We start from the raw sequence: 143,017 nt of genomic DNA on the forward strand, positions 1-143,017 counted from the left end.
GAGGAAGCCTGTTCCACTGAGGGACTACTCTGACTGTCAGGAAGTTCTTCCTAATGTTTAGCAGAAAACTCATTTGATATAATTTCAACCTTTGGGTTCTGGTCCGCCCTTCTGGGGCAACAGAAAAAAGCTCTGTGCCATCCTCTATATTAGCGTTTCCCATTTGCAGGGTCATGACCCAGTACCGGGCCATGGAAGGTCACAAGAAAAGCCAAAGCTAGCCCCGTCCCCAGCAAAGCATGAGCTCTGTTCTGCTTTCTTTCTTCCCCCGTCTCTGTGTTGTGCAGAGAAAAGCTAGCCTTGAAGACTGACACAGGCTGCAAAGCCTAAGCTCTGTTTGGCTTCCTTCTTTCTCCCTGTGTTGTGCAGAGAGGAGCTGGGCTGCCTCTCCTTCCTTCTCCTCCCCTCCCAGTGTTTGAGAAAAAAGCTGGAGGCCACTGGCACTTTAGATCCGTGCAGTGTTCTTCAAGCTTTCATGTGTCTTGCAGTATGTTCTTTTGAAGAGATTTCCCCAGGAGGTCTGGGTGGCAAAGAAGAGGGAGATCTTTTTTCAGTCGCGAGGGGAGTGGGCATTCCAGTAGCTATTTTTTTATATACCAAACAACCCCTGGGCAGAATTGTTGCTGGCTGGGGTCATCTGATGGTAAGGCTTTTTTTTTCTTTTGTGGGAGGGCTTCTAGTACCCTGGTCCCACTGGTGGACATTCTGGTGCTTTTGGGTCTTTCTTTCTTTTTTTTCTTTTTTCCCTTTCTTTCTCGCTCTGTCTGTCGCTCTCGCTCTGTCTCTCTCTCTCCCTCTCTCCCTCCCTTTTTACTGAATGAAACTTTTCTGTTCAGCATACTGTTTTTGCAGACATAGGAGCTCTGCCAATGAAAAGTTGGCATCCCCAGTTGTAGCCAGATGGCCTTTCTATGAGATTTCTGTGTGAGTGAGAGTCAGAGGTGTGGGGCAGAAAGAGATTACTGGAGATTACTGCTGTATATCTCAACAGCACTGGAAGTGATGGTACTATGAACTTGGCACCATTTTACTGGTCCTGTAGATGTTAAAAAGGATGAAAGATGTTCACTGGCTAAATATCTGCACAACAGGTTGCTTTTAAAGACATGGGAAACACAGCCAGTAGAAAGCTGCAAGCCCCTCATAAATATCCTTTCTGGGATAACGGCAGAAAAGCTTGTATGGACTTCATATAACTTGAAATTAATTCATTAATTGTAGTACAATTCTCTGCTGCCTTTCATAGCAATTTCCCAGTGTTTCAGCCAAGGAAAAGTATGAAAAATATCTGTCAAAAGATTTTCTTGAAACCAAACAACCTTGGTTGTAGCTTGAGGCAGGGTTCCAGTAATAGCAGCTGAAGGAAGGGCCTACTAAATGTGTCAGCATATTTTGAGGTAGAGCAGCTGCCAGAGCACAGTGTGGGTGGTACACAGTGCTGGCATTCCTGATGGCAATGGCAACAGCTCTCCCAACTGCATACACTGGCCAGTGCTATTGAGGAAGGGGTGTGTAGGTGGTGCAGGCAATTGAACATGGGCATTAGGAGTGCTTGCAAGCTGGAGAAGAACGCACAGATAGGTCCATGCAGGTGTGGGGGTGGAAACAGAGGACCCTGGGAATGTATGAAAAAGTTGCAAATCACCCACTTTCCACCACCATTTTGGCTCAGTATGAGTTTCAGAGAGATTTTTCTGGAAACAAAGTTACTTCAGAAGAAGAGACAGGTTTAGGAGAGTGCCCTAGAAGTGACATCACAGGAAAAGGTGGAGTTTTGGTTCAGTGTGCTGCAGAAGTGACATCACTCGACCCTTGACCTGAAAGTGACACCACAGGAAATGACATGATTCCCGACTCCTGGCTCCACCCCCAAATTTTAGTGGGCCATGAAGGAGAAATGTAAAAATAACCAGGAAAGAAAAGTTTGGGAAACCCTGCTCTATATGACAGCCCATCATTTACTTGAAGATGGTGATCATATCACCTCTCAGTCATCTCCTGATACTTTTGGGTGCAGTGATGTCATGTGTTGTGCTTCTGGGATTAATAGGGAAGCGAACCTGGGCCCAGTCCTGGTCCTGCTGTCTAATCACTGTACCACATTAGCAGGTACATGTTAAGAAGCAGGGTTGAAGGATTGCTGCTGTTAGACTAAAAATCCCTGTTCCTCTTGATGTCTGATTTGGCCTTAAGGTCTTTGGCTTTGGGATCTCAAGAGTAACTGCAAAGAGTGTAAACTCTCTTCTTTCCAAAGGACTATAAACAACATGTTCCTTTGCAGAGTTTTGCTTAATGCAAAAATTCCTGGTTCAGGCTTGAGGCCTATGTATTCTTTCCCAGAGAGATACTTGAAACAGCAGACACAGTGACCTTCAAGCTAAATTTTTTACATCTGGCTGAGGCGTAGCAGTCTTGGCAAACACCAACTGAGAATATGGCCTTGCACCTGGGAACAGAGATGAGCTGGTTTCATTTCTTCTCCCTTTTGTGAATCACTTGTCTCAGTAACAAGAGAGTTATAATCACCTCTCAGGTTTTGATTGGCCCATTCAGGCCTGGGGCCCATCGGAATCCTTTCTGTAAAGTTAGTTAGCTTTTGCCTTGCTCTAGTTTGGTGACCATTTTGGCGGGAATTATGTCAGCTGTTGCCCAGCTCAGCCTTCCTTGGTGTCTATCTTGCATTGCTGTTTGTGGGCTAAGGCCCTTTCTGGTCTTTGAAGAGCAGAGCCTCTTGATGCTGAACTTGTCAGCTTTGGATTACAAGTGGTAACTATGAACTTTGCTTACTTTGTTAGTTAACCTGGATATGCTTAGGTCATTTTAATTTCCTTCATGGTCTTTTCTCTTAATATTTTTGCACTTTAATAAATCATATTTTTAAACTTTGTTTGGATTCTTATCTCCTGTAAGCTCAAAGGCCTAAATCCAGAAGCCCAGGACCAGACCACCTCCTGGGTAACGTTTTAGTTTTAGAAACTCAGGCTGCAGTCCTACCTTGCATGGCTGACTTTCTTGTTAATTCTCTGAGAGGCCAAGAAGCTTGTCTTTTCACACCTGTGTTGTGGGCATAGTCAGAAAAGACTGATAAAAGATACCTAGTCTAGAGTGAGAATTAGTCTCTTTCTGGTATTTTGTAACTTGCTTTGCCTTTCTTACCTTACCAAGGTCTTCTCATCCTAGGCTTGGGGTGAGCAAGACCTTGACAGGGACTTTCCCTCTTTCTCTGCTATCAGCATTATTAGTGTCTCTAGGCCCTTTGTGCATTTCTGCCTTCATTTCTTTGCTCTACTGGTGGGAACTCTGGATTGGATAGAGGGTGGTTTAGCATTGTTTCTCTCCAGGTATGAAGAAAAGGAGAGGTCTGAGAAACCAGTGACTTTTCCTCTTGCATTGAAGTGGAGGATCTGGGACTTCCGTAACATCAATCACTTGCTGGAAAGGGTCCGGAAGCAGCTGCAAGGTAATAAAGAAAAGCTTCAGAGATATCATTGTGTGAGGCCATATATAAGTGTGGAACTTTCCAGGTCACGTGTATGACTAGCAGGGCCAGGTGGACAGGGAATTTGTATGCCAGTTCCAAAAGTTCATGGAAAGTTTTCTGATCAAAATTCCTCCTGTGGCTTTAGCACACTACTTCATTATCTGGATTTTTTCACAGCGGGTTTGCATTTTGATCATTTGGTCATTCCTGCTGTGCCCATTCATTGCTGAACTGCGATGTTAGGGCAGAACAGGCCTAATACAAATTAACAGTATAAAATGTTTCCATTATTTATATTTGTCATTTTTTTAAATGATTCATTGCCAGATATAAGAAGAAATGTGTAGCCTGACCCTTCAAGAATTCTACTAATTCCAGCACAGTAGCATTATAATGAACTGCTGAAAGAGGGAAAGAACTGCTGACATGATTTTTTCAAATAAAAAGTCTCTAGCCCTTTTCATGGCAGGGAAATAAGAGATTCACCTTCCTTTTTGCATTTCAGCAACAAAAGAGTTTAGACACTCTTTAAAGTAAATAAAAGTTGGGAATTCAGAGGAACTACTAGTAGTATAGAAAGTAGTGTGTGTGAGAAGGGGAAATAACAGCCACTGGGAAGAAGGAGGCAAGTTAAAAGTGGGACATTGAGAAATGCAACCTTCTTTCAGCATAGCATAAAAAAATGCCTTTTGGCTGCAATCATTCCAAAAAGATTGTATCAAACAGAGTTTGGGAATGTGCAGAGGAGAAATCTCAGGAAGTGGAGGATTTGGTGACAACATTGTGTGGGTCTTCCCGAAAGCCCACTGCAGTTTGGATGCAAAACTTCTGTGTGGAAACATCCTAAGCGTCTCTGGATTGGATTTCTGGGCTGCAGTCATTAACATACTTTCTGCGAAGCAAGTCTGAAGTCATTCAAAGCAGTTAACCCCTGGATAACCACGTTCAGGATCACTTTTTTCTCCTTTAATGGTTAAGTGTCAGTTTGCCAAATGTGTTCCGTTTTTCCTTTATGGTCTCAGTTCAACAGCCATAATTAGGAACAGAGAGCAAACTCATATTAAGTGTAAGCAAATTTGAATATTTGCACATCAGTAAAATTTGGGGGAGATTCATCAGTGAAGTGGCTGCTGCTTAACCCATCAGCTAAAGCTGAGAAGAAATGTTAACTGATTGCTTGTTTTCTGTTCCATTCATTTCCTCAGACAATCTGGATTCTGGACTTCACCTGCAGAAAGGTACATTTTGTGCATAAATTTAATTATTTCTGAGCTTAAAAGCTTGCCCTCACAATCTGTGTTCTTCTACTTGAGTGTTTCTTCAGTAATAAGATTCTGTAAACACTCTTGTTTGTCCCTCAAAACCAGTGGATGTGGAGGGTCCCTTTAGTCTCCAGGGCTCGTGGCCACTGACAGACATCTTCTCCATGAATCTGTCTAATCCCCCTTTTAAAGCCATCTATGCCCATGGCCATCACTATATCCTCTGGCAGCAAATTCCATGTTTTATTCACTAGTAGATTAAAGAAATATTTCCTTTTGTCCAGTCAATTGTAGCATGGTCCTGAAGCCCCTGTTTCTCTCTAAAAGTCACAGGCATCTTGTGCATACACAAAGTTTCAAAGGAATGTAAATCCCACTCTCCTTCCATCCCCCAAGTTTCCCCTGCTGTGAAGCAGAGAAACAATTATGGGAGTGTTTTCAGCTATGTTTTAAGAGAGACACCTGGAATGATAGGAAAGGAGGAATTTATAAATTTTAAAGCAAAAAAATGACAGGTTGGTTTAGGGTCTGGAGGAGGATTTTTGTAAGCCCTTGGTCAATCTGTTGCTAGCTTTAGCTGAGATTTCAGACCCATTCTAATCAGAGAAGGAGAAATTCTGACCAAAGGAGAAAACATCCGAATCCCGAATGCATCTTTGGAAATGTTAAAGATGTGAGTAGAAGTGTCATTCTTGGGATACATGTAGGGTTAGGACTAGATCCATTTTGCAAGTTCAACCTTTCATTGGCTCATTTTCACTTGATCAGCAGTTTTGTTCATAATGGCAGAGGAGATACACAATGATCCGTGTTTCCCTCTCAAGGTGCCTCTTTGATAAAGGATTAGAGGGACAGGCTTTGTTCACCTGGGTTCTTACTTTCTCTCCAGGCCCAGGAAGCCTGTTCTTCCTTCCATAAAATTAAAAAGAAGAAAAGTGAAACAGAAAAAGCCACAGTAGGAGAAATGTCTAAACAACCAACCAGATCAGGGAAATCCATAGAGAACAAATATACCTGGGACACTAACAACTAACAACAACATTGCCAGTTGTCTCCCTGCTGAACCTGTTTCCTTCTGCCCTCAACAGCAGCAAATGTGACTCTGGATCCAGACACAGCCCATCCCCAACTCATCCTGTCTGAGGACTGGAAAAGTGTGAGAGAAGGAGAAAAGGCTCAAGTTCTGCCCAAGAATTCTAAGAGATTTGACCATTTTTGTTGTGTTCTGGGCAATGAGGGATTCAGAGCTGGCCACCATTTCTGGGAAGTCCTTGTGGGAAGTGTGGAAGAATGGATGGTGGGGGTGGCCAAGAAGTTTGTGAGGAGGAAGGGAACGTTGTCCTTTAGCCCTGAGGAAGGGTTCTGGCTGGTGGGGAGATGGGGGGGCCATTACAGAGCTTCCATAAAAGGCTGCTATTCTCCCCTGACCCTAAGCAGAGAGCTCAAGAGGATCCGGGTGTGTCTGAACTACACTGGGGGACGAGTGGCCTTTTTTGATGCTGAAAGAGCAGCCCTTCTCTATGAGTTCTCTGGTGTCTCCTTCTCTGGAGAGACCCTCCTGCCCTTCTTTTGGGTGCATTTGAAAGGCCACCTCCAACTTTGTTAAGACAGTCATTTTGCACCAGGGCCATTAATAAAAATACTACTTAAGAGTCCTGTTTTATAGCTCTGCAAAGGTCTTCTCCAGAGTCCCAATCAGCAAAGCTGATGGATAAAATGGAGTCTGTTTTTCCCTCAGTTTCCTAGCATTCCCTCTTACTTTTGTAGCTGATTTCAGATTGTGACAGTGCCCCATTTCATATTAAATAAATGTTAAATAAACTGGTCTGGACTAAAAAAAAGAGGTATAAACAGACCAGCCGGCTTCTGCTAACTCCCATAACCCTTAATCTTGCCTTCACCCCATTTTTTCTCACCCTCTCACCCCAATCTCTGCCAGTTGTGGACAGGAAGAGGTGCCCCTCCCCGTTCATTCATTACTTCTAGAGGAAGAGCTAGATAAGGTGTTTGGAAATCATTTGTCAGCTATCTCTCACACTTTCAAGTTTCGTTCAGCCCAGCTGTGGGGCAGATGTAGGATGGGGGGAAGGAGCAGTGTTTAACGCTTCCCTCATCCCTTTTTTGTGATGTAGAATTTCCTCCTTACCTCCACTGTACGTTGCATGTGCATGGGGGAAGACTGTTTTCAATGTGTTGAGATGCCTGTTCGTATTAAAGGTTTATCTTACCGTTATGAGTTTCATTGAAAAAAGTTCTTGTGCGAGGGAGTCCTGAGAAGACGGGAATATGGGCAGATCCATCATTACAAGTGACACAAATTAATGGGAAAGAAGGCATTTGTGGAGGGCAGTTCCTCCATCTAAGACAGTTCTTTTCCTCTGGGCAAATCCTTTCTTCCCCCTCCTTTAGTCCAGAGCTAGACTGTAGCAAGCAGCTGTCTTCAGTGCTTGTCCTTGGAGCCCTTCACACCTGGACTGAGGCTTCTCCTGCTGCCTGTGACAGTCTCTTTCTTCACCTCTGCCACCCACCTTGGGTATCTGGCTCTTGCCCTGGACCCCATTCTGCTGGAAGCCTTCCTGCCCAGTGATTGGTGAAGCAGCAAGTAGAAGCTGGGGAGGGAAGTGATGTCATGGCATTCTGTGATGTCACTCCTGGTTCTGTAGCCAACTCTCTCCCTGCCCCTACCCTACTATAGGAAGCTGCAAGCTCTCTTTGCAGCCTCACACTTGACTGGTTCTGTGCTCCTGTGAAAAAGCCAAGGGGGTGACTCTGGGCTGTTGCTGGGCAGGTTGTGACAACCAGCGTTCTCTCTCAGCTGAGTTAGTATGAGCTAGCTCACAGTTTTTTAGCCTCCAGCTCACACATTTTTGTCTTAGCTCAGGAAAAATGGTTTCTGAGCAAAGTAATTTATGACAGTAGCTCATGAAGTAGAATTTTTGCTCACAGGACTCCACAGCTTAGAGGGAGCATTGGTGACAACACTTTCTAGCCACACAGGCACCTCTTGATTATCTTCTTTGGTCATGTCTTTGCTGAAGGGTATGCTGTTACATTTCATCCTCACAGCAACCCTCTGAGATAATTTAGGCCAAATGTTCCAGTGTGAATGTGGGCACTGGCTCCCAGCAGCATTAAGCAACTTCCTTCTCTCCTGCCCAGAGCTGGGGGGTCCTGTTCAGTAGTGTTCTGCCACTTCAGTGGATTAGAGGCTATTGTGATGAGGAAGACTCCAAAATTGCCTGATACAAATTGCATGGTTTATTGACACATGGTATATGTGGCAAAGATATTAACAAGCCCCTCCCCAAAAAAGATATACATGATTGTATTAAATATGGGATTGCCTGAGCAGGAAATACATCAACAGGTAATCGATGGATCTAGATCAGAGCTTTAACACCAAAAAGAAAAGAAACTTTAACGCCTGCCCTTCAGAGGAGAGAATGAACGGGGAGATATTTGTGAGTTTCCTGCATTGTGCAGGGGGTTGGAATAGATGTCCCTGAAGGTCCCTTCCAACTCTGATTCTGTGAAAAGGCACAGGTTAATTTCCCCATGTTTGGTTTTCATAAGAACAAAAGAAGTCATGTTGGATCAGATCACTGGTCCATCCAGTCAAACGCTGTGTCTCATAGCGTCCAAAAAACCAGGTGCCACCAGGAGTGGGGCCAGGACACTAGAAGCCCTCTCTGGCAGCGAGACATACAAACATGGATTTAATTTTTTTTGTGGCTATTATTTCTCTATGACATATAACCTATTAGTCTCTGGAGTTTTATACAGGAATGATGAGCCACACTAACCCCATTTTGATTTTGCAGCTTCCATAAGCCCTCTGATTCCAGGAGGAAGGGTCAAAGTCTTGTTACATCATCTGTGATCCTGCCTGGCAAAGGAGTTCATCAACAGTTGGCATACTTTCACATTGGATATCCTTGTTTTTCCAGTTGGTGGAACTCCCTTTAGGCTTTCTGGTGTTCCAGCACATGGCTTTGCATTTACAGGATGCTTAGAGAAATCCCCAAGGTGACCATGGTTAGATGGGGCTTTGTGAAGGAGTCCAAGCCTGAACCCCATGGGTTCACAGGGCTAGTGTGCACAAGAAACCAGACCTTTATTTTTTAAAATGAAGTTTATTTAAATACTTTCTGAAAGTGTTTTCCTAGGCAACACAACAATCTAAAGTCCTTGCATCAAAACAAAACAAGAAAAGCTAACTTTCCTAACATGTTTGTACTTTGTGTTAGATAGAACAATCTTAAGCCATGTCCTTTGACTTTTTGGGACTCTTAAGTATTCTCTACATAGTCATCTGTCACAACATGAGTCCTGGACTTAATCTATGAGAATCTCAAAGCCCCCTTTTCTCTCAGGTTCTTAGCTCAATTATAGTCTTGATCCAGATGGTGACAATCCAATCAGGACACCTTTCCACTGGAATCCTCTAGAACACTGTTTCCCATTTGCAGGGTTGGGACCCGGTACCGGGCCATGGAAGCCTCACTACCGGGTCACAAGAAAAGCCAAAGCTAGCCCCACCCCTAGCAAAGCATGACTTCTGCTCTGCTTCCTTCCTTCCACCGTGTCTCTGTTGCGCAGAGAAAAGCTAGCCTTGAAGACTGACACAGGCTGCAAAGCCTGAGCTTCATTTGGCTTCCTTCCTTCCCCCATCTCTATGTTGCGCAGAGAAAAGCTAGCCTTGAAGACTGACACAGGCTGCAAAGCCTGAGCTCTGTTTGGCTTCCTTCCCCCGTCTCTGTGTTGTGCAGAGAGGAGCTGGACTGCCTCTCCTTCCATCTACCCCTCTCCCAGTGTTTGAGAGAAAAGCTGGCATCCACTGGCACTTTAGATCCATGAAGTGTTCTTCAAGGTATGAGCTTTCATGTGCCTTGCAGTATGTTCTTTTGGGGAGATTTCCCTGGGAGGCCTGGGCAGAAAAGAAGGGGTGTGTGTTTTTTTCAGCCAGGAGGGGTGAGGAATGGGCATTCCAGTAGCTATTTTTTTTACCAAATGACCCTGGGCAGAATTGTTGCTGGCTGGGGTAGTCTGATGGTGAGTAAGGCGTTTTTCCCCTTTGTACCCCCCTCTTTCTTTTCCCTTCTGCAAGGGCTCTGTCTGTATTCTTGGTGCTGGGGGTGGAGGGAAGCAACATTGGGAGGGCTTCTAGTGCCCTGGCCCCACTGGTGGACATTCTGGTGCTTTTTGGGCATTGCATGAGAGAATTTTGGACTGGATGGTCCACTGGTCTGATCCAACATGGCTTCTCTTATGTTCTTTCTTTCCATGTCTTTTCCTTTCCTTCCATTTTGATTGGATGAAACTTTTCTGTTCATCATACTGTTGCAGACATAGGAGCTCTGTCAATGAAAAATTGGCACCCCCAGTTGTAGCCAGCTGGCCTTTCTATGAGATTTCTGTGTGAATGAGTGAGAGTTAGAGGTGTGGGCAATAAAGAGATTTTTGGAGATTACTGCTGTATATCTCAACAGCACTGGAAGTGATTGTACTATGAACTTGGCACCATTTTACTGGTCCTGCTTTTAACAGCTGTCTGACACCAAAATTAAACTCCTGTAGATATTAAAAAGGATGAAAGAAGTTCACTGGCTAAATATCTGCACAACAGGTTGCTTTTAAAGACATGGGAAACACAGCCAGTAAAAAGCTGCAAGACCCTAATAAATATCCTTTCTGGGATAACTGCAGAAAAGCTTGTATGGACTTCATATAACTCGAAATTAATTCATTAATTGCAGTACAATTCTCTGCTGCCTTTCACAGCAATTTCCCAGTGTTTCAGTCAAGCAAAAGTATGAAAAACAGCTGTCAAAAGATTTTCTTGAAACCAAGCAAGCTTGGTTGTAGCTTGAGGCAGGGTTCCGGTAGTAGCAGCTGAAGGAAGGGCCTACTAAATGTGCCAGCATATTTTGAGTTGCAACGGCTGCCAGAGCCCAGTGTGGGTGGTACACAGTACTGGCATTCCTGATAATGGCAACAGCATTTCCAACTGCATACACTGCCCAGTGCTGTTGAGGAAGGGGTGTGTAAGTGGTGCAGGCAATTGAACATGGGCATTAGGAGTGCTTACAAGCTGGAGAAGAACACACAAACAGATGGGTGCTTGCAGGTGTGAGGGTGGAAAGAGGACCCTGGGAATGTATGAAAAAGTTGCAGACCACTCACTTTCCACTCCCATTTTGGCTCAGCATGAGTTTTAGAGAGATTTTTCTGAAAACGAAGTTACTTCATAAGAAGAGGCAAGTTTGGGGGAGTGCCCTGGAAGTGACATCCCAGGAAAAGGCGGAGTGTTGGTTCAGTGTGCCCTGGAAGTGACATCACTTGGCCCTTGACCTGGAAGTGACACCACAGGAAATTACATAATTCCTATCTCCCGGCTCCACCCAACCCCCAAATTTTAGTGGGCCACAAAGGAGAAGGTTATATCATCACTCCTACTTTCCCCCTCCCATCCTGTGTGCCACAGGTTTGCATGAAGAGCCACTTGCCACATTCCTAACTCCGGCCTTGAAGATGATAAGGGCCATGTAAGCAGAGAGGCCCCTTTACTAACACCTGCAAGATGGAACAGCCCCCTTAGTGTTCACATTAACCCTTGGGTGGAATTGGGGTGATGTGCCTCACAGGCTTCAAGAAAGTGTACCCTCCATATGTTTGGGACACAGTTTCATGCAATCAGGTAGCAGGCAACATTGACCGGCAAACATCAAGATCACAGGAGCTTCTGTCTATGAACTAAAGCATTTCAGAACTACAGGAAGGTGCCTGGATTCATTCCTTTTAAAAACACCCCTCTCTCAGAACAAAAGCCTTAGTGATAAACTTCTTCAGCAAGCTGTGAGTTTCCTTCCACAATCATTCTCCTTGTAGGCTTCAGTTGGCACACAATTACCTCAGTTGCTGCCCAGGAAGTGTGATCTTTAGGTCGTTGCTGGGCTCACACCCCTCGAAAGCAAGGAAATGCCTACATAAACATTCTAAGACACCCACGGCAAGGTAATTGAGAAAGTAGCTGAGCAGCTCCAGGGCTTCCCGGAGGACACATCAGTGCTCGACCTATTTCAGTCAGGTTTCCACCCTGGCCACAGGACTGAGACTGTCCTGGTTGCTCTAACAGACGACCTCTGAATGCAGCTGGACCGGGGTGGGTGGGCACTGCTATTACTATTAGATCTCACAGCAGTATTTGACACAGTTGACTACGATCTGTTGCCTCACCGCTTTGCCAACGTGAGAATATGTGGGTTAGCCTTACAATGGCTCTTCTCTTTTTCTCCACGGATGGGGATAGAGGGTGGTGCAAGGAGAGGATGTGTTCGCAAAACACCCCCTGGTTTGTGGGGTTCCTCAAGGGGCACTCCTTTCCCAGGTGTTGTTTAACATCTGCATGCGCCCCCTTGCCCAGCTGGTACGGAGTTTTGGGCTAGGGTGTCATCAATATGCAGATGACACTCAGCTGTATTTGCTGTTGGGTGACCGGTCGGCCTCAGTCCCATTATCCTTGGCTGAGGTTGAAGCAGAGCAGGTTGAAACTGAACCCCTCAAAGACGGAGGTTCTGTGGCTGGGGGGACCGAGGCTGGCGTTGAAGCGTAAATTGCCTGCTCTTGGCGGGGCGCTCTTAACACCAGAACCAACAGTCAAGAGCTTGGGAGTGACCTTGGATGCCTCTCTTTCAATGGGAGACCCAGGTCACACATATTGCTAAAACAGCATTTTTCCATCTACGCCAAGCCAGGCAACTGGCTCCCCTCCTACCTCGGTTGGACCTAGCCACGGTAATCCATGCGATGGTCACCTCCAGGCTAGACTACTCTAACTCACTCTACGCTAGCCTACCCTTGACTTTAATCCAGAAACTCCCAACGGGTCCAGAGTGCGACAGTGTGAGTCCTGACGGGAACGCCACGGACAGCACACATTTTACCTGTGCTGCGTCACTGGCTTTCGGTTGAATATCGAGCTAGATTCAAGGTTCTGGTTATGACCTTTAAGGCCTTGTGCAGTCTGGGACCAACATATCTACAGGACTGCCTCCTCCACTATGTCCCTGGAAGAGCATTATGGTCTACTGGTCGAAATCTACTGGTGATCTCTGGCCCTAAAGAAGTCCGGCTGTCCTCAACGAGGGCCAGGGTTGGTGGCGGTGAGATTGGGATGGAAAGCCTTATTTTCCCAAGGCTTGGGTGCTGTGGGATATGGGGAATGGGCTTCACATTTCTTGGTGGGGGGAGGTTTCCCATTCAGCAGCGCGACCAACTCTGGTGGTGAAATTGAGCAACTTCCTTTGACTGCGTTGCTGCCGTGTCCCACAAGGTCTGCGGTAGACCGCTTTTGGCAGGAACACTTACCACCACCACCACCCCTTCTCTGAAAGCTCAAAGGTCTAAGACAAGAGCTCTGGCGCTGGTTGGCACGCATGTCTCGCCATCTCTTACTCTTTGAGCAGTGCAATGGCTCGGTTACTTGACTATCAGGAATTTCTTTGAATTTTCCTGCTCGCATTTCGTCTTACTTAACCAGACACTGCCTCCTCCACCTATTTTCCTTACTTGCTTCCTTCCGTAGTTCCATCCTTCCCTTGTTCCTTCCCTTTTTCCCTCTCCCTCCCCCCTCAATCTCCCCTTTGTGTTTCCCACCCACCCTCCCTCCTCTCTTCCTGTCTTTCTTCCTTTCCCCCTCTCTCCATCCCTCTAGGCCTACTGCCCCCCCCCCCCCATGATCACATGCTGATTTATTTCTTTTTCTGCAGGTTCCTGCAGTTCACCAGCAATGGATGCTGTGGAGGCAGAGATCCTGGATAGTGACGCCACACAGGTGGACCTCCTGGAGAATTTGGGTGAGTTTAACCTGGTATGATTACTTCTCAGCCAATCTGTTTTTCAGTGTTGTAGCTGTCAAGCTACGTCACGTGCTGTGCTGTAGTGTGTGTTTTGACCAGTGCTGGACAATTTGGATTCAGCTTTCCATGCTCCTCATGCAACACGCACAGTGCATGACTATAAGTAAGAATTGTTTCACATCACTCCTCCAAGACTTGGACTAAGGGAGACTTAATTCTCTCTACAGAACACACAATCACACTGGACCTGGTTCAGGTGGATGTGAATGGGAGTGTTGGCATGGGTGAGGGCCTTGTTGAAGGTGAGTTAGCAAGGGTCGCCCTTGCTAAAAGCTTGGTTAAATGTTTACAGAATTTAGATTGGTCTCTTCCCCTGGGGTCCTCGGGCTGGGGGAGGTTGGGAGGGAGCACTATGAAACGAGGAATCATCACAGTCTTTAACCATGCCCTTTGTGAGGTGATGATATGGCTTGGGACTCACATCTCGAATTAGGGCAGCAAAGCATTGCTGACTGCAACACCGCACAGACTGTCTGATGTTGCGAAGGGCGTTCATTTCCAAAGACACTCTTCAGAACTCTGCTGCAGCATTTCTAGCTGATGTCTCAATTGCAGGCTTCTCTGGGCCAGACATTTCACTCTTGTTCCCTTGTCTTTCCCCTAGCTACTGCCGTTTCCACCCCGCCACCAACTACGCCCACAAAGGAGAAATCCTCTGTGAGTGAGAGGGACCTTGACAGTAAGTTTGCAAGTGGAGTAGGTGATCTGACCCTCAATTAAAATGGCTAATCATGATTGATATGCTGCTTTTAATTCCATGTCTGAGCAATGATGGGCTCGATGTCACAGACTAGCGGTAGTAGAAGCAAATTTCCAGAATACACAGTCTCAGTTTTGCTCTCCTTCCACTCTGTCCCAGGTGTGGGTTCCTCCCCTGACAGCCTCACATGGTCAGGAATGGTGGACATGCCTTGATCCCGGATATCTCTGAAGGGACAATCCCGGCCCTTGCTTGCACACTTTTTAAAGACTTGCCTAAAAAGCTTCCTTCACCCCTGTCCATGTTATAGACTCTCTCACACTCAACCTTCAGCAACCATGATCCAGTTCTTTCTTCCCTCAAACACCTCCATAGCTGGCTATTGGGTTTGGAACGGAGGGAGTTTTGGAGGATTTTTGTTGCCCAAAAGGTGACCATGGGCTAACCCATGAGAAGTCCAATCCTCGTTATGATTTCAGCCTGTTACTCATGGTGCACCATCATTCCATCAACCTTTATTTATGTCTTTCCCCAATAACTTTTTCTTCACCCTGTGCCCAGCCTCAGCCACATTACCCTGGACATGTCCTACAGAAGCACAGGATGATGTCAAGACTCAGCCTGTGAATCCAGTCCCACTATCTCTCAAGCACAAGCTTTAGTAGTTCTCACTATTTCTCAGGGCAATGTCAGAACCTGCTATGTGGAGTTCTATGTTTGCCCGACAGGTTTAACAGGTAACTGTATCCTTTTATTCAATTTCAGAGATTCCACCAGGAACACTAATGTCTGAGCTGATCCCTAGGTCACGTGAGGCAGTTTTGAAGGCTAGGAGGAAGAAGGTTTCGGCGCTTCACAAGGTGGGAGAGCACCTCGCGCAGCAGGCCGCTCGTGACAACAAGTCCATGATCGCTTCCTCACAACAGGAGCACCTGGAGGTTCTAGAGGAAATGCAGGCCTCTCAGCAGGAGCAGGGAACCTCTAGGGAAACCATGGAAGGTTTTATGCAGGCCGCAGTCACCACCCTGGGGGACATCTCGAAAACCTTGCTTCCCTTGGTCCAGTTGATAACAGCACGTCAGCTGGACTTTAATGGAAATGATGCCACCTTAAACAGGGTGGCCCATCCAGTCCAATACTCTGTCACACAGTGGCCAATATATGTGTGTGTGTGTGTGTGTGTGTATATATATATATATACACACACACACACTGTGGCTAATAGCCTCTGATGGACTTCTGCTCCATATTTTATCCAATCCCCTTTTGAAGGTGGCTGTGCTTGTAGCCACCACCACCTCCTGTGGAAGTGAATTCCACATGTTAATCACCCTTTGGGTGAAGAAGTACTTCCTTTTATCCGTTTTAACCTGACTGCTCAGCAATTTCATTGAATGCCCACGAGTTCTTGTATTGTGAGAAAGGGAGAAAAGTACTACTTTCTCCTTCCCATGCATAATCTTGTACACCTCTATCATGTCACCCAGCAGTCGACGTTTCTCCACAATCTTAAATAGGCACACACATAGCCCAGCCCGACATGGCATGTTCCAGCCCGACAAGGTCTCATTTATGTCTGATCCGGCCCTCATAACAAATGAGTTTGATGCCGCTGCTTTAAGGGAAACACCTGGAAGGAGAGAAAGGGAGGGATATATAAATTTTAAAACAAAAAAGATTACAGGTTGATTTTAGTGTTTGGAGAAGGATTTTTGTGAGCCCTTCATTCCATTGACCTGTCCTTTGCTTTTGCTGAGATTTCAGACCCATTCCAATCAGAGATGAAGAAAAGGGAAACAGAATAAGCCGCAGTAGGGGAAATGTCTACACAGCCGCCAGGTCAGGGAGACCCAGAGGGAACAGACACACCTGGGACACTAACAGGGTCAGGTGGGTGTGGCAAACAGCTCTGCCATTTTTCTCTCAGCTGAACATGCTTCATTTATTTTTCCTTCTCCCTCCAATAGCAAATGTGACTTTGGATCCGGACACAACCCATATCAAACTCATCCTCTCTAAGGATCTGAAAAGTGTGAAAGGAGAAGAAAAGGCTCAAGATCTGCCCGAGAATTCTAAGAGATTTGTCCAGAGTTTTTCTGTGCTGGGTTGTGAAGGATTCAGAGTAGGCTGCCATTTCTGGGAAGTCCTGGTGGAAAGTGAAGGAGACTGGATGGTGGGGGTGGCCAGAAAGTCTGGGAAGAGGAAGGGATTGTGCTACTTCAGTCCTGAGGAAGCATGCTGGGGGGTGGGGAAATGGGGGGCCCAATACAGGGCTTGTATAAAAGACCATTATCCTCCCCTGACCCTGAGCAGAAAGCTCAAGAGGATCCGAGTGTATCTGAACTACACTGGGGGGCGAGTGGCCTTTTTTGATGCTGACTGAGTAGCCCTTCTCTATGAGTTCTCTGGGGTCTTCTTCTCTGGAGAGGCCCTCCTGCTCATCTTTTGGGTGCATTCGAAAGGCCACCTCCAACTTCGTTAAGACAGTCATTTCTCACCAGGGCCATTAATAAAAATTATATTACTAAGATTCCTGCTTTATAGTTCTGCAAAGTTCTTCTCCAGGGTCCCCGTCAGCAAAACTGATAGATAAAATGGAGTATGGTTTTCCCTCCATTGCCTAGCATTTCCTCATATTTTGTAGCTGATTTCAGAAAGTGATAGTGACCCATTTCATGTGAAATAAATAAATGGACTAAGAGAGGTGTAAGCAGACATTAAGCCTGCCTTCATCTGAACCCCATTGTTTCTCACCCTCTCACCTCAATCTCTGCCAGCAGTGGAAAAGAAGCCCCCCCCCCATTCTTTCTTCTTTCTGGAGGGATAACTAAATAAGATGTTTGGAAGTCATTTATCAGCAATCCCTTACCTTTTCAAGTTTTGTTCAACCCAGCTGTGGGGCAGATGTGGAATGGGGAAGCAGTGTTTAACCCTTCCTGTTCCTTTTTTTGTGATGTAAAATTTCTTCCTTTGGCCACTGTACATTGCATGTGTATATGTGGGGAGGCTGTTTCCAATGTGTGGAGATGCCTGGTTGTATTAAAGGTTTCTCTTACTGTTGTGAGTTTTATTTGAAAACATACTTGTGGGAGGCAGTTCTAAGAAGGCTGGGGACCGTGGACAGGTCCATCACAGCAAATGACACAAGTTAATGGGAAAGAAGGTGTTAGTGTCTCTTTGTTTTCCTAGACAACCAGATGGGACAGGGCAGTTCCTCCATCCAAGACAGCTATTTTCCTCTAGGTGGGTCCTTTCTTCCCCCATCCTTTAGTTCAGTGCTAGGCTGCAACAAGCAGCTTGCTTCAGTGCTTGTCTTTGGTACCTTACACACCTGGACTGAGGCTTCTCCCACTGTCCATGGCAGTCCAATAGTCAGCCTTTATTGGCATCTCTCAAGTAATACATAAAACTGACCAAATATAGAAGTAACAAAAAGAAGAGGATGTTTCAGTCACATACATCTAAACAGTAAGCTGCTGATCCTTAATTACCAAACCTGAAAATAAAGCTACCTTTTCTATTTTGGGTGATGAATCGTTCAGGAGGTGGCATACCTTCATGGCGTCTGAACAACCTGTCATGTTAAGCAAAATTGAGTCTAAAAGACCAAGGTGTGTATTATCCTATTGAGAACAGCAAAGAAGAATATGAGGAACTGTCAACTTGTTTTAGATTGCATGCGCCAAATCTTGCTGAATGCGGAGTGTTATTCTATCTGCCAGAGGTAACTGCAGATGGGATAGTATTCTAGCAAATGCTCTGCACAGTTGTGGGACATGGGCTGATAAATAGGAAGGCAAATGGCCAATAATTGGAAGAATTCAAAGCTCAGAGGGGAACAGGTTTTATTTGCAGCACTAATTAATTTTGCATTTTGATATCTAGAATTTTGTGTTTCGTTAGATGGCACACATTTGTAAGAGAGCATGTACAAGGAGTCTGTGGATAAGCCTACTGTGGTTATTTTTTCCTCTATATAGGCAGACTATTTGGATGTGGAGGATTCAGACAACATTTGATATAGATAGCTCCCACAGTTGGCAATATAATATACTCGTAGCCAGTATTTTATTGAAATAAGCCATGCTCTTGCTTCTAGCATGTTGAGACCCATTTCTAGACAAAGAGCAGCGTATGGAACACAGCATGGCAAACCCATAATTTTCCTTACAAATTTGGATTGGACTCTCAATGCTGATCTCAAAGGCACTAATCCATGTTGAAATACCATACAATAACTGTGGGATCACTTTAGCCTTAAAGACTGAGAGCAGATGACATGAACTAATTGCCTCTTTTAAAGAAAAGATGTGAGATGGCTAATGCATTTATGGTAGCTAAATTAATTATGGATTTGCAATGGCATGACCAAGACGTAACTAAAATAGAGACATAAATATTTAAAATGTTTCCCCTGCTCTATCTCTTTCCCATCAAATATGTATTTTTGGATTTTGCAAGACTTGGCAAATACCATTATCTTGGATTTCTCAGTTCAGATGCAATTTTGTTGTCAAGAAAGAAAGACACCTGAGACATCTGTTCAACAGACCTCTAAGCCCCACCCTTGTGTGGTTCATTGCTTTCGCTGGAGACCCCTGACCCTCTCCCCCGCCACCCCTCAGCCAGAGAAAGAAGCCTGTCCCCAGTCTCTTTCTCTTCCCTCCGAGGCGCCTGCAAATACCAGCCGAAGGAGGCGTTTCCCTGCTGCCAAGGTCCGCTGGCCTCCTCAGGGCGTTGATTGGGTGCCGGCAGAGAGTCATTTGCAGGACTAAGGGAAACACCCCCTCGCAGCTTGGGAGAGCGGGAAACGAAACTAACTCGGCTCTTCTCGCTCTCCATCTTACTGGAGGCGGCCATGGCGGCTGAGGGTCCCGTGCAGGAACTCCGGGAGGAAGCCTCTTGCTCCATCTGCCTGGACTTCTTCAGCGACCCGGTGACCATCGCCCAGTGCGGCCACCACTTCTGCCGAGCCTGCCTGACCCGCAGCTGGGGCGAGACGGCGGCCGCTGAGCCTTCCTGCCCCCAGTGCAGAGGAAGGGCGCAGGTGAGGAACCTCCGCCCCAACCAGCAGCTGGCCAACTTTGTCGAAATAATCCAGAAACTCTATCCTTCGGAAAGGAAGGGGGCGGAAGTGGAGGAGGAAGAAGGGAAAGGGGGAGTCTGCGAGAAGCACCAAGAGCCCCTGAAGTTTTCTGCCAGGAGGACGAAGCCCCCCTCTGCGTGGTCTGCAGCAGATCCCGGGAGCACCGAGATCACCAGGTGACTCCCCTGGAGGAGGCTGCCGGGGAGAAGAAGGTGAGAAATCTCTGGATCTTTCTGGAAACTAGCCACGATTTCTTCTTGCTGTCCCTGTAGCTCGGTCGAAGAAAATAAGAGTCCTAGCTGGAATGCAAATAGTGGTCAATATTAAACAAATGTCATTGTAGGCCACAGATACCTAACAGCGATCTGGGAATCTTTCAGCCTTTAGCTGTCCTCATCTGGTCAACCAGAGCTCGGAAGAAGATCCTGGGCTAAGCAGATAGTCTGATCCTTCAGTCTGATCCGGCTGGGCTCCTAGTGTGCTCCTTTTCACCGGGAAAGGAGTTTTCTTGGTGTCTGGCTTGAAGTTTGCCTTTGGATCAGAGCAACCTTGTTTCTGCTGGTTTGTTCACAATGTCAGTATTGTATTTTGATTCCTTATTCAGCTGCAGGTTGACTCCCATTCCAATGTCACCTTCCAAGCCCTTGCCATCTCTTCCACCAGGAGACGCCCCTTGTAAATAGCAGAATGTGGTTGTTTAGGAGGTGCTCTCAGTCCTGTGCCCCCAGCTTCCGATTGACATAATACACTTCCAGTGAAGCAGTGACATAGCCCATCCATTATTAATGGGGCGCTCTTGCCTCTGCTGTATTGAGATCTAGCAGCAAAGCTAATTCTCAAGAGGTGTCGCTGTGGGAGTGTTGTGTCCTAGGCTCAAATGGGAGAACTGTTACTTTTGGAGGGAACTGTTACTTTTGGAGGGAAGCCGAACAAGCCAGAGCTTGAACTCCACACCAGGGTTCCAGAGAAGGCCTAAGCGTGCCCAATCAGGGGAAGGATTGAAACATAAGTAGCCAATCAATATCCAGGCTCGGCCCTTAGGGCCCTGTAAATAGCCAATCCATGTAGATAGTTAAGGACCAATCAGAAGGGGGGAAGAATTGTATAAAGGAGCGGGAAGTTTGAACAGAGCTCAGTCTGTGTGTGTGTGTTCCTGAAGTAAAGCTTGCTGAAATCACTCTCCGACTCTGGTCTCTTACTGCGCCAATCCCAGTACATTACAGTTATATACTTAAAACATTAGAAACATACAGTGATCTTTCAAGCTACACTCAGTTTCAAGTTTCAGTGCCGGTTAGTTGTAAGCTAGCCGGAAGAGGGCTGTCTTACAGGCCCTGCGGAATTGAGCAAGGTCCCGCAGGGCCCTTACCTCTTCCGGCAGCTGGTTCCACCAGGAAGGGGCCATTACGGAGAAGGCCCTATCCCTTGTAGATTTCAAACGGGCTTCCTTCGGCCCGGGGACAACAAGGAGATTTTGAGTTCCATTATATTTAATATAGGTATGTTTTGGAGAGTATTTGGGCCCAGATGTTCCAATTCCCTTCATTTTTGGCTTCCTCCTCCTGCAGCAGTCCCAGATGCTACTTGAGATCTTGTTCCTACAGGACAGGGGAGCCCCCAGCTGAGTAGTTAGGGGTGTATTTGTGAATCGACAGACCAAGTGGATGAAGAAATTGTGTGGTTTAGTCTGAACCAGGAATTATTATCAGCACATTGGCTTTCAAAGGAATCTGAAGTGTCTATAAAGGATCTTACTTTCCTATACAATGTATTTTTTCTTGATTAATTCGCTGGTTATGTCCAATATCTACAAGGACAGAGAAAGAGTTCAGAAATTTGGGGGGATATAAAACAAATGCTTTTTTTGCTTGCTTTTGGCATCAGACAGTCGTGGCAGATAGAAAGGAAAGAGTTTGCCAGAAGCACCAGGAACCTCTGAAGCTCTTCTGCAAAGATGATGAAGCCCCCATCTGCGCGGTCTGTGAGCAGTCCCAGGAGCACCAATATCACAACATAGCTCCTGTGGAGGAGGCTTCCCTAGACTACAAGGTAGGAAATTTGCAAGGTGGATGATGGTGGGGAGGACATGTGGGTCCTACCTTGCTGCCCTCCTCAGTGTCCCACAACACTTTTTGTAGGGTAACTGTCAGGCTTTGGCCCAGAGGGAGTTACGTTTCTCTTTGCTGCCCTTTCCCTGGCTTGCTATTAGCCTTCTGTTCCTACTCAAGGAGCGATGCTCAGGCATTACCACTCTTCTGGGTTGGCTGTGTTGATTTCTGGCCAGCTGGCTGTTCTGCTGAACTGCCAGTGGGCAGCAGTGTTGTGGTAGGAGAGTTTTGCTTATTTTTCCCTCACACTATCTTCTTCCTTTAAAAAAATAATTGCTACCACAAAATTGCTGTTAACCCTCTGGCCAGGGGTAACATGGGACAAGACATCCTGCATTTATGTCTGTTTTGGTCTTTGATGACAATTTTGCTTTTTATGTTTCATAGTAAACTTCTAAAAATAAACAGACCTCAATTGTTGGTCTTTCCTCCCCTCCTAGGATCAGTTCTGCAATTGTGTGGAAATTCTATGGAAGGAGAGGAACAAAATCCTGGCGTACAAAGCCAGTATAGCGAAGGAAAGCCAAGACCTGCTTGTAAGTGTCTCTGTTGCTGGGAAGTGGACAACAATTGGAGTCCAAAATGCAGAAAACTCATGTGAGAAGGCAGCTCCTGCCATTTGGAATGGCTTGGTTTCCCACAAGAAAATTAATGCAAGACCCCTTAGAATTAAATTTATTTATTTTTGCGTTTTTATCCTGCGCTCCCCTCCCCTGTTGTGACTGTTAAGAGGAGCATCCTTTTATATCTCTGTGATGACAGGTTAGTTTGGCATACCACAGCAAAAGCTCCATGCGTAGGTAACCATAGTGTTTGTGTGTTTGTAGACTTGAGAAATTTCTTCAGCACTTTTTGTCTTGAACAAGTACTGGAAACATACACAGAGAAAACTTAAGTGAAACAGCAGCCTCCTCCAATTTGGAATGGCCTGGTTTTCAACAAAAGAGTGAATGAAAAACCATGTGGAGTCCACTTTTGTGGATGTGAGGGGGAGCACTTTTCCTATTGTAGCTCTGCAATGAAAAGGGTTCGATGCCATGCCAGTGCAGGAGGTCCACATGGAAGGAAACTTTGTGTCTCTGTGTTTGGGGACGGGGTAGACATGAGAAGCTTCTTTGGCTCTCTTTGACTTTGGTTGCTGTACACATTTGAGTTTTGTAAAATAAAACAATACAAGAAAAAACTAATGCTAAGATAATTCAGGTGGGCTTCGGATGGGTCCTTTGGAGTCTTTCTGTTTTCATTCCAAATGTTAATGCGATCACTGGGAAAGGCATAAGTGCCCTTCTGGTAGGAATCTCCTAAGGGACCGCTTCCCATTGCAAAGACCAGCTATACTCTTTCTTCCCCACTCCCCCGCTTTATTTTTCCATCTCAGAAACAAACCAAAGGAGAGCAGCAGAAGATAGTGACCAAATTCAGGCGGCTGCATACGTTTCTGGATAAGCAAGAGAAACTTTTGCTGGCCCAGATGGAAGAGGTGGAGAAGGAGGTAGCAAGGAACAGGGACCAGCGCCTGGCTGAACTCTCTGAGGAACTCTTCTCTCTAGAAAGCCTCATCTGGGAGATGGAAGAGAAATGTGAGCAGCCAGCCAGTGCTCTTCTGCAGGTGAGGATGTGGCGGGATTAACTTGCATTCCCCTTGGGGAGGAGACTGGTTCCAAACCCTTTTTGTGCTTCCTTCGCTTAGCGCAGAAGCAAGCCAGTGCAGTGTCTGTTGCTAGCAAGTTTTCATCTGTACACATAGGCTGCTTTCTCTTCTAAACCTTTAAATCCCCAACTGGGGGCAAGCTGGAAGAAACTATCACAGTGGCCCTATGAAACTCCACCCCCTGGAAATGTGTCCCCCCCCCCCCCCCCCACAGCTCCCTGTCCCTCCCTGATAGACTGAGGCTGCTAGGCTTCCATTCTATCTCAGAAGCAAAAGTGTGTTTGTGTGTCAACCAGCATTCTGGGGAACGCCATGCAAGTAAAGCCAGGTTCACGGGGAGCTCTTTAAAACACACAAAGGGCTAAAAGGTGGCAGAGTTTGGCTCTGCTTCTCTCAGTCCCTGTGGGCACTGTCCTCCCTCCATCTCAGGACTTCTTTCAGGAATTAAAGTAAAGGGTAGTGCCTAGATTGCTATAGCTACGACTTTCTAATCTTCAATAATTCCTAGCTTTTGTTTTAAAGCAAGCTGCACATTTCCAATTATAACTCTGGAACAGTAAGGACTTTATTATTTTAAAAAATGAAAGCCTGGGTCATTATTTGCTACAATGCTAGTGTAATCTAGCTATTATCTTTGTTTTTTTAATCTGGGAAATGCCCTCTAGGAGAAAGACAGAAAATAACAACACAAGGCTGATGCAAAGAACGTCTGCTGGGGACGCCTCCGTGTTTGTGGTGGCCACAAGAACACACCTTAATATGAGGGCTTCTTGCCTTCCATGTGAGGAAAAATCCCTTTGTGAAAGTTGCCACTGTTGACCTGTCAAAGCAGATCACCCAGATCTGCACTAAAATGGCTGCACTTTGTCTGCTGATATTTACCTAATGGGAATTTTCTTTCCCTTTATGAAGATGTACCCCAGTCTTGGAGTGAAGTCTGCCAGCTGGACACAAGCAAAGAGCCAGCAAGGTCTGAGAAGTCTTCTTGGTATGGCCTTTTAGCAAGCATTGAGATCTCTCTTCTTTCTCTCTGCTTTTCTTCTTTAGGATGCCAGAAGCACCTTACAGAGGTAAGTGGATTTTCAGCATTAACTTTCTTAATACTGGGATTGGACTTGGTAGCCTGTGAAGAATGTGGTCCCTCAGGATCACCTTTGGAATTTTGACATGGGGTGGTGAGTGCAGCTCCAAAATCATTTCCACAAAATGACTGCCACAGGAGCCGGAGCCAGTCACAGAATGGCTGCTGCAGTTTATTTTCAATCATACAGGAGAATCCTTGCGTTGTGGCGGCAACTGCTGCCAAAGTCACATTTTTTGAGAATACCCCAGGAAAATAAAGAGTTTGATTCTCCTTGGCTATGTTTATTCCACAGAATGGCGGGAGATAAACTTTATTTGGCCTAAATAATGCCTTGGTTGGCATTGAGGGTTGACTATTAAGGTACGGGGAGGGATGGTGGCTCAGTGGTAGAGCATCTGCTTGGTAAGCAGAAGGTCCCAGGTTCAATCCCCGGTATCTCCAACTAAATAGGGTCCATGCAAATAGGCATGAAAAACCTCAGCTTGAGAGCCTGGATAGCCACTGCCAGTCTGAGTAGACAATACTGACTGTGATGGACCGAGGGTCTGATTCAGTATAAGGCAGCTTCATATGTTCATATGTACTTTAGCGATTGAGCATTATGATGACCACACGGCCCTATTCTATGTGCTCTGTGTGTGAAGGTGTGTAACGTTAGACTACCCATGAGAAAACAGGAGTTGGTGTGTGTTCCATGTTTCCATTGATGTTTTACATGGCACTGTTCATATTCAGAAGAAGCCTTGGCTGATTCCATCTTGTCTGTTTGCCCTGTATTCATTGTCATGGGGAATCGGGAATGGCAGTAGTTTCCCCACCCCTTCATGCTTTTTGACTTTTGGTTTCCAGTTCTGCCGTTGGCATCTTGGTAGAATCATCCATCAGTATGTCAGTTATCCTATCAAGGGGGAAAAACCTTTGACCCCCCCCCCCTTCACACACAAACTGCAGAATGGGGGATGGCTGCCATACTGACTGGGGTGAGGAAATCCCCTATCAGGAAGCCATGTGGTCACAGTGGGGGGCAACTGAAAGAAAGCCCTTACCATGCAGAGAAGCCCACTATGGGGAATGCATGGCTGTTGATTAGAAAATGTGCACTTCTGTTTTAAGTGTCCCAGGATAGATTTAAAAGAAGAATTGCCATGTGACATTATTGGGCTTGGTTTCCATCCCCCCCCCCCACACAAATCATTAAAAGGAACAGAAGCAAGGACAATGAAGTGATGTGACATGTTGTCTTCCACTATCAGCCACTATCACTATCAGCTACACTCTTAGGAACATAAATAGAGCCTGTTACATACAGCAGCATCCTGTTTCACACAGTGGCCAAAAATGCCCCTGGAATGCAAAGAGATGAGGCATGGAGGCCAAGACTCTCCATGATGCTTCCTCTCAAGCACTGCTCTTCAGAGGTTTCCTGTCTTCAGCGGCAGAGGCTCTCTTCGCCCCCAAATCCAGTAATCACTGATGGACCTCTTGCCTATGAATCTGTCTAATCCCCTTTGGAAACCCTGTGATTGTGGATATCACTTCCTCAACTTGCAGTGAACTCCAGAGAGCCAGTTTGGTGTAGTGGTTAAGTGTGCGGACTCTTATCTGGGAGAACCAGGTTTGATTCCCCACTCCTCCGCTTACAGCTACTGGAATGGCCTTGGGTCAGCCAGAGCTATCACAGGAGTTGTCCTTGAAAGGGCAGCAGCTATGAGGGCCCTCTCAGCCCCACCTACCACACAGAGTTTCTGTTGTGTGTGCTGGGGTGGGGGAGGTAAAGGAGATTGTAAGCTGCTCTGAGTCTGATTCAGAGAGAAGGTCAGGGTACACATCTGCAGTCTTCTTCTTCAGTGAACTTCACTGGTTAATTATTGGTGAAGTAAAGAGGTGTGTCCTTTTGTCTCTTCCAGGCTTATTTCTCAGTGACTCCATTGGGTGCTCCTGAGTTCTACTATTATGGGAGAGGAACACAAAGACATCGAGGCACTGTCCCTGATTCTGTCCTCCATTTTATCCTTGCAGCAACCCTGTCAGAGAGGTTTTCAGTGAGCTGCATGACTGATTGCAGTACTGAATCAGGGTCCTACAGTCCAAATCCAGACCTCTAACCCCTATACCACACCAGCTTTCATTTTCTTTTCATAGATGTTTGCAAGGCAGATAAGGGCAGGGGATGCGAAGTTGCCAAAGTTGAGGTTTGCTTTTTAAAAGAATTGGTTCTGGGTTCCCCACAGCCACACAGCAACTGTGGTGAATAAAACAGAGCTCATTTATGCCTCGATTGCCACTTTGGGGGAGGAAGAATGCTTGCCTCCCTGTCCCCCATTTTTAATGCTAGGTTGGAGTCCAGTAGCACTTTTAAGACCAAAAAAGTTGGTCTTCGTTGGCCTTAAAGTTACTACTGGACTCCAACTTTGTTCTGTTGCTTCAGAGCAACACAGCTGTCCACCTGGATACATTTTTAATGCTGATACTATCCTGAGGCGGGGAGTTATTTCCCTGTGCACAGAATACTCCATATGGAGCAGCAAAAATAAACACACACACATACCACTTCCAGCACGAGAAATGACTGGGGGCAGACAGGAATCCTCTGCATCTCCTTCCCTTTTGTGATGTTTTGAACCTAAATAAGCCTTGCTTTGTTTTTTTAAGAGCCATCCCCCACAGGTGCTGTGTGACTTTAGAGTCTCAGGAGCCACAGCAAGGTGAAGTTTTCCTCTCCAAAGAGCCTCCCACCCTCTGCTTTCAGCCTCAGCTTGTGTCTCAAGGCTAGGGATCCCCAATCTTTCTGAGGCTTCAGATGCCCCATGCTGGGTGCAGCCACAAAATGGCTGCTACAAAATGGCTGCCACAGCTTACCTTCAGTCGCAGACTGAAGATCTTTGTGCTGAGGGGTAATTGCCACTAAAGCAGTGTTTTTAACAATCACATCTCCAGTGGCCAATCAGACATCTTAATGGGCAAAAGCCCCACTTGGCCCTGCCCTCTTTCTATAAACACTCGGTGGACACCAGGGAAAGTATGGGTGGGTACCATGGCGCCCACACCCACAAAGTTGGCTTCCTGCCGATTCCTTCCTCTGTTTCTTTGATCCGCTGGTGGAAATTCTGAATTGAATGGATGGTACTTTAACGTGATTTTTTTCAAGGTATGAAGAAAAAGAGCCATTTGAGAGTCCATTGGCTTTTCCTCTTGCACTAAAGTGGCGCATCTGGGACTTCTTGGATTTAAGTCATGTTTTGGAGGACATCAAGGAGCAATTCAAAGGTAATGAAGAAATGCTGCAAGGATTTCAGACTGGACTTTAGAGTGGGCCAGATGTGTTTTCATACACTCCAAGGTACTTAGAAATTAGTAGACCCAAGAATGCAAAGCATTTGTGTACCAATTCAGGAGGCCATTTTAATGCACCATGTAAAGCTTTCTGGCCAGAATTCTCCTGCGACTTTGGCTCAGAAATGAATTGTTCGGATTTTCTCTAAATTGTTCTCAGTTGCTGATCTCTAGCCATTTCTGTAACCATGCACTGGCAAACTTGGAAGTAGGTGATAGAAGGAGCCCCTAAAATGAAAGGGGATTTTCATTTAATGGAGACACTCACCCTATCCATTTCGGGGACATCAACACCCTCGTTCTCATTACATTGTGTCTATGGCCAAATTGAACCTATCAAAACTGGTCTCCTTGGTTGATAGTGTGTGTTTGCTGGAGCGTGTTTTAGCTGAGCTCACAGAATGGTCTCAAGGGGACTGACAGTAGAGCAAATTTTATTGATGGGAGACTTTAATGGAACAATTTAGAATACAGTAGATAGATCTGGGAAGAAAACAATTGTTAAAGAAGGGAAATTGCCGAAATCTTTTTTTGAGCTGGTTAAACAAGAGAATTTGGAGGATATATGGAGGAAGTTTAACCCTGAAGTACTGGACTATATCTTTTTCTCAGCCAGACATAACTCCTTTTCTAGAATTGACATGTTGTGGGGTACTAAAGATTTGGGAGCTATAACAAGGAAGATAGAGATTTTACCCAAAATAGGAGCTGATCACAACCCAATAATGTGGATTACAAAATTGTCTAAAAAGTCGAGAAGATGGAGGATAAATGAAGATTTACAACAAAATAAAGAAATAATGACATCTTTAGAAAATGAAACTAAAGCTTATTTCCAAGTTAATGAAAGAGAAGATACAGAATTTCAGACGGTATGGGATGTCTATAAGGCAGTAATGAGAGGAATACTAATAACACTGAATAATAAAGATAAGAGAGCAAAAGACAAACAGATTTTGGACATTGAAAATGAAATTAAAAAGAAAGAAGGTGAATTAAGAAAAAGACCAGGGAAAAAGAAAATTATAAGGGAGATTACAATATTGCAAACACAAATGTGACATTTGTTAAATAAGGAAATGGAATGGAATTTGAGAAAATTGCAACAGATCTTTTGAGGTTGCAAACAAACCTGGAAAGTACTTGGCCTGGCAATTGAAGAAAAAGAGAGTAAGTAAAATTATTAACAGAATTGTGGTTGATGGGAAAGAGTTGGTGGACCAAGAAGGAATAAAGAGAATGTTTTAAGTATTATGCTAATTTATTTAAGGGTGTTAAAGTAAAGAAAGAAAGGATTGAAACATATTTGAAAAAAGATCAAAATAGCACCCTTAACTGAGTATATGGAAAAAAAATTGAGTGATCCAATTGAAAAAATAGAAATTGAAGCAGCGATTAATGTAATGAAAATTGGAAAGGCACCTGGACCAGATGGATATACGGCAAATTTTTAAAAAATGCTTAAAGAACAGTTAGTACCGAAACTTCAAAAATTGATGAATGGGATAAGATTAAATGGGAAAATACCCAATACATGGAAAGAAGCTGTAATCTCGTTGATCCCAAAGGAAGATAGAGATGTCACGAATGTAAAGAATTATAGACCAATTTCATTATTAAATAATGATTATAAGATATACACAAGAATCCTGGCAGAACAGCTTAAACAATATTTAATACATTTTATAAAGGATCAAGCAGGCTTTCTCCCCAAAAGACAAATAAGAGACAATATTAGAACTGTTGTAAATATTGTAGAATATTATGAAAGACATCCAGAGAAGGAAGTTGCATTATTTTTTGTGGATGCAGAGAAAGCTTTTGATAATCTGAATTGGGACTTTATGTTTGCAGTTATGGAAAAAATAAAGTTGGGGGAAAACTTTGTAAAAATGATAAAGGCAATATATACTGAACAACATGCAAGGTTATTTATAAATGCAGATCTCACAGATGAAATGAAAATTAGCAAAGGCACAAGACAAGGTTGTCCGCTTTCACCATTGTTGTTTATAATGACTCTTGAAATTTTATTGATGCAAATACAAGATGATGAAGAAATAGAAGGAATGAGAATTAAAGGATTTACATATAAATATAGAGCATTTGCAGATAATATAATGTTTATAAATGAAAATCCTATACAAGTAACACCTTTGTTGTTAGCTAAAATACAAAATTTTGGAGAACTGGCGGGACTTTATGTTAAAGAAAAATCAAAACTTTTATGTAAAAATATGCAAGTAAATAAAAGGAACTGCAGAAGTTAACGGGATGTGAGGTTACCTCTAAAGTAAAATATTTGGGTGTGGAAATAACAATGAAGAGCATTAATTTGTTTAAAAATAATTATGAAAAGTTATAGCGTAAAAAGGATGAAGACATGATAAAATGGAACAAGCTTAATTTTTCATTGCTTGGGAGAATAGCTGCAATTAAGATGAACATTTTGCCGAGAATAATGTATTTATTCCAAACTATCCCGATGGTGAAAGACAGCAAACAATTTAATAAATGGCAAAGAAAGATTTCAGAATTTGTATGGGCTGGAAAGAAACTAAGGATTAAAATGAAAGTTTTAACAGACACTAAAGAAAGAGGAGTATTTCAGTTACCAGATTTAAGACTATATCATGATGCAGTTTGTTTGGTGTGGATAAAAGATAGGGTGACATTATTGAATAAAAAACTTTTAGCATTGGAAGGTCATGGAAATAAATTCGGCTGGCACGCTTATATGTATTATGGGAAGAAAAAGATGGATGGTTTTTTCTCTCACCATTATATAAGAAATAACTTGCTAAATATCTGGATGAAGTATAAGAAATATGGTGATGAGAGAAAACCACTATGGATAGTGCCTGCAGAAGTAATAAAAATAACAGCTGAGTTAGGAGAGGGAAAATGGATGTCATACAATCAACTATTAAAAATACAAAGCGGTAAAATAGAGTTGAAAATTGCTGAGGAGCTGAATTATGATTGGTTTCAAATGCAACAAATAAAGAGTTTGGTGGAAAGTGATCTTAAAACTGAAGGAATAAGACGAGAATAAATGGAAATGGAAAATGTTCTGCTTGGAGATAATGAAAAATTAATTTTGAAAATTTATAAGTTACTTTTAAAATGGTCTACGGAAGATGAAGCAGTGAAATCTTATGATTAAGTGGGCAATTAATGTAAATATAGAAATACAGATGGATACATGGGAATATTTGTGGAAGAATTCTATAAAACTCTCAACATGTCAGAGTATCAAAGAAAACTGTTTTAAGGTGATGTATAGATGGTACATGACTCCTAAAAAGTTGGCAAAGATTAATAATAAGATGCCAGACAGATGTTGGAAATGTAAAAACCATGAAGGTTCTTTCTACCATATGTGGTGGACTTGTGAAAGAGTGAAAAAGTATCGGCAGATGATTCAACAAGAGATTTCTAAGATTTTGGGATATGACTTTTAACAAGGTTGCAGTGACTTTTCTGTTGGGATTACAAATGGAAAAATTTCCAAAAGAAGATAGGACTTTAATCTGGTACTTGCTCTCAGCTGCTAGGACATTGTATGCGCAGTTGTGGAAGCAAGAAAAAATACCAGAGAAATGGGATTGGATTGTAAAAATTATGACATGGAGTGAAATGGACAAGTTAACAAGAACCTCAAGAGACTATGATTTAGAAGTATTTAAGATGGAATGGAAAAAGTTCAGAAGATATGTAGAAAAAGAGTGGAAAATAAAAGGACACTGGACAATTTTTGATAATGACTAAGTATAAGAGGGAGGAGGATATGAATTTTGGTTCTTATTAATTAAGGGTGCCTTTAATATTAATATTTTAAGTATAGTACACCGGTGGGGGTCAAGTAACGGGGGGGAGGGGTGGTTAGAAAGTAATATATGGGATAGAGGAAAAAAGTAGTTATTAATGATGTAAGAAATTGAATATATTACCATATGTTACTAATAAAATTGTTTGAAAACAAAAAAATACTTATGCATGTACCATCAGGTCTGAACTGACTTATGGCAACCCCAGCAAGGGATTTCCAAGGCAAGTATGATAATAAGTGGGTTTTCCATTGCCTTCTGTGGAACCTTACTTGGTCTTGCATCCAAGTACTGATGCAGCTTAGCTTCCAAAACCTGAGAAGATGAGGCTATGCTTCCTTCCCTGCCCAAGAGAAAATAGACAGTATTATTAACTGATATTTTTGTCGCAAGATTTGTGATTTTGTCACAAGATTTGTGATGATCTGTTGCTCATTTTCTGTTCCTTTGCTTCTTCAGACATTCTGGAGTTTGAACTTCAACTGCAGAAAGGTACTTTTTTTTCATACTCTAATCAATTATTTCTAAACTAAAAAGTTTCATCTTACAATCTGTATTTGTCTGCTGTTCTCAGAGATAACACTACTGGACGCTCTTGTTTTGTTCCTCAAAATCTTACCTTCCATACCAACAGCCAATTCCTTCTTATTCTGAGGAGGTCTGTAAGGGTGAAAGAAAAGGTGAACTCTGAAGGGACGACCTGCCTCCTTTCACTTACCTGCCACTATATTGAAATGATAAGAGAACAGTTAGTGGGCAGGAGCACTTGAGGGCCTTTCAGAATCTTTCCCTTGAGGAAGGAGGATCTGGATGCTGCTGGGGTAAAAATACACTGGTGGGAGATGAATCAGATTATGACAAAATATAATAAGGATAAAATAAGAGGGTTTACTAAAGATAATTTTGATTTCGATAAAATACTGTATACGGAAAAAACAAGGTTATCAAAAAGGTGTACAATTATTTGAGCCAAATAAAATTAGAAGATGAAATTGTGAAAGATACTATGATTAGATGGGCTAAAAATTTTGAAAGGAATGTCAGTTTAGGCCAGTGGTCCTTTTTTTGGAAGGTAAATTACAAGACTCTCAAACCAGTTAATTATAGAGAAAATTTCTTTAAATTATTTCATCGATGGCATATTACTCCAATACAGTTATCTAAAATCAATGCAAAAATATCACCTATGTGTTGGAAATGTGGAGAAAAGATAGGCACCTATTATCATATTTGGTGGTTGTGCAAAGTAGCAAAAAAATTTTGGGTTAAAATTCATGGATTGTTAAAAGAAATGTTAAATATAAATATACCATTAAAACCGGAGATGATGTTATTATCGCTGGTAAGAAATGAGATCCCACAGGAGGATGAGTAACTAACAATTTATATCCTTACGGCGGCACGAATCTCGTTCGCCAGGTATTGGAGACAGGAAACCTGTCCAACTCAGGAGGAGATTATCGATAAAATTTTATATGCCGCTGAGATGGATGTTTTATCTAATCAGTTGAAAGGGGTGCCGAAATGTGATACTCTTAAAAACTGGGAAAAATTATATAATTGGATGAAGAAATATCAATTGGGGGGATGAGAAAGTGACTATGCTAACTGGGTGTGTTTATAAGGTTATAATATGTTTCTTTTTTTTCCTCAATCCCAAATACAAAAATTTATTCTTTTTCTTGTTTGGCCACATCCACACTCCTCCTGTATATATAGTATGTTGTCCTTCTTCTTTTGGTATGTTTAATGTGGCAAGTTGTTATATGTTGAAGAAATAAAATAATGATTATAATTTAAAAAAAAAAGAATCTTTCCCTTGAGAGGCAGAGACCGGATTGGGTATCTGCTTCATTTAAGTGGATTTCTCTGCCTGCTTCTGAGGTTCCTCTCAGCTTCAAGGTGCTATAGATTGCGAACTGGATTCATGTTTTTTTTAAAAAAAACTATTGAATTTGTGGAAGAACAGTATGTAAGGGCAGAAGTCCAGCCTGTCCTGGTGCTGTCTTCCATTGTTCACATACAATCTTTCCTACCCAAACAGCAGCCATTTTTTCTGACCCTGACCTTTTGGTAACCACTTATTTTCCTGACCTCAGGGAGACTTTTTGTTATTGTTATTTTTTTAAATAGGCACTGTTACATTATTATCTGGTTCTCTGAATCTGCAACATTCATTAAAAAGTAAGTCTCTAGACCTCTCTGTTGTGAAAATATGCAGGAAAGGTCATTTAAATGGCTTCAAGCCATTTAAACCAAATAGCTGAGCAGGGGGAGCAGAAAGCAAGGGTTTAAATGGCTCTGAGCCATTTAAACCCCTGTTATCTGCCGCACAGCTGCTTTTCGTAAACTTCAGAAAGCAGGGGTTTAAATGGCTCAGAGCCATTTAAACCCTTGCTTTCTGCTCCCCCTGCTCAGCTATTTGGTTTAAATGGCTTGAAGCCATTTAAATGACCTTTCTTGCATATTTTCACAACAGAGAGGTCTAGAGACTTACTTTTTAATGAATGTTGCAGATTTAAACATTTAAACCCCTCTTATCTGCTGCACAGCTGCTTTTCGTAAACTTCAGAAAGCAGGGGTTTAAATGGTTCCAAGCCATTTAAAGTAGCCAAAATTCATGAGGGACTTTAGTTTGTGAGCCAGTTTGTGCCCATCCCTAAATGCCCATCCTCTGTCTTTCTTACTTCATGTTAACTATGGTGTGAAGCACAGAAGCTATTAGCAGAGTGTTTTTTGCTCTCGCTTTTTGAGAGACACCTTGAGAAGAAGGTTTTTTAAAAAAAAACATAATAAAAAGTTGGATTGTAAAGAAGTTTTATCATTCCTGAGATACAGAAAAAATTGCACAGCCATAGAGATCCATGCAGAAACCCCAAACAAGAACAAGATCTGTGTCATACCTTAAGTAGGAGCAATGAAACTTGCACAAAACAGGTCTGCATCCCACTGGATGTTACAACCTTTACAAAGATAGAAGGGTGGAAAGCAGATTCTTCAGGCCATGGTGTGAAGGTTTGCGCTTGTGTGCATCCTCTGAGAAATGCAAGCAGGCCATTGGCTTCACTTTATTGCTGGCATGATGTTATCTTACAGCACATTCCCTGGGAAACTGCATATAGGCCATATTATTCTCCAATCTTTATTCTTTCATTGAAACATACCATCCCAAGACTGTCCCAAATTGCCAGTCAAAGTCAGCTGTCTGGCAGGCTGAACGCAATGGGAAGCACCTTACAGTCTCCGTTTTTTCTTCAGAGTCCATTACAGCTGAATTTGGTGACATTACCTGTTTTGAGATGTGTCTACAATCTGAACTAAGATCCATTTGACACGCTCAGCTCATTTTCATGTGATTTAGATGTTTAACAGGGTTAAGCAGGTGGGAGGAAACAGACCAGGCCAACTGAGTCTGCTTCTCCTTATGTCTTCATTTTCCTCCAACAGCAAACGTGACTCTGGATCCAGACAAAGCCCATCCCAAACTCATCCTTTCTGAGGGTCAGAAAAGTGTGAGACAAGGAGAAAAAACTCAAGATCTGCCCAACAATCCTGAAAGATTTGCTGACTGGACTATTGTGCTGGGATGTGAGAGATTCACAGGAGGCTGGCATTTCTGGGAAGTCCTTGTGGGAAGTGAGGAAGACTGGGCTGTGGAGGTAGCCAGAAAGTCTGTGAGGAGGAAGGAATAGATTACCTTTAGTCCTAAGGACGGGATCTGGATAATAGGGAAGTGGGGGGGGGGCAGGTATCAGCCTCAAATTAAAGATGATGCCCTTCCCTTGCCTGAGGAACTCAAGAGGATCAAGTCAACTTGAACTATGCTGGGGGGCGAGTGGCCTTTTTCTACGCTGACCGGGCAGCCCTTCTCTACAAGTACTCTGTTGCCTCTTTCTCTGGAGAGACCCTCCTGCCATTCTTCTGGGTGCGTTCAAAAGGCCAGCTCAAAATTTTATCTTAAGACCTTTTCTTCACACCAGGACAGATTATTAAGAAGAAAATATTTCTCAAGAGCCCCACTTTTTTTAGTCCTGTAAATGCTTCTCTGGGTTCCCAGCCACCCAAACTGACTTGAGTAAAATGGGAGACATTTCTGCCCCTCTACTTCCCAACATTTCCTTTATTTCTCCTGTCTTCTTTCTGAAAACAAGAGTAAACACACTTTCACATCATAAAGAATAACAGGCTTGTTCTAAAGGGAGAGCTCTTAATAGACCTCCTGCCCTGGGCCTCCTACAGCCTCCTTTCCTCTCAAGCAGGAGAGGAACCAATGCAGAGGAAGCCCTGCACATTTAAATTACTATTTGGGACTTTTTCTTTGCTTTCCTTTACTGGCCACCATATGTTTAGAGTTCCCTTTGTTCATCATAAGAGCCCCATGGTGCAGAGTGTAACAGCTGCAGTACTGCAGTCCTAATCTCTGCTCACGACCTGAGTTCAATCCCCAGCAGAAGCTGGGTTTTTAGATAGCCAGCTGGAGGTTGACTCAGCCTTCTATCCTTCCCAGGTCGGTAAAATGAGTACCCAACTTGCTGGGGGGAAAGTGTAGATGACTGGGGAAAGCAATGGCAAGGAAAAGGAAAGGTCCCCTGTGCAAGCACCAGTCGTTTCTGACTCTGGGGTGACATTGCTTTCACAACATTTTCACGGCAGACTTTTTGGTGGTTTGCCATTGCCTTCCCCAGTCTTTTACACTTTTCCCCCAGCAAGCTGGGTACTCATTTTACCGACCTTGGAAGGATGGAAGGCTGAGTCAACCTTGGGCCGGCTACCTGAACCAGCTTTCGCTGGGATAGAAACCAGGTCGTGAGCAGAGAGTTCAGATCACAGTACTGCAGTACTGCTGCTTTATCACTCTGCACCACGGGGCTGCTTAAACCACCCCGTAAAAAGTCTGCTGTGAAAATGTCACCCCAGAGTCGGAAATGACTGGTGCTTGCACAGGGGACCTTTCCTTTCCTTGTTCATCAAATACTTTCTCAAGGGCACTGAAGATCCTCTCCAAATTTAGGAAGCTATGTCCACAGCACTTATGTTTCAGTTATAATCGTGGTGGTTCAGATGCTTTGCATACAATAAAATTATGTCACCTTGAAAACTGGGCTGCCTTGAATGTTTTGTTGGGGGGGGGGCAGGGGAATTTCATAACTGCCAGACAACCCCCAAGGGTCCTCTCATTCATTGACCTGAACCATCCCCAGCTTTCCAGTTGGAAAAAAAAATCAGCAGTATTTACTTAGCCAGGGTTCGGATGGGTTATGGTTGCATTAAAGTTTTTTCTCTTGAAATTCTTCCATGCCGCCGTCTCACCTTTTATTGTGTTTCCAAGGAACTGGGTGATCATATTTTATCCTTACAATAGCACTGTGGGGGACGTTAGGCCAAGAGCTAGTGAGCATCACAGCTGAGCAGGCAGTTGAACCATCTTGCCTGTTCCAAGTCCACCCCATTGTACAATTCAACACACTGGATTCTAGCATTTACAGTCAGACTACTGTGATCTAGAATCCAGAAAAATCTGGTGATAACAAGCAGAGGACCCTTCAGATTCATGGGTGGATTCCCATTCTCCACTCACCCTTGCTTGCCATGCTGGTCACCTATCAATCACCTTGTCAACCTCATGCGCGCCATCCCCCTCCTGCCTGAATCACACTACAGCAGTGGGGATATGGTGGGTCCCCTAAGCTCTCCCCCCCCCTTGCTGCTGCATCTGACTGTCTGCTTACTGGGCAGCAGTGTGGGGGCAGCAGTGGCTCCTGCCTCTGTCTTCCCACTGTGCCAGGGAAGTGGCAGTTCCAACTCTTCCTCTGCTGCCCAACCAGCCAGGCTCACATGGTGGCAAGGAAGGGGAGTGATGGTGGCAGGGCTTGTTTTCCTCCCAGCCAGTGTTCCCACTAAGATGAGTTAGTGTGAGCTAGCTCACAGGTTTTTTTAGCCTCTGGCTCACCTATTTTTGTCTTCACTCAGGAAATATGGGCCCAGAGCAAACTAGTTTATGCAGTAGCTCACAACTTTAATGCCAGAAGCTCACGAAGTAGAATTTTTGCTCACAAGACTGAACAGCTTAGAGGGAGTTTTGGTCGCAGCTCTGCAAGAAGAGGGGGAAGGGGGAAATCCATGGAGCCTCCTTTATCTCAAGTGCTGGAGAAGGGGGAGAAAGAGCAGGAGATTCAGGCAAGATGCCTATCTCTTTTATTATTAACTAGAGGTCTGTCCTGCTGGCATTTGTGGTGCTCACAGTATCTGACAGTGGTCTGAATGTTGAATGAGCAGTTCCGTCTCCTGTCAAAAGGGTTACAGCACTATCTGATGTAGCCTAAGAAAAAACTATCATCCCCCCCCCTTTTGTGAACTGTAATCAACATTTGATTTATAACAATAGCCTTTCCCATTCCTACAGGAGCATCTGTGGAAAATATACTGTCCTTTTAAACTGAAAATGGCTCATAGTAATTTTTCTGAAATTATTCCTTTGGTGCTGTATTGAGTTTGGCTCATGATCAACATCATTTCATTTCTACCCTGCCTTTCTCCTGATGGTAGATCAGACACAGCTTACATCATTCTCCTGTCTTTCATTTTTACCCTCACAACAACAATCCTGTAAATTACATCTAGCTGAGAGTGTTTTGAGAGTGTTTGACTGGCCCTAAATTAACCTCCCAAGTTTCTGTGACAGATTGAGGATTTGAACCTGGATCTCACAGATGCTATAACCAGTACATCCCACTAGCTATGACTGCTCAGGGAAGATCCTAACCCCTACCCTTTTGTTTTGTAAAGGAGGAGATATGCTCCGCTCTCTCTGTCTCTTTGGCTTTTTCCCAAAGTGGTTTACATCATTCTTGTCTTCCATTTTTTCTCACAACAATAACCTTCAGGTTTGCACTAATGTTAGAACAAAATAGGAGTCGATTGCACCTTTAAGACCAACTTAGTTTTATTCAGAATGTAAGCTTTCGTCTGCGTGAATACTTCAGATGAGGAATGAGGTACAGTAAGCAGAGCCACATATAGCTGGTGGGGTTTGGAATAGTGGTACAAAGTTAAAATCCAATAGCAGAATAGTAAAATTAACACATTCAGAAAACCTTTGATCTGGGTTGCATTAGTGTTCATTAGCAACCCAGATCAAAGGTTTTCTGAATTTGTTAATTTTACTATTCTGCTATTGGATTTTAACTTTGTACCACTATTCCAAACTCCACCAGCTATATGTGGCTCTACTTACTGTACCTCATTCCTCGTCTGAAGAAGTGCATGCACGCGAAAGCTTACGTTCTGAATAAAACTAAGTTGGTTTTAAAGGCGCAATCGACTCCTATTTTGTTCTACTACTTCAGACCAACATGACTGCCAACTTGGATATATGCACTAATGTTAGTTTGTTGAACCTTAAGCAAAATGATAGAAAAGCTCAGAGCACAGAACTTAAAACACTGCGTATACTGCATGACCTTTAGCTAAGAAAATTCTTTTGACCACCTTTCAATAGACCTCGAAGGGGCTGTTGGGAAGCGGTCCAGTACAATGGAACATTGACAGTATTTATACCTTTTTGCAAGATAAAAAGACATACATCAAATGTCCCTGTGGGACATGAGCACACCAGTAACCAGACCCTTCCCCTTTATGGCACCATAAAACCATAAAGTTTCCCCACCAACAGGTTATCAGATGGGTGAAAAGCCTCTGGCCAAACAAGAGGATGTGTAAACAAAAAACAAAAGCCTTGAGGCTTAGTGTATTTGGCTAAAGGAATGTGAGCTACGTGTGGGGAAAGAGTTTAAGAAGAAGGCATTGGATGCAGTGCAGTCCTTCATGGGAAGAAACCAAAGTCTGTTTGTACTAACATTTATTCAATATACCTTATACATAAATGGTCAATTCTCCCTTAAATCCAAAATTCTGCCACAGTAACGACCATAGAGGAGGAGTTGAAGTTGGTGGCAGGGACAAATGGGAAGAATCTAGATTCATTCCAGCTAGATAGGCATACAGTCACAGCGTAGAGACCAACAAGATTTCCTGGTCTCTAGGAATCTACTGGATTCAAATGTAGGGGTTTTTTTTACTGCAGACTAACAGCTACTTGCTGAAACCACATTCATTCTAGTTTCTGTAGGGCAGGGGTCCCCAACTCCCGGGCCACGGACCAGTACCAGCCCATGGCCTGTTAGCAACCGGGCCATGAGTTCTATAATTATTTCATTATATATTGCAATGCAATAATAGAAATAAGGTGCACAATTGTATCATCCCAAAACCATCACCCCCCCCCCCATCCCCACCGGTCCGTGGAAAAACTGTCTTCCACAAAACCGGCCCCTGGTGCCAAAAAGGTTGGGGACCACTGCTGTAGGGAAACAGGAGTAAGCCGTTGTGCCAAACAAAAGGAGAGTTTTGAAGGAAGTGAGAGAGGTGGTATCAGGCAGGCATTCTTGGGAGGCAACTTCAGGGATAAGGGGCAGGAAGGGTGGAGTTGTTGGAGGGCACAGGAGGCCTTGGGGGGGCAGAAAGTGGTGTAACTGAAGGTCAAGAACAGGGCTATATCTGGATATAACATCGGAGAGGTAAAGAGCAGGAGGGGAGGCCATGAAGGGCAGGATCAAGGAGTTTCTGCAGGATCAGGGAGCAGAAAAGTTGGGTGCGGGATTTAAGGAGAGACATTGCTTGTTCAGAATGAAGAGAGGTGGAAGATTTTGGGAGCAAAGCACTGGGCAGAAGGGAGGTGGCTACCAAACAATGTGGACATCTTGCTTCATACATCCATTCATGGTGGTCATGCTTACTAGAAATTTATTATACATCAGATAAACCAAATATTGAATATAAACTTGCCTTTAGACCCGGAAATCGTTTTGCTAGAAAATTGGATCTGAAATAGAACTCAGGAAAAGGGAAGTTATTACAATTCTTTTACTAAAATGCTTTTAGCATTTAGCTGGAAACTGGCTATAATACCATCCCTAAAGTGCTGGAGAAAGAAGATTTGGGATTATTTTATATTATGTAAACATGCCTACTCAATTCATCATGTTTCACCTACCGCTTATGAAAAGAACGTAATCGAGTTATGGTACCCTGTAATAACATATTTAGTAGAGCATAATGTTATACCACATAACCCTGTAGACAAAGATTTAATTTACTTCTGAATAGTTTTATTTTAAAATTATTTACTTTGTAATATATGGCAACATTGTTTATTGCTGTAATTGTATGACTATAATAATAAAAACTGTAAAAAGAAGAAGAAGGGAGCAGGGCTGGATTAACAATTAGGCAAGGTAGGCATTGGCCGATGGGCCCCCACACCTTTAGGGGCCTCAGGCTGGCTCCCCTCCCATTTCCCCCTTGCTTGCAGCCTTCCCAGCCTGCACACACAGCCAGCAACTTAGCTGTTCTTTGCCTGACTTGCCTCATGTGGCTGCTGGTGTCGTTTCCAAGTTTGCCTTTCTCTGCGTTTCGCCTACAGCTTTGTTAAAGGGGCTTTTGAGAAGGTGCCTGCACACTGCAGTGGGGACCACAGGTGGCGGGACGGGTGCTCCAACTCTGAGATAATTTGTGAGGGGACCCCCAAGATTTTGACAGCCTGCACAGAATTTAATCTGGCACTGGAAGGGAGGGAGGGTGGTGGCTTGAGGTGAGGGGGATCTTGGAAGATGAGAGTGAATAAGGTTGCCAGAGGAGAGGCGACCAGAGCAGGAAGAAAACTCTGGCAGAGAGGAAAGTGTCTATCACATTGCCTTAACAATCCATTTTGCATTACCTGATGTTACTGTGTTTCTTTCTTGTGTTTAGACAACTTGATAAACATCCCAGTACTACCGCATACCTTCCTTGTTTTCCCCACTGTTCCTAATAAAACTGGTTTCTCCTGCACTTCCCCCCCACACACCAAAGTGAAATGTATTTACAACAAAACTTCTGTTCTGTAATCTGAATTAAATTTCTGGCATTGGCAACTTCTGCCACAATCTACCAGCTCACCAAAATCCACCCAGAAAGGGCAGGCTGGTGTGGGTTTTGTTTTGTTTTTAATATATGTCTCAATGGCGAAACTTTTCAAGGATTGCCTTGGGGCACCTTCCTCTTTGCCTTGCAAAGGGGTGTGTAAACATAAGAGAAGCTATGTTGGATCAGGCCAATGGCCCATCCAGTCCAACACTCTGTGTCACACAGTGGCCAAAAAAAACAAGTGCCATCAGGAGGTCCACCAGTGGGGCCAGGACACTAGAAGCTCTCTCACTGTATCCCCCCTCCCCCAGCACCAAGAATACAGAGCATCACTGCCCTGGACAGAGAGTTCCAACGATAAGCTGCTGCTAATAGACACTGATGGACTTCTGCTCCATATGTTTATCCAGTCCCCTCTTGAAGCTGTCTATGCTTGTCAGTCAGTCAGTCAGTCACATTTTATTTGTATCCCGCCCTCCCTGACCAAAGCGGCTCAGGGCGGCTAACAACAAAACTCAATACATACATTGTACAATAAATACAATTAACTACCGTTAATTAAAATCCTTTAAAATTCTAAAAGCATTAATACTTTTAGTGCTATAATCGCTGGCAAGTTTACTAGGTAGTTTGTGTGCATCTCTCTCTCTTTCTGCCTCCCTCCAGCCTGACAAAGCCAGGATCATGTCCCCTTCTTGAGTACCAAAGCCAATGGTTAAAATAAATTAACTTTTGTGCTTCAGCTACTCTGCTTCACAGGAGAGTAAACTGGGTATAATATAGTGGGTTCAAAGCATAGCGATGAAGAAGATGATATTGGATTTATATCCCACCCTATACTCTGAATCTCAGAATCTCAGAGCGGTCACAATCTCCTTTACCTCCCCCCACCCCACAACAGACACCCTGTGAGGTAGATGGAGCTAAGAGAGCTCTTACAGCAACTGCCCTTTCAAGGACAACTCCTATGAAAGCTATGGCTGACTCAAGGCCATTCCAGCAGGTGCAAGTGGAGGAGTGGGGAATCAAACTCGGTTCTCCCAGATAAGAGTCCGCACACTTCACCACTACACCAAACTGGCTCTCAGTTTCAATTTTCAAGGATTAACCACTACACCAAGGTTACAATGATTAAAGCAAAGCTCTTTTATTAAGTATAGCATGGCAAAGGTTGAACTCAAAGACTGGAGAATGGGCCAACAGGGCCAACTATATATACATTCAGCTTCCTGTGCAAGCGTGCCATTGGATCATCAAAACTTTACAATATAACATCATTAGTTTCTATACACAACACTGGGCTGCTCTCACATGAAAGAAGGCAAGCAAGTGAGGCTGCTGAAAATGCTTGAGCACATCTACACATGTGCAGTAAATGCAAAAAACAAACCAACAAACCAGAAAGATGGAATGCCTGAGAGGAAGTGGATCCCACTGATGTCGCAATCATCAGAAGCGGCACAACCTATGTTCCCTTTAAGCTGCAGAATCTTGTGAGCAAAAATTCTACTTTGTGAGCTACTGGTATTAAAGTTGTGAGCTCTCCTGCATAAATTATTGTGATCTGGGGCCATTTTCCCTGAGCTCTGACCAAAATGTGTGAACTTGAGGCTAAAAATCTGTGAGTTAGCTCATGCTAACTCAGCTTAGAGGGAATACTGGGCACAACATGTGCAAAAATGCCACAGCGCTCCTTCTGCACAGATGGTTGTGGATGTTCTCAGAGAACTGCAGTCTCCCCTCTGAGGCGCCTGCAAATGCCAGCCAAAGGAATGCAAAAGGGGTTTTATAATATAGTGGGTTCCACGCAATGATGTCGAGGTGGCAGTGATCATAGCTCTTTTATTATATACAGCATAGTATACCGCTGCATTCAAAGACTGAAAACTGGGCCAACGGGGCCAACTATATATACCAGGGGTGGCCAAACCTGCTTAATAAAAGAGCCATATAGAAGAAATGTCAGATGTTTGAGAGCCGCAAGACATGAACGTCAGGTGTTTGAGAGCAAGCAGGCAGGGAGGAAAATAGATGGGGAGGGAGTGGGGAGGGCGAGGTAGAAAGAAAGTAACTTTAAATGCATTATTTGAACAGCACCTTGAAATGTATTTTATGTATTTTAATTGTTGTTTTGAAGTTGTATTCTTGAATTGTTTCGAACTGACTGCTAATTGCCCTAAGTCTGCTTGCGGAGAGGGTGGGATAGAAAATTATAGTAATAATAAATAAATAAATATCCAAGCCACTGGCTGGCTTGTCTTGGAGAAGTGATTTAAATAAATAGAGAAATGCTTTCTCCAAGCTGGCCAACAAGGCGGTGAAGGCTTTCAGAGTCACATCATATGTGTGAAAGAGCCACATGTGGCTCCCAAGCTACAGTTTGGCCACCCCTGATATATACGCTCAAGGTTCCCACACTAGCATGCTACTGAACCATTGCGGCAGGGGTTTGTGAATGGAGCAGGGCAGCAGGGATTTGGATCCTGCTGCCTATTGTTCCTGAGTCCCCAAGCTCAGTCCTACAGGCTCCAATGAGCCAAGCAAGAACTCCATATATTAGTCGCAATTCCGGTCACATATACAACAGGTTTCCAATTCCATCCCAAGGTCTGCCTCCTCTCTTGTCCTTTTCCAAGCGATTTGTTTCTTCCGGCAGCTGTTTTATCTCCGGGCCGTTGATTGGCCGCCAGCCAGAGAGTCCCAGTTTGCAGGCAGGGGAACGCCCCGTCGCTGGTGGGAAAAACCTGCAAAACCCTGAAACTGCTCTATTCGCTCTCCTGGCTTCGTTGAAGCAGCCATGGCCGCTGAGGGTCCCGTGCAAGAGCTGTGCCAGGAAGCCACTTGCGCCATCTGCCTGGACTACTTCAGCGACCCAGTGACCATCACCGAGTGCGGCCACAGTTTCTGCCGAGGCTGCCTGGACCGGAGCTGGCAGGAGTCGAGAGTCCCGCCTTGCTGCCCTCAATGCCGAAGTGTACCCCAGCCGAGGAAAGTGAGATTGAATCGGCAGCTGGCCAACTTTGTGGCGATCATTAAGAAACTCCGTCCTTCGGAAGAGGAGGAGCCAGAAGCAAAGGGGGGATTCTGCGAGAAGCACCAGGAGCCCCTGGAGTTTTTCTGCAAGGAGGACGAAGCCCCCGTTTGCGTGATCTGCGGCCTTTCCCGGGAGCACAGATACCACGAAGTAGTTCCTCTCGAAGAGGCTTTCCAAGGAAATAGGGTAAGATATCTCTGGAGGGAGGCTTTTTAATGCCCTTGTGTGCTGCTCAAAACTTCAAGTTGGTGCAAAGGTCTCTTGGGTTTTTGGGTTGTTGCTGCTTGCCGTCTTGTAAAGTTTACTATATTGTGATATTAAATGTATTATTTTCTCCCAGTTTGGTGTAGTAGTTAAGTGCGTGGACTCTTAACTGGGAGGACCGGTTTTGATTCCCCACTCCTCCATTTGCACCTGCTGGAATGGCCTTGGGTCAGCCATAGCTCTGGCAGAGGTTGTCCTTGAAAGGGCAGCTGCTGTAAGAGCTCTCTCAGCCCCACCCACCTCACAGGGTGTTTGTTGTGGGGGGAGAAGGTAGAGATTACAAGCCTCTCTGATTCAGAGAGAAGGGCGGGGTATAAATCTGCAATTCTTCTTTTTCTTCTTCCTTCCCCCGTCAGCCATTAAGTGGCTTGCAAAGCAGCACCTAGTAATAAAGGGATTAAAAAAAAAGATGTTTGAGGAGAGGGTTTTTATAATATAGTGGGTTCTGTGCATTGAGTCCACATGCATAACAATTTTCATCATGATTATGGAGGTTGGTTGCAGTTATTGGGGCTCTCCTTGCGGGTCACATGCAGCTCTCGCAGCTCTAGCTGTACTGGCTGCCAGTGGTGTACCAGATTCGCTATAAGGTGCTGGTCATTACCTTTAAAGCTCTATATGGCCAAGGACCTGTCTGTTTTAGGGACCATCTCTTCCCACATGTTCCCCAGAGGGTACTTAGATCTGGAACACAAAATCTTCTATCAGTCCCCAGGCTGAGGGAGGCAAGATTGAAAATCACTAGAGATAGAGCTTTTTCAGTCATTGCCCCCTGTTGGTGGAACCAACTGCCGGAGAAGGTCAGAGCCAGTTCTGCAAGGCCTTCAAGACAGCACTGTTCTAGCTAGCCTTTAACTAAACTGCCAATATAGCGATACAAAAGGACACCTAAGAGCATGGAATGTCGTCGAAAATTAATCTGATATTAGCACCAAATTGTTTTAATTGTTGGAACTGTTGTATTGATGTTTTACTGTAATCTATTGTTTCTATTGTTGGGAGCCGCCCTGAGCCTGCTTCAGCGGGGAGGGCGGGATATAAATCTAATGAATCTAATCTAACCTCTTCTCTTCCTCACTCTAGTCAGCAGGAGGAGGAGCTGGTTTTTATGACCTGCTTTTCACTACCCGAAGGAGTCTTACAGCCGCTCACAATCACCTTTTCTTTATCCATAAGAGTCACCTTGTGAGGAAGGCGGGGCTGAGAGAACTTGTGACTGGCCCAACGTCACCCATCTGGCTACATGTGGAGGAGGAGTGGGGACTCAGACCCCATTCTCCAGATTATAGACTGCCACTCTTGACCACTACACGCACAGAAGATCACTCCTTGCTGCTGCCCACTCAGTATTGGTGCCCCACCCAGCCTTTTACCGACAGGCCACCATTACCTGAGGAACTGGTGTCATAGAACCATCTTGTTACCAGAAACAGAGCACTACACAACTAACAAGGCTGACTGGGTCAGGGCTAACTTTGTGCCACTCAGTTAAGGCCTGAAACCTCTTCTCAGCACCGGGCTGAATGCAGAAGTCCTTAAACACAGAATTAAGAAAGGAAAGTTAAGGGGTTTCCAAGTGAAATCACAAGGAACCCAGATGCATACTGCATCTTTATGAATCCAGGATGTGAAGTAATGTCATCATTATTAGTAGTAATAGTATTAAAATAAGGAAGAGTTAAGATCCAAGGTGAGCAAAACTGCCAAGTCATACTCAAGTTCTCACATCAGAATGAGTATCTGCTTATTGTGCCTGTATGAGAATCCTGAATTGTCATTTATTTGTGTTGTTTGGAGGGCCACCTAGGATGTTGTCTGTGAGGGAGAGGACATTCTGGTTTGGAGTTAAATCTGAAACTTGTCTTAAAAACCTGTCAGGGTCCACCATATTCATGCACTTCCAGCTTCACCGCCTAACAGATTTGGATCCATATTTGGAGGTTTTTCATCTTAGCCCCCCAGGAATGTGAATGCAAAGAAAGGAATGGGTGGTGTTTGAGGTCTCCTCTGGCACACTGTAAATGGCAGCTCAAAGTAAGTGCAGGGAGAATGTGGTTGACCTGGAAAAGGGATTTGTGATTTAGTCATTGACTTGCAAAAGAATTTACTTTACTTCACTTTATTGGATTTATATCCCGCCCTTCCCACCGAAGTAGGCTCAGGACGGCTCACAACATAAAATCACAACAAACAATTAAGATTCCACAACAATATTACAAAATTTAAAATTCCATAATTAAAACAAATTATTACATTCAAATGTAATAAAAATTTGTGTAACCCCAGTTTCTCCCACCAACCTCAGCTGAGGGACAACATTATATGTCCTGTGTTTGTTAATGAATGAGAGATTTGCAAAAAAGATAGCACTGGCCTCCATTTCCTAAGAGGGAGGATGGCTAGCGGGCAAAAAAGGAACATTTCAAAAACAGCTCCCCGACCTTCACATCACTGGCAACCATTTACAAGAAGAACTTAAACTGAGAGCCTGTCCAACATCAAAGGGTGGAGAATCAATGCAGGACACACATATAGCAAACTCCAGTGTAGGCAACACAACTGGAAGTGGGAGCACAAGAGGCGATGTGAGTCTTTTCGTGTCTCTCTGAGGCAGGGCCGGCTCGCCAACTAGGCGGTTGCCTAGGGCACTGGGAGGGTGGGTGTGCCAAATTGGGCTCCCCACCCCCTATCCTGCTACCCCAGGCAAGCACCTAGTTTCAAGAAGCTGTTCCTGAGAGACGGTGAGTGCGTCCCAACCCCGTGGTGCGGTTTTACCTGTGATTCGAGTGTTGGGGAGGGGAGGGGCTTTAGAGAGCTGGAACGTGGTGCTAGAGCCAGTTCCGGCGTTGAAATTGACACACCGGGGTGGGGAAGGGGGTCCGAAGGGAGGAGGAGGAGGCGCGCCGGGAAGGGGGAACGCGGAGCCGCGCCAGGGAGGGGGGAAGCGCAGGGGCGCTTGGGGGGAGGCGCCAGGCAGCGAGTCTGCCTAGGGTGCCATGGGGCATCGAGCTGCCCCTGCTCTGAGGCATTCTCAAAGTCTGTTACTCTCTGTCTGCCACAGCTTGGAAGGCTCTCTGTGGTGCTGGTACTTCTCTTGGGTCTCTTGGTACAGCTGCATCTCTCTTGATGCTTTCCTGTTCTCTGCACCAGAACCCAGATGGCTTCTCTCCTTCCTTTCCCTTCTTTTTCTTCAGTACCCCTCCTAGAGCTCCCTCATACAGATAAAATAACTGCCCCCCCTCCCAACTCCAAAAGAGGGCAAATTCACTTGGTTACATGCAGGTTTTTTCCCCAATTTATAATTTTTATTGAAAAAATTCTGATTACAATAGTTTGAGTCATTTTTTGAGTTGTTTGGTTGTAAAAGGATATTATAGCATTGGAGAAAGTCCAGAAAAGGGCAACTAGAATGATTAAAGGGCTGGAACACTTTCCCTATGAAGAAAGGTTGAAATGCTTGGGACGCTTTAGCTTGGAGAAACGTCGACTGCGGGGTGACATGATAGAGGTTTACAAGATAATGCATGGGATGGAGAAAGTAGAGAAAGAAGTACTTTTCTCCCTTTCTCACAATACAAGAACTCGTGGGCATTCAATGAAATTGCTGAGCAGACAGGTTAAAACAGATAAAAGGAAGTACTTCTTCACCCAAAGGGTGATTAACATGTGGAATTCACTGCCACAGGAGGTGGTGGCGGCCACAAGCATAGCCACCTTCAAGAGGGGTTTAGATAAAAATATGGAGCAGAGGTCCATCAGTGGCTATTAGCCACAGTGTGTGTGTATATATAAAATTTTTTTGCCACTGTGTGACACAGAGTGTTGGACTGGATGGGCCATTGGCCTGATCTAACATGGCTTCTCTTATGTTCTAATTTCTATCTTTGAATACATACCAACATAAAAAACAAAGAAAATTTACAAAATTAGAGTTACATGCATGCAGTTGCTTGTGTCTTAAGTTTTAAGTAAGGAATTAATTTATAATATTTTTCTTCTTAAAAATAAATCATTTAGTTGTACAGTGCATTATTCAGTAGAATAAGATCATAACAATAAGAGTAGAATAAGAGCCCCGTGGCACAGAGTGTTAAAGCTGCAGTACTGCAGTTCTAAGCTCTGCTCACGACCTGAGTTTGATCTCCGGCAGTAGCTGGGTTTTTAGGTAGCCGGCTTGAGGTTAACTCAGCATTCCATCCTTCCGAGGTCGGTAAAATGAGTACCCAGCTTGCTGGGGGGAAAGTGTAGATGACTGGGGAAGGCAATGGCAAACCACCCCATAAAAAGTCTGCCATGAAAACGTTGTGAAAGCAACATCACCCCAGAGTCGGAAACGACTGGTGCTTGCACAGGGGACCTTTCCTTTCCTGTTGAGTTAAGAAGGTAATTATTGGAAACAAAGGAGTTACAATTTTTGTCTGATAGGATAATGCTGATGTCGAGAAGTAATAACTATATGCTAATTTACAATAAATGAAATACTTCCAGATATTGTCGTACCAACTTTGGAGTATAGGAAGTTTTGAGTCTTTCCGTTTCTTGGCACAGAGTGGTAAAGCTGCAGTACTTCAGTCTGAACTCTCTGCTTGCGACCTGAGTTCGATCCTGGCAAAAGCTAGGTTCAGGTAGCTGGCTCAAGGTTGACTCAGCCTTCCATAAAATGAGTATTCAGCTTGCTGGGGGGAAAGTGTAAATGACTGGGGAAGGCAATGGCAAACCACCCTGTAAAAAGTCTGCCGTGAAAAGGTCGTGATGCAACCTCACCGCAGAGTCGGAAACGACTGGTGCTTGCACAGGGAATTACCATTTTTTAAAAAAATGTTGCAATTGACAACAAGCTTATTAAATCTTGCCAGGGTGACCTTAGATATCCCATACGGGATATCGTAAATAGATCCCTGATGGAAGGGCATTTTCCAACGCCGCTCAAAGAGGCCGTGGTCTGCCCCCTCTTAAAGAAACCATCTTTAGATCCGGCCCAATTGGCACACTATCGGCTGGTCTCAAATTTGCCTTTTCTGGGCAAACTTATTGAGAGGGCAATGGCGATGCAGCTACAGACCTTCCTGGAGGATGCTTCCATCCTTGACCCATTTCAGTCCGGCTTTCGCCCGGGACATGGGACGGAGACGGTGCTGGTCGCCCTAGTGGATGACCTTCAACGGCATCTGGATCGGGGCGGCTCGGCGGTGCTGATGTTGTTAGACCTGTCGACTGCGTTCGACACAGTCGACCATCGGCTACTGAAGGGTCGCCTCGCCGACGCGGGGATTCAGGGGTTGGCCTTACAGTGGCTTTCCTCTTTCCTTGACGGTCGGGGACAAAGGGTCGCAGTTGGGGGGGAGCTGTCCCGGAGGTGCACACTTGATTGTGGTGTACCACAAGGGGCGGTTCTCTCCCCGATGTTAGTTAACATCTACATGCGGCCTCTTGCCCAGATTGCCCGAAGGTACGGGCTAGGGTGTCATCAGTATGCTGATGACACCCAGCTCTATCTACTGATGGACGGCCAGCCGACCTACGCCCCGGAAAATCTAGATCGGGCATTGCATGCCGTGGCTGAGTGGCTCAGACTGAGCGGGCTGAAGCTTAACCCTGCGAAGACAGAGGTCCTTTGCTTGGGTCGCCGCGGCCCGGGAGGGGGAATCCCCCTACCAGCCTTTGACGGTGCGCCGCTGATAGCGGCGGACAAGGTCAGGAGCTTGGGGGTGTTATTGGAGCCTTCCTTAAAGATGGAGGCTCAGATAGCAGCCGCTGCCAAGTCCGCATTTTTTCACCTTAGGCGGGCAAGGCAGTTGGCCCCCTTCCTGGAGCGCGACGACCTAGCAACAGTGATCCATGCTACGGTCACCTCGAGGTTGGACTACTGTAATGCCCTCTACATGGGGCTGCCCCTGTCCCGAACTCGGAAATTGCAGCTGGTGCAGAATGCCGCGGCCCGGCTGTTATTGGGCCTCCCAAAGTGGGAGCACATTCAGCCGGGTCTTCGGACTCTGCACTGGCTTCCAGTGATATACCGAGTCCGGTACAAGGTGCTGGTCATCACCTTTAAAGCCCTATATGGCTTGGGACCTGTCTACCTGAAGGACCGTCTCTCCCCGCATGTTCCCCAGAAAGTACTGAGGTCGGGATCACAAAACTTCCTTACTGTCCCTGGGCCGAAAGAAGCCCGCTTGAAAGCTACAAGAGAAAGGGCCTTCTCTGTTATGGCCCCTACATGGTGGAATCAGCTACCGGAAGAGGTGAGGGCCCTGTGGGACCTTGTTCAGTTCCGCAGGGCCTGTAAAGCAACCCTCTTCCGGTTAGCCTACACCTAGCTTGAGAATTTTAGTGCAACCTGCCAGATCTCTGTATATATTGGAATATTTATTAATTTTTATGGTTTTATCTGTTTTAATGTTATTCCCTTACATGTTTAAATATTGTTTAATTTATATTGGATCTAATGCTGGAAGCCGCCCTGAGCCACTTGTGGGCAGGGCGGGATATAAATTCTAAATAAATAAATAATAAATAAATAAATAAGCACAACCATTCCTTTTTTTGGGTCGGTAATATATAACATCATATCATTGGCGTATACAGCCAATTTATGTGTTGTGTTGTTTATTTTAATGCCTTTAATATCAGGGTTTTTCCTGATTAGTTCCGCTAAGGGTTCAATTGCCAAAATGAAAAAGGAGAGGGGAAAGGTGACAGTCTTGTCTAGTACCCCTTTGCAACTGTATTTTGCCTGAAGTCATATTATTGGCCTTAATTGCTACTGTTGGATTCGAATATAAAGCCTGTATTGTTCTTTTAAAATTGTTCCCAAATCCCATCTAGTCCAAAATAGTCTGAAGATAATTCATGTCGATGCTGTCAAACACTTTTTGCACATCTAACGATAGTAATATTCTAATTTAGTATCTTCACTATAGTTTATTAAACTGAGCATTTTTCTTATATTGTCTGTTATATTGGATTTTGGTAAGAAACCTGATTGTTCAAGTCCTGTATATGATGGGAGAATCTTTTTAAATCTTTCTGCTATAATTTTTGTAAATATTTTTGCATCTGCATTTAGTAAAGCTATGCGTTGGTAAACTGCTGCTGTGGTGTTTTGGGATTAGAATGAGTTCTGATTGTAACCAAATATTTGGAACCCTGCCTGTTGTAAAGATATTATTACACAGTTCTGTTAGTGGTTTACTAATTTCAGATTTGTAGATTTTGAAAAACCGCTTTATTGCTTTTCAGTTTCAGTTTCAGTTTATTTCACTTTTAAGTTGTCCAATTGTTTTCTGTACTTCCATTTCTGTTATTTCTTGTTCTATAATTTTCCTATGATTTTCTAATATTTGATGAACTAGATTATTTTCAGTTCTATATTTCCTTATGTCTTCACAATTTATATGTTTAGATCAGTGGTCCCCAGCCTTTTTGACACTAGGGACCTGTTTTGTGGAAGACAATTTTTCCATGGTCTGGGGAGGGTGTGTGATGGTTTCAGAATGATACAATTGTGCACTTTATTAGTTTGGTGTAGTGGTTAAGTGTGTGGACTCTTATCTGGGATAACCAGGTTTGATTCCCCCCTCCTCCACTTGCAGCTGCTGGAGTGGCCTTGGGTCAGCCATAGCTCTCACAGAGATGAAAGGGCAGCTTCTGGGAGAGCTCTCTCAGCCCCACCTACCTCACAGGGTGTCTGTTGTGGGGGAGGAAGATAAAAGAGATTGTAAGCCACTCTGAGATTTGGAGTGGAGGGCGGGATATAAATCCAATGTCATCATCTTCTTCTTCTTACATTGTAATATATAATGAAATAATTATACAACTCATGGCCTGGTTGCTAAGAGGCCACAGACTGGTACTGGTCCAAAGCCTGGGGGTTGGGGACCCCTGGTTTAGATGTATAGAGATTTCTGTAGAAGTGTTCTAGCACCTGTATAATATCTTTGGAATCTGTATGTTCTATTCCTTTTGAGTCTTTGATACAGCGGATGTGATGAGCGTGTTTTTGTTCTTTGACCCTCCATGATACAATTTTTAATGTTTTTGGGGATTTTATCCAATATTGTTCCCATGTGTAAAGTAAGTCTTTCTGAATTTTTTTAGAATTAAGTGTTTCTAATTGTCTTCTTTCAGCTTTTAGCATTTTAAAGGTGTTTTTAGAACCTGTATTCTTGTATAAAGTTTCTAGACTGTTGATGTTTTGTTTTAGCATAACTATTTATCTTTCTTTTTCTTTTTTTAATGCTGCAGACATTGAAATTAGCTGGCCTCGGATAACTGCTTTCAGTGTATCCCATGTTGTTTGGTGGGAGGTGTCACCTGGATTATTTTCTTCAAAGAAGACAGTTATGTTTTTTGCAATTTGTTCTGTCAAGTGTTGTTGTAATAGTATAGATTTATTTAATGCCAATTTTTGTTTGTATTTCTTTGTTCTTGAATTTGAATTGTAGCTGATACTGGGGCATGATCTGACCAGATTTTTATTAATATATCAGTGTCTTTTCTTTTGTCTAATAGAGAATATGAAGCTAGGATATAATTGAAATGTGTGTATGTGTGGAATCTGTGAGAGAAGTAGGTATGATTGCGTTCCTGTGGATGTGTTCTCCAGGTGTCATTTAACCCATGCTTGTCTAATATATGTTACAAACCAGTCTGTTTGCCTTTTATTTTTGTGTGGGGTTTTTTTGTAATTGGACCTGTCCCAATGGAAGTCTAATATATGGTTAAAATCCCTTCCAAATAAGACATCACGTTCTTGGAAGTTGCTAAGTATGTCAAAAGTGTCTGTTAAGAATTGTAGCTGCCTTTTATTTGGGGTGTAAATTGACCCCCCAATGTGATTAATTTATTTTCCTGTTTTCCATTTATGAAGATGTAATGTCCATGCATGTCCTTTTTTTCCTCAATAAACTCAAAATGTAACTGTTTTCATATCAATGTAGCTGCTCCTCTGGCCTTTGAAGTGCCCAGGGATGTGTATTGCTTGTCATATCAGATTGTGTTCAAAGTTGGTCTTTGAGGATCTTTTTAATGTGTTTCTTGGAGGAAAATAATGTCTGAATTTGGTTTTTTGTTATGTTGTATTATTCTTTTGGATTTAATTTTATTGTTGAGACCTCTAGCATTCCAGGACCATATCTTTAGCATTATAGATGTTTTATATAATAATTGTTTTTAATACCAAATGAATTATAAGATTGCTGTATTTGCCAGTCTGTTTTTAACCTTTAAGTTAAATAATTGCAAAATGTCTATTCAGTACAATTCTATGTTATTACTATATATGATGAACTATTTTAATAAATTTTAAGTATAAATCCTTACTACTATTGTTTGTTTTTATCTAAGTTATTTACAACTAATTCTTACCCTGCCTGAATCTAAATTTAATAATAAAATAATAATAATGAGAATAACCGGTAAAGGAAACTTTTCCTACTAACGATAACTATTATAACACACTTCTACCAAACTAGTTATGTTCACTAGTCTAACGCTATCTGTTCTATAATGATAATGAGATGAATAATAATTACCAATAAAGGAAACTTATCTTGCTAACTATTTATCTATTATAACACCCACTTACCAAACTAGTTATGTTCACTAGTCTAACTCTAGCTATTCTATACTATATTATGTTGTACAGTTCTCCTAAACTAAAATATCTAAACTTACCAAACTATAAAATAAACTTTGTATTCTGCTGTCTGCAGTTCTCTATGCAGACCTTTGTTACTGAAACTGCATTAAACAAATTCTCTTTGGGTCTTGAGAGTGTTTAGCAACAATTCTGGTTTCCTCCCTCTCCCACCCACCCCCTTCCCTCCCACACTATAATTGGATTTACCAGCTTCAATATCGAAAAATATCTCAATACAGTTAACAGGGAAAAAAGAAAATACTATAAGCACTTGTTGTATATGTAGTCAGGGGTTCACACATTTCGAAACATCCCTTAAGATAGTTTTTTTCTATCAGAAGAAAAGTATCGAAATGGAGATTTGCCAAATCAGCATGGTCAAGTTCCTGAAAGTTTGGGGCCTTTATCAGGTGACAGAGTGAAGGAGAGCTTCCTTTTTTTGGTTTGTTAGGATGTTCTGATTGGGGTTTTGGATTCAGTTTCAGTTCTTTAGCATTTCTGCTCCGCTGTCTTCGTCTGATGGTTGAAGAAGTTTGCTATGAAATCTCATTGTTAACTTGCCATTAATAGCCCATCTGTAGCGTATATTCACCTCTTGTAGTTTTGTTTTAAATGCTTTCTGATTTGAAGAGCCTCAGTAGGTACGTCTGGCAGCACTTGGATTTTGCAGCCATTGTGTAATAAATGTGCATTTTCTCTTGCTTTCTGTAGCAATTTTTTTTTGTCAGATAAATCATTGAAAGTAGTTAAAATGTTCCTTGGGGTTTTTCTGTCTTTTGCAGTAGGGTGAACCTATTCTGAAAGCTTTAATTATTGAGTGTGCAACCTGTTCTTCCATATTTAGTTCCACCGCAAGTCAATTTTTAATATTCGTAATTAAATCAGTTTTACCTGTGATTTCTTCTTCCAAACCACAAAGTTTCATATTTCCTTGTCGGACAGTAGCCTCAAGGGTGGTGATAGTGTCATTTAGTAGAGAAATGGTTTCTTGTGTTTGCAAGTTTTCTTCTCGCAGGGTTTGACTGAAATTATATGCAGACTCTGCAGATTGTGACACCTTATTTACTGCTTCTGAGAGGTCTTGGATTTGTGTAGTAATTGGTTGGAGAATTGCCACTATTTTTCGGAAAGAGTAGTCATTAAGTGTTCTTCCATGTCTTTAAAAGGGGCTTGCAGCAATTCCTGAAGTGTGTCTTGCAAACTTTGGAAAGCCAGTGAGTTCACAGTCAGGTCTTGTGAGATTTTCCTGGCGGCCATGTTTTTTTTTTCTCCAGTGATGTTGTACTGCGCAGTTTTTGACTTGTTTTTTGGTTAAAGAAAGTGTTTGTTGAAGTGGTTTTTTCTTTGCCCATCTGTAGTCTCTGTCCCTTAACACTCATATTTAGTTATTTCAGGGTGAAATAGCGTGGCAAATAGTGCAGGAGGGACAAAAAAGGAGTCGGGTTGGGAAGAAAACCCTCGTTGCGTGTCCACCATTACGCACAGCCACTCTCTGCCTTGGTTACATGCAGTTTTGATATAAAAATTTGGGTTTTAAAACAACCTTCCCCCCCCCACACCCCAAATGGAACAAGTACTAATTATATTCAGTCATTACAAGGAGAGGTCCAGTTCTGTGGGGGGAAATGAATCCTGTGTCTTTGTTTTGGGCACCAGTTGGTGGTGGCAGCCAGAAAAGGGAGAGTTTGCCAGAATCATCAGAAGCTGCTGAAGCTCTTCTGCAAGGATGATGAAGCTCTCATCTGTGTGGTTTGTCACCGATGGAAGGAGCACAGTGATCACAAAACCCTTTCTCTTGAGGCCTCCCAAGAGTACAAGGTAGGAAATCAGCAATGTGGAGGATGGTGAGGAAGAGCTATGAAACCACCCCTCCTTCTTGGTCTCTTTCCTGTCTCCTTGGCTCCCTTGAGCATTGCCTCCTTCCCCCTTGCTGAGGCTAAAGTGGGGTGATATGGGGAGATGGACTCCTTTCATCTCTGGCTGTGGTAACATCAGACCTGCCTGTGGCATGGCTGAGCTAGGAAGGGGCAGCCGCCTGACTCTCTGAACATCTCCCCCCCCCCCCCCCATACTGCTTTCCCAATTTCAGCTGCTGTCTTTGAGTTGCTGTTTGCCTCAGGGCTGGGGGAGAATGTGTGCAGGTTTGGTACCTCTCTCTGTGTATCCCTGCCAGTGTTCCCTCTAAACTGAGTTAATGTGAGCTAACTCAGTTTTTTTAGCCAGGAGTCCACACATTTTTGTCTTGGCTCAGGAAAAATGGCTCCAGAGCAAACTAATTTATCCAGTAGCTCACAACTTTAATGCCAGTAGCTCACAAAGTAGAATTTTTGCTCACAAGACTCCACAGCTTAGAAAGAGTATTGGTCCCTGCCTCTGCACAAAGTAACTGTGAGGTAGCAGTTTAAATGAGAAGAACAGCATTGTGGGAGGGGGTGGAAGAGCTATGCATGAAGTTGCCTTATTCTAAGTCAGCCTGTCCACGTCTGCTCTGACTGGCAGCAGATCTCCAGGAACTCAGAAACACATCTTTCACATCAACAGCTACCTATTCATTTCAACTGCAAATGCTGGGCATTGAACTCCAGACCTTCTGTTGGCCAAGCAGATGCTCTATTCCAGCCATGGCCCTTCTGCTGCACTGTGGAAGGAAGGATTCCCCTCTTTCCCACAGCTGGGGTTCTTCTACACAAAGTTTCCCCTTCTTTGATATGCCTTTTCTTGGAAGATCATTAAAGAAGGTTTGGGAAAGTGTAGACAAAAAAGTATGCATTCCCACCCACCCTGCTCACGACCTGAGTTCAATCCCGGCGGAAGCTGGGTTCAAGTAGCCAGCTCAAGGTTGACTCAGCCTTCCATCATTCTGAGCAGTACAATGAGTACCCAACTTGCTGGGGGTAAAATAAAGGACTGGGGAAGGCAACGGCAAACCATCCCATAAAGAGTCTGCTGTGCCGCCTCAGAGTTAGAAATGACTGGTGCTTGCACAGGGGGACTACCTTTACCAATCCAGTGCCATTTACCTTCCAACCTGACATTCTTCCCCGCCACCCAGTGAGCTTTTAGCTATTTTTAAAATAGTGTCACCAGTGGGTATATTTCTGTAGTGGTAACACAACATTGTGATATACTATGTGTAATATTTTTTTTATGCAAAACCCCCTCCTGTGGCAGGTGACAAAGCATAGAGTGAATCTCCCCTGAGGAAGCAGTGTGATCACTCGGAATATTTTTGCACTGAAGTGGGGCACCATTGCCTTGAGAAAGCTCTCTGTGTTTAGCATTTGGGAATTGTTGACAGTCCCATTATGGACATAAGGCAGTTAGATCTAGCTTGGCCCTTGTTGACAGTTTTTCTTCTTGTATGTTTTATAGTAAACTTCTAAAATGGAGAAAGACACCTCAGTTTTTGGGTCCCCCCCCCCTCACTGTCCCCCCAGGATCAGTTCTGTTGCTGTCTGAAGTTTCTGAAGGAGGAAAGAGAAAGAATTGTGGCATATAAAGGAGACGTAGAGAAGGAAAGCCAAGACTTGCTCGTAAGTGTGACCGTGGCTGGGAAGGGAAGAGATTAATTGATGAACCCACGTGCAACTTTGAACATGCACATTTATTTAAATAAGTCTTTTAATCGCACAGGTGGTCAGCGTATCTAATTTCTTTTTAAAATGTGGTAAAGCAATTTAATCTATTTGCCAGGCCAAATCGCAAACGGAGCAGGCTCTGCAAGCGAAGTGCCCCCTCAAGCTTTCAGTGCCAGTCCCTGTCAATCTCTTAATGTCGGCTCTAACAATCATATTTCTTATATTTTTAGTTTTGGGATGAGAAGAACTAAAAATATAACAGTTGTCTTCCCAACAGGGAATTGGCAACCCTAGGCACACATGGCCCGGCCCAACAAGGTCGCATTTATGTCGGATCTGACCCTCAAAACAAATGAGCTTGACACCCCTGGTCTAATCAATGGGCCATTCCCAAATGGCGTAGACTTTTCTCTCCAGCCATCAGGGATCATCAGCAAACATTAACAAATCTACCTTCCTGGCAACATTGTGTCAAGAGGCATTAACAGTTCCTGTTTACACCCGGAAACACATCCATTTATAGAGATGCAAATATGTCAACATCTTGGTCTTTTCCTGGGAACCCACACTGTTGTACTCCCCGCTAAACCCATCACTGCGTCGTTCCAAGGGGCAATCATGTAACCCTGCCCCAGGACACATTTTTCCCTCTGTAAAAATAGCACCCCAAGCTTAGTCTTTGCATGTTTTCCTGGATCCAGACTGCACACCCAAGGTGCTGGATGTCTTCCCCTTCTCCTGGACAGATAGCTATCACCCCTTTGAAATCCCTCTTGCCCCCGTGTTTCTGCAGCTGGTGTGTTTGTCTTTTGTGTGCATTTATCCTCTGTATGTGTGCATTATTTTATTATTTTCTATTAAACAACAGACTGGCTAATTTTGAGGGTTCTCTAGGGAAAAACTTTGATATACAATTGATAGAAAGATCCCATATTCCCTCTCGCTTAAGCCTAAGGTCTTCTTTAAGAGCGATTATTCCCCAGTTGTTAGGAGATGACCCCTTTGTGTAACATTGTGATCTCTGTGAAAGGCAAAAGTATCTTTCTGATAGGAATTTCCTAATGTGCCTCTTTCCACTGTAGAGACCATCTGTGTTCTCTTTCCATTTTAGAAGCAAACCAAAAGAGAGAAGCAAAAGACATCAGCCGCATTCAAGGAACTGCACACGTTTCTGGAGGAACAAGAGGATCTTTTGTTGGCCCAGATAGAAGAAGTGGAGAAGCAGGTGGCAAGGAAAAGGGACCAGCACCTGACAAAACTCTCTGAGGCTCTCTCCTCTCTGGAAAGCCTCATACAAGAGACAGAGGAGAAGTGTCAGCAGTCAGCCACTGATCTCCTGAAGGTGAGAGTGTGGCAGGAACAGGCAGGCGCCTATTGGGGAATCTTTCCTTTTTATTTCCTTTTATTTCATAGACACTTTTCCTTACCACTGTTTCCCAAAACAAATTGATTCTCCCAGCAACTAATACACGAGACGCAGACTCGCTGTTTCATAAACAACTGATAACACTTTATTTTTCTAGGTACCCAAGCTACTTCTAGAAAAAGCAAAACAATTTCCAGTTTTAGAAGTTTCAGATAAGAAGACTTACACGCTATACTTTTTATTAGTTAAACGCTCTTATAATTTTTCCACCTTCTAGATTCTAAGACTGCTAAGCCTTTCAGAGACTAAGTATCAAAGGCTCCCAAAGACTCTTGAAATTTTTCTAAGTGCTCTCAACACATATCTGTTAGAGATCTCTAAAAGAAACTGGCTGACCTCCCCAGAGTGGCATTGGCTCTCTAAGACAGGCAGCAAGCTATGCAAAAAACTTAAGGCTTATATAGAATCTATGGGAACTCTTCTCTTTTCACATGCTTATCTCAGAAAAGGATCTTGCCTATTAATTTTACTTTGACATCTTTCTCAGCACCTGCTAGAGCAGATGGACTCCCATCTCTCTTTGATGTCCATCTCTCTTTGATATCAAGCTGGACTCAGATAATGTCCAGTGAGAAATCTTGCTATCTAAAGTTTCTCATCTCTTAGCTAACCAAAACATCTTTCTTGCCAATAATTTGCTCCTTTCCCATCTCTCCCATCTGAGATCTCCTTAGGTAAACCCTTCTGACCTAAAATACTCTTCAAGCAGTTGAATCCTGCAAAGCTTATAGGCAATAAGTGATTTTAAGTGTCTCAAACAGCGTATGAGTGATATATTATTTTCACAAAGGAGCCAACTTAAGAATTTTTCCGCGACAGCTCCTCTTTGAGGAAAAGGCTGGCTCCAAACCCTTTCTCAGCTTCTGCTATTCGCTAATGCCTCTGTTCTAGGAAGGCATCAAAGTTCCCTTTGCTGGTGCATCCCTCGTTCAGTAGGGAATGTGACACCCTTTTAAACAGTGACTGACCAAAGGTCCAGAGGAAGCTCTGGGATGACTCTAGTGCAGTCGCCCCCAACCTTTTTGGCCCCAGGGCCAGCCCGCCTACCGCGACCCCAGAGCTGGCAGGGTGCGGGCACCCAATTTGGCTTCCCCCCTCCCCCCTCCATGGCGCCTCCTCCTCCCTGTTTTCCTCCCCCTCATTTCCTCCTCCCTCCTCCGCCCACCTCCCGCACAGCCTTGTCGCCCTGCCCCCCCCACGCAGCCTTGTGGCCCCCCGTTTTCACTATTTTAAGGCTGGGGAAGGGGCCGTGAAGTGCCTCCCAGGTTGACACCCCCCCCGCCAATCAGCTGATCGCCGGGGGAAACCAGGACAGCAGTGAGCAACCCAGTGCTGTTCTTTCAGCAGGTCACTCGCCGCTGCTGCCATGGTTTTCCCCATCAATCAGCTGATCGGCCGGGAGGGGGGGGTGTCGACCAGGGAGGTGCTTCACAGCCCCTTCCCCGGCCTTAAAATGGTGAAAACGGGGGGGGGGGGGGGAGGGGACAAGGCTGCATGGAGGTGGGGCAGGGCGACAAGACTGCATGGCCCGGTTAGAAACAGGCCAGGGTCTGGTACAAGTTCAGGAGTTGGGGACCCCTGTCTAGTGGTTAAGAAGGGATGGCCGTTAGTTGAGTGGTCAAGGAGCTATAGGAGAAGATGGTGGATGGAGGAATCCCTGGTGTATGTGTCTGTGTTTGAGCAACAGACACAAGAAACACAAAATTTGTGGGTAGCTATTCACATCAACCAGAAATGAGGGCTCTATGCAAGATCTTCTGCTGCAGCAGATCATGCAGCTCTTCTCTGAAATGGCTTCACTTTGCTTGCTGATGTCGTTTCCTCTTGATCTCCCTTTTTATCAAGATCCAGCCCCCATCCTTGAGTAGGATACACAATAAATGAAAAATACATTGCCCTCCAGGATCTTGTTGCGGGGGGCTCTTTCCAATCTGGCCAATCATGGCATTGATTGACTTTTCTTTCTTTTCCCTTCTTTAGGATGCCAGAAGCACCTTGCAGAGGTAAGTAGGTCCTTCTGTCTCATGACCCTCCTGATGTTGGGATGGATCTGGGTAGTGTGTGAAGAAAGTGGCCCTTCAGGCTCAGGATGGATCTGGGTAGAGAAAGTGGCCGGAGAATGGGCCAGAACTGCAGGGAGAGAAGCGCTGGGGGGCGGTGTTGAACCAGGGCCTCTGCAGTTCTAGCCTAGCACTGCACCACAGTAGCTTTTTCCTCCTTTCCACAGACAGATGTAGGGCTGCTGTTCTAAGAGGAACCCACTGATTCTTCTTGATGTGTGGTTTGACCCTCAGATACCTGTTTTGGGGTCTTAGGAGCAACATGGAGGTAGATTCTCCAAAGGGCCTCCCATCTTCCTCTCCTTTCAGCACCTACTAGTTAGGCCTTCTGGTTATTCCTGCCTTTATTTCTTAGCTCTACTGGTGGGAATTCTGGATTGGCTGGGCAGTGGCTTAACACGGTTTGTTTCCAGGTATAAAGAAGAGGAAACATTTGAAAATCCAGTGACTCTTCCTCTTCCACTGCCAAGGAGAATCTGGGACTTCTGTGATATCAATCACTCGCTGAAAGGTGTCACGAAGCAGTTGAAAGGTAATAAAGAACAGCTTCAGACAGGCTATTAGGTGAGGCGAGATGTGAATATGAAATATACTGGGTCCCTTGTATCACTAGCCAGACCAGGTGGACAGGAATTTGTATGCTAATTCCAGCTCTTTGAGTTCATCATGGTCTGTTTTCTGATCACAATTCTTTCTGTGGCTTTAGCACACCATTACTTTCTCTGGATTTCATAAGAACATAAGAGAAGCCATCTTGGATCGGACCAATGGCCCATCGAGTCCAACACTCTGTGTCACATAGTGGCAAAAAAACCAGGTGCCATCAGGTCCACCAGTGGTTTTGCATTTTGCTCTCTGGTCATTCCTGCATCAATGCATTGTTGAATAGAGAGATTGGGACAGAACAAGCCTCCAAAATGAAAGAGAGGGGAGGGGCCAGACCCTTCAGGGCATCCTCGGTTAATGGAGACACCCTCCTTATCAGGGCTTTTTATGTAGCAAGAACTCCCTTGCATATTAGGCCACACCCCCTTGATGTAGCCAATCCTCCTGAAGCTTACAGTAGGCCCTGTACTAAGAGCCCTGTAAGTTCTTGGAGGATTGGCTACATCAGGGGTGTGTGACCTAATATGCAAAGGAGTTCCTGCTACAGAAAAAGCCCTGCTTCTTATCCTTTTCAGGAAGATCCCCCTCATCTATGTCTACGGCTGAATCAGGCATCTCAAAATTGGCCTCCTTGGACTGAATGTTGTTTGCTTGAATGTTGTAGTGGAGTCTGCATGATGGTCCCAATGGAGCTGACAGTGCTCTCTTAAGCAGAGGTACAACTTGTGAGTCATTGGGGCTCATTTTGTAGCAGGAGCTCCTTTGCATATTAAGCCATACCCCCCTGATGTAGCCAATCCTCCTGGAACTTACAGTAGACCCTGGAATAAGAGCCTTTTAAGCTCTTGGAGGATTGGCTACATCGGGGGGGGGGGTGGCCTAATATGCAAAGGAGCTCTTGCTACAAAATCTATTTCTAGAGCTAAACATGTCTGCGTGTGGCCAATACCTGTCTGAAAGGCCACCAGAGACACTAGCTTCACTGTCTTAATTATCTTGAAGAATGGCAGGATGAAAATGTAGCACGTAATTTAGTTCTTGTAGTTACAGTTGTGAAGTAGCAAATGATTGTGTCTGCCTTGTGTTGTATAAAAATTCATAAATACTTTTATTGAATTTGAATTAAAGGGGGGCTGAGTATTCGGGACAAACCTCTGGATGAGACATGCAGAGATGACCTCCTTCCCTCCCTCCTCTAATTTGGAAAAGAACACTTAAGTTGGGTCCCCTTCTTTCCCGTTGCTCTTCAGTGTGTTTTGCCCTTCTTCCCACTAGGGTGACCATAATGTCTGAAGGCCAGCCAGGGACACTGGGGGGTGGGTGGGTGGGTAGGGGTGCGCGCGCCGCCGGAAACAGGAAGTGACGTCACTTCCGGTGACGTCATGCCACCACCGGAAACAGGAAGTGGCATCACTTCCTGTGACATCATTTCCCCCGCGTCACCTGCCGGAAACGGGAAGTGACATCACTTCCTGTGACATCATTTCCCCCAAATGACATCATTTCCCCCAAATGCCACTGCCGGAAACAGGAAGTGACTTCACAGCACTTCCTGTGACGTCCCCAAAAATCCCCCAAATATCACCGCCGGAAACAATTTTGTTCTCAAATCCTGTATATACTTCATCAGTATATGGGATAAGGCACTTTCTCAACTGTGCTGCATAATGCAGCCTATTTATTTTGTCCTGTTGGCTCTGTTGGCTCTATCTGCGCCACCTTCATCACTTTCGGGGTGTGGATCCCCCAGTGGGGTGGTCTCCCGACTCCCTCCGCCGACTGTTTCTGATAGCCCTGCGCCCCCTCTTTCATTTGATGTGTGTCCCGTGCGGGTGCCACCCTCCCGCCGGGAGATGCCGCAAAATGAGCCCCCTTGAGGCTTATGGCGGCAGGGCTCGGGGGAAGCGAGCTAGACTGCTGTTCTTTTGAGGGGTTATAGAGTGTTTCGAGCCCGTCCCTGTGGCATCGGTCCCATCGTTGTGGGACCCAGGGGGCCGGCGCAGCGGCACGCCGAAGCAGCCTGTCACTAATAACACCGGTCGAGATGCAGGACAGGAACCTGGAAGTGACCGACAGGCTGCTTCAGCCTCCAGCGACCCCCGCGGGCCTTTCCGACGCCCTCCCGGGCGGGGAAGGACGGGGGGTGGGCGTTCCAAGGCCCGGGAAGCCTCGGGAAGGCCCGCGGGGGTCGCTGGAGGGCCTCCAGCGACCCCCGCGGGCCTTTCCGACGCCCTCCCGGGCGGGGAAGGACGGGGGGTGGGGGTTGCGAGGCCCGGGAAGCCTCGGAAAGGCCCGCGGGGGTTGCTGGAGGCCCTCCAGCGACCCCCGCGGGCCTTTCCGACGCCCTCCCGGGCCTCTGCCGCCACCGCCGGGCCCCGTGCGCGGGCAGGGAAAGCGGCGAGGGAGGGAGGGAGCGTCCCTGCGCGTGCGCAGAGCGATCTGCGCACGCGCAGGGTCGCTCCCTCCCTCACTCGCCGCCTTCCCCGCCCGGGCGCGCGGCCCCCGGCTCTCTGGCTGGCTAAACCGGGACCTCTTAATGGTCCCGGTATACCCAGCCCGGGAGCCGGGAATTGGGGGCCAGAACCGGGAAAGTCCCGGGAGACCGGGACGGTCTGGCCACCCTACTTCCCACAGTCGTTTACCTGCAAGGGAGTCAATGGCTGCTTCCCCTGGCAAGAATTCTCCATGATGCCTTCATAATCCCTTTGAACCCGGAGCACCCAGATGGCAGTTTTCCTCAGTTTCCTTGTCTCAACCCCCTGGGATTACAATTTCTCCACATTTCACTGCAGGCCCACCCCCACCCCAGGCTATGGCTTTCCCTTGATGTTACTTAGTCACTGCGGCTAGTAACCGCTGAAAGATCTTTCCTGGATGAATCTGTCTAATCCTCCATTTAAAGCCATCTATGCCTGTAGCCATTACAAGATCCTCTAGCAGCAAATTCCACATTTTTATCACTCTCTGTGTGTAAAGAAATATTTCCCTCTGTCCAGTCATTTGTAGCTTGGTCCTGAAGCACTTGTTTCTCCCTAGAAGTCACAGATATTTGACTCACATTAAGTTTCAAGGGAATATAAATCACACTATTCTTCTATCCCTCCAAGTTACCTACATTGTGAAGCGCAGGAAGCAGGGCTCTTTTTCTCGCAGGAGCTCCTCTGCATATTAGGCCATGCCCCCTTGATGTAGCCAATCCTCCAAGAGCTTAGAGGGCTCTTGGGCTAATATGTGGGCGTGGCCTAATATGCAGAGGAACTCCTGCTAGAAAAAGAGCCCTGACAGGAAGTATTATGGAAGTGTTTTTGAGTTTGCTTTGAGGGAAACACCTGGGATGACAGGAAAAGAGGGATTTTGAATTATTTAAAAACAAATAATTAAAGGCAGGTTCAAAGTTTAGTAGAGGATATGTTTGTGAGTCCTTTATCAACCTGCTGCTAGTTTTTGCTGAGATTTCAGGCCTGTTCCCTGTTCAAACAGAGATAGTGGAATTCTGGCCATAGAAGGAGATGCTAATCCTGAATGTAGCCCTAGGAAATCCTAATGATTTGAGCAGAAATGTCATTCTTAGGATCAATGTTCCCTCTAAGCTGCAGAGTCTTGTGAGCAAAAATTCTACTTTGTGAGCTACTGGTATTAAATCTGTGAGCTACTGGCATTAAAGTTGTGAGCTACTGCATAAATTATTATGCTCTGGGGTCATTTTTCCTGAGCTAAGATAAAAATGTGCGAGCCGGAGGCTAAAAAACTGTGAACTAACTCATGCTAACTCAGCTTAGAGGGAACACTGCTTGGGATGTAGCTAGGATCAGGTCTAAGATCCACTTTGCAAGTTCACTCCATTTTGTGCATCTGTTCATTTTTGTGAGATCAGAGTGTTTGTGTAAGTGCTCTTCCTCATGTGATTTTTTTGTTTTGTTTATAAAGTCAGATGAAATAGATAGTAATCCTGTCTTCCCTCTCAGGGTACTTCTTTCATAGAGGATGTGGGGGACAGGCTGTATTGCTACTGGCTCTTCAAGTCCAGGAAGTCTGTTCTGACTTTAGGGTGGGTTCTGACTTCCATTAAATAGGACAGGGGAAGGAAGGGAGTATCTGTGAGTCCAGGCAAGGGTTAAAACTAAATGGAGAAAAAGGAAACAGAAGAAGCCAAAGTGAGGGAACAACCAACCACATCAAGGAGATCCATAGGGAACATATATGGGGTGGGTGGGATACTTTCCACAATATTAGGTGGATGTGCCAACACAACTATACCATTGGCCTCCCAGCTGAATCTATTTCTCTTCTCTCTCCTCATCTCCCACCAACAGCAGTAGATGTGAAGTTGGATCCAGACACAGCCCATCCCAAACTCATCCTGTCCAAGGATTGGAAAAGAATGCGACTAGGAGAAATAGATCAAGCTCTGCCCAACAATCCTGAGAGATTTGACAGATTTGGTGCTATCCTGGGCCTTGAGGGATTCACAGCAGGCCGCCATTTCTGGGAAGTCTGTGTGGGAAATGAGGAAGAATGGGTGGTGGGGGTGGCCATAAAGTCCATGAGGAGAAAGGGATACCTTGCCTTGAGTCCTGAGGGGGAGATGTGGGCTGTGGGGAAGTGGTGGGGCAGCTACAGGGCTTCTGAAAAAGACCACTATTTTCCTGTGACCTTGACTGGGGAGCTGAAGAGGATCCGAGTGTATATGAACTACTCTGGAGGACGAGTGGCCTTTTTTAATGCTGACCAAGCAGACCTTCTCTATGAGTTCTCTAGAGCCTCGTTCTCCGGAGAGACCCTCCTGCCTTTCTTTTGGGTGTGTAAAAAAGGCCACCTGAAAATCTCTTGACATTCATTTCACACCAGGGTCATTAATAAAAATAATAAGAGTCTTGTTTTGGAGCCCTGCAAGGACCTTCTCCAGGGTCTCAATCACCAAAAAAATTATATATAATGGAATCTATTTTCCCCTCCACTTCCCAGTACTTTTCTTTATAGCTTATTGCAGAAAGAGCTAATGACCCATTTCAAATCACAAATAATAACAGGCCTGGTCTAAAGGATAGCTCTCAATAGACCAGCAGGCCTCTGCCAGCCCCCATTACTCTTAATCCTATCTTTAGTCTATTTTTTCTCAGAAACACCCCCCCCCCCCAAAAAAAATGTCTTCCAGCTGTGAAGCAGAAGACACCCAAAGTTCATTCCTTGTTACTTCCCAAGGAAAAGCTAGATGAGATGCTTGGAAATTTGCTGTCAGCTATCCAACATCCTTGCTGCAGATGTGGAGGGGTTTATGGAGTGGGGATTTAACCCTACCTTGCAGCCTCCTTTTTGTAATCTAAATTTTCCCCTTTTGGGTGCATTGCATGTTGGGGGAGGGGTTCAGTCTGTTGAAATGTATAACAACACATAATAGTAAACTAATTAAACATTTTCCCTCCTGTTTTGAGTTTCATTTGAAAATGTACTTGTGGGATGGGGTCCTGAGAAGGCTGGGGAGGATCCATGGAAACATCATCTCCTCAAATGACATAAGTCCAAGGGTCATTTCATAGAAAAAGAGGTTCTGGAGCTCTAGAACAACTTATTTGCATTTGCCACATCCCTTGATGTCATCGGAAGGCATACTAAATTATATCAGCTCAGCATCTACCTTAATATGCTTCTTGAATTATAATTGTCATAATAAAACCATACTCCCATCAGACTTTTAAAAATACTTTCTCCTACGTGACCACAGTGGCATGATGAAGATTTCCCTCTTGTCTGCTTTATATGTTTTGGTTATTTCCCCATTGTTTGTGGTGAAAATATTAGAAAATTTGTCAAATCTTAGAGTTCAGCAAAATTCTCACAGGGGCTTTGAACACTGGAGCCCAGAAGCAGTACTTTTGGGGGGAGGGGTAAGAAAGAAAGAGCACAATAAAATTTAGAGGTTCTGAAGCTCTGCTGCTGTGAGCTCCTGCCCAAAGTGAGGCTTGCCCAAATCAATGGGAAACAGAGTAATCAAAATAAACATAGTAATCAAATAGCACTGGGCGGTTTCTCACCTCTCAGTCCAAGACAGCTGCTCTTTTCCTCAGTGCAATTCCTCTCTCCCTTAGTCCAGTCTTAGGTGTCAACAAGCCACTTTGTGCACTGCTTGTTCCAAGAGCCTTTCACACCTGGACTGAGGCAGGCGCCTGCAGAAGTCTCTCTCTTAACCTCTGCCATCCACCTAGGATATCTCTCTTTCTTGCCCTGAAGCTCTCCAGCTCCACTCCCCCATTGCCCAGTGCAGCAGCAGGAGAAATTGTGAGGAGTGGGAAGTGACGTCACTTCACCTCATGATATCACTTCCACTCAGGGTGGATTTGATTCAAATTAAATTGATTTAATCCATGAGTAAGACTCAGATTTAAATCATGGTTTTCTACATAAAGGCTAATTCTTGCTGGCCTTAACATTTACAACCCAGATGGTTTCTTTTTAATAAAATAACTTTTAAGGTTAGTTTTAGTTATATAGATAATTATGAAATCATTGTAAGGTGAGCTGTCTCCAATTTAGTAGGTCAATTATTGATATTTGGACAATTTTCCTGCTATACTTTATTGGAAATATAAAAATAATCATTAACAGTAATCATTTATAGACTTCCCAAGCTCCTGCCAGGGACAGGTTCCTCTGATTTCAGGGCCTTCAACCTGCCAGCACGGAGCAGGCTGCCGGGGGGGGGGGTCCCACGCCCAAAGAGCCCCATCATATGTGACAGTGTATGGCATGATGTCACCCAGAAGTGGTGCCATAGTTTTCCCTAAAATTTAACGAATCCCCGTATGAAACCATAGAGTTTTCCCTGAATTCCTAGAGTGTTCCCACACAATGCACCTGGCGTGATACATCACTTCTGGGTGACATTGTGCTGTGCAAAATCCCCAACTTCAGCCAATGGGGACTTGGCAACCCTAATAATTTAGATTGTGTACTTTTACCAAAACAACAACATATAGCATATGTATTCTTATGTTTGCTTACACTTCCATGAGCATACACTCAAAAAGACCTCAAGATTTCTGGAGTATTCTGTTCAAAAAGTTTCACTTTCATTTGTACTGCTTGTCCCTCCCTCCTTACACTTAGCTCTTAACATCTCCTCCTCCTCCAGATCTGTTCCACCAAAACATTCATTGAACTTCTTGAAATTTAAGTACTTAAGAATTAAGGGGTTGATTCTGTCTTCACAGATTTGCAGAAGCCCAGTAGGACTGAGGTTTCTTAACACTGTATGTTTATTTTGTTACATTTTTGCTGTGAAGAAGAGGCCTGTTATCTCTGCAGACACAAATTCTCAGTTTTGAGAACTGAAAAACCAAGCATCTTTGATATCTTCTAGATAGAAAAACTGCCCAAAATAATCTTACAGAAACCTCTGGGAAAGCATGATATTGTGAATGGATTAATGGCATTAATTCTCCAAAAAATTTAAGCATTACATGAATATACAGAGTCACAATACATAACTAAAAACTAAATCCTTATTTCATGATGAATAACCTTTGAACTATAATGTATCTTAAATAGAAAACTACCTTTAGATAGATTTTTCCTCTGAAACATTTTTTTAATCGATTATTTTTATCTACCCCGCTTCCACTTATGGAACAAAAGGTGGTATCATGCAACAACTTGCCCATTCCTAAAAGCTTGTAGCCAACCAATCCCCTCAAAAAGGATATTATAGCATTGGAAAAAGGGCAACTAGAATGATTAAAGGTTTGGAACACTTTCCCTATGAAGAAAAGTTAAAACGCTTGGGGCTCTTTAGCTTGGAGAAACGTCGACTGCAGGGTAACGTGATAGAGGTTTACAAGGTTATTCATGGGATGGAGAAAGTAGAGAAAGAAGTACTTTTCTCCCTTTCTCACAATACAAGAACTTGTGGGCATTCGATGAAATTGCTGAGCAGTCAGGTTAAAACGGATAAAAAGTACTTCTTCACCCAAAGGGTGATTAACGTGGAATTCACTGCCACAGGAGGTGGTGGTGGCGGCTACAAACATAGCCAGCTTCAAGAGGGGGGTTAGATAAAAATATGGAGCAGAGGTCCATCAGTGGCTATTAGCCACAGTGTGTGTGTGTGCATTTGGCCACTGTGACACAGAGTGTTGGACTGGATGGGCCATTGGCCTGATCCAACATGGCTTCTCTTATGGTCTTGGGATCATCCGTATCCCAATAGCATTTAATACCTCTGCATGAGGGAGGTGTCTCACATCAACTTGAACCTCAGCTTCCTTCCTACTAACCAACAAGCAGCAAGAGTGCAAACCCAACAATTATCCTGTGGGACTGCAACTTTTGGTACTACACTGCTGGGGTGGAAGGTGTTTATTTTATAGCATTACCATGGTGTGTGGTCAGAGTAGAGGAAGACAGGTTCCTGCCCTGAGAAGATTATACTCTAAAACTTTACCATGAGAAGGGGAGGTAGAGGAAAATAGGAAGAATAGGCAGTCATTTCAAATTATATTAGCGAATGGGAGTAAGGGATTATACAGAAAGAGAAAATACCAGCTCCCAGTTAGTACTGTGCAGTCAACACCTTTCATCTTGTAACTCTATAAAGAAAAGGGCTGGAGTTACTTTTTAAAAAAATGAGATATGGGAAAGACTACATTGTTACAATAGATGAATGGAATGTTATATATCCCCATAGTAACATGTCATAATAATATTTTTATCAGAGCAGAAAGTGGCCCAGGCCACCCTGGACCATTAAGAGGGTCTGGACCTCTTTTTTAAAGGGGGAAAACCTCCACCCAACCTAAAACATGATAAAGCACAAGAGGTAATGGGGTCAGTCTAGTTTCTTTCCTTATTGGCTATTTTTCTGCATGCAAGGAGGTTTAACTACAGGAATATTAATGCAACAGGTTAACCCATAGACCAAAGTGCTACAGCCCAGCAAAAGCTCTTCCCGCTGTTCCGCTGAGATTTTTCTTGGCTAAACAACAGGACAGCAACATTACACCAGGCAGGGTCAAGTCCATCTACAAATATCATTATAAGCTGGTCCTGACTTTGCATAGCTCCAGCAGTTCCTCCAAGACCAGAACCTTTGAGACATGCTTGGTTTGTAAGCATGTCAACAGGAAGACTAGGCTGTGCCGCCTGAACACTTGCTGGGAGGGAGTCTTGCCAATAGATAACTCGCAGATCAGGGAGGTAGTTTCTATCTTGGGGCCATGCTGGTTTTCTGTCTGCAGGGAGTTTTGTTCAGGGGAGGCGGCCTTTCAAACACGTGCCTCTCCTTTTACTCTGTCTGGAGCGGGACGCTCTTCTGTCCTTCAGAGTCAATTTCTGACAACCCACAGCAAGAGGGAGGCGGGGCAGGCCAGTCTGAATCTAGCTGAGGAGTTTTGGGAAAGGGGCAAAGAAGACCCGCCGGTGCCTGATAGCCCCGATTCTCACCCCCAGAAGTGCCCCCGTCTTCCCCTTCGACTCTGCTGCTGCTCCTCCCGTCTGCTTCCAGTTTGCCTCTGCCTCAGCAGCAGACGGGAGGCGCAGACTAACAGAGGCTTCCCAGGTGGGTGAGCGCCGCCCTCCCCACACCTGCCTGCCCCAGACCTCGAGAAGCATTTCGCGCCGCCGGTCCCAGGGACGCCCGCCCCTTTTTGCCAGCCCCTGAGCCCGGCATTGCGAAGAGGGAAATGTCTTCCTCCCATCGGAGGCGCTTGCAAATGTGGTGGAGCCGAAGGAGGCTTTCCAGCCCAACTTTGCCTTCCGACCCAGGCCCTGTCTCTAGCGTGGTTTTGCAGCTCGACCGCTGGGGGTTGATTCCTCCTCCTCATCCAATAAGAGTCATCTGCAGGCAGGGAAACGCCCCGGCGTTGCTTCGAAAAGTAAGAAACCTTAATTAACTCTGGTACTCTCTCCCTGCTCTGTGGAGACGGGCAGCCATGGCGGCGGAGGACCCTCTGCAGGAGCTCCGGGAGAAAGCCTCTTGCTCCATCTGCCTGGAGTTCTTCAGGGACCCGGTGACCATCGCCCAGTGCGGCCACCACTTCTGCCGAGCCTGCCTGACCCGCAGCTGGGAGCAGTCGGGGGCTACTGAGCCTTCCTGCCCCCAGTGCAGAGGAACGGCGCAGGAGGGGAACCTCCGCCCCAACCAGCAGTTGGCCAGTTTTGTGGAAATCATTAAGAAACTCAACCCACAGGGGGGAATACAGGCAAAAGGGAAAGGGGGAGTCTGCGAGAAGCACCAGGAGCCCCTGAAGTTTTTCTGCAAAAAGGACGATGCCCCCATCTGCATGTTCTGCGGCGTATCCCAGGAGCACAAAGATCACGAAGTGGTTCTTCTAGAGGAGGCTTTCCAAGAAAACAGAGTAAGAAATCTCTTCGGAGTAAAAGACTCTCAAGCTTAAGGTCATTGCAGATTGTTGGCATGTAACTTTTAACAGAATGTGATATCAAATATAGTATAATATCATTTCCTCCTCCCTTCCACCCCTGCCTAGTCAGCCACAAAGTGGCTTGCAAAGCAGTAGCTAGTAATAAAAAGATGTTTGAGTAGGGGACACATACACTCACACAGTAAAGCCCATTGTAGGAAGAAATACAATGGGCCACAGAAAAACATTAGGGGGAGTGATGAATGTGTAGGTGGCAGGAAGGAAGGAAGATAAGACAAACAGAATGAAAGAAAGAGACAGAGAGAGAATAAGAGAAAGAACAGTAGGAAAAAGATGGGGAGAAAGGAGTGAGATAGAAATATGAGTTGGAAGATAGAATGAAAGACAGAGAGAGACAGAAAAAGAATGACAGGAGGGAGAGTTATGGAAAAGTTGGAAAATTACAGGAAGGTAGGCAGCCATTAGATGCCTCCCTTTCACCCCCTCCCACTTGCCGGTGGGGGAGGAGCTAAAGAGAGCCTTCTAAAGGTTCCCTTTTAAAGCAAGTAGCTGACAGGTGGGCCCGCTCTGCTGGTGGCTTTAAGAGGCAAGGAGCCATAGCAAGCGTCCCTTTTGCTCCCTCCTGCTTGCAGGCGGTGAGAAAGTGAAAGGGAGTAGATTCCATCTCACGGGGCCATAGGACAGAATGGACTCCATTGTATGCTATCAGCCCATGGGACAGAACAGACTCCATTGTATCCTATGGGCTCATAGGATAGAATGGACTCCGTTCTGTCCTATGAGCCTATTGGACAGAGTGGACTTAATTGTATCCCATGGGCGCATAGGATGGAATGGAGTGCATTCTGTTCAGTAGGCTCATAGTATAGAATGGACTCCAGTCTGTCCAGTGGACCCATAGGACAGAATAGAGTCCATTCCATCATGGGAGCCCATTGTAGCCTACTATGAATAGAAAGTGAAGAGTATTTGCAGGTGGAAAAGGGACTTGATATATTATATAGTGTCAGTCTGTTTATCTGCTGCTGTTGAACTGGCCCCTCGCTGCTGTGAATGACCATTACTTTTGTGATAGTTGAAGAGAAGTAACTGCTGGTGTTTGCTTTGTGAACATGTCTCTCGCAGTTTATTGTTTGCTTCATGGCAACGCTGGTTTTTTTTTTGGGGGGGGAGACTGTCCTGGACTTCCTAGAATGGGTCTTGAGGAAAGGCAGTAGTGATCAGTAAGCCCCCAGGAGAACCTGTCAGCAGAGAACTGTCTCCCTCAGAGGTCTGGTAAGGTTCTTGCCTGATGGGGCTGGCAGTGGGTGGGCAGTGGGTGGGAGAGAGCAGAATCAGCCAGTGGTATGCCAGAGACAGAGCCAGTCCTGCATAGCCTGCATCCAACCAATGAAAATCCTCAGATTTGCCACTATGTTAGGTGTCATGAACCACCTCCCCAGCACCCCCCTTAGTTTACTCTTACTCTCAGGGTCACCCTTGAAATTTAACACCTGCAAACTGGAGAGGGGTCATGGAAGGAGTTTAACTGTTTTCCAATCCCCGCTACACTCAGCCTCTACTGGCTAGCTCAGCCAGGGAACTATTCCAGGAAACATTGGCTGGTTTGGTACCCAGCCCTCTTGGTTGTCTGCCACCACTCCCTTTATAGAGAAACCACAGGAGGGAGAAATGGAGAACTCCCACCTGGTTCTACTTGCAGAAAGAGCCAGCAGCTGTGCCCGAAGGTCAATGCAGGCTGCTTCCCCCACTCAGAAGATTGGTTAGACAGATTAAGATAGCCAAGGTCAAAGACACCAGATCCCTGGAGAGCAATGGGCAACACACAGAACCAGCACCAGTAACAAAGTAAGGCTTTTTATTGTTCAACAAAAAGTAGTCATCAATTTAAATTAAACATTAAGTCTGTGCAAAGTAAAAAATAAAAACATAATATAAACACTAACTAGACATTCTCAGACAGGTAGTATATTACCATGTGGACAAGTACAGTCTTGGCATTCCAGCCAGCAATATTTCAGCAACCTACAAAGGAAAGAATGGGGGGGGGGCAAACCAGCATGGTTTCCTCTCTTCTCTGCATTTAGCCCTTGGGCTGGTGCGTAGTTATAGCAATCCTGCCTTTCACTGACGTTCCGGACCAACTAATGAGAGACAGGGGCTAATTATGACAGATCTTGAAGATCCTGACAGCTCACCTAGGCCCTCAGCTGTCAAAGCCAATTAAGCCAGACCCGTTCTTCCACCTTCCACATTGACCCTAATTAGTGTAACCTAACAGGTGGAGGGAGTCAAAGCATCTTGTTTACACAGTCCAGTTCTTAAAGGAGACCCTCCCCACGTATCAAAAGTGCACACCTACAAGGCCATGAGCCTGATTTAGGGTTAGGGATCATGACAAAGGCTGAGGCCAGAAAGCCTTTTCATGACAGTAGGGCTTTTATTATCTAAAGGGGACACATACACACACCACCCTCACACAGGAATGCAGTTCTGGCTGGCCTCATGCCAGGGGGTGTGCCCTAATATGCAAATGAGTTTCTACAAAAAAGCCATACACACAAGTCATTACACTGAACAAGTCATTACAAGGAGAGGTACAGTATGGGGTGGGGGAATGAATCCTGTTTCTTTGTTTTGGGCACCAGGCAGTGGTGGCAGCCAGAAAAGGGAGAGTTTGCCAGAAGCACCAGGAGCCGTTTAAGCTCTTCTGCAAGGACGATGAAGTCCTCATCTGTGTGATCTGTGACCGATCCAAGGAGCACAGAGACCACAACACCCTTCCTCTTGAGGAGGCCTCCCAAGAATACAAGGTAGGAAATCTACAGGATGGAGGTCAGTGGGGAAGAACCGTGGCTCCTCCCTTTCTTCTTGGTCTCTGCTGCCTCCTTCCTGGCTAGGTGGCTCCCTCGGGCATTGCCTCCTTCCCTCCTGCTGAGGCTAAAGTGAGATGATGGGTCTAAAGTGGAAAATGGACTTCCTTCCTCTGTGGCTATTTTGACATCTGACCAGCCTCTGGCATGGCTGAGTAGGACAGCGCTTGACTCCCTGTTTTAACATCCCCCCACACACATACTGTTTTCCCAGTTTCAGTTGATGTCCTTGAGTTGCTGTTTGCCTTGGGGCGGGGGAAGAATGTGTTCGGTTTGTGTCTCTGTGTGTGTGTGTCCCCCCCCCCCCCGCCACATACAGCAGCTGTGAGGTAGCAGTTTAAATCAAAAGAACAGCATGGGAGGGGGAGGGGAGAGCTATGCATGAAGTTGCCTTATTCTGGTCTGTCCAGGTCCACTCTGACTGGCAGCAGCTCTCCAGGGACTCAGATGGAGGCCTTCCACATCAACAGCTAATTAATTAATTATTTTAATGTTGGGATTTATATCCTGCCCGTCCCACCAAGACAGGCTCAGGGCGGGAAACAGCATAAGAACAATTTAATTAAAACCATAAAAATCATCAATAAGATAATTTTACAACCTACAATATAATAGCAGTAAAACCAGATGGCTAGCTATTTATTTCAACTGGAAGTGCGGGGCATTATACTCAGGATCTTCTGTTGACCAAGTAGATGCTCTGTCACAGCCATGGCCCTTCCACTGTGCTATGAAAGGAAGAAATCCCCTCTTTCCTACTGCTGTGATTGCTTCCACACAGAGCTTTCCCTTCTTTGATCTTTTTATTGGAAGATCATCAAAGAGGGTTTGGGAAAGTATGGACCAGATAGTATATGCATCTGCCTGAGTCCAGTGCCATTTACCCTCCCACCATGCATTGTGAGCTTTTTTTTTTTTTAATTCACTACTGGGTATATTTTGGTAGTGTTACACCAATATTTTGGTAACACCAGTGATGCACTGGCTACATATAGTATTTTTTAAATGCAAAAGGCTCTCCTGTGGCAGAGGTGGATTGGTGGGCAAAGCATGGAGTGAATCTTCCTTGAGGAAGCAGTGTGGCCATTGGGAATATTTTTGTACTGAAATGGGGCAACATCCCACGAGAAAGCTCAGTGTGTTTAGCATTTATCAAAGATTTCAGGTTTTCACGGCTGGCATCATCATTAGGGTTTGTAGAATCTTTCGGGCTCAAGTGTTTAGCATTTGGTAATTGCTGAAGATCCTGTTAGGGACATGGGGCAGTTATATCTAGTTTGGCCCTTAATGACAGTTTTGCTTCTTGTATGTTTTATAGTAAGTTTCTAAAATGGGGTGAAAAAAAATCTCAGTTTTGGATCTACTCTTTTCCCCACCCAGGATCAGTTCTGCGGCTGTCTAGAGAATCTGAAGAAGGAGAGAGGAAGAATTATGGCATATAGAGAAGGTGTAGAGAAGGAAAGCCAAGACCTGCTTGTAAGTATCTCCATGGCTGGGAAGTGAAGAGGTTCTGGAACTGGAATTGAGGGAGATAAATGAAGTCCAAACAGCAAGAAGATCAACCCATGGATGGGTCTCACCTCTTCTAATTTGGACATTTCGTTCACACATGGTCAGTATTGAGCACATCAGGGCCCCAAAGGTAAACTTAACATTGCAGTTCTAAGCAGACTTAGAACTGGGCTGAGGGTGCCATGGAACTGCACATTCTTGGTGCCCCGGGGGCTCCCTGCCCTCTGGCACCCCTCAGCAGTCATCTAGGGCCACCTGCTAGGCAGTCTGCCCCTGGTTATTCATCCATATCTAGAACGTTTTGTTGTTGCTGTTCTCTGCTGTTTTTGAGTCAGAATCAGTTGCTTTCTGCTCTGGGGTGAATCCTTGGGAAGAAGAACATCTGTGTCCAGGCCCTATTTGTGTGCATGCACCAACACTACAAGCCAGAAGTCTCAGGCAAGAGAAGGGATTATTCCACTTCCAAAGAAATGCCAATAGATGCCCCACAAATCCTGAATTGAGCTAAGAGGTGTTCAGCCTTTGCTGATTCTAAGGTGGAGAGTACTTGCATGCAGTAGCATGCTGATTTTCTCTCTCCTTATTTTCTTGCCCAAAATGCAGCCAGGGAAGCTGCACTTTAGTGAGAACAGGCTTCTTAGCTCTTTTTCCGCAAGTGATATCTCTACTCAAATATCATTGTCTCATCCCCTGTTGGGAAGTTTGGGAGTCAGAATGAGGAGGGTGTTTTTTAGTGGGGAAACAATAGACTGAAGAAGATTATTCTTCTCTTTGGGTCTTCTGCCCTGGCCTAAACCTCTGTGGCTGAAATAACCCTTCCAGAAGTTTGAGTGAGATCTATGTGTACATTGAGCCAGAAGAATGGGTCCCTTAGGGATCTTTCTCTTTTCTTCTCTTTCCATCTCAGAAGCAAGCCAGAGGAGAGATGCAAAAGGCATTAGCCAAGTTCAGGCAACTGCACACGTTCCTGGAGGAACAAGAGAAACTTTTGCTGGCCCAGATGGAAGAGGTGGAGAAGGAGGTAGCAAAGAAAAGGGGCCAGCACTTGGAAGAACTCTCTGAGGAACTCTGCTCTCTGGAGAGCCTCATGTGGGAGATGGAGGAGAAGAGTCAGCAGCCAGCCAGTGATTTCCTGCAGGTGAGAGTGTCAATGAAAAAACAAGGATAGGAAGAAGGACTAAACAACCAAAAAACACCAGATATCTCCCTTATTCAATGAAAACAATGTACTTAATTACACAAACACATGAAAAATACACAAAAACACTAGTAATGCATATGGCAAAAACATCAAAATGCTGTAATACACACACTGTTGCCAATAGATGCAATGGTCAAAAATTACATGAACCAAACCACCAAGTTCCAATATAATTCCAGGCTTCCAAGGAATATGTAAACAATATTCAGCACTCATATAAATTCTCCAAATGTGCAGAAACTAGGCGCTCAATGGAATTTCAATCATTATACTTCCCATTTTGATAAATGTCTTTATCAAGAGATGCACATATACAGAGCCTAAGAATATAAAAATAAACAAGCAACATAAGAAGAAGCATCAATATCCAGCTGAAATATAACAACATTGCAATGGCTAAAGGTAAATATATGTTGCAAAACCATACTTACTTAAGCCTTTACACTGAGGTTCTCAAAACTATGCATCAGGCTCAAAATATTGGAAGCCTGGAATTGTATTGGAACTTGGTGGTTTGGCTCATGTAATTATCGACCACTGTATTTATAGGCAACAGTGTGTGTGTTACAGCATTTTGACTTTTTGGCTTGACTTTGACTTTTAGTAGTGTTTTCGGTATTTTTCATGTGCATGTGTAATTAAGTACCACCCCGTAAAAAGTCTGCTGTGAAAACGTGAAAGCAACGTCACCCCAGAGTCAGAAATGACTGGTGCTTGCACAGTGGACCTTTCCTTACATTGAATAAGGGAGATAATCTGGTGTTTTCTGGTTACAGGTGAGAGTGTGGCAGAAACAGGCAGGGCTCCCTTTTGGGAGAAGGCTGGCTTCAAACCCTAAATGGACTTCTGGTGTTCTTCAGAGTCCTTATTTGCTCCGACTGAGGATCAAGAAACTATAACTCATAATGTTGGTGGTGTGTGGAGGGTGCAGATTGCTGATGCCTGTATTCCAGGAAGGCATTGAAGTACCCTTTTTTGGTGCATCCCTCATTCAATAGGGAATGTGGCACCATTTAAAACAGTTTGTGACTGACCAAAAATCTAGAGCGAAGGCGTTGAACTCGTGAAGGCCAGATCTGACATAAATGATATCTCGCCGGGCCATATGTGTCATAAAATGTAATGCCAGGTAGTGGAGATATAAGCTTTATAAAGGCAAAAGATTTATGCGATCTGAAGAGAAACCAGAGTATTTTAGAATGTCCTCTCCTGGCCTCACAATGTAGACAGTTTTTATCTGAATATCTCCAACACAGTGTATTTACTAAAAGGAAAACTCTAACCTACTTATTAAAAGATGTTAATCCCCACATTACTACATGTGTCGTGAATTTCTTAGTAGAAGCCTATGAGATTAAATCTAGGCATACTACTGTATATTAATTGCTGGGCGTCTACTTTTGATTAGTATTATTGGCTGCTATTTTAATTGACTGTTTATGTATTGTTCTTACCGTATTTCAGCTTTATAAAGGACACAAACACAATTAAGTGTTTTTTTTAAATTAAAACATGATTAAAAGATTAGCTCTCTTACAATATTTTATTTATTTAACAGTTTCTGATAATTGACACCTCTTGCTCTGAATTATTGTATTAAAATCTAGAGACAATGTGCTGTAGTAATCTTGAGTATGCTGTTTAGATGATGTTTAGGTGTGTATCTGTAAGTTGCAAACCTACTTTTGATCTATTGACATTCATTACAGAAATCTCATGGTCAATGATTCTTTATCAAATAGATTCCTGACTTGTCTTGCTGACAACTTCCTTTTTCAGAAAGTGAAGAAGGAAACCAGGGGATCTGCTATCTTGGATTTGATTCTCACCAACAAGGAAGAATTGATTGAAGTGGAAATAGTGGGCACCCTGGGCGGTAGTGACCATGTGATTTTGGAATTTACAGTCTTAGGGAAGGGGAAAGCTATACGTAGTCAGACTTATCAGTTGGACTTCAGAAAGGCAAACTTTGATAAACTTAGAACTATGCTGGGTAAAATCCCATGGTCAGAAATACTTAGGAGGAAGGGGGTTCAGGAGGGGTGGGAGTTTCTTAAAAGCTAAATACTGAAAGCGCAATCACAGATGATACCTATGAGAAGAAAAAATGGAAAAAGCCTAAAGAAGCCGAAGTGGCTCCATGGACAGCTCTCTAAAGACTTGAGAAATAAAAAAGACTCCTTTAGGAATTGGAAGGAGGGCCTTATAACCAAGAATGAATAAACAAATCACTAGTGCTTGTAGAGAAAAAGTTAGGAAAGCTAAAGCTCAGCATGAGCTTAGGCTGGCCAAAGATGCTAAAAACAACAAAAAAGGGTTCTTTTCTTATGTTCAGAGTAAGAAAAAGAGCAAGGACATGGTAGGCCCATTGCGAGGGCAAGAAAGTGAAATTGTAACAGGTAATGAAGAGAGGGAGGAACTGCTCATTTCCTGTTTTTCCTCAGTTTTCTGAGGGAAATGGTGTTCAACATGGCAAAAACAACATATAAGGAAGGTATGAAGTTCCAACCTAGGAGCAGCGTAAGGGTAGTACATAAACACCTAGTTTCTTTAAATGAAACTAAGTCCTCAGGTCCAGAAGAATTGCATCCAAGGGTTCTAAAAGAGCTTGCGGATGTAGTTTCTGAGCCTCTGGCTATTATTTTTGAAAATTCTTGGAGAACAGGAGAGGTGCCAGAAGATTGGAGGCAGGCAAATGTTGTCCCCCATCTTTAAGAAGGGGAAAAAAGAGAATCCGGGTAACTACCGACCCATCAACTTGACGTCTATACCTGGAAAAGTTTTAGAACAAATCATCAAACAATTGGTCCTGGAACATTTAGAAAGAATGGATGTGATTACTAAGAGCCAGCATGGTCTTCTCAAGAACAAGTCATGTCAGACTATCCTGATCTCTTTTTTTGAGAAAATGACTGCCTTGCTGGATCGGGGGAATGGTGTAGACATTGTTTATTTTGCTTTCAGTAAGGCTTTTGATAAGGTTTCACATACTATCCTTGTTGACATGTTGGTAAAATGTGGTTTGGATCCTGTTTCCGTTAGGTGGATCTGTAACTGGTTGACAGATCGCACTCAAAGAGTGCTTGTGAATGGTTCCTCATCCTCTTGGAGAGGAGTGACAAGTGGAGTGCCTCAAGGATCTGTCCTGGGACCTGTTTTGTTCAGCATCTTTATTCATGATTTGGATGAAGGAATAGAGGGAATGCTTTATTAAATTTGCAGATGATACTAAATTGGGAGGGGTTGCGAACACAGAAGACAGAAACAGGATACAGGATGACCTTGACAGGCTGGAAAACTAGGCTAAAACTAATAAAATGAATTTCAGCAGGGATAAATGTAAAGTTCTGCATTTAGGTAGGAAAAATCCAATGCATGGTTATAGAATGGGGGAGACTTGTCTTAGCAGTAGTATGTGCGAAAAAGATCTAGGGGTCTTAGTGGATCATATGCTGAACATGAGTCAACAGTGTGATGTGGTGGCTAAAAAGGCAAATGCAATTTTGGGCTGTATCAACAGAAGTATAGTGTCCAGATCACGTGATGTGATGGTATCGCTTTACTCTGCTCTGGTAAGACCTCACCTGGAGTATTGTGTTCAGTTTTGGGCATCACATTTTAAGAAGGATGTAGACAAGCTGGAATGGGTCCAAAGGAGGGCAACGAAGATGGTGAGGGGTCTGGAGACCAAGTCCTATGAGGAAAGGTTGAAGGAGCTGGGGATGTTTAGCCTGGAGAGGAGGCGGCTGAGAGGTGATATGATCACCATCTTCAAGTACTTGAAGATGTCCTATAGAGGATGGTGTGGAATTGTTTCCTGTGGCCCCAGAAGGTAGGGCCAGAAGCAGTGGGTTGAAATTAATTCAAAAGAGTTTCTGCCTCAACATTAGGAAGAACTTCCTGACCGTTAGAGCGATTCCTCAATGGAACAGGCTTCCTCGGGAGATGGTGGGCTCTCCTTCCTTGGAGGTTTTTAAACAGAGGCTAGATGGCCATCTGACAGCAATGAAGATCCTGTGAATTTAGGGGGAGGTGTTTGTGAGTTTCCTGCATGTGCAGGGGGTTGGACTAGATGATCCTAGAGGTCCCTTCCAACTCTATGATTCTGTGACCCTAAGACCCAGGGGAAAACATGAAATGGCTGGGCATTCCAAGCTTTTTTATATAAATTGCTTCATGTTCTGGCCAGCCAATGGAGAAAATAGAGGTTTTGCTCTAGCTCCTGTGCAATTGAGCAAGCCTGCAAAGCAAATTGTGATGTAGAAGGAAGCGAGAGAGAGAGAGAGAAGGAAGCAGATGACAGTGAGTTGCTTGTGGGCCTGATAGAAGCCCTCCAGGGCCCTAATCTGGCCCTTGGGCCGCATGTTTGACATCTTTGGTCTAGAAGAAGCTCTAGGATGACACTAGGGGAGAAGAAGGGCTGGCCATTACTTGAGTGGTTAGGGGGCTACAGGAAAAGATGGTGGATGGAGGAGTCCCTGAAGTGTGTGTGTTATTGTATGCATGTGTGTCTATTTGAGCAAAAGATGAAAGTTGGATGAGATCCATGAGTAGCTCTTCAGCACAGCTGACACATATGAGTAGGTGACCGCCTAGGGTGCCACCTGTCAATCCTACCTCTGTTTGCTCAGTAAACAGTCCATTGGGTTCCAAAATGGTTCAATTTATCAAGCATCAGGAAAGATAGTGACTCAACATTTGGCAATGTTAAAATATTTTTAACCCATCGTTGGCAGGGGTACTTGACACCACCTGGCCTACAGGTCTGCACAGACCCGAGAAGGTGAGAGTGGTTGGGTGGTGCAAGGGAAGGTGGGCTTGGAGGAAATTGTGCCCCACCCCACCGTAAAGGTGAGAGTGAGCAGGTGGGGCATCAGCATTTGTGCTCCTCTGAGCCTACCTTCCCTTGCAAGGGAAGGGGGGCTCAGAGGAGAGCAGGCCCTGCCCTGCTGCTCTTCACTTGAAGGCAAGAGCAGCAGGGTGGGGCGTTGGATTATATACTCCTCAGAGCCCACTTTTGGTGGGCTCCGAGGAACGCACAGGACACGGCCCTGTCCTCACCTGAAGAAGTTCTCCCATTTTATGAAGATACAGCCCCTGTCCTTGAGTTGGACACACAATAAAAAGAGTTAGAATGCATTACCCTCCCAGATTTGGGCCGGGGGGGGGTAGGGTCTTCCCAATTTGGCCCATGGCAGTTGTTGACTTTTTTTTCTTTTCCCCTTCTTTAGGATGCCCAGAGCACCTTGCAGAGGTAATTGGATCTCTCTCTCTCATTATTCTCCTGACACTAGGATGAATCTGGATAGTGTGTGAAGAAAGAAGCCCTTCAGGTTCAGGGGCACAACAAACTTCACTAAAATCACAGATCTCCCTCTGTTTGTAAACTGCAAACAGTGAATGCACGTGGGTCTGTGGACATAAAATGAGCAAGTTGCCATGTTTTCTCTGTCACATTTTTATCATGTTCTTCCTTTTAGGAGTGCAGGGTAGTGTATATGATTCTCCCTTGCACATAACAGCTCTGTTACGTAAGCTAGGCTGAGAAAAAAAGAGAATGTCCCAGGGCCACCCAATGACCTGCTGGTCTGAGTGGGGAATTGAATCAGGGCCTCTGCAGACCTAAGGCCAGCACCACAGTAGCTTTCTCCTCCTTTCCACAGACAGATGTGAACAGGAGATGTGGGGTTGCTGTTCTAAGAAGCCACATGTTCTCCTTGATGCGTGGTTTGGCCTTTAGAGGGCTTAGGAGCAACATGGAGGTAGATCCTCCTTTCCAAAGGGCCTCCCATCCTTCTCTCCTTTCAGCATCCACCAGTTAGGCCTTCTGATTATTCTTGCCTTCATTTCTTTGCTCTGCTGGTGGGAATTCTGGATTGGATAGAGGTTGCCTTAACATGGTTTGTTTCCAGGTATGAAGAAAAGGAGATGTTTGAGAATCCAGTGACTTTTCCTCTTGCATTGAAGTGGATGATCTGGGACTTCAGGGACTTCAATTATTCGCTGAAGGGAGTCATGAAGCAATGGAAAGGTAACAATAACGACTTCAGAGAGGTCTTTAGGCGAGACCAGGGCTTTTTTAAAGCAGGAACGCACAAGAACTTAGATCTGGATGGCTTGGTGTTAGGGGGTGTGGTCTAATATGCAAATGAGTTCCTACTGGGCTTTTTCTTTTAAAAAAGCCATGTGTGAAGCTGTAGTCTAATATGCAAATGAGTTCCTGCTGGGATTTTTCCACAAAAAACCCCCAACCCTGCTCAGGATCATATTTGCTCTCTTGTTTGTGTTTTTAGTTTGCCAAATGTGATAGACGTTCCATTTCTTTTTTCAGTCCAACAGCAACCATAATTAGGAATAGAAAGCAAACTCACATTAAGTGAAAACAATTTGAATATTTGCACATAAGTCATATATGGGGGGAGATTTTTCCCAGAAGCTGCTTCTACTTAACCTTTCATATGAAGCTGAGAAACAAAGATGTTGTTAACTGCAAAATTTGTCATATGCATGAGGGTCATCTTCTCACTTTCTGTTCCTTTTGGATCCTCAGACACTCTGGATTCTGAACTTGACCTGCAGAAAGGTACATTTCATGCACAAGTCAATTATTTCTAAACTAAAAAGTTTTTACTTCATAATCTGTGTTCTTCTACTTGATTCCTCTCCAGAGATTAAGTTTACCTTGACTTTATTTTTTCCCCTTCAAATTCTCATCCTCCTGCCTCTAGCCAGGTCCTCAGTGCTTTATTCTGAGGAGGCCTCAGGGTTTCTCAATATGGCATTCTGTGCATCTACTAATTTTTGTGAGATCAGGGTGTTTCCACATGTGATTTTTTTTTGTTTTGTTTATAAAGTCAGATGAAATATAGAATAATCCCTGCTTCTCCCTCAGGGTACCTCTTTCATAGAAGATGAAGGGACAAGCTGCATTCATGTGGGTTGCTGGACTCTTCAAGTCCAGGAAGTCTGTTTTGTCTTTAGTGTGGGAATGGCTTCATTAAATAGGACAGGTGAAGAAAGGTGTACCTGTGAGTATAGGCAAGGGTTAAAACTAAATGGAGGAAGAGGGAAAACAGAAGAAGCCAAAGTGAAGGAAATGTTTAAACAACCAGCACCAAGGAGATTCATAGGGAACAGATATTGGCGATTGGGATGCTAACCATAGTGTTAGGTGAATGTGCCAAACAATTACCATTTGTCTCCCTGCTGAATCTGTTTCTCTTCTGTCTCTTCATTTCCCCCCAACAGCAGCAAATGTGAAGCTGGATCCAGACACAGCCTATCCCAAACTCATTCTGTCAGAGGATCAGAAAAGTGTGAGACTAGGAGAAGCAGCTCAAACTCTGCCCAACAATCCTGAGAGATTTGACAAATTTGGGGCTATCCTGGGCCTTGAGGGATTCATAGCAGGCCGCCACTTCTGGGAAATATCTGTGGGAAGTGAGGAAGAATGGATGGTAGGAGTGGCCAGAAAATCCATGAGGAGGAAGGGAGACCTTACCTTTAATTCTGAGGGAGGGATGTGGGCTGTTGGGAAGTGGAGGGGTCTTTACAGAGCTTCATTTAAAGGCCTTCATCCTCCCCTGACCATGAGTGGGGAGGTCAAGAGGATCCGAGTGTGTCTGAACTACACTGGGGGGCGAGTGGCCTTTTTTGATGCTGACCAAGCAGCCCTTCTCTATGAGTTCTCTGGAGCCTCCTTCTCTGGAGAGACCCTCCTGCCATTCTTTTTGGTGAGTTTAAAAGGCCACCTCCAAATCTCTTGAGATATTCCTCTCACATCAGAGCCATCATTAAAAAATATTGCTTAGAGTCCTACTTTGTAGCTCTCTACAAACCTTCTCCTGGGTTCCAGTTATCAAAACTGACTGAAATATAATAGAGTATTTTGCATTTCACATCACAAATAACAGGTCTGGTCTAAAGGAGAGCTCTCAATAGACCAGCAGGCCTCCACCGCCCCCCATGACTCTTAATCGTGCCTTCAGTCTGTTTTTTCATGTAAAACAAATTTCAGCCAGTGGTGGAGAGGAAGAAGAAGAAAAAGATATTGGATTTATATCCCGCCCTCCACTCCGAATCTCAGAGTCTCAGAGCAGCTCATAATCTCCTTTACCTTCTTCCCCCACAACATGCATCCTGTGAGGTGGGTGCTGCTGAGAGTACTCTCACAGCAGCTGCCCTTTCAAGGACAACCTCTGCCAGAGCTATGGCTGACCCAAGGCCATTCCAGCAGGTGCAAGTGGAGGAGTGGGGAATCAAACCCAGTTTTCCCAGATAAGAGTCCGCACACTTAACCACTACACCAAACTGGCTCCCAGAACTCATTCCTTTTTACTTCCCAAGGGGAGGCTAGATGAGATACTTGGAAATCTGCTGTCAAATATCCCACATCTTTTCAGGTTTTGTTTGGTGCAGTTGTGGAGGGGATATTTAACCTTACTTGCAGTCCTCTTTTTGTAATCTAAAATCCCCCTTTTGGGCACTGTACATTGTGTTGGGGGGAAGGGTTCAGTGTGTTGATATGTGTGTTTATAATAACACATAATAGTAACTTGAATGAAGGCTTTACCTCCTGTGTGAGCTCTTGCAGGGCCCTCACCTCCTCCGATAGATGTCAACAGAAACGAGGCATAAGAATCTCTCATAGTTCCAGTAAACAGAGTAACCAAATGACACCAGCCGGTTTCTCACATCTCAGTCCAAGACAGCTGCTCCTTTCCTCTGTGCAGTCCCTTTCTCCCACCTCCCTTAATCCAGTCTTAGGCTGCAACAAGGGAAGATCTTCTGTAAGGGAAGATCTTGCCTCACTAACCTGTTACATTTCTTTGAGGGGGTGAACAAACGTGGACAAAGGAGACCCAATAGATATTGTTTACCTTGACTTCCAGAAAGCTTTTGATAAAGTTCCTCATCAAAGGCTCCTTAGTAAGCTCGAGAGTCATGGAGTAAAAGGACAGGTCCTTTTGTGGATCAAAAACTGGTTAATTAATAGGAAGCAGAAAGTATAAATGGCCAGTCTGCGCAGTGGAGGACGGTAAGCAGTGGAGTGCCTCAGGGCTCAGTATTGGGTCCCATGCTCTTTAACTTGTTCATAAATGATTTGGAGTTGAGAGTAAGCAGTGAAGTGGCCAAGTTTGCAGATGACACTAAATTGTTCAGGGTGGTGAGAACCAGAGAGGATTGTGAGGAACTCCAAAGGGATCTGTTGAGGCTGGCTGAGTGGGCGTCAACGTGGCAGATGAGGTTCAATGTGGCCAAGTGCAAAGTGCAAAGTAATGCACATTGGGACCAAGAATCCCAGCTACAAATACAAGTTGATGGAGTGTGAACTGGCAGAGACTGACAAAGAGAGAGATCTTGGGGTTGTGGTAGATAACTCACTGAAAATGTCAAGACAGTGTGCAATTGCAATAAAAATGGCCAACACCATGCTGGGAATTATTAGGAAGGGAATTGTAAACAAATCAGCCAGTATCATAATGCCCCTGTATAAATCGATGGTGCGGTCTCATTTGGAATACTGTGTGCAATTCTGGTCACCGCACCTCAAAAAGGATATTATAGCATTGGAAAAGGTGCAGAAAAGGGACAACTAGAATGATTAAAGGTTTGGAACACTTTCCCTATGAAGAAAGGTTAAAACGCTTGGGGTTCTTTAGCTTGGAGAAACGTCGACTGCAGAGTGACATGATAGAGGTTTACAAGATTATGCATGGGATGGAGAAGGTAGAGAAAGAAGTCCTTTTCTCCCTTTCTCACAATACAAGAACTCGTGGGCATTCAATGAAATTGCTGAGCAGTTGGGTTAGAACGGATAAAAGGAGGTACATCTTCACCCAAAGGGTAATTAACATGTGGAATTCACTGCCACAGGAGGTGGTGGTGGCTACAAGCATGGCCAGCTTCAAGAGGGGGTTAGATAAAAATATGGAGCAGAGGTCCATCAGTGGCTATTAGCCACTGTGTGTGTGTATATATATATAAAATTTTTTGGCTACTGTGTGACACAGAGTGTTGGACTGGATGGGCCATTGGCCTGATCCAACATGGCTTCTCTTATGTTCTTAACAAGACACTTTAATCATGCCTAGAGTGAGGCTTCATGAGGGACAGTGTAGCCTCTTTTGCCCCATTTGCCTGTTTCTTTTCCAGTATTCAAGAATGGCAGCCATTGTTCAAAACAGGAAAGAAGTATGATCTAAATAGATAGCTGTGTTGGTCTAAAGTAGTAGAACAAGATAGGAGTCAATTGTATCTTTAAGACCAACTTAGTTTTATTCAGAACGTAAGCTTTCGTGTGCATGCATGCTTCTTCAGATGCGGAATGAGGTACAGTAAGCAGAGCCACATATAGCTGGTGGGGTTTGGAATGCCAAGTGGTACAAAGTTAAAAATCAATAGCAGAATAGTAAAATTAACAAATTCAGAAAACCTTTGATCTGGGTTGCATTAGCGTGGGAAACCATAAAACAGTAACATGTCAGAATGTGAGAATGCCTGTTAATTATTCTATTGCTAATAAACCTGGGTCAAAAAGAAGGCATTTCTTTCCCAGAAGTTTTTCCTGTCCAACTAATTTACCTTTTAACATGTAACATAAATCATTCTAGTTTGCCATTTGGAAAAATACATTAAAATATAGTGGAAGATGGGTTTAGTATATGTAATGAGAGAAACAGCCAATATCCCTTGTTTGAGTATGTCAGTACAAAAGCATTATTCTGATACAATATCTAAAAGAGAAATATGTTGGAGGTAGAACCACCTACCAAATTAAAGACATTTTAGTTCATCATTGTGGCTTCTGTGCAATCCCACACTGGGACTGCAAGTGTGCAGGCCAGTTAGGGAAAAGATTTCTAAGGCTTTCTAGTAGGTGAAGAACACCCCTCCTATCTCTGCCACTTTCCTCACCACATTCTTGAGGCTGAGGAGACATATTTCTATCCAAAGTTTTTGTCATCAGTACTCATTGTAGGGAAAAATAAACTAAATTTAAAGAATAAATATTTTTGGATTTCCACTGTGTCATTATGGCTTAAATGAGGCCTCCTCAGGATTGGGCCAACTCTTGCTTTTGGTGCTGTCAAATGGCCATTCTTTGTAACTTAATTGTTTAGGAGTTCACACAACAGAGCTGCCTGCTCTTTCTGTCACCTGTTAAGAACATAAGAGAAACCATGTTGGATCAGGCCAGTGGCCCATCCAGTTCAACAATCTGTGTCACACAGTGGTCCAAACCCACGTGCCATCAGGAGGTCCACCAAGTTGATGGGTTGTGAACTGGCAGAGACTGACCAAGAGAGAGATCTTGGGGTCATGGTAGATAACTCACTGAAAATGTCAAGACAGTGTGCGACTGCAATAAAAAAGGCCAACGCCATGCTGGGAATTATTAGGAAGGGAATTGAAAACAAATCAGCCAGTATCATAATGCCCCTGTATAATCAAATCAAATCAAATCGAATTTTATTCTTATATCCCGCCCTCCCCCACCAGAAGGCGGGCTCAGGGCGGCTCACAGACATGACACGTCATGATTCAATTAAAACAAATTAAATCGATGGTGTGGTCTCATTTGGAATACTGTGTGCAATTCTGGTCACCACACCTCAAAAAGGATGATATAGCATTGGAAAAAGTACAGAAAAGGGCAACTGGAATGATTAAAGGTTTGGAACACTTTCCCTCTGAAGGAAGGTTAAAATGCTTGGGGCTCTTTAGCTTGGAGAAACGTCAACTGCGGGGTGACATTTGATAGAGGTTTACAAGATTATGCATGGGATGGAGAAAGTAGAGAAAGAAGTATTTTTCTCCCTTTCTCACAATACAAGAACTCGTGGGCATTCAATGAAATTGCTGAGCAGTCAGGTTAAAATGGATAAAAGTACTTCTTCACCCAAAGGGTGATTAACATATGGGATTCACTGCCACAGTAGGTGGTGGCAGCTACAAGCATAGCCAGCTTTAAGGGGATTGGATAAAAATATGGAGCAGAGGTCCATCAGTGGCTATTAGCCACTATATATATATATTTGTGTGTGTGTATACACATACACACACACACACATATATTGGCCACTGTGTGACACAGAGTGTTGGACTGGATGGCCCATTGGCCTGATCTAACATGGCTTCTCTTATGTTCTTAATGGGACCAGAAGCCCTCTGACAGTTGCCCCCCAAGCACCAAGAAGACAGTGCCACTGCCTCAGCATCTGAAGGACGTTTGCTAGATATGCTTATCCAGTTCCCTGAAGGCATGGTTTATGTTTATCTGGTTCTTCATGAAGGCATGATTTAATACAGCTGGACTTGAAAGAGTTCTTCACAATAGCTTTGGCTGTGTGCCAGCCTGAATGAAGACACCTTCGCTTCCTTGGCAAAATGTGGTGTGACAGCCTTGGATTCACTGACTCTTTTCAAAGACTTTAGCTGTGTGCAAGCCAGCATGAAGGGCACCTTCCCCTTCCTTTGCTGAGGAGAGAGACTTGGAAGTTGTCTGACCAAGCCTCAGATTCAGAAAGCTCTTTTCTAAGGTTTTGGCTGCAGCTTGCCTATCAAAGGAATCCTTTCCCCTCCTTGACTTCTCTTGAATCTGAGAGCTTGGATGTGTGGCCTTGAGGAACTTTTGTTGCACGTGTGGGCGGGGAGGGGGGAGCTTTGGGAAATATGATTCCCTTCTCTCAGCATCTGCAGTAGGGCAGCCCATTCTGCCCTCCGCCTGCGAATCTAGAATCGGCATTCAGATCTGGGGTTGCAGGGAACAACACGCTAGGCTAGTGGGTGTTAGTGGCAAAGGATAAGTGAGGTGGAATCGCATCCAAACAGCTGGACTTCCTTATTTTGAGTCAGCTTCCTTGGGGAGTGTTTCTGCCACACTCTCTCTTCCCTCCCACCCAGCAAGAAGGAAGGTGGGAAGATGAGAATGGCTGTTTTTTGGGAAAGGGGCAGGTAGAAGTGGTTACTCCCCTCAGGAAATCTGCTCCGTTGCTACATCCTTCCCACCCCCCAATTCCTCCAATATATCCCAAGTGATTTTCTTGTCTTGGGGATCCTTCCAGGCAGGGGTTATTTTGTAGAAAAATAGGTGGTAGAGCTCATTAGCATCAGCATGACTCATTAGCGTATGCCACTGCCCCCAGCCAAAAGCAACCCGATGCAAGAAAGGAGAGCCCCGGATAAACGAACCCTGATTTGGCTGGCTGGCTGGCCCGCCAGGGGCTCTCCTGGGCGGCTGCCCCCCCCTCCCAAAAAAAGGCCAGCAAGCCATCCGCCACCCAAAATCACATAAGAAGTGGAGAAAGGGTGGTGTGGGTTTCTCCATGGGTTAGTGAGGGCTGCTGGGGGCGTGGCAAAGCTCCTAGTGGCTGGCTGCCCACCTGCTCTCCTAATCCAGGGATTGTTATGCAGCTGCACCTACTATTCAATGGACAAGATAGGTGGGGAGGAAGAGGGGGAGCCATTAGAAAGTTTCAGGAGCTGTGCTCCTGCTGGATCTGAGGCCTGCTTCCAGGATACCTGGGGGGTGGGGACAAGATGTCCCAGAGACATCCCACCTGCCAGTCCCCTGGAGTACAACGGGAAGGATTTCCCCCTCCCAAGCACCTGCATATGCCAGCCCAAAGAGCGCAAAAGAGGCGTTTCTATCTGAAGCTCTGACTCCGCCCTCTCCTTTTCTAGCAATGTGCTTCTTCAGGTGGCTGTTTTCTACCCGAGGCTGTTGATTGGGCGCCGGCTGAGAGTCATTTGCATGAAGAGAAACGCCCCCTCCCTGCTTGGCAGAGCGGGGAAAAAACCGACGCCAACTGTTCTTCGCTCTTCCCCTCGATAAAAGTTAGAGTCCAGCCGTAGCCATGGCGACTGAGGGTCTCCTGAAGGAGCTCTGTGAGGAAGCCTCTTGCTCCATTTGCCTGGACTTCTTTAGGGACCCGGTGACCATCGCTGAGTGCGGCCACAACTTCTGTCTCGCCTGCCTGACCCGCAGCTGGGGGGAGGCGGGGGCCGCCGAGCCCTCCTGCCCCCAGTGCAGAGGAAGAGCTCGGATGAGGAAACTCCGCCCGAACCAGCAGCTGGCCAACTTTGTGGAGATCATTAAGAAACTGAGCCCTCTGGAAGGAAAGGGGGGAGAAGGGAAAGCCTGCGAGAAGCACCAGGAGCCCCTGAGGTTTTTCTGCAAGGAGGACCAGGTCCCTGTCTGCATGGTCTGTGGGGTATCCCAGGAGCACAAAGATCACGAGGTGGTTCCTCTAGAGGAGGCTTTCCGAGAAAATAGAGTAAGAAATCTCTGGAAGGAGATTTTCTTACGTCCTCGTGGGTGGCTGAAAACTTCACTTTGGTGCAAGGGTCTCTCAAGCTTAGGGCTGTTGCTGCTTGCTGACAGCTGGCTTGTAACTTTTAATATAATGTGATATTAAGATATTATTTTCTCCCTCCACCACCCCCGTCAGCCACAAAGTAGTTTGCAATGCAGCAGCTAGTAATAAAAATCCAAAAAGGTGTTTGAGGAGAGGGTTTTTCATCATGATTGTGGGGTTGGCTACCTCCTCTTCTCTTCTTCACCCCATCCAGGAGGAGGAGGTTTTTAAACCCTGCTTTTCACTAGTTGAGTCTCAGAGTTTACAGTCTCCTCCTGATAGAATTGTGATCAACCCAAGGTCACCCAGCTGGCTTCATTTGGAGAAGTGGGGAATCAAACCTGATTCTTCAGATTAGGATCCACTACATCAAACTGGCTACACCACATAGAAGATCACCTTTTGCTGGCTTACCCACTCAGTATTGGTGCCTCACCCAGGCTTTTACTGACAGGTCACCCTTAACTGAAGAACTGGTGCCATAGAATCTCATTTCTCCCCAATTAAGGTGTGTGACCTTTCCATTATTTCCAATGGCTGTCTCCTTGGCCCTCCCATACTGAGATTGAAGTGTGTGGCCAGTCCAAGAGGTTTCACTGCCCAAGGAGGCTTCTGCCCAGTCCCCCAAATGTGGGCCTCTGATGGTGGAGCTTCCAGTATCATAGATCAATCATTGTGAATATGGAGAAGCAGAAGGCAACAAGAGTCTCCATCTTGTTTCCAGAAACTAAGCAGTACACAATGGCCAAGGCTGGCCAATTCAAGGCTAACTTTGTGCCAAGTCTCAGAGGGGCCAAAAACTGTTCTCAGCACCAGGCTGACTGCAGAAATCCTTAGAGGATTTAGAAAGAGTTAATGTATTTCCAGGTGAAAGCTCAAGGAACCCACAGGTGCCCTCATGAATCCAGGATGTGAAGGAATGGCTCATTTTATTTATTCTAGTTACTGTCAATTGTATTTTAAAATACAGAAGAATTAAGATACAAGGAGGGCAAACTCCAAATCAACCTCAAGTTAACTCACTTCAGGATGAGTATCAGCTTGTTGTGCCAGTCTCAGAATTCACAATTGCCATGTGTTTGGAACATTGCGGATGTTGTCTGGAGGACCACCTAGGAGGAGATGTTGTCTGTGAGCAGGTGGACCTTCCGGAGTGAAATCTGAAATTTGTCTTAAAAACCTTTGGGGTCCATCATATTCATGCAGTTCCAGCTTCACTGCCTAACCGATTTGGATCTACTTTGGGAGGTTTGCCATCTTAGTCACCCAGATATGTGAATTGAAAGAAAGGAATGGTGTGGTGTATGGAGGTTCCTCTGGCACAATGCAAATAGCAGCTCAAAGCAGGTGCATAGAGAATGCAGTTTTCTTGGAACTGGGAGTTGTGATTCATTCATTGACTTCCAAAAGAATCTGAGGCTTAATAAAAACTTGTGTAACCCCAGTATCTCCTTCCAACCCCAGTTGAGAGAAGACATTATTCCAAGGGTGGCCGAACTGTGGCTTGGGAGCCACATGTGGCTCTTTCATATATATTGTGTGGCTCTTGAAGCCCCCACTGCCCCATCAGCCAGCTTGGAGGAGGCATTTCTTTCTTTAAATCACTTCTCCAAGCCAAGCCAGCTGGCATCTTGGAGAATGCACTTAAAGTTGCTTTCTTTCTACTTCTCTTCCTACTCTCAAACATCTGGCATTTATTCTATGTGGCTCATGTTAAGTTTGGCTACCTCTGCATTATATGTCCTGGGTTTCTTATTGAATGAAGGGTTTACAAAAAATAAAAATAGCTCCCAGACAATCCAGTCACTGGCAACCATTTACAAGTAGAACTTAAAATACAAAGTAGGGTTTAGTCCAAAGTGGAAGGGTGGAGAATCAATGCGGGACACACACATGGCAAACTGCAGTGTAGGCAATGCAACTGGAAGTGGGAACACAAAAGGCAATGTTTCTCTCTGAGGCCTTCTCCAAGTCTCTCACTCTCTGCCTGCTGGGGCATGGATGGCTGTCTGTGATGCAAGTGCTTCACTTGGGGCTCTTGGTACAGCTGCAGCTCTTTTGAGGCTTCCCTGATCTGTGCCCCAGAACCCAGACAGCTTCTCGCGCCTTCCTTTTCCTCAGAACTCTTTTTCTTCAGTATTCTTCCCACAGCTCCCTCACACAGACAAAGTAACTCCCCACCCCAACTCCAACAAAGGGCAAATTCACAGGGATACACTTGGTTACATCCAGCTTTCATATAAAAATTGTTTTTTTAAAAAAAAACAGAATGAGCGCTAATCATATCCAGTCAGTACAAAGAGAGGTCCAGTTCTACAGGGGGGAAATGAATACTGTGTCTTTGTTTTGGGATCAGGAAGTTGTGGCAGCCCGAAAACAGAGAGTTTGTCAAAAGCACCAGGAGCCACTGAAACTCTTCTGCAAGGATGATGAAGCTCTCATCTGTGTGGTCTGTGACCGATCCAAAGAGCATAGAGATCATGAAACCCTTCCTCTTGAGGAGGCCTCCCAAGAATACAAGGTAGGAAACCAACAATGTGGAGGATGGTGAGGAAGAGCTGTGGATCCTCTCCTTCTTCTTGCTCTCTTTGCTGCCTCCTTCCTAGCTAGATGGTTTCCTCAGGCATTGCCTCCTTCCCCCCTGCTGAGGCTAAAGCTGGGTGATACGGGGAGATGGACTCCCTTCTTCTCTGGCTGTGTTAACATCTGACCAGCCTATAGCATGGCTGAGCTAGGAGGGGGCAGCCACATGACCCAGTTTTAACACTCTCCCCCCACACATCCTGCTATCCCAATGTCAGTGGCTGTTTGCCCATCAGTGTGTGTCCCCCACACCTTCACACACAGCAGCTGTGAGGCAGCAGTTTAAATAAAAAGAAGAACATTGGGGGTAGGTTGTGGGAGAACTACCCATGAAGTTGTCTTATTCTGAGTCAAACCTTGGTGTAGCCAGGTCCACTCTGACTGGCAGGGGCTCTTCAGGGGCACAGGTGGAGGTCTTTCACATCAACTGCTACTTATTTATTTCAACTGGAAATGCCGGGCATTGAACTCAGGACCTTCTGTTTGGCACTTCTATCAGAGGCATGGCCCTTCTGCTGCACCACAGAAGGGATGAATCCCCTCCTTTCCACAGCTGGCCTTGCTTCCACACAGAGCTTCCCCTTCTTTCATCTGCTCTTTCTTGGAAGGTCATCAAAGAGGGTTTGGGAAAGTGTGGACCAAAAAGTATGCATGTCCACCCACCCCCAATCCAATACCATTTGCCCTTCTACCTGGCATTCTCCTTCGCTCATCGGTAAACTTTATGCTGTTTTTTTTAAAAAAAATCTCACTGCTGGGTATATTTTTGTAGTGTTAGCAAAATAATGATATACTGACAATGTATAGTATTTTAATGCCAAAAAACCGCTCCCGTGGAAGGGCTGGAATGATGGGCAAAGCATGGAGTGAATCTCCCCTGAGGAAGCAGTGTGGCCACTGGGAATATTTTTGCACTGAGGTGGGGCACCATTCCCATGAGAAAGCTACCTGGGTTTAGCATTTGGGAAATGTTGAAGACATGGGGCAATTAGGTCTAGTTTGGCCCTTAATGATAGTTTGGCTTCTCATATGTTTTATAGTAAATTTCTAAAATGGAAAAAAAAATCTCAGTTTTGGGTGTCACCCCTGTCTCCCCAGGATCAATTCTGCCGCAGTCTGGAGATTCAGAAGAAGAAGAGAGAAAGAATTGTGGTATATAGGGAAGATGTAGAGAAAAAAAGCCAAGACCTGCTTGTAAGTGTCAGCTATGGCTGGGAAGTGAAGAGATTCCGGAACTAGTATAAGAGGGGGAAACGAAGTCCAAATAGAAAAATCAATTCACATGAAATCCTCTCCCCTTTCAATTTTGAGCCTGCCTGCCTTCCTTCCTGTTTTTGAATCACCCAAACCCCAAATTAATGGGGGTCTGGGCAATGAACAACAATTATAAAAATATATCATGACAATGTTAAAACTACAGGACAAATTAAGCTTTAAAATATTCGTCATATTCATACAACAAACTCCAGATGGTGCATAAATTTATGTACAAATGGTTATGGACAGTGTCGCCTCAATGGCAGGGGAAGAAGGAGATGGGGAGAAAGGGAAAGAGGATAAGGAAGAGGAATCTAAACAAGAAGAACTCATTGCTGTCCTTGACCAAAAGTCTGGTGGAATATCTGTGCCTTGCCGGCCTTGCAGAATTGTATTAAGTCCTGTAGAGCTCTGGTGCCATATGGCAGAGAGTTCCCCCAGTCCGAAGCCAGGGCTGAGAAGGATCCTCCTGCTAGACCACTGTTTCCAGGGACAGATTGATAATGTCCGTCAGTAGGCCCCATATCCTCTCATCACCAGCTTTCACTAGCCATGAGGGACATGGATCTAAGAGGCATGTGTTTGGCCTAACAGCAACCAGGATCCTATTAACATCAGCATAAGAGATTCAGCTGAAGATCTCAGAAACCAAAACCAAAGGTAGCCAAGGGATCTTCAGTTCACAACACTGATTGGGTAGGCCATGATGGAGCGACAGGGCTTTGGCTTTATCTGTGAAAAAGTTCACAAATGCTTCACAGCTAATGGCCAAATTATTGGGGTTCTGATTCCTCTTCATGAGGAATGTCAGAGATCTAAACAATTATGCTGGGCAACAGCTAGCGGACGCAGTGGAGGCTGAACAGAATTCCCTCCTTGCAGCTTCACTGCCACCTCATAGCCTTTCATAAACATCCTACAAGATGCTCTTGCAGCTTCATTGCGAGTCTGCCGCCAAACTTGCTTTAGTTGTCTGAGTTCCCATTCCATCCCCCTAAATTCTATGGTGTATGATGGTCAGTATTCAACAGACCAGGCCCCCAAAGGTAAACGTAACTAAACAGAGCTATACCTGGGCTGGGGGTACCACAGAACTGCACACTCTTGAAAATGACTCTTGAGTCTCTGAAAAGAGATGAGAGTGTCCCACTTCCAAAGAAATACATCCTAAAGATCCCAATAGATGCCCCCACTGGTCCTGAATTGAGCTAATGGGTGTTCAGCAATTTCTAGTTTGAAGGGGGCGAGTACTTGGAATACTCAGTAGTGTGTTTTTTTTTTCTCCTTACGTTTTTTTCTTGCCCAAAATGCAGCCAGGGATGCTGCAGTTGACAAAGTGAGGAGAACAGGCTTCTTAGCTCTTTTCTCCCCAGCAGTATTTCTACTCAACCACTGTATCTCATCCCCTGTTGGGGGGTCAGCATCTCAAGGGTATTTTAGTGCGGAAACAAATGAACTGAAGAAGGTCCTACTCTCTGGGTCTTCCACTACAAACTGAATTCTCTGTGGCTGAAATAACCCCTCCAGGAATTTGAGTAAGATCCTTGTATACTTTGGGCCTTAAGGATGGGTTCTTAGGAAACTTTCTCTTTCCTATCTTCACTGTGATCTCTGTGAGAGGCCAAAGTGCCCTTCCAATAGGAGTCTCCTCGTGTGCCTCTTCCCACTGCAGAGGCCAGCTGTGTTCCTGCCGTTGTCTTCTTCTCTTCTCATCTCAGAAGCAAACCACAGGAGAGAAGCAAAAGACATTAGCCAAGTTCAGACAACTGCACATGTTTTTGGAGCAACAAGAGAAGCTTTTGCTGGCCCAGATGGAAGAAGTGGAGAGGGAGGTAGCGAGGAACAGGGACGAGCACCTGGCCGGGCTCTCTGAGGAACTCTCCTGTCTGGAAACCCTCATCAGGTTGATGGAGGAGAAGAGTCAGCAGGCAGCCAATGAACTGCTGCAGGTGAGAGTGTGGCAAGAACAGGCTGGTTCCAAACCCTCAGCTTCTGCTATTGTTTAGAGCTCTCATTTGCTTAGGCTGAGAATCAAGAGGCTGTGATTTGTATAAAGTTTGTGGTGAAGGGAGGGTGGAGTTCGCTTAATGCCTCTGTTCCAGGAAGGCCTCAAAGTACCCTTTGCTGTTGTGTCCCTCATTCCATAGGGAATGTGGCACCATTTTAAGCTGTTAGTGACTGACCTAGATGAAGCTCTGGGATGACACTGGTAGAGAAGAAGGGATGGCCATTCGTCGAGTGCTTAGGGAACTACAGGGGATGGATGGAGGAATCTCTGAAGAGTGTGTATATGTTTGAAAAACTGATGCAGGTAATAAGAGCAGGCCTCAGATTCAGCAGGAGCTCACAAGAGCACATCTCCTGAACTTTCTGACAGCTCCCCATCTTCCTCCCCACCTACCTTGTCCATTGAATAGTAGGTGCAGCTGCATAACAATCCCTGGATTAGGAGAGCGGATAGACAGACAGTCACCAGCAGCCCTCACTAACCCCTGGAGAAGCCTGTGCCATGCTTCCTACACTTATGTGATTTTGGGTGGCGGGTGGCTTGCTGACCTTTTGACTGGTGGTGGGGGGCAGCCCAGAAGAGTCCCAGGCGAGCGAGGCCTGCTTGGACTGGCTGGATCTCTAGCCAGCCCAAGCAGGCCTTGCTCTCCCAGGGCTTTCCTTTCTTGCATCGGGTTGCTTTTGGCTTGTGCGGGGCGGCGGCATATGCTAATGAGTTGTGCTAATGAGCTCCACCACCTATTTTTCTACCAAATGACCCTTGAATAAGATTTGTGGGTAGCTCTTCAGGACAACTAAAAACAAAGGTTCTATGCAAGATCTTCTGCAGCAGATCAAAGCTCTCCTCCAAAATAGCTTTGCCTTGCTTGCTTCCCAATCCCCAGGTCCCAGCGGGGGATCCCCCCGGTTTTACAGGCTTGCCCCCCACAGGCACCACTTACCTCTAGATCTCCGACAGGTTTAGAAACCTACGAACAGGTCCCCTTTCAAAATGTCTGTGTATGTGTGCCTTTAAAGTTGAGCAGGAAGCAGGAAGTACTTAATGGGGAAGGGTCAATAGCAGAAGCTCTTCAAAACACAGTCCCTCCATTTGTTTTGCTTTCGTTTTAGAGCAAGTAAATGGTGGGTATGAGTTTGTGTGTGTGAGAGAGCAGGGTAGCTAGGGCTGGCAGTCCCCAGGTGGGGGCAGGGGATCCCCTGGTTTGGAGGCCCCCCCTTCAGGGAAAGTGGGGGGAGGGGAGGGAAATGTCTGCTGGGAACTCTATTATTCCACATGGAGTATTATTCCCATAGGAAATAATGGAGAATTGATCCCTGGGTATCTGGGGCGGCTAATTTTTGAGGTAGATGCACCAAATTTTCAGTATAGCATCCAGTCCCTCTCCCCAAAATACCCCCCAAGTTTCAAAAAGATTTGACCAGGGGGTCCAATTCTATGAGCCCCCAAAGAAGGTGCCCTTATCCTTCATTATTTCCTATGGAAGGAAGGCATCTTAAAAGGTGTGCTGTCCCTTTAAATGTGATGGCCAGAACTCGCTTGAAGTTAAATTATGCTCCTGGCTCCACCCCCAAAGTCTCCAGATATTTTTTAATTGGACTTGGCAACCCCACTTGCTGATGTCATTCCCTCATGAAGAAGTTCTCTCATGAGTCATTTTATGAATGAGAACTTGAATAGGACACACAATAAAAAGAGTCAGAATGCATCACCTTCGAGAATCTGAGGAGGAGGGGAGGTCTTCCCAATTTGGCCCATGGCAGTTACTGAATTTTCTTTCTTTTCCCTTCTTTAGGATGTCCGAAACACCTTGCTGAGGTAAGTGGGTTCCTCTCTCATTACCCTCCTGATGCTGGGATGGATCTAGGTAGAGTGTGAAAAAAGTGTTCCTTCCAGTTCAGGTCCACATCAGGCGTGACTAGGATCACAGATCTGCATCTGTTTGTACATAGCAAACTGCCGATGAACACAGTCCCATGGACAGAAAACCATGTTCCAAACAGCAGTGGGGTGGTGGTGTTAGGGCTAAGACCTGGCTGTATGTCTCTAGAAGGTTCTTGCAGAATTCTTGTGCTGAATCGAGGGTAGTTTCACTTGTCAAAGAAGCCACCCTGCCCTTGGACATGCACAGGTTGAGTTTAGTCACCTCAGCTCTTTCAGTTCCACAAAATGGAAGGAGGTAAATCTAAGAGCCCCGTGGCACACAGTGGTAAAGCTGCAGTACTGCAGTCGGAGCCCTCTGCTCACGACCTGAGTTCAATCCTAGCGAAAGCTGGTTCAGGTAGCTGGCTCCAGGTTGACTCAGCCTTCCATCCTTCCGAGGTTGGTAAAATGAGTACCCAGCTTGCTGGAGGGAAAGTGTAGATGACTGGGGAAGGCAATGGCAAACCACCCCGTAAAAAGTCTGCCGTGAAAACATTGTGAAAGCAACGTCACCCCTGAGTCGAAAATGACTGGTGCTTGCACTACCTTTTAAAATGTTATTGGGCTCAGCTGGTGAGGTGACTTGGTTGGGCATCTGTGCTGCCCAGAGGGCCACTTGAACATCAAACTCTGTGATGAGAGCTCCACTCAGTCCAGGGTGTGCCATGTGTGAGGGTGGCTACTCATGAGGGAGCAGAAGTTGGGGCTTGTGCCATCAGCATTCCTGCCACCACACAGCACTTAGAGGTGTTGCTCTTGCTCAGACTAAAAAGGTAAAGGTAGTCCCCTGTGCAAGCACCAGTCATTTCTGACTCTGGGGTGACGTAGCAGCATGACGTTTTCACGGCATACTTTTTACTTTTTATGGAGTGGTTTGCCATTACCTTCCCCAGTCATCTACACTTTTCCCCCAGCAAGGTGGGTACTCATTTTACCGACCTCGGGAGGATGGAAGGCTGAGTCAACCTTGAGCCGACTAACTGAACCCAGCTTCCGCCAGGATTGAATTCAGGTCATGAGCAGAGAACTTGGACTGCAGTACTATAGCCTTACTAGAGGATTTCTCAGTTGTAGATTGGAAACTTTTCCTTTCTGCTGTAACATTTCCCCAGACATTTTTAGAGGAAGAAGGAGCATGATGTGACATTAATGGGCTTGAACAAGTTGCAAGATGCCTTACACAAGTTGCAGGCCATTAAAAGGAGCAGGATGCTTTTGTGCTACAGGGCTGAGTGGGGAAATGAACCGGGGCCCAGTCATGGCCCAGCTCTCAAACCACTACAGCACAATAGCTTGCTTCTCTCCCTCTGCAGATGTGAAGCAGGATTGAAGGGTTGCTGCTGTTAGGCAAAAAAATCCTTGTTCCTCTTGATGTCTGATTTGGCCTTCAGATGTGTGGCTTTGGGATCTCAAGAGTAACTGCAAATGGGTAGACCAGGAGTGTTGAACTCAAATTTGTTAGGAGGGCCAGATCTGACAAAAAGGGGACTTTGTGAGGCCGGGACATGTGTGTCACAAAATGTAATCTGAGGTAGCGGAGATATAAACTTTATAAAGGACACAGACGATCATATTTAATGATATTATTTTTTAACTTAAAATACAAACATGCTGAAAACTTAAAGTACAAACATGCTGAATACTCTTGCAATATCTTGTTTAAAATGGCAAGAAAAAGCACAACTATCACAGCAGAAACTACAGATACAAAATACCATTGCAAGCTTCTCTCTCCTACTGCCTCCCCAGGTCTACTCAGGTTGCCAATGACTCTCTCCACTCCAGTATAATATCCCCCTTTGGCTGCAAGTTCCCAGTTTAGAGTACTCATTAGGTGAGGTCCACGGAGCAGACAAGCTGGCTCGGAGCATTCAACCCTTTATTTACAAGGACACAACTCCAGGAAGCCTGAGCTTCAGCTTCAGGAATGCTCATAGTGAAACTGTGATCTCTACTCCATTGAAGCACATTGCAGCACAGACAGAGCTGCAAAGAAAACATGGAATGGATCTTCCATCAAGGCCCCTGGGCCCTATCAAACTGGGCACAGAGACTTAATGGAAAATCTACTCCATGTGGCAGGGAACTGAAAGAGAAGGGAACTTTGTCAGCCTTTGAGTTTCAAATGTTGAGGACAGGAAAGGGGGGAAGGAGAAAAGAGCCCTGGGATCCTGATTAAAGCCCTGGGCGGGTTGGTTCTGGCCCACAGGCCAGACATTTGACACCCCTAGTGTAGACCTCTTCTCTCCAAAGGGCCTCCCATCTTTCTCTACAATCATCATCAACCAGCATCTCTAGGCCTTCTGCGTATTCCTACCTTCATATCTTTGCTCTACTGGTGGGAATTCTGAGTTGGATGGATGTTAAGCCACCGCTTAACATGGTTTTTCTCCAGACATGAAGAAAAGGAGAGGTTTGAGAATCCAGTGACTTTTCCTCTTGCATTGAAGTGGAGGATCTGGGACTTCTGTGACATCAATCACTTGCTGGAAGGTCTCATGAAGCAATTGAAAGGTAATAAAAAACAGCTTCAGATATGTCTTTAGATGAGGCCAGATACAATTGTGGAACCTTCCAGGTCACTTGTATCATTAGCAGGGCCAGGTGTACAATTACAGGTGTACAAGCAGTTAACTTCTGGATAACCATGTTCAAGATCACTCTTTCTCTCCTTTAATGGTTAAGTGCCAGTTTGGGATAACCATGTTCAAGATCACTCTTTGTCTCCTTTAATGGTTAAGTGCCAGTTTGCCAAAAGTAATCCATTGTTCCTTTGTGGTCTCAGACCAATATAATTCATAATTAGGTACAGGAAGCAAAGTCAGTAAACAAATCTGAATATTTGCAAACCAGTAAAATCTGGTGGAGAGTGAGACTTTGTCGCTGAAGTGGCTGCTACTTAACCCTTCAGCTAAAACTGAAGGGAAGTGTTAACTGATTGCCTGCTTATTTTTTTATTCCATCCACTTCCTCAGACAATCTGGATTCTGGACTTCACCTACAGAAAGGTACATTTTGTGCACAAATCAATCATTTCTAAACTTAAAAGCTTCCTCTCGCAAACTGTGTTTTCTATTTGGTGTTTCTCCAGGGATAAGATTTCTTGGACACTCTTGTTTTGTCCCTCCAAACCTCTGAATGTGGAGGTTCCCTTTAGTCACCAGGACTAGTAGCCACGGACAGACCTCTTCTCCATGAATCTGTCTAATCCCCCTTTTAAAGCGATCTATGCCTATGGCCATCACTGCATCCTCAGACAGCAAATTCCACATTTTACTCACTAGTTGAGTAAAGAAGTATTTCCTCTTGTCCTGTCTATTGTAGCATAGTCCTGAAGGATCAGGACTAAATCCACTCTCCAAGTTCAACCCATTCTTTCATTGGCTCATTTTCATGTGATCAGGTGTTTGTGTAAGTGCTCTTGATTTTGTTCATAATGGTGGATGAGATGCACAATGTGCTTCTCTCTCAGGGTGCTTCTTAGATATAGATATATACAAGCACAGAAAACCTGTAGTTCCTTCCATTGGACAGTCCAGCCAAGAGGTCAAACTAGAAAATCTATATGAACATATGAAGCTGCCTTATACTGAATCAGACCCTGGGCCCACCAAAGTCAGTATTGTCTACTCAGACTGGCAGCAGCTCTCCAGGGTCTCAAGCTGAGGTTTTTCACGCCTGTTTGCCTAGAGACCCTTTTTTAGTTGGCGATGCCGGGGACTGAACCTGGGACCTTCTGCTTACCAAGCAGATGCTCTACCACCGAGCCACCGTCCCTCCCTTATGTTTTTATTGCTTTTTGAATTGTTTTATATTGATTTATTATATGTTTTTATTCTTTGTGTTGTGATCTGCCCCAAGCCCGCTTGCAGGGTACGGCAGAATATAAATTTGAATAATAAATATATAATAAAAAGAAACAGAATAAGCCAGAATGGGGGGAATGTCTAAACAACCAACCAGGTCAGGGAGAGCCACAGGGAACAGACACACCTGGGACACTAACAACAGGGTCAGGTGGGTGTGGGAAACAACTCTGCTATTTGTCTCCCAGCTGAATTGGCTTCATTTCTGTCTCCAGCAGCAAATGTGACTCTGGATTCGGACACGGCCCATCCTGAACTCATCCTCTCTGAGGATCGGAAAAGTGTGCGAGTAGGAGAAGAGCCTCAAGCTCTGCCTGACAATCCTGAGAGATTTGACGAGTACACCTATGTGCTGGGCCGTGAGGGATTCACAGCGGGCCGCCATTTCTGGGAAGTCCTGGTGGGAAGTGAAGGAGAATGGATGGTGGGGGTGGCCAGAAAGTCTGTGAGGAGGAAGGGATTGTTCACCTTTAGTCCTGAGGAAGGATGCTGGGAGGTGGGGAAATATAGGGGCCAGTACAGGGCATCTATAAAAGATGGTGCCTTGATCCTGAGTGGGGAGCTCAAGAGGATCCGGGTCTGTCTGAACTATGCTGGGGGGCGAGTGGCCTTTTTCGATGCTGACAGAGCAGCCCTGATCTATGAGTTCTCTGGAGCTTCCTTCTCTGGAGAGACCCTCCTGCCCTCCTTTTGGGCCCGTTTCAAAGGCCACCTGCAACTTTGTTAAGACAGTCATTTCTCACCAGGGCAATTAATAAAAATAATATTACTCAAGATTCCCATTTTATAGTTCTGCAGAGGTCTTCTCCAGGGCCCCAGTTGACATAACTGATAAATAAAATGGAGTCTGTTTTTCCCTCCATTGCCCAATATTCCCTTACTTTTGTAGCTGATTTCAGAAATAGACAATTCCCCATTTCACATATTAAATAATAACAGATTGGGACCAAAAGAGAGGTCTAAACAAACCAGCAGGCTTCTGCTAACTCCCATAACCCTTAATCCTGCCTTTATCTCGTTTTTTCTCACCCTCCCATCCCAATCTCTTCCTGCAGTGGAGAAGAAGCTCTCCCCCCCCCCCACCCCCACATTCTTTCTTACTTCTGGAAGGAAGATTAGATGTTTGGAAATCATTTGTCAGGTATCCCACACCCTTTCAAGTTTTGTTCAGTACAGCTGTGGGGCAGATGTGGGGTGGGGTAGCAGTGCCAATGGAGGGAGTGTTTAACTCTTCCCCCATCTCCTTTTTGTGATGTAAAATGTCTTCCTTCACATTGCAACTGTGTGTGGGGAGGCTGTTTTCAATGTGTTGAGAAGTCTGCTTATATTAAAGGTTTCTCTTCCTGTTGAGTTTCATTTGAAAACATTCTTGTGGGAGGGAGTCCTGAGAAGGCTGGGGGACGTGTGGGGAACATGTGGAGCAAGCAACTTGCTTCTGTGCTTGTCCTTGGAGCCTTTCACACCTGGACTGAGGCTTCTCCCACTGCCTGTGGCAGTTTCTCTCTTCATCTCTGCCATCCACCTTGGGTATCTGGCTCTTGCTTTGGACTCCAGTCTACTGGGAGCCCTCCTGCCCAATGACCAGTGAAGCAGCAAGTAGAAACTGTGGAGGGGGAGGGAAGTTATGTCATGACATCGTGTGACGTCACTTCTGGTTGTGTGGCCAGCTCTCACCTCTGCCCCTATCCTACTGTAGGAAGCTGCATCTGTGAAGAAGCCATGGGGGTGACTCTGGAACGTTGCTGGACGGGCTGTGACAACACTTTCTAGCCACACAGCCACCTATTGATTATCTTCTTTTGTTGTGTCTCTACTGAAGTGTGTGCTGTTACATTTCATTCTCACAGCAACCTTGTGAGAGAAGTTAGGCCAAATGCTCCTGTGGGATTTGAGCCCAGGCATCTTCAGTCCACTGTCATCATATGGACTGCAAGTCAGTGGCTTACAGCGGCATTAAGCAACTTTCTTCTCTCCTGCCCAAAGCTGGGGAACCTGTTCAGTGGGTAAGAGGCTGTTGAGAAAAGGAGGACTCCAAAGTTAACTGATACAAATTATATGATTTATTGACGGAGAGTGGTAAACTAAAAGCATGGTATATGTGGCAAGGATATTCTTTCCTTTCTTGGGGGAGACTTGTCTTAGCAGTAGTATGTGCGAAAAGGATCTAGGGGTCTTAGTGGATCATATGCTGAACATGAGTCAACAGTGTGATGCAGTGGCTAAAAAGGCAAATGCAATCTTGGGCTGTATCAACAGAAGTATAGTGTCCAGATCACTTGAGTGTCCAGATCACGTGATGTGTAGTGTTCAGATCACGTGATGTTATGGTATTGCTTTTCTCTGCTCTGGTAAGACCTCACCTGGAGTATTGTGTTCAGTTTTGGGCAGCACATTTTAAGAAGGATATAGACAAGCTGCAACTGGTCTAGAGGAGGGCAACGAAGATGGTGAGGGGTCTGGAGACCAAGTCCTATGAGGAAAGGTTGAAGGAGCTGGGGATGTTTAGCCTGGAGAGGAGGCGGCTGAGAGGTGATATAAGGGCTGTCATATAGAGGATGGTGTGGAATTGTTTTCTGTAGCCCCGGAAGGTAGGACCAGAACCAATGGGTTGAAATTAAATCAAAAGAGTTTCCAGCTCAACATTAGGAAGAACTTCCTGACCGTTAAGAGCGATTCCTCAGTGGAACAGGCTTCCTCGGGAGGTGGTGGGCTCTCCTTTCTTGGACGTTTTTAAGCAGAGACTAGATGGCCATCTGATAGCAATGAAGATCCTGTGGATTGACTTCCGGTATCTGTCATCTTGGCTTCAGAGCTGCCTGCAGAGCTCTCTCTGTGGCATCTGAGTCTGGTCATTGGAAGGGTCTCACTGATGTGATACCCCCATAGGAAAAGCCTGGAGGGCTTTCTCTCGGCATGGGAACCCCACGGTGGGGGAGGGGGCTTGTGGCAACTGCCCCCTACGCTCATCGTGCATCCTGAAGCTCTGCGGCTATGAAAGCTGCTTATCAGCAAAAAAAACTCCCAATTGCTTTTATGCTTTCTTTTTCTCCAGTACAGCTTTAAATCAACATCTTTCCACTTCTAAAGCGACAATTCTACTTAACAAGTAGGTGTTTTTCTTCCTAACTTTAGCCCCTGATGGGTCACTTTGCGTAACTACAAAAGACTAGGTCACGGATGATTTTAAGCGACCTTGGATTGTTAGGAGCAGTCTTAACCTTTTAAATAGGACTGAATATAATTACTAAAATTGATCCGGACTTTAATTGGATATATACTACAGAGATTATCAAGAATTTGCAACATGATTTGAACACAAAGGAGATATACAAAAAAAAGAACTCTGTTTCTTTTATCTGACTCTAACTGGAAAAATACCTTAAATAGGAGCAAAGCGAAAATATAATCTGACTTGAGAGACTGAGTCTTGAATGTAAAATTGAAGTATGGCACTCTCTAATGAAATGGCACATGGAAAAGATATTTGCTTAAATCTCAGATCTTTAAAGGAAGATTTTATTTCACTTAAGCAGCTTCTTAAAGATTACTTTATGCTCATTGCTAATGATCTGAGCGAAGAAGATCTGACAACTAATGAAATAGCTAATCCACAGGGGTTCAGCACTAAAGAGAGTGAATCGATGGCAGTGAAAACAGAAGGGGAAAGTGTTATTAGGCGAAACAAACAAAGGCGAAAGATGGTCTTTTATGACGCACTTTCAAAACCACTCAAGCGGAGAACGGAAAATGGCAATGAATTCTTCCTCCTGTGGTTGAGGGGGCAGGACATCCTGAGAAGAGTAAAGTTGCACTTCAAGCAACGCATCCGGATTTGGAAAACTATCCGTAAAAAGATCTATGATCATTTTGCTTCTGCTTTGGTGAATGGCTGAATAAAGAACCCTGACTAAGAAGTGAAAGATGTTACTTAAAAGACAAGCTGTGGACAAATGGGCTGCCTCGGATACAACTTGGGTGTAGAAACCAAAGGAACTTAAAAGGGTTTTTTTAAAGTTTTTGGGAAGAAGTTTTTGGGTTTCTCTTGTTTTCCTTTGTCTTTTCTCCCTTCTCTCTTCCTGTTGAATAAGTAAACATGTAACTAATATTAATGAACACATGTTAAGATTTAAAAAATTAAGAGAGATCCGAAGAAATGATGTTAATGAGGCTTATTAGTATAACTCTCTAGATAGTGGATCTATTCACAGTTTGCCTATTTAGAGAGACTGCTTCCAATGATGTGAGAATAGAACCAAGGGTAAAAAAGCTAAATAGTATAAAGGCTGCAGAATTTAATAGTTTTGGTAATATGGTAGATTTGCTACTAATATGTTAGGAGAAATGGAACTTGATGTATCTTATGTAATTTGCTATGAACAAAGAAATAATTTTTATGTGTTCCTTTTAATTAGGATTCTGCTAAATCAACAAATTAATCTTTGCCTATTATAGGTTTAAGCTTAATCAAAAAAACTGATGTTGAGACAGTCTAATAAATTTTTTTTATGAACTGGTTATATTTAATTTGTGTTTAAGAATTGTTTAGTTCTATATCGGTTTACTAGGTTGTTATAAGAATTACTTGTTTCTCCTTTACTCTGGTAAGGGAAGAAAGGAAGTAATACTGCAGGAGGTTTTATACTTGTAGGTAGGAAGATTTGAGTAATACATTGGGAGGTGGAATTATAACTGATATATTCGTATTGGTTTCTGTTTCTTTTCCCCCTACTCTCTTAAGTTCCCTTTTCTCTCTTTCCCCCTCTTTTTATATATCATCTGCAATGCTTCTTTATTGTAGTTTAAACTAATAAAACTTTTTAAAATAAAAAAAGAAGATCCTGTGAATTTAGGGGGAAGTGTTTGTGAGTTCCCTGCATTGTGCAGGAGGTTGTACTAGATGACCCTAGAGGTCCCTTCCAACTCTATGATTCTATAAGTCCTCTTGCGGATCAAAAACTGGCTACTTAATAGCTAACAGAGTATAAATGGGCAATCGTCACAGTGGAAGACGGTAAGCAGTGGGGTGCCGCAGGGCTCAGTATTGGGTCCCATGCTCTTTAACTTGTTCATAAATGATTTGGAGTTGAGAGTAAGCAGTGAAGTGGCTAAGTTTGCAGATGACACTAAATTGTTCAGGGTGGTAAGAACCAGAGAGGATTGTGAGGCACTCCAAAGGGATCTGTTGAGGCTGGGTGAGTGGGCGTCAACGTGGCAGATGAGGTTCAATGTGGCCAAGTGCAAAGTAATGCACATTGGTGCCAAGAATCCCAGCTACAAATACAAGTTGATGGGGTGTGAACTGGCAGAGACTGACCAAGAGAGAGATCTTGGGGTCGTGGTAGATAACTCACTGAAAATGTCAAGACAGTGTGCAATTGCAATAAAAAAGGCCAACGCCATGCTGGGAATTATTAGGAAGGGAATTGAAAATAAATCAGCCAGTATCATAATGCCCCTGTATAAAACGATGGTGCAGTCTCATTTGGAATACTGTGTACAATTTTGGTCACCGCACTTCAAAAGGAATATTATAGCATTGGAAAAAGTGCAGAAAAGGGCAAGTAGAATGATAAAAGGTTTGGAACACTTTCCCTATGAAGAAAGGTTGAAACGCTTGGGGCTCTTTAGCTATATATATATATATATATATATATATATATATATATATATATATATATATATATATATATATATATATATATATATATATATATAAATACATTTTTGGCCACTGTGTGACACAGAGTGTTGGACTGGATGGGCCATCTGCCTGATCCAGCATGGCTTCTCTTATGTTCTTAGCTTGGAGAAACGTCAACTGTGGGGTGGCATGATAGAGGTTTACAAGATTATGCATGGGATAGAGAAAGCAGAGAAAGAAGTACTTTTCTCCCTTTCTCACAATACAAGAACTCGTGGGCATTCAATCAAATTGCTGAGCAGTAGGGTTAGAACGGATAAAAGGAAGTACTTCTTCACCCAAAAGGTGATTAACATGTGGAATTCACTGCCACAGGAGGTGGTGGCGGCTACAAGCATAGCCAGCTTCAAGAGGGGTTTGGATAAAAATATGGAGCAGAGGTCCATCAGTGGCTATTAGCCACAGCATATTATTGGAACTGTCTGGAAGTGATGCTCTGTATTCTTGGTGCTTGGGGGTGGGGAGCAAAGTGGAAGGACTTCTAGCCCCACTTGTAAACCTCCTTTTTTTTGGCCACTGTGTGAGTGTTGGACTGGATGGGCCACTGGCCTGATCCAACATGGCTTCTCTTATGTTCAGTGTTGTAATTTTTCAGCATCACTTAGAGGAGGGCAGGGAGCTGTTCCTCTTGACAACAGAAGATAGGATTCACAATCGGGATAATTTAAACCCATTACTGTAAGTCTTATCTTCTACTAATAACATTTATTGCTGTATAAGCTTTCAGGAGACAAAGCAAAATGCACTTGAAAGCAATCACTGAAGTGGATTCAAAGTTTATTGTAAAGGTGTCACTCGGCTTGTGGGCTGAAAGCAGCTTTAAATTGATCCCTCTAGCTGTACCTTTAATATCCATTTGATCTGCAGGAAAGACCAAGAGATGGTATCATATGCTTGAATCACACACATGAACCTAAAATTGCCAATATTTTGGTACTGAGCTAACCAATCACAACCAGTTCCTTTTCAGAACAATTCTCATCAGGCCTCATTTTGGGCAGCTCACAGGAAGAAAGCTCCAGAACCTCTACATTTCATTGTGCTCTTTCTTACCCCTCCCCCACTTGTTTCTGGGCACCATTGTTCAAACCCCTTGTGAGAATTTTGCTGAACTCTTATGATTTGACAACCTTTCTAATATTTCCGCCCCCACAAAAGAAAATAACCAGAGGAAGCCCGTCACAAAAGGATCTCCTCCCCATCCCTGAAAGGATTACCTCAGAGGTCAGCACTAAGACTGCATCCAGTTTTACTGGTTCAGTCACTCTCTTCTCTCTGCGCAGAGGGAATGCAAGAAGCTGAACAAACTCTTTGCCAAATGTGAAACTCTTTATTGAGTGTGAACAAACTCCCCCTGTGAACCAACTCTACTTTTAGACAAAGTGCCTTCCATATCAAAGATAACATATGTGGAGAAATGAAAACTTTCTTGGGGAAATTCCTCCTCAGGTTCCGATGAACTTACTTCCCTTCCTTGAGTCAGATCATCCTCCATATGCCTCTTTTTCTAAGAGCCCCCTTCCCCACTCTAGTCCCCCTTTGTCATTTGACTGCTACAGGGAGCTTCTGTTCCAAGCACAGAGGCTCCAGGGACAGCTCACCTAATGGTTAGTCTTTCTCCAGGAGGGATGATCAAAGCAGAATGACTGGGGGTTTTCTTCAACAGCTCACAACGACTGAAAGCCCAAAGAGCCAGAAAAAAGGATGGACCTTCTCGCCCAAAAAAGAACAGGAACGGAAAACAAAGATCAACTCATCCGTCTCTGCATTGAAAAATGCCACTTGGCCCCCTGGGTAGTCCAGGCACACCCGGATCTTCTCAGGCTTACGGGTCAGGATCAATTCAGTGGCTTTGGGATATGAAAGAGCTAAAAGCCTTCGAGCAGGGAGGGGGCCATTTGACTGCTTCCCCACAACCCAAATACTCTTAGCCCAAATATCCTCAGTATCCCAGATGTTACTTGTATTGTTCCTTTTCAGAGACTCTCTGGCCACCCCAACAGCCCAACCGCATCCATTTCCCTCCACCTTCACCTCCCACCAGTGTCTCCCTGAGGTGAATGCCTGGCAACCCAGCACACAGGTTCCAGGATCAAATCTTTTCTCCCCTCTCGGCAAGGTATCTATGCGGTAGTCATCGTAGTACATTGTCTTCTGACCCGCCGAAAGGACAAGATTGCGATGTGCCGTGTCTTGATCCAGAGTCACATCCACTGCAGGACAAAGAGAAAGAAAAGGGCTCGTTGTGCGGATAAGAATGGAGGAGGGGAGAAAGATGCCAGAAGGTGCTGTGAGTCTCCTCATTGAGAAAAGAAGGATACAAATGAAGAAAATAAAAAGAAATAACTGATGGGGGATCCCTGCACCCCAGTAGCAGTTCCTGCTTGCGGCCAGGCAACTAGCTACTGGAAGGGGGCGGAGTGGAAAGGCTTCCTCCCCCATGTGAATGGGCACTGCTGGCACCACTAAAGTTTTCATGCCACTGGGAAAAAAAAGGAGGTGCCTGGGGGCAGAAGTCAGTCAAATCCCTCCCTTCACACTTCCGGATCACCTCGCTTGTGCCGTTGCTATTTATTTACTTCATTTATATCCTTGCCTTTCTCCCCAATGAGGGTCCAAAGTGGCTTACATTAGAATAACAGATTTGGAAGGGCCATCTAGTCCAGCCCCCTGCATAATGCAGGAAATTTAAAAATACCTCCCACCCATACATCCTCAGGGATACCTGTTCCATGCCTGGAAGGTGGCCAAAGGGGGAGGGGGAACCTCCAGGATCCCTGGCAAAAGAAAAATTGTTGCTGATCCCAAAATGGCGAACAGCATTTCCCTGGATGTGTAAAGAAAGGGCCACAAGAACTAAGCACTGATGCAACCACCGCTCTAATTGTCAGAAAGTTCTTCCTAATGCTGAGTCAATTTTTTTCTTTTAATTTTAACGCATTGGTTCCGGTCCAACAGAAAACAATTCCACTGCATCCTCTATATGACAGTCCTTGAAGTACTTGAAGATGGTGATCATATTGCTTCCCAGCCATCTCTCCCCTCTAGGCTAAACATACCCAGTTCCTTCAACTTTTCCTCACAGGACTTGGTCTCCAGACCCTTCACTATCTTTGTTGCACTCCTCTAGATGCATTCTAGGTTGTCTCTATCCTCCTTAAATTGTGGTGCTCAAAACTGAACGCTATTCTCTAGGTGAGTTCTAACCAGAGCAGAGTAAAGCAATACCACCACTTTGCATGATCTGGACACGTTCTTGTCTCTTTCATTTTATCCTCACAATGATCACTCTGTGAAAGAAGTTAGGTGGAAACTGACTGGCCCAAGCAAACTTCTGTGGCAGAGTGAAGATTTAGGCCTGGGTCTCCCAGATCCTAGTCTGACTCTATAATCGCACAGTTTGTATCTCCTGAACAACCTACCTTCCAAGCCCCTGAACACAAGACACAAGCACAAAGATCTTATGTTCTGTGTGAACCTGTCTTATACGGAGTCAGGCTCTTGGTGTGTCAAGGTCAGGCCTCTGATTCAGTGGGAGTTCACAGGAGCACAGCTCTTGTACCTTTCTGAGAGTTCCACCTCCTTGTCCATTAAATAGTATGTGCAGCTGCGTAACAATCCCTGGATGAGCTCCACCACCTATTTTTCTACAAAATGATCCCTGGTCAAGGTGAATATTGTCCACACTAACCGACAGAAATTCTCCACAGTGTCAGGTCATGGTCTTTTATGTCACCTACTACCTGATCCTTTCAAACTGCACAGACCTTCTGCCTACAAAATGGATGTTCTGCCAATGAGCCACAGCCCTATCTCACAGGACATTAGAAATATTCTGTAGAGCACATGCCTCTGGTGCCTCTGTCTTCCACTGCTATTTCTGTTATTGTTCTCTTCCTCCTCCTTCCTTTCAAAAGAGCAGCCATTTCATCTGGAAGGGGGGAAAGGGTAGACAAGATTAATATCAGGGATAGAAACCTATCTAAAGCACTTTGAGAGCCTCATATCCATCCACTATACTCCCCAATGGACTCACTAACACTGTTATATGCACCCCACTGCTGTCAGGAGGAAGAGAGTGCCCTGGAGGCTTCTGGCTTTCCAAAACAATTATTTGTAAATACACAGTGAGGGCATAGCTGTAAGGGAAAAGACTTTCTCAGTGGACCACAGATCCACCACACCAAATCAGATCCCAGAGAAAAATATCCTGCACCTTTGGAGTGCTACAGCCATCTCTCAGTAATGACTTTCTGCCCAAAATTTTTACTTCCACAAAGAGATTGCCACAAAGTAAGAGCCCAACTTTTAAAACCGGCCCCTCCCATTCTTCCTCATGGAAGCTGACTAGCCAGGCATTGAGTGGTTTCATGATACTAAATTTAGTATTCTTCTAGCGCTACACAAACTGCTGATAACTGCTTCCTAGCTACCTCACATCAACATGTGGACTAGACAGAAAAACATCTGCCCCATTCGATCTCCTTCAGATACAGTTTTGGGTAACATTCAGCAAGCATGCAATTCAAATTATTTCATTATTGTTTTTTCATCTGCCTTTCTCACAGACACTCAACGCAGATTATATAGTCCATGCAATTAGCAGGATGAGACCTAATGAGCAAAGGGCCAGAATTAGGATGATAGAAATCCAAACAAACATATTTTTGGCATGATACAAAGTGTAGATACAACACAGAAGGGAAATACTACAACAGAAAATAATACAGTAACATTGTTTTAAGTCACATCCGACTCACGGCAGCCCTGTGGATTAATGATCTCCAAAACATCCAGACCTTGGATTCAGTGGGAGCTCACAGGAGTGCAGCTCCTGAACCTTTCTGAGAGTTCTACCTTGTCCACTGGGGAGGGGGGAGGGGGGCTCCCTCTTGGGTATCCTGCCCCCCCCCCAGGGAAAGTGTATGCGCAATACATAACCTCTCCTCTCCCGGTGTAGTGAACGCCGCATGGTCACTGTCCGGCTATGCCTGGCAGATGGTCACTGCAATGGCCTCTCCTGCATTACTGCATCCGTGGCAACACCTTCCCGCTGGTCCCCCCCGTTTCTCACAGAGTTTGCCACGTCATGGTGCGACCAAATGTCAGGCGGTATAACCAGATGGGCAGGCTGGGCTCACCAACCTCGCCAGCCTAAGAGAAGGAAAACTCTAACATCAAACCCGGGCAGATAGAGCTCGTTAATGTAACACCTACCACTTGGAGGACTCGCTGCCGGCGTCCCGGCTTACTGGGCCATGGCAGATGACCCCCAGGTGAAAGGGTGGAGCCAGTACCGCGCACACTGTGCTTCACCTAAAAATTCCTCTGCGCAGGCCTGAAGGGCATATCCACATCCACAACCCACAACACACCAAGTCCTGCAGCAATGGGCAAGGGGCGAAACGGCAGGTGGAAGATGCCACTGGAAGCCGCAGTCCCGATCCTGCGTGTAGGCGGTTCAGGGTATTGGTCGCTTGATGCTGACCCGGAGACGAAAGCATTTTTCGGCAGCACCCTGAACGACCAAGCAGCCTTATCTAGGGACAGCACTGCTTGCTCCACACGGAGAGGGGCCTAGAAAAGGTGGCCTAAACAAAGCTCGTCTCCCTCACCCCAGCTGGCTAGCCGCGGTCAACGGGCATCCTTACTTGCGGTCAAAAAATAACAACAAAGAAAAGGCATGCACCTGCCTCACAAAGTGTGCAAAAACTAAAGCTTGCGTGTTGGAACATCAGAACCATGCTTGACACAGTAGACAGTGGTCGCCCTGAATGACGCTCTGCTCTAGTTGCCCACAAACTTCTCAGGTTGAATATTGACATAGCAGCTCTCAGTGAGGTCCGTTTTCCTGAGGAAGGTAGTCTTCAAGAACATGGTGCCGGCTATACCCTCTACTGGTCGGGTAAGTCAAAGGCTGAGAGCCGCCTTTCTGGCATTGGCTTCATGGTCAGGAACTCCATTGCCTCCAAACCCGAAAACCTGCCAACAGGTCACTCAGATCGCATCATGTCCATGTGCCTCCCACTTCAAAACAAGCAGCATGCAACACTCTTCAGTGTGTATGGCCCAACCCTTCAAGCAGATCCTGCAGAAAAGAACAAGTTCTATGCGGATCTACGCAACCTTGTACGGAAGACCCCTACAGAGGACAAGGTGATCATCCTTGGCGACTTCAATGCCAGAATACGTAAAGACTCGGAAGCCTGGAAAGGAGTACTTGGCAAACACGACATTGGCAACTGCAATGATAACGGGCGCCTCCTGCTAGAATTCTGCACGGAGCACCAGCTCACCATCACCAACACTATCTTTCAGCAGAAGAACAGCCTGAAGACAACCTGGATGCACCCAAGGTCCAAGCACTGGTACCTTATCGACTACATTCTGGTGCGCCAGAGAGACCTTCGAGATGTCTTACACACCCGAGTAATGCCCAGTGCGGAATGTCATACGGATCATCGTCTTGTACGCTGCAATCTCCGTCCTCACTTTAAACCCACACCCAGGAGAGGAGGTATCCCTCGGAGGAAGCTTCAGGTTGGCAGCCTTCAGTCAGCCGAAGTTAAAGCTTCCTTCCAGGTAAAACTCCAGTCAAGAATTGAGGACCCCAGTTGCCCCACAGACCCTTCTCCAGAAGCACTCTGGGAACACCTAAAAGCTACCATACTGTCGATCTCTGAAGAAGTCCTCGGGTTCTCCACAAGGAAATACAAGGACTGGTTTGACGAGAACAATCAAGAGATCCAAGAATTACTAGCGAAAAAGAGATCTGCCTACCAAGCACATCTTGCTCAGCCCTCCTGTCCCAGGAAAAAAGCAATCTTTCGCGCTGCATGTAGCAACCTCCAGCGCAAGCTTTGAGACATTCAGAACGAGTGGTGGACCAAGCTTGCTGAGAGAACCCAGCTGTGTGCAGACACTGGTGATTTAAGAGGGTTCTACGAAGCCCTGAAGGCAGTATATGGCCCATCATATCGGGCTCAGAGTCCCTTGCGTAGTGCAGACGGCCAAGTGCTCCTCACAGACAAGGCATCCATACTGAACTGGTGGAGTATTTTCAGGTTCTCTTCAGTGCCAACCGCGTAGTTCAAGATTCAGCAATCCACCTCACCCCACTTCAACCAGTGAAAACAGAGTTGGATGAGATCCCCACCCTAGAAGAGACTGTTAAAGCCATCAAGCAACTGAAAAGTGGCAAGGCAGCGGGAGTTGATGGAATCCCACCAGAGATCTGGAAGCATGGGGGCATAGTACTACATAGCACACTTCACAAAGTACTTGTCACCTGCTGGGAACAAGGCAAACCACCACAGGACTTTCGCGATGCAATTATCATCACTCTACACAAGAACAAAGGGGAAAGTCAGACTGCTCCAACTACCGGGAGATAACCCTGCTCTCCATTGCAGGCAGAATCCTTGCCAGAATACTCCTGAACAGACTGGTGCCCAGCATTGCAGAAGAACTCCTCCCAGAGAGCCACTGCGGCTTCAGAGCTAACAGGAGCACCACCGACATGGTATTTGTTCTCAGGCAGCTCCAAGAGAAATGCAGGGAACAGAACAAGGGTCTGTATGTGACTTTTGTCGACCTTACCAAAGCTTTCGATACCGTTAGCAGGAAAGGCCTGTGGCAAATCTTGGAACGTTTAGGATGTCCCCCAAGGTTCCTCAGCATGATCATCCAGCTACATGAAGACCAGCGAGGCAAAGTCAGACACTGCAACGACCTCTCGGAGCCCTTCCCAATAGGCACAGGTGTAAAGCAAGGCTGCGTTCTCGCGCCAACTCTCTTTACGATCTTCTTTAGCATGATGCTTCAAAGAGCCGCAGTAGATCTAGATGATGACGATGGTGTCTACATCCGCTATCGCACCGATGGCAGCCTGTTCAACCTGAGGCGACTAAAGGTTCACTCCAAGACAATGGAAAAACTTATCCAAGAGCTACTGTTTGCTGATGATGCTGCACTCGTCTCCCACTCGGTATCAGCTCTGCAGCATATGACGTCCTGCTTTGCAGAGGCTGCCGAGCTATTCCGCCTAGAAGTTAGTCTGAAGAAGACAGAAGTTCTCCACCAGCCTGCACCCCAGGAAGATTATCAACCTCCCTGCATCACTGTGGGTGAATCAGTTCTGAAGACGGTCCAGCAGTTCAGCTACCTGGGGTGCATCATCTCCTCAGATGCCAAGATTGACAAGGAGATTGACAACAGGCTGGCAAAGGCAAACCGTGCATTTGGCCGACTGCACAAAAGAGTGTGGAGCACCAAGCATCTGAAAAAAGGCACAAAGATCAATGTTTACAAAGCGGTTGTGATGACAACCCTCATCTACGGCTCCGAATCGTGGGTTTTATACCGTCATCACCTGCGACTCCTTGAGCGCTTTCATCAGCGCTGCCTTCGCACCATCCTCAACATCCACTGGAGTGACTTTGTGACCAACACTGAAGTCCTCAAGAGGGTGGAGGTTAGAAGCATCGAGGCACTGCTGTTGAAGACGCAGCTGCGCTGGGCAGGGCATATTTCTAGGATGGAAAACCACCGCCTTCCCAAGATTGCTCTGTATGGCGAACTTTCCACCGGCCATCGAAATAGAGGGGCACCAAAGAAGAGGTACAAGGACTCCTTGAAGAAATCCCTTGGCACCTGTCGCATCAACCATCACCAGTGGTCTGACCTAGCCTCAGATCGCAAAGCATGGAAGCACACCATCCACCAGGCTGTCTCTTCCTTTGAGAACGCACGCATAGCTGGTCTTGAGGACAAAAGGAGATTGAGGAAGAATCGCACTGCTACAGCACCAACCCCAAATCAGACTTTTCCCTGCAGCCACTGTGGCCGGATCTGCCTGTCCTGCATTGGTCTTGCCAGCCACCAGCGAGCCTGCAGCAGACGTGGACTACTGCACCCTTCTTAAATCTTTGTTCGCGAAGTCAAGCCGAGAGAGAGAGAGAACCTTGTCCACTGAATAGTAGATGCAGCTGCATAACAATCCCTGGATGAGCTCCACCACCTATTTTTCTACAAAACGATCCTTGAAAACATACTATTGTTAAAATCTATTCTCAGGTCTTGCAGACTGAAGACTGTGGCTTCCTTGACTAAGTCAATGCATCTCATATTGGGTCTTCCTCTTGCCCTTGGGTCTTCCTCAGGCTCATACTCCTGTTCATTTTCTAATGTGATTTATGCCATCATGTGTCAGCAATGCCCTTCCACCCTCTACAATGAACAAACAAGCCAGTCCTTTTAGCAAAAAATTAATGGACCTAAGTTTGACATCAGAATCCATAACACTGAAAAACCAGTGTGTGGGGGGGCACATTTTAACTTTCTAGGACATTCAGTTGCTGACCTAAAAGTAGCAGTTTTCTCACAAAGAACTGCTGAATTGCAACTGATAATGAAGCTTAAGACAATGCATCCACTTGGATTGTGGAGACCTGCGCTTCCTGTCTATTACCAATGCAGATTTCTCCACACCTGCTACTCTCCTCTGCATATCACACCTAGTGCAAGCACACCTGCTATTGTCATTCACTTGCTAAGGTCATTAGCATTCGAAATCACTCCACTTGCCAATATGTAGGACAGATAGACACACATTCTAGCTGCATTTGAAGAAGTGAGCTGTGACTGTGTAGATGCTACTAGACCAGGGGCGACCAAACTGTGGCTCAGGAACCACACGTGGCTCTTTCACACATATTGTGTGGCTCTTGAAGCCCCCACCACGCTGTCAGCCAACTTGGAAAAGGCGTTTCTCTCTTTAAGTCATTTCTCCAAGCCAGCAGCTTGGAGAACGCATTTAAAGTTAAAGCTTTCTTTCCACCTCTCCTTCCATATGAACATATGAAGCTGCCTTATACTGAATCAGACCCTCGGTCCATCAAAGTCAGTATTGTCTACTCAAGACTGGCAGCGGCTCTCCAGGGTCTCAAGCTGAGGTTTTTCATGCCTATTTGCCTGGACCCTTTGTAGTTGGAGATGCCAGGGACTGAACCTGGGACCTTCTGCTTACCAAGCAGATGCTCTACCACTGAGCCACCATCCCTCCCCTCCTTCGTCTTCCTTCCTTCCTTGTATTGTGACTCTCAAACATCTGACGTTTATTCTATGTGGCTCTTACATTTAAGCAAGTTTGGCCACTCCTGTACTAGACTCTTGGTATTTTTAAAGATACAGGGAAGCACACGGTCAATGCTTGCCTCTGGGGTGAAAAACAACATGCAAAGGAAGGAGGGAGAAAAACAGAGAAACAGCTCCTAATCCAGGGGAAAGTTTTCTTTACCTTATTCCCAGGGCCCAGAGGCTGTGCAGGGGTTGGAAGAACAGGGGACGGGGGTAGGGCATGAGAGGCAGGCTCAGTGCACCCTCCTTGCTCAAGCCAGGGTAATTCTTTCCAAGTCGTCCTATCAGACAAGCCTTTACTTGCATCCCAAGAGGAACCTGGGTAGGCAGAAATATTTTCCAACCTGCTAGAGTGTTCCTCCGGTGGTGGTGGTGGTGGGGGGAGAAAACAGAATTCGCACCCATCTCTGCAGTCTTCGGTGACTTGTATGCTAAAGACACCAGAAGCTCACTGCCCCACACACCCCACCCCTCAAAAGCCTTGCTAATGCCATCAGTAGCTTCTTTACAGAGTCTCCAAAACATCTTTTCCGCTCCTGTTCAGGAACCAAAGTATAAAAGCCTCCTCATCAATTCTTCATTACCATTGAATTCCTTCTGGACCTCCTCCAGGAACAGCTTTCGGTCACAAAAGTTCCGGATTTTGTCTTTCACATCAGTAGGGAGACGGACAGGATTTTCCAGCTGCTTGTCATCATAACTGATGGAGGAGGGGGAAAAAGCCATTTCTCAAGGTCTAGCTTTCATAAGCATAGCAAGAGCTTAAGAGTTCACTGTAAAAATGCCCCTGTGATACTTGTACAGTTTTTCAACAGAACCCCAGAGTATCCTATTCTGCACCTATAGGTTACCTACAGTAAAATGCAACACCCCAAAGCCATGCAATCTTTTGTTAAGACCACCCAAACTAACACCAAATAGTGTGCAAGTTTCCAAGTTCTGCAGAAACCTTCATTAGAATAGGGCAGTGTGAGGAAACATATTTCGGGTTTTACAATCTAGGCTTTTTGGCCACTGCTTATTAAGTCTGCAGGATGCAGAAATGAATCTGCCATCTCATGCCCTCCAGCATGTTTTCGTCTTTTATTCACCAGTCTCTTTTTGCTAACATAATTCCGAAGAATGCAAAAGCCTGCACATGCTGTCAGTCAGTAGGATGGCTTTCTTTGGGGAGAGGTATTCTTTCTCTCCTCTCATGGATTGGATGGACAAGCCACAGCTGAGAACCCAGACAAAATGTGATCCACTGGAGAAGGAAATGGCAAACCACTCCAGTATCCTTGCCAAGAAAACCCCATGAACGGAAACAAAAGGCTAAAAGATATGGCGCTGGAAGATGAGCCCCCTCAGGTTATGCTACTAGGGAAGAGCAGAGGGCAAGCCCAAATAACTACAGAAAGAGTGAAGCGGCTGGGCCAAAGCTGAAAGGACACTCAGCTGTGGATGTGTCTGATGGGGAAAGAACAGTCTGATGCTGCAAAGAACAATACTGCATTGAAACGTGGAATGTAAGATCTATGAATCAAAGCAAGCTGGATGTAGTCAAACAAGAGATGGCAAGACTGAACATTGACATCTTGGGAATCAGTGAACTAAAATGGACAGGAATGGGTGAATTTAACTCAGAGGATCACTACATCTATTATTGTGGGCAAGAGTCCTGTAGAAGAAATGGTGTGACCTTTATAGTTAACAAGAGAGTGAGGAAGGCAGTAATGGGATACAATCTCAAAAATTACAGAATGATCTCAGTTCATATCCAAGGCAAACCATTCAACATCACAGTAATCCAATCTTACCACCTTACATGTCTCCTGAGAAACCTGTATAAGGGTCAAGAAGCAACTGTCAGAACGGAATATGGAACGACTGATTGGTTTAGAATAGGAAAAGGAGTTCGACAAGAATGTATATTGTCACCCTGCTTATTTAATTTATATGCAGAGTACATCATGCGGAATGCTGGCCTGGATGAAGCAGAAGCTGGAATTAAGATTGCCGGGGGAAAACATCAACAACCTCAGATATGCAGATGATACCACTCTAATGGCAGAAACTGAGGAGGATCTAAAGAACCTCTGGCTGAGGGTGAAAGAGGAGAGCACAAAAGTAGGCTTGAAACTCAACATTAAAAAAACTAAGATCATGGCATCCAGCCCCATAACTCCTTGGCAAATAGAAGGGGAAGACAAAGAAGTAGTGACGGAAGACTTCACATTTCTGGGATCCAAGATCACTGCAGATGGTGACTGTAGCCATGAAATTAAAAGACGTTTGCTCCTTGGGAGGACAGCTATGGTGAACCTGGGCAGTATAATAAAAAGTAGAGACATCGCCCTGCCTACAAAAGTTTGTATAGTCAAAGTGATGGTATTCCCAGTAGTAATGTATGGCTGTGAGAGCTGGACCATAAGGAAGGCTGAGCGCAGAAGAATAGAAGCTTTTGAGCTGTGGTGCTGGAGAAGAATCTAGAGAGTCCCTTGGACTGCAAGAAGATCCAATCAGTCAGTCCTAAGGGAAATCAACCCAGACTGTTCCCTGGAAGGTCAGAGGCTGAAGCTCAAATACTTTGGCCACCAAATGAGAAGGCAGCACTCCCTGGAGAAGATCCTGATGCTGGGAAAGACAGAAGGCAAAAGGGAACGGCAGAAGATGAGATGGCTGGACAATGTTACTGATGTAACAAACACGAATTTGAGCAGGCTTCGGAGGATGGTGGAAGACAGGAAGGCCTGGCGTGGCTTTGTCCATGGGGTCGCAAAGAGTTGGACTCGACTGTGTGACTGAACAACAATTCTTCCTCTAACATTTTGAAAAAGTTATTTATTTGCATTAACTGTAGTCTGCCTTTCACCAGGCCCAGTGCGTGGGAGTAGGCCAGGTAGGTGGCTGCCTCAGGCGCCACCTGGCTGCGGGTGCGGAAGCAGGCACCCCCTCCCCGTCCCTGCTGATGGAGCTGGCTGGGAAGTGGCCGCCTGCATGCTTCTTCCTCCGTTCGGATTTGAAACAGAGGCAGAAGCACACGGGCGCCACGGGCTGAGCGTTCTCGCTTGGACCGCCCCTCACCCAGCCCCTCCACTCTGCCTCTTCAGAGGGACTCAGGTGGCTGGGCAGTGGCCACCCGTGTCCTTCTCCTTTGCCCAAGGATCTTTCTGAAACAGTTCTGTTGCAGTACAGCCATACAGCCTATGTAAGAATGCTCTCCTGAACAATTCAGTTTTGCAGAAATCCTGAAGAGTGAGCCCTTCTAAAACCAATTCAGGCTAGCCATTCCACAAGTGGGGGGGCATGCAACAAAGACTGCATGTATATGGGCAGTGGTTGATTTTGCCCATTAGCAGGGATAGCACCCACAGAAGTCCCTGCTCAGATGAACAAAGCTGTCATGGAGAAGCACACGGAGAGAGGAGGTCTTGCATATATGAGGGCCAAGGTCATGAGGGGTTTTATACATGACAGTCAGGTAACTGAGCCAATCCAGTGACTGCGGAATAGGAGTAATATGCATGCCCCCATCTAGTTCCCAATAATAGCAGCACTGCAGTGTTCTGCGCCTACTGGAGTCTGCAAGTTGACTCTGAGGGGAGACCTATGTAAAGTGTATTACAGTAGTCTAGTCTTGAGGTTACCATGGTGTAGATCCAAGTGGCCAGATTGTTTATATCAAGGTAAGGGGCTATCTTCCAGACTAGACTGAGTTAGAAGGGGGGGGGGAGATTTGAAGCTGCAATAATTTGCTTCTCCACCAATAATTAATGTTGGCTCCAGTAAAATCCAGAGGCTCTTAACAGAGTCCTATAAAACATCAGCAAATGGACGACAAAAGGAAGCCACATACCTGCACAAGCCACCTCCAAACTCCTGGGAATAGTGAGAGAGAGAGAGAGACAGAATGAAGATGATGACAACGACAACGTTATAAGGAGGCTGAGATAGTGTGTGTGAGTTTAACTGATTTAAAAGTACTCAGCCTTGGTAACTTTCATTCATATAAAACCAAAAGCTCACTGGTTTCATGTTTATGTATGGCATTTCCCAGCCTAGATATCAAACCCTTGCTGTTCTCATCTTATAAAAGAAAATCTATTAGCTTATCTGCTCATACAAATTAGAACTCCACTCCAACATACCAGCCTCCATATGAACATAGGAGGGTGCCTTCCGGCAGGCTGGCCCAAACATGGTTTCATCGGGCCCAGGATCCCCTCTTTCATACTAGTAGCCACACACTTGTACTAGCTGGACAGAGGTATTTTCTAGTGGATTTTTTCACTACAGTAAGAACATTGAATCAGTGTGTGAAGCACGTTATGCCCTGCTAGAATTCTCCCTTGTATTCAAGTGCCTTTCTGGGGCAACAATGTTCTGTATTCTTGTTGCTTGGGGAGCAAGACTGGGAGGGCTTCTGGAGTTCTGGCCCCACTGGTGGACCTCCTGATAGCACCAGGGTTTGGGGCACTGTGTGACACAGAGTGTTGGACTGGATGGGCCATTGGCCTGATCCAACATGGCTTCCCTTATGTTCTTATGAGAACCAGTTTGGTTTAGGGTTGAGAATGGCAGAGTCTAATCTGAAAAACATTCCCCCACATGCAGCCAGCTGGGTGACCTTGGGTCAGTAACAGTTCTTTCAGCACTCTCTTAGCCCCACCTAACTCACAGGGTGTGTTGTGGGGAGAGGAAGGGAAGGAGAGGAAGCAAAGCCACTCTGAGACTCTAAGTGAAGGGCAAGGTATAAATCAAACTCTCTTCTTCCTCCTCCCCCTGCAGCCAATTTCCTAGAAGAGCTTACCATGGGAATATACCCTGGCTGAGTCCAACCTTTCTTAGTCTCACCTGCAGGAATCTCCCGTCATCATAATACACGCCCTCCAGCGTGCTGTAGATATCATCTAGGAGAGTGATTTGATCAGAGACTTTTTTGCCATGCTCTTCCATCTTCCTTGTGATCTCTTTCTCCAACTCTACCAGTTTGGCTAGCCGAAGATGCTCTTGGTCATCCAGAAATTGACGTAGGTTCTTGAATGTAGCCATTGTCTTCTTCCTCTCCGCTTCCGTCCATTTCTACAGAGGACAAACAGGAAGAAATGGTAAGCTGGAAGCATGACAGTGGAATGCCTCTCCAGGCACTTCCTGTGTATTCCTATAATATTATACGCGGTCTGTTGATAACTCCCCTCAGGTGCTACACCCCTGCTCCCTCCACCATGTTAAGCCTCCTGATGCGTGTTTATAGTGCCTTGCCTCCAGGGAACCAAAACCAAAACACACAACTCTGACAAGTAAAGCTATATTGCTCAGGACCACTCTGGAAGTAGTTATATTCTGTAGCTTGATGTTATCCTGTGTTTCCACACACCCTAAGTTTCTTCTTGTTGTGTGTGTGTGGTACCTACCAGCCACTCTTGGGCTACTTTCCCAGAATGCCACAAATAGATCTTAATCTCACTTTTCATTTCATCTGGGATGTTCATATAAGCATACATTTGGTGCTGAAGAAAGAAAAAGACAGGTTAACCAGGAGTCAAATGTGCTCCACACGTCAAGTCAGTCTCACTTCCCTACTCTGACAGTTTGTTTCAAGCCTAGAAGATAATCCCTTACTGAGTAAGGTGCAAAGAGCTATCTTCTCCCCAGATTATACAATACATGGTGCAAGCCAAGCAGCACAAATGTGAACTAGTCTAGACAACATTCATATCTGCATAAAGGAAAAGTCACTAAAAATTCTCATTATGATGCTAGCAGAGATATAGCCATTTTCAGGTAATGACCAGGAATGTGCCCCAATACTCTCTTTGTTAAGCCGGTTTGTTTTTTTCTAGGTATGCTTAAATTTAATTTAGCTCTGCCTTCTAGATATGATAAAGTGTGTCAAAAAAGCCCATAAGGCTTCATCTTTATTCATTAATCCCCTGCCTTTTTCCCCAATGGAGCATCACAGCAGCTCTGCATCATTCTCTTCTCCTTCACTTTATCCTTTCCATGTGCTGCAGCTGCTTCCATTGGAGGAGGTCACTGAGGCTGGAAGGTCCCAACAGTCTGCTTAGGTCAGCCTCCTTTTTTATGATGGTGTCCACTACCTTCCCTTGGAATTCATAAAGCATCCACAGTGAAGTTGTGAAGGCTGGGGGAAGGGGGAACCTGGAAATCTGAGGGCATACTGGGGGGGGGGGGGGGCAGGAACTCCTACAAAACGTTTTCGAAGTTAAATGTTTTCAAAGGTGGGCATGCTATATACACCTCCTAAATCCAAGACGCATGCAGGGCCTTCACTTTAACTTTTCTCTTTTGGTAGAAGAGAGCAAGAGTCCAGCAGCACTTAAAAGATTAACAACATTTATGGCAGGAGATGAGCTTTTGAGAGTCACTGCCCATTTCTTCAGATACCTGGCATCTGAAGAAGTGAGCAGTGACTCATGAAAGTTCATCCCCTGCCACAAATTTTCTTAGTCTTTAAGGAGTTACGAGACTCTTAATATTTTCTACTGCTACAGACAGACTAACAATGGCTACCCAACTTGATCTGCCATCCCTTGTGGTTGATCTTTTCAAACCACTGAAACCCTTATACCCATGGACTGAGTAACAAGTAGCTTATTGTCCTGCCTTTATGGACTGAAAGGGGGGGGGGGGTGGAGTTCAGAGAGAGGTGTAGCAGAAACTGCATCAAAGTTGCACTGAGAGCTGAGCTCTCTAGCCAGTAGCCACAGAAAGGATGACACCATATATGCAAATATTGTTCAAAGTTAAGCATTTTGATTTGTTGTGAATTCAGTATAAAACTACTTACAGTCACTGTAGTTGAATAATACATTTTACGTTACTTTGTTTTCTGTTTAACTCCCAATTTTTGCTTTTCAAATAGCAACAAATAAAACAACATAAAAAGCAACAAAAGGTGCATAAGCTTTTTTATCATCATCTTATATTCTAATAGCAAAGTCAGGGTATTTTTGGATACTTAAACTGTGAATGGACAAGACAGATCTTTCTACAAAACTGAAAAGGGCCCTAAGTTGGCAGAAAAATGTGATTCCTTTTTTTTAAAAAAGACACTGGGCAGCTTAAAAATCTGAAAATGATAAAGGGAGCACCTGTAGCTTTAAGCAACAAATCCCCCTCGGTCCCTGTTGCTAGGCAACCACAGTATTCCATACTTCGGTTTCTGTGAATAAAAAGGCAGGGAGAAGTGGAAGGGCCATTTTGGAGTTGAGGGAGAACTTGTTGGGGGCAGGCCTGGCTAGGGTTGCCAGCTGCAGGTTAGAAAATTCCTGGAGATTTTGAGGTAGAGTCAGAGGAGGGGAGGGGTTTGGGGAGGGGAGACACTTCAGCTGAATATGATGCCACAGAATCCACCCTTCCAAAACAGTCATTTTCTCTTCCAACAGCAGTCAGCCCAGAAAAGCCAACGTGGTGTAATGGTTAGAGTTTCAGGCTAGGATCTAGGAGACCTAAGGCCAAATATCCAATACACTGTAGAAGCTCACTATATGACTCTAAACCAGTCACACATATTCAACCTAGTATACCTCACAGAGTTGTTGTGAAGATACAATGGAGGAGGAGAATCATATAATCTGCTTTGGGTCCCCATTGTGGAGAAAAGCAGGATGAAAATGAAGTAAATAATGAATACAGCTGACAATGGGTGGTCAGATAAAACGTAATTTGATAGATGGGTATCGAGAAGGAAGGAAGCAGAGAAAGGTTTGGATATGGGACTTGCTAGGAGGAGGAGGAGTTGAATTTATATCCACCCTTCATTCCAAGTCTCAGAGTGGCTTACAATTTCCTTCCCTTCCTCTCCCCGCAATAGACACCCTGTGGAGCTGAGAGAGCTCTGAGAACTGTGACTAACCCAAGGTCACCCAGCAGCTGTATGTGGAGGAGTAGAGAATAGAACCCAGTTCTCCAAACTCTGCCACCCTTAACCACTACATCAAACTGAGAGGAGAAAGGCTCAAGCCCAGGCCCAAGACCTTGCGGGATCTCACATCTCTAGCTGTCCCCAACAGGAAGGGAAGGCTCAGTCCAGATCTTATTCAGCTGGTAGAACCAATATTCCTTTCCTCCTCTGGATTAATGAATCCATAGGTATGCTCTGACTGTCATATTTACAGCATTGTTGCAGCAGCATCTCACAAGACAGGAATTTCTTAATATGAACAATAAATGTGCAGCAAAAGGGTAAAGGATGTAGCACCTTTCCTTAAAGGAAAAGACACAGGGGGATCTTGCCCTTGGGGTGGGGGAAGCCATGCTGAAAGAGAACATGACACAGATTAATAAAATTCTTAATAAAATAAAATTAGATTAATAAAATTCTTAATGCAGGAGTGACAAGAAGGGAAGCACAACATAAGAACCACCCTGCTGGATCAGAGCAGTGGTCCATCTAGTCCAAAATCCTCCTTCATACAGTGATCAACCAGTTCTTCTGGAGGAACAGAGGCCGAGTCCTTCCTCTCATGTTGCCTCCTGGCACTGGAATCCAGAAGTTCCTGGTCCCTGAACATGGAGGTTCCCTGTAATCACAATGGTCAACAGACAACTCTCTCTACCCCTCCAGAGTTACTGGTTGGCCACTTATGTTCTTACAAATGCTGAATTTAATAACAACATTGTGGTCACTATTCTGTTCTCAAACTGGCGCAACAACACCTACACCTCTCACCAGGTCTTGAGCCCCACTCAGGAACGAAAATATTCTTCTCGGCATGTAAAAACAAGTTCTTCATCACACCAGTGTTTAATAGTAGAAAGGGAGAAAGATAGGAGAGGACACCAACAGAGATATTGTATGTTGTAAGCTCTTTTAGTGCATGCTAGGAGACACAAAAGCTTGTCAACAAGAAGGAAAGAGCTAGTGTAATGGTTAGAGTTGGGCAGGGGAGATTCTGATTTAAAACCCCACTAAACCAAGAAGTTCATTTGGCAACCTTTGACTTTTCAGTTTAACCTACCTCACAAAGTTGTTGTGAGGTAAATTAAAGCAGGAAATAACTGTGTACTCTTCCCTGAGCTCCTTAGAGAAAAGGCAGGATAAATATAGAGGAGAGACTTGAGTACCAGCACTGTTCTCAATTCTGCAACTTCCCCCAGCCCCACGACCAGTATGTTCCTACCGAGAAATCTGCGCCGACCACATTGTGATTTCTGTGTGTCTCCAACATCTTACACTTTGAACAGATTGCAGCTTGGTCATCCTCACAGAAGAGATTCAGGGGCATCTGGTGCTCTATACAATTTGCCCATCCTTCTGCCTCTTCTTTCATTCGCTCTACTAATTGCTTTGTGGCTTCCACAAAGTTGGCCAGCTCCCTGTTCGGCTCAAATTTTCTCCGAGGAAATACTCACACCACCTGGGGCAGATGATGCCCACAGGCAGCTCCTCCCAGCACCGGGTAATGCAGCTATGGCAGAAGTTGTGCCCGCACTCTAGAGATACAGGATCTGCAAAATACTTGGCACAGACGGGGCAAAGGGCATCAGCCCAAGGCCTGTTCCTAGGGACCTCTGCAGCCATAACTTAAAGCCCACGAAGCAGCAGATTGTGCTTTTATGTCCAGTGTTCCCAACAAAATGTCTTCCAGTGCTGGGCTTTTCTTGCTTTCTGAAAAACAGGGTTGAAGAGGAGAGTTTAAATACTTGAAGGAAAACTGAGTAAGGAAGATGAAATACGTCACTAAGTATTTATTTATTTACGTTATATTTATATCCCGCCCATTCTATACAGACTCAAGGGGGCTAACAGCATAAAATACACAATAAATAAGCAATATTAAAACAACAAAACAAACAAATAAATTGCTATGGTGCTTATGGGACCATAGGATTGTTCTGAAGAACTTAATGGAAACAGGAGACATTTTGCCTATGGGACTCTGCCTCTTCTGTGAGGTCGTTGGTGCAACAAAAGATGTACTGTTTTCGTCCCCTCCCCCCAAGCAGGAACAAAGTTATTAAAAGGTGACAGTGCTAAATAATTTTGCAAAGAAGCATCTGGAGGGGTCCAAAGGCTCATACCTGGAGGGAAAAGCGAGAGACCTTTCACCCCAGATGTTTCAGTGACCTCCGGAAGCCCTGTCTGCCATCTTCAACCCCACACACCTGCCTTCTCTGAGGAGGGCCGTGGCTCAATGGTAGAGCATCTGCTTAGCATGAAGAAGAAGTGCCTCTGAACTTGGCCAGAGTGTTCCACTCACACTCCAAAGCCAGCCTCCCTCTACCCTCAAAAAGCACCCTTTGGATGGTTATGTTTCTCTCAGACCCACAAAAATGCTGGGAGGACAAAAGTGGGGAAGGGCATAATTTATACACCCCATTTACATTACCTTAAATAAATTCTGGGTTAAAACTTGGATACAAAATAAACGCAGCTTTGTTAGGCCAGTTCCTTCTAAGGGCCATGGGAATGCACTCCAGCAAACACTCTAGTTTTACTGCATTCCTGTAGGAAAGGAGGTCCCTGAATCCACTCTGAGAAAAGATGGTGGGCACAAAATGGCTGCCATGGAAGACAGGAGGACCAAGCACAAAATGGCTGGCATGGAAGGGAGAAATCATGAACTGTTGGGAGCTGCCAGTTTTTAAACTGATCACTCTATGTTCCATTAGGATCACTAAGCAGCAAATACCAAGTGAAGCGATTCCTCTCACCCTGTAGCCTCAAAAGGTGCTGCTCCAGTACAGTTACTTACTAGGGCCTCCCTGGCCACTGAGTGACTCTTGGAGATTTGGGAGTGGAGACTGGGAAGAAGGGAAACTCAGAGTCCAATGCCAGAGTCCACCTTCCAACCCAGCCATTTTCTCTGGGAAACTCATCTTCTGCCACAGTGAAAAGCCAAGCATTGCCCTTTGCTTTACGGAAAGGGCACTTCGGGATACATCAAAATGGAGTTCATTGCTACAGCTATTAAGAAATGCTACATATATGCCTAGAAAGAAATCAATGCATTTCTACAGCCATTTAAAGAAAGGGGGGCTATTTAAGAATCAAAGCTGCTATCTAGAACTCCCAATGAAGCTTCAAACCCGCCTCCCCTTTCCACACCAGCCCCAGTACTTACTCTACTAGTCAGATCACATCCAACAACAGCCGACCGCAGGACCTCAACTCCCAGCATCTAAAAAACTAGAGTGAATTTGTTTTTAAGGGAATCACGTGACTGGAAAACAAAAGCAATCGAATTAGCGAGCCTGATCCCCTTGTGCAGCCAATCATTGGAAACGACAAGATACGTGAATGGGGTGGGCTCAGTAGATATAGAGGTGGATGTGTCTTCCACGTGGGAGTAAGCGCGGCTGAACGCGAAGGCGCACCTTGAAAAGTCAGATAAATTGTTGGCTCTGGGGGACTGTAAATTATGTTGGGATATATGGCGGGGTGTTAAAGCAGGCTTGCGAGGCGCCTTCTCCTGCCAAGAATCCCGTGAAAATGTGTTGTGGCCCAGGATGGATTTAAACTTTGCTTGCAATACCACTGAGCTAACGATCCCGTCCTATGAACACTTATCCAAGGGAAGCCTATGGGATTTACAAAATGTAGTTCCGTCCAAGAGGGAAAACGGTGTGGGTTGGTCTCATAGAGAAAAGCGAGTTCAACTCTGTTGACAAGCTAAGCTATTTAAACTATTTGTTCCTCCTCGAAGCTCCCGCGCAGAGTTGTGAGGACAGAAACGGAGGAAAGGAGAATGTGAATGAACTCCAGCAATCTGGTGTCCTAATCTCTGTATGGCTGTCGGTTTTGGGTCAACCCTGTGATGTCCTGGAAAACAAAATGTTCCGCTGATTTTCAGTGTAATTTTTTTTAACATCAACAACAATGAAAATCATCGGGCCTGGAGCCCAAGCCCTACAGGAAAGGGATCTGGGAATGTTCAGTCTGGAGGAGAAAAGGTTTAGAGGGAGCCGTGACTACCTTAAATATTTGAAAGGCTGTCACTTAGAGGATGGCAGAGAGCTGGTTTTGTCAGCACTGGAGGAGAGGACTTGCAATAGTGATTGATTAATGATAATTTAAACCCATTATTGCAAGTCCTATCTTCTGCTACTAGTCACATTTATTCCTGTTATGAACTTTTGGGAGACAGAGGAAAATGCACTTGTGTGCAATTGCTGAAGTGGATTCAAAGTTTATTGCAAGGGTGTTTATTGTAAGGATCCGCCTTGAGCCTGTTTACGGGAAAGGGCGGAATATAAGCCTACTAAATAAAATAAATTCAGCCTGTAGAACAAAGTCCAGTAGCACCTTTAAGACCAACAAAGTTTTATTGAGAATATAAACTTTCATATGCATTCATCAGACAATGGAATGGAATACAGTGAGCAGAACTACTTATAGCTGGTAGGTAGTGGTTTAGAATAGCAAAGTGGTACAAAGAATTCAAATTCAGACTGTGTGTGTGTGAAAGCAGCTTTAAATTGATACCTCTAACAGTGCCTTTAATATCTGTTTGATCTGCAGGAAAGACCAAGAAATGTTATCATATGCTGAATCACACATATGAACCTGAAAGTTCTGATATTTTGATTCTGAGCTAACCAACCACAAACAGTTCCAATTCAGGGCAATTCTCATAGTACTGTCTACAGATAAATTGTATCATAGCACTGGAGCAAGCTTTGGGAATTTAGATGCATAGTGAAATCTCCTCAAATTCTGATGCAGCAAAATAAAATAGGGAAAGTTGGATTATTTGACAACTTATATTTTTAGCCTTTAAGCTTCAGAAAACCATCCTGTTTTGGTTATCTAACCGCACTTTTGAGTAGATGGATTACTACTGTGATTTGATCTTGTCTGGCCTCTCTTTGTAACCTCTTCTTCCTGCCTTTCTGTTCTTTGCAGTATAAATGCATCTGCCAAAAGGGTGAACGTACCATGCATCTGATGAAACGAGCTCTGATTCACAAATGCTTATGCTGGGACAAAATTTTGTTAGCTTTTATTTATTTATTTTATTGGATTTATAGCCCTCCTTCCCCTGCAAAGCAACACTCAGATGCCACAGGACTCCTGCTATATGAGGCAAATTATTTTTAAAATGCAAAAAAGAAGTTTTGATTGTAGTGTTTAGAGTCTCCAGCTCTGGGATGGGTATTTCCTGGAGATTTGGTGGTGGAGCCTCAGGGCAAGGTTGCGGGGGGAGAGGTACCTCCTCAGTGGGGGATGCCATAGAGTCCACTCTCCAAAGCAGCATTTTATCCAGGGGAACTGAAATCCATAGTCTGGCAATCAGTTGTAATTCCTGAAGATCTCTAGGCCCAACTACAGGTAACCTCTGTAGTATTTTGTGTATGGCAAATTATGTTGTGGTCCAAAGGCTTACTGGAATGTGTTGAAGCCGTTTTTGTGGATCGCAAGCAGAGTTAAATTAAGTTCTCCCAAAGTCCTTACATATAAATCTTGCTCTGATAACTTGGTAAATGAGAGAATATAATTGTAGAATGCTGTATGGCTAAATGCCAGTGAGACAATTTCCCCACTGCTAGCTGAGGGAACAGCAGCAGAGAGTGAGTGCCCAATACTGGGACATAAGAACATAAGAACATAAGAGAAGCCATGTTGGATCAGGCCAACGGCCCATCAAGTCCAACACTCTGTGTCACACAGTGGCAAAAAATGTTATATACACACATACACTGTGGCTAATAGCCACTGGTGGACCTGTGCTCCATACACTGTGGCTAATAGCCACTGATGGACCTGTGCTCCATATTTTTATCTAAACCCCTCTTGAAGGTGGCTATACTTGTGGCCGCCACCACCTCCTGTGGCAGTGAATTCCACATGTTAATCACCCTTTGGGTGAAGAAGTACTTCCTTTTATCCGTCTTAACCTGTCTGCTCAGCAATTTCATCGAATGCCCACGAGTTCTTGTATTGTGAGAAAGGGAGAAAAGTACTTCTTTCTCTACTTTCTCCATTCCATGCATTATCTTGTAAACCTCTATCATGTCACCCCGCAGTTGACGTTTCTCCAAGCTAAAGAGTCCCAAGCGTTTCAACCTTTCTTCATAGGGAAAGTGCTCCAGCCCTTTAATCATTCTAGTTGCCCTTCTCTGCACCTTCTCTAAAGCTATAATATCCTTTTTGAGGTCCATTATAGTGGAAGGCCTGCCCCCACCCCGAGACCTTTTTAAACCTGTCTAGTACAAGCTGTCAGACATTATTCTGATTCCAAAGAACCCTCTCGCCTTTTCTGAATACGTTTGGTAATCATCGGTCAACCTGTGACCAACATCCGCTTTAACCACATCCTGCGTCAAAAAGAAACAGAGCTAGTTTAGTCAGCATGCCTTACCACAAATCCCTGAGCTACTTCCTGCTGTTGCCTCCTAGTTGTTAGGTAATGTCACATGAGATTGGAAGGGTCCTTCTTTAGTTTGAACCTTTGGAAGGGTCCTTCTTTAGTTTGGCTTTAATGCAGCAATGCTTTCCCAGACCTAACGTGCTTGCAAGACTACAAAGTTACACAGAGCTACGTTTCAGTTTGAAACCAAGTGAAAAGAAACACATACTTGATAAAACAAAGTAGGAGTCCAGTAGCACCTTTAAGATCAGTGAAGCTTTATTCAGACTGTAAGCTTCCGTATGTATGCATACTTCATCAGACAATGGGATGAGGTACAGTGAGCAGAGCCACATATAGCTGGTGAGCATTGGTTAAGAATGCAAAGTGGTACAAAGCTAGAATCCAGTGGCAAAATAGTGAAATTAACAAATTGAAAGAACATTTTGTCTGGATAGCATTTGCATGGGAAACCAATAAAACAGTAACATGTCAGAATGGGAGTATGATGGTAAGAGTGTCATAAAGCAATAACTGCAGCCTGTTAATTGCTCTGTTGCTTGCAAGCCTGAGTTAAACTGAGAACATCTCTTTCCCAGAGGTATCCCTGTCCACCTAATTTACTTTTTGGATAGGAATACCTCTGTGATTGTCCAGTTGGGGAGCTGATCTCTGTAGTCTGGAGATTAGCTGTAATTCCGGAGGATCTCCAGGTCCCACATGAAGGCTGGATAGAAGCTAGGAACACCAGCACCAGATAATGCAGCTACGGCAGCTCATCTCCAGACTACAGAGATCAGCTCCCCTGGAGAAAATGGGTGCTTTGGAGGGTGGACTCTGGCATTGTACCCCAGTGAGGTCCATGTCCTCTCCAGACTCCATCCCCAAATCTCCAGTTTTCCAACCTGGATCTGGCAGCCCCACCCCATCCACAGCCAGTGGCCAGGGGCGACCTAACAACCCTACTTGAACATCTGATAAGTTGTGAAACCATGACTGAACTAACATCCGGTGTCTCACGTTATGAGAGCATTAGACAGAGGGCACTGAAAATAGCCTGCCTCTGTCTGGGAAAAGTGAAACTGCCACACATGAACACGTAGGGTGAAGCAGCCCTTCAAGTACATGGGTCCCAAGTCATGAAGGCCTTGAAAGGTGAGTGCCAACTCCTTGAATCAGACCCCAAAATCCACAGCCAGTGAAGGTACCTTCCAATAGGAGTAATGTAGTCCTGCCTGCCAGCTAACCACTGACAACAGATGGCCCACCTGCTGCCTGCACTTAGAAGCCTGTGTTCAAATCCCCCCTCTGCCATGAAACTCACTGGGTGATTTGGGGCTGGCCACTCCCCAAAGGTGGAGTGGCCACCATCACAAGGTTGTTACAAAAACTGAGAGCCAGGAAGTTTTTTGGTAGTTTGTTTTTTAGGAAGAGGGGTTGGGTTTTGAAAAAATGCCCCAGACAGCTAAACAGATGAACATCACCACAGGTTGAATAGAAAAAGAACAATCTCAGGAAGCCTCAAGTCAGGGGTGTCAAACATACAGTTAAGGGGCCGAATCAGGCCCCTATCAGTCCCCCAAGTAACTGGCTGTCATCTGCTTTCTTCTCCTCTCTTGCTTCCTTCTGCATCACAGCTTGCTCAATTGCACAGGAGCTACAGAGCAAAACCTCCATTTTCTCCCTTGGGGAGGAAGGGGGGAGGAATAGTTTGCTTTGCCAGACTCCCTCAATCACACAAAAATACAAAACTTTATGGCCCAAAAACCGCTTATATCACAATAAATTGTGTTCAAACATCTCTCACAAAACACAATCATAAGTGCAGAAGGATGAATGGAGCCCAGCTCCAGCAAGAATATCTCAGTTCAATTAGTCCCATGCTGACAGAAGATAAAATAATGTGACCATAAAATCCAAGCCCTTACAAGGAGGGAAATGGGTCAAAAGAGCACCGATGAAGTGAAAGTCTGTTCAAAGGGGGAGGTTGGGCAACAGCAGCAACTCTTCACCTCTTCACTCGCTGGAGAAATCCAACATCAATCAACGCGTTTGTTGACTGTACTTGCTGCGCATTTCGAAAAACCACCCTAAGGCAGTTCACACTTTATCAAGAGCCTAAATAAATACAATTATTATTTGACATCATAGTGTAGAAGATAAATATCTTTGAATACAATAACACATCAAAGTATACTTACAAAATGGTACATGGCTTTCTCTCAACTGCACTTCACAAATTTCATTCCAGCACCCTGCACATTATTTTTCAGATGGCAGACATGTTCCAAGATCCTAGTTTTGAGACCCCTTAAAACTATGGTCTTGGAACATGTCTGCCGTCTGAAAAATAATGTGCAGGGTGCTCCGCTCACTGAACACTTTGAGAAATTTAGACATGATCCTGAGTCTATCAAATTCTTTGTGCTGCAGAAGGTGGAGACTCTTATGTTTAGCGGTGATGTACATTTGCAGGGTCGCGATCCGGTACTGGGCCACAGAAGTCTCAATACCAGGTTACAAGAAAAGCCAAAGCTAGCCTCGCCCCCAGCAAAGCATGAGCTCTGCTCTGCTTCCTTCCTTTCCTGTCTCTCTGTTGTGCAGAGAAAAGCTAGGCTTGAAGCCTGAGCTCCGTTTTCGTTCCTTCCATCCCCCAACATCTCTGTGTTGTGCAGATAAAAGCTAGGCTTGAAGACTGACACAGGCTGCAAAGCCTGAGCTCCATTTTCCTTCTTTCCATCCCCCAGCGTCTCTGTGTTGGCCCTTGACCTGGAAGTGACATCACAGGACATGACATAATTCCTGTCTCCCAGCTCCACCCCCAAAGTCTCCTGGTTCCACCCCCGAATTTTAGTGGGCCATGAAGGAGAAGTGTAAAAATAACTGGGCCCCGGGGGGGGGGAAAGTTTGGGAAACCCTGTTCTACACTATGCTGTTAAATAATAATTGTATTTATTTAGGCTCTTGATAAAGTGTGAACTGCTTTAGGGGGGGGGTTCGAAACGTGCAGCAAGTACAGTCAACAGACGCATTGAGAGATTGATGTTGGATTTCTCCGGCGAGTGAAGAGGAGTTAGGTGAAGAGTTGCTGCTGTTGCCCCACCTCCCCCTTTGAACAGACTTTCACTTCATCGGTGCTCTTTTGAGCCTTTTCCCTCCTTGTAAGGGCTTGGACTTTATGGTCACATTATTTTATCTTCTGTCAGAATGGGACTACCGGTAATTGAACTGAGATTTCCCCTGTTGTCTTTAGATATGCTGATAAGGGTGAATGAAAGATCCCATGATGGTGATGAAAGAACTTTATTTAAATCAAGGTGTTGTTTTCCTGAGAAACCAGAAGTTGTAAATATGCAGCTTCACTTTAAAGTGGCAGAAATTGCTTTACAAGTCAGCCGTCTGTTTCACTTCCAAAGTTAGAGTCCAATGGCCCCTTTAAATCCAACGAAGTTTTATTCAGACTGTGAACTTTCATGTGCATGCACACTTTTGTCAAACAGAATGGAATCAGACTTGCCTGCCCATATCTACATAAGGAAGAGGTTGAACAGCAAATCAGCATACAATATAATTAAATGTTTTAACAGATGCAAACAGGAATAATAAACTAAGTTCACAAGGTCATTATAGTTTAGGTTTAGTTCTGGGAGAAAATAGGCAAATAAATGTCTCAGAGTGTTAAGAAAGTTGATTATATGGCCCTGTTGTCATGTCTCCTTTCAAGTGTGGAGGTAACTGCTAGCACCTTTTTCTTGGCTGTGATGTTGTCTCCTCTGCCAAACCAGAGGAGTGCCTTCCAAAATACCATTCTGATTCATTTCATTATAACTAGAATCAGTATTCTGCTATTTCAAATAAGAAATACACTGAAATAAAGAGGATGTATAGCCCTTCCTGGTGGGAATATAAATGTAAGGACTGATATGTAGTGAGATTAACCCCCCCCCCCCCATATCCCTGTTGAGCTCTGGAGAGGTGTTTGTTGTAGGGTTGCCAAGTCCAAGAAATATCTGGAACTTTGGGGGTGGAGCCAGTAGACATTGGGGTGGAGCCAGGAGCAAGGTTGTGACAAGCATAATTGAACTCCAAAGGGAGTTCTGGTCATCAAATTTAAAGGGACCGCACACCTTTTTAAAGCCTTCCCTTCTTTGGAAATAATGAAAGATAGGGGCACCTTATTTTGGGGCTCATAGTATTTTGGAGAATATTTTGGGGAGATGCACTGGATGCTATGCTGAAAATCTGGTGTCTCCACCTCAAAAAGCAGTTCCCCACCCCACGAGCTCCAGATACCCGTGGATCAATTCCCCATTATACCCTATGGGAATGGGTCTCCATGGGGAATAATGGAGTGCCCAGAAGACATTTCCCTCCTCTCCCCCCACTTTCTGATGACCCTGAAATGGGGGGAGGGCCTTCAAACCGGTGGATCCCCTGCCCCCACCTGGGGATTGACAGCCCTAGTTTGTTGTAAGTGTTGTAATAATTTGTAATTCAGCAATTTCCCTTTCCGTTCTGTTCCTGAAGTTCCTTTGCAGTAAAAACATCAGTAAAACAGAATGGAAAGGGAAGGATGAATTGTATGGCACTGTACCATGCTGAGGCCCCTCCCCTTCCCAAACCCTCCCCTCTCCTTGATCCACCCCCGAAGTCACCAGGTATTTTCCAACACAAACATAAACAAAAAAGTATGTGTAGGCTACATCACATGGTGACGTGAGGCAGGCCTCAAGAGAAAGAAGGCCAAGCATAGAAAGCCGTCTTGGACTCATACACACTAGTAGCAGCGATGCTTGCCCAGTGGGCAAAAAGTAGCTTTCCAGCTTTTTGGGTCAGGAAATTCAGACAAAATTGTCCAGTCTCCTCATCATAGGGTTGCCAATCCCCAGGTGGGGACAGGGGATCCCCCAATCTGGAGGCCTTCCCCCCACTTCAGGGTTTTCAGAAAGCGGTGTGGAAAATGTCTTCTGGGCACTCTATTATACTCTATGGAGACCGATTCCCATAGGGTATAATGGATAATTGGTCTGTGGGTATCTGGGGGCTCTGGGGGACTGTTCTTTTAGGTAGAGGCACCCAATTTTCAGCATAGAATCCAGTGGCTCTCCTCAAAACACCCACAAAGTTTCCAAAAGATCAGGCCAGGAGGTCCAATTCTATGAGCCCCCAAAGAAGATGACCCTATTCATTATTTCCAAATAAAAGGAAGCCATTTAAAAGGTGTGCAGTCCCTTTAAATGTGATTGCCAGAACTCTCCTCTGAGTTCAGTCATGCTCCCGGCTCTACCCCCAAAGGCCCCAGATATTTCTTGAGCTGGCCCTGGCAACCCTAGTTGTGCTCGTGACCTGAATCCTGCCCTGCATGACAGGGAATTAGGGACCAAAAGGAGCCCCATGGCGCAGAGTGGTAAGCTGCAGTACTGCAGTCCAAGCTCTGCTCATGACCTGAGTTTGATCCTGGTGGAAGCTGGGTTCAGGTAGCCAGCTCAAGATTAACTAAGGCTTCCATCCTGAGATCAGTAAAATGAGTACCCAGCTTGCTGGGGGTAAAGTGTAGAGGACTGGGGAAGGCAATGGCAAACCACCCCGTAAAAAGTCTGCTTTGAAAACGTCATGATGTGACGTCGCCTCAGAGTCAGAAATGACTGGTGCTTGCACAGGGCACTACCTTTACCTTTTTCACTAAACTCCAAGAACACATGTAGTCAACAGGATCTCTGAGGGACAGGAAGATTTGTGAGGTGGCCTTCTGAGTCCATGGCAGAGATAATGATGGGGCTTGAACCTAGCTTCTTCTGACTAGAATATTCTCTGTGCCTCTGAAGCATTTACATTAGTCACAGAGCTAGTGGTTTACAAATATATATCACAATTTGCTTTCATAACTTTTTGCTTAAACCACAGCTGAAACCAGAACTCTGGATAATGCAGCTCTGTCAACTGAAGATGGAACTAAAGTCAACCCCACCCCATCCAACCTGCTAATAAATGGCCTAATCTTTCTTTCCTTCCCTAAAGTCCAGGAACACTTCAGGGCTAAAAACAGAGTTTTATACAAAAAACAACTGACTGTGAAGGAAGTCGATTCTTATTTCACCACAATGTTTCAAAAGCCCTGTTTACATGTTACAGTTAATTCAGATACATCCTACATGTACAGGGCGTGCATTTGTTGAAAACCCACTTTAGAAATGAAACTGGAGACCAGTCAGTGCTTGGATAAATATGGGGTTTTAATCAAACATCCAGCCATACAATCAGTGAATGTAACATGAGAAACCCTTGGCGCATGTAGAAAACAAATCAAGTGTACACAGTACATGGATTGTATGCTTGTTCCCTGTAAGAAGTGAATAGGACAAAAGAAAAGGGGAGGTGGAGGTACCATTTCTGTCTGTTGTATCATGTTAGTCCACATGCATTCCTCTTGGAATGCAGTACTGTTAGTCTTCAGAGCAGAGTTCCCCACGGTAGTATCCATGGGCTCCATGACACCTGCAAGATGTACGGTTGTCAGCCCTGCCCCCTGCCACTGGTGGGGAGGCAGGGTTGCCATCTCCAGGTTAGAAAATGACTGGAAATTTGGATATGGAGCCTGGGGAGAGCACGGACTTCATTGGGGTACAAGCCATGGAGTCCGCCCTCCAAAGCATCCATTTTCTCCAGCGGAACTGACCTCTGTCATCTGGAGATAAGCTGTAATTCTAGGAGATCCCCAGATCCCACCTGGAGGCTGGCATCCCTAATTGTGAGCACTTCCTCAAGCACCCATATGTGTTTCAGGAAGGGCAGGGCTATTGTAAATATGACACAGAGGGAGTGGGAATAGGAAGGGCCTGTCCTGAGACCCTGGAGAGCCACTGCTAGTCAGGGCAGACAATACTTACCTTAGGGTTTGTAAAATCTTTCGGGATCAAGTGCCGTGTTCTACTGGAGAAAGTTTTCCTTCCAGATGTTTTGTTCTCAGCTGCGGAGAACATCCTCAGTGGCGTTGCAGCCGGAGCAGGCGCTCAGACCTTCTTGGCTGCTGTGCATTGAGCACATCGCTCACTCAATGCACAGCAGCCAAGAAGGTCTGAGCGCCTGCTCCGGCTGCAACGCCACTGAGGATGTTCTCCGCAGCTGAGAACGAAACGTCTGGAAGGAAAACTTTCTCCAGTAGAACACGGCACTTGATCCCGAAAGATTTTACAAACAGAAGAAGAAGAAGAAGAAGAAGAAGAAGAAGATGATATTGGATTTATATCCCGCCCTCCACTCCGAAGAGTCTCAGAGCGGCTCACAATCTCCTTTACCTTCCTCCCCCACAACAGACACCCTGTGAGGTGGATGGGGCTGGAGAGGGCTCTCCCAGCAGCTGCCCTTTCAAGGACAACCTCTGCCAGAGCTATGGCTGACCCAAGGCCATGCTAGCAGGTGCAAGTGGAGGAGTGGGGAATCAAACCCGGTTCTCCCAGATAAGAGTCCACACACTTAACCACTACACCAAACTGGCGTTACCAGCCGTGAAAATGATGTTACCAGCTGTGAAAACCTGAATTTTTTGATAATACTTACCTTGATAGACCAAAGGTGTTTCTGACTCATTAGAAGGCAGCATCATGTATTCAATGCACAGTTCCCGGGGGGGGGGCAGCAATATGCCAGGGCCTTTTTTGTAGCGGGAACTCCTTTGTGTATTAGGCTACACCCCGCCCCTAATGTAGATAATTCTCCAAGGGTGCTTCTTACAGGACCTACTGTAAGCTACATCAGAGGGGTGTAGCCTAATATGCAAAGGAGTTCCTGCTACAAAAAAGCCCTGCAATATACACTTGTGGAGCATCATTTTTGCAAGTCATGCAAAAGTTGCCTTACGTTAGCTGATGCAGAAAAGTAATGCATGACAAAGTGAGTAGCCTCATCTCCTCAAGAAGCCAAAACCATGATCAAGCACATTCATTTCTCCTTCATCCTTGCAGCCAAAGACACTTCCCCACAGCCTCCATAGCCACTCTCCCGGGGTGTTTACCAGCATTTCAAAGAGGAAGGAAGTCATTCGACATTTATTTCATTTTATTATATAGGAAATTTTTATGCTGCCTCTTGGGAATCCTGCTTGAGGCAATTAAAACAAGTACCATAAAACCATCATACTTCTTCCATATAAAAACAACAAGGCATTAAGAACAAAGGATAGACTTCAAAACAGCACAAAATGTTCATAGAACAGGTTTTAGATCAGAAGCAAACAAAAAAAAAGCCAGCTGACAAGATAACACATGTTAATTAAAAGCCTGGATGAAAATAAATGTTTTGGCCTGGTATCTTAAAGGCATAGGCAACAGGTGAGCCTCAAGGGGGAAGGCATCCCAAAGGTGAGGTGCCACTACTAAAAATGTTCTGCCTCTGGTTGTCACCCGCCTCCCATCTGAGGGTGGGGGCACAGAGAAGAGATGGTTATTCAGGAACACTGGTCCCAAACTGTTTAAGGCCTTAAAGTTAAAAGCAGTGTGGTGTAGTGGATGAAGCTTCAGACAAGATCTGGGAGGAAAAGGAAAGGTCCCCTGTGCAAGCACCAGTTGTTTCCGACTCTGGGGTGAGAGAAACGGCAGACTTTTTTTACAGGGTGGTTTGCCATTGCCTTCCCCAGTCTTTTACACTTTCCCCTCAGCAAGCTGGATACTCATTTTACCAACCTCGGAAGGATGGAAGGCTGAGTCAACCTTGGGCCGGCTACCTGAACCAGCTTTTGCTGGGATAGAACTCAGGTCGTGAGCAGAGAGTTCAGATCACAGTACTGCAGTACTGCTTTACCACTCTGCGCCACAGGGCCATGGTGAGATCTGGGAGACCCAGGTTCAAATCTGGACTCTGCCATCTGGAAGGCTGCTGGGAGATGTTAGTCATACATGGTCAGCCT

At 45.0% G+C, this 143,017-nt stretch overlaps 4 protein-coding genes and 1 pseudogene across 6 annotated transcripts in view; all 5 read left to right on the top strand.

Annotated features, from left to right (window-relative positions):
* The window catches only part of LOC132571296 (E3 ubiquitin-protein ligase TRIM7-like), a 13,555-nt gene extending 6,579 nt beyond the window's left edge, over positions 1-6,976 (top strand). For 2 of the 3 annotated variants that reach the window (XM_060238085.1, XM_060238088.1), the window contains exons 6-8: positions 3,342-3,460; positions 4,687-4,719; positions 5,832-6,976. In XM_060238085.1, coding sequence (XP_060094068.1) covers positions 3,342-3,460; positions 4,687-4,719; positions 5,832-6,349 — 670 coding nt within the window. In that variant the 3' untranslated portion in view covers positions 6,350-6,976. The remainder of the gene's footprint in view (positions 1-3,341; positions 3,461-4,686; positions 4,720-5,831) is intronic. The other variant, XM_060238086.1, reaches the window with a different exon arrangement.
* A 12,240-nt stretch (positions 6,977-19,216) lies between these two features.
* On the top strand, positions 19,217-35,428 carry LOC132571349 (E3 ubiquitin-protein ligase TRIM7-like; annotated as a pseudogene).
* An 8,679-nt stretch (positions 35,429-44,107) lies between these two features.
* On the top strand, positions 44,108-67,451 carry LOC132571298 (E3 ubiquitin-protein ligase TRIM7-like). The gene is made up of 7 exons (XM_060238090.1): positions 44,108-44,636; positions 56,011-56,172; positions 57,792-57,887; positions 59,044-59,274; positions 61,339-61,361; positions 61,832-61,950; positions 66,338-67,451. Exons 1-7 carry the CDS (start codon positions 44,214-44,216, stop codon positions 66,853-66,855), a joined length of 1,572 nt encoding a protein of 523 aa, XP_060094073.1. The 5' UTR covers positions 44,108-44,213; the 3' UTR covers positions 66,856-67,451.
* Positions 67,452-71,358: 3,907 nt separating this feature from the next.
* On the top strand, positions 71,359-85,801 carry LOC132571295 (E3 ubiquitin-protein ligase TRIM7-like). The gene is made up of 8 exons (XM_060238084.1): positions 71,359-72,373; positions 75,049-75,213; positions 76,654-76,749; positions 77,693-77,923; positions 83,218-83,240; positions 83,899-84,017; positions 84,537-84,569; positions 85,235-85,801. Exons 1-8 carry the CDS (start codon positions 71,948-71,950, stop codon positions 85,750-85,752), a joined length of 1,611 nt encoding a protein of 536 aa, XP_060094067.1. The 5' UTR covers positions 71,359-71,947; the 3' UTR covers positions 85,753-85,801.
* A 6,044-nt stretch (positions 85,802-91,845) lies between these two features.
* On the top strand, positions 91,846-105,327 carry LOC132571348 (E3 ubiquitin-protein ligase TRIM7-like). The gene is made up of 8 exons (XM_060238153.1): positions 91,846-92,265; positions 94,703-94,867; positions 96,028-96,123; positions 97,905-98,135; positions 99,987-100,009; positions 102,510-102,628; positions 103,090-103,122; positions 104,199-105,327. The coding sequence occupies exons 1-8, from the start codon at positions 91,846-91,848 to the stop codon at positions 104,705-104,707; spliced, it is 1,596 nt and encodes a 531-aa protein (XP_060094136.1). The 3' UTR covers positions 104,708-105,327.
* Positions 105,328-143,017: the final 37,690 nt, after the last annotated feature.

The sequence above is a fragment of the Heteronotia binoei genome, chromosome 5 (assembly GCF_032191835.1).
Source record: "Heteronotia binoei isolate CCM8104 ecotype False Entrance Well chromosome 5, APGP_CSIRO_Hbin_v1, whole genome shotgun sequence".
Taxonomy (NCBI): Eukaryota; Metazoa; Chordata; class Lepidosauria; order Squamata; family Gekkonidae; genus Heteronotia; species Heteronotia binoei.

Coding starts and splice junctions, on each gene's coding strand:
- LOC132571348 (XM_060238153.1), top strand. CDS start 91,846: ATGGCGACTGAGGGTCTCCTGAAGGAGCTCTGTGAGGAAGCCTCTTGC. Junction 94,868..96,027: donor AGGCCTCCCAAGAATACAAG/GTAGGAAACCAA, acceptor CTGTCTCCCCAG/GATCAATTCTGCCGCAGTCT. Junction 102,629..103,089: donor TCTCATGAAGCAATTGAAAG/GTAATAAAAAAC, acceptor CCACTTCCTCAG/ACAATCTGGATTCTGGACTT.
- LOC132571295 (XM_060238084.1), top strand. CDS start 71,948: ATGGCGGCGGAGGACCCTCTGCAGGAGCTCCGGGAGAAAGCCTCTTGC. Junction 72,374..75,048: donor AGGCTTTCCAAGAAAACAGA/GTAAGAAATCTC, acceptor TTTGGGCACCAG/GCAGTGGTGGCAGCCAGAAA. Junction 77,924..83,217: donor CAGCCAGTGATTTCCTGCAG/GTGAGAGTGTCA, acceptor CCCCTTCTTTAG/GATGCCCAGAGCACCTTGCA.
- LOC132571298 (XM_060238090.1), top strand. CDS start 44,214: ATGGCCGCTGAGGGTCCCGTGCAAGAGCTGTGCCAGGAAGCCACTTGC. Junction 59,275..61,338: donor CAGCCACTGATCTCCTGAAG/GTGAGAGTGTGG, acceptor TCCCTTCTTTAG/GATGCCAGAAGCACCTTGCA. Junction 61,951..66,337: donor TGTCACGAAGCAGTTGAAAG/GTAATAAAGAAC, acceptor TCCCACCAACAG/CAGTAGATGTGAAGTTGGAT.